Genomic DNA, 144,179 nt, shown 5'->3' on the forward strand with positions numbered 1-144,179 from the left:
GGTGGTGGTTGGTTGTGGTGGTTGGTGGTTTTGTGGTTGGTGGTGGTGGTATGTGGTGGTTGGTGGTGGTGGTGTGGTTAGTGGTGGTGGTTGGTGTAGTTAGTGGTGGTGGTTGGTGTGGTGTTGGTTGGTGGTGGTTGTTGGTGTGTGCTGGTGGTGTGTGGTGTGTGGTGGTGGTGGTTGTTATTGGTGGTGGTGGATAGTGGTGGATGGTGGTAGTGGTGGTGGTTGGTGGTAGGTGGTGGTGGTTGGTTGTGGTGGTAGCTGGTGGTGGTGGTGGTTAGTTGCGGTGGGTGGGGGTGTGTGTTGGTGGTTGGTGGTGGTGGTTGTTGGTGGTGGTGGTAGTGGTGGTGGTTGGTGGTAGGTGGTGGTGGTTCGTTGTTGTGACGATCGCTCCAAATCCATATGGACGAACACGTCATTCATTGATTTCATTGCGAGGTATTTGACCTCTATATGATACGTTTTGTAAACATTGCATTCTTTTGAAAAGGCACACCATAAATGAATATTTAAATCAAAGGTTTTCGTCATCTGATGATTTTTACATATAGACAATCACCATAAATAATAGTTTACAACAGTATTTCCGTTGACAATGCAGTCAAAATAAGATACATGGTGATGATTTGGTGAATGCAACGTCTCCTAGAAAAATATGTCATGTAAGACTCCATGCACACAGCTTGTTTAACATCTAAGCAAACAGCGGAAGACTTCTAGGAAACCTGAGAATAAACATGCTAACAAGTGTCAACACAAAGGTTGGTGAGTTCATAGTTTTAATGTTGCGCATAATCTGTATATAAAGGTGGATCATAAGATTTCAGTTGTTCAATCCAGAAACGTTTATCAAAATATTCTACGAAATTGAGCACCCTGGTAACTAAACTTTAACGTATATATAATTTATACCCTTTGTATAATCATCTTAATAATACACGCAAACCAACGTGTACGCTTCTCAAATAGCATACGTCCGTTAAAAGGCTAGCGCTCTAGCTCGGACGGGGATATCAAGCCCTATGAATCCATATACTACTACTCGCGCCCACCAGTTCTTATAACTGGCAGTTAACAGTTACCAAAGCTAAGGGATTTTCGGTTCAAACTCAGTGTAGAATTTAGTATGTACTTGTATCCATTGCGTTTAAAATAAAGTGCATGTATTCTCAGCCCAAAAATATATATTGCAAAAGCAATTAAAAAGGGATCAATGAAACTCACACATATAAATATTGTATATCGGTTAATAAAGCATTTGCATGTATTCTCAGCCCAAAAATGTAGAGAGTAAAAGGGATCTTATGAAACTCACACAAAATCAGTTTTAGTATTTGTATCCATTTAGTAAAACAGTTTATAAAACTGCGCATGTATTCTCAGCCCAAAAATGTAAAGAGTAAAAGGGAGCAAATGAAACTCACGCATATAATTATTGTAAAACAGTTACTAAAGCATTTGCATGTATTCTCAGCCCCAAAAATGTAAAGAGTAAAAGGGATCATATGAAACTCACCTTAGCAGCATATAAAGTCGTTCACCAAAATGTGATCGAAACACGGATTACCAAATAACCGTAGATCTCAACATATCAATATTGAGATTCAATATTGTAGAAAAGTACATAGACGTAACGGAGATGATAACACTAGGTTTGACTTGCAAATAATACCCATGAATATTACCCATAATTTCCTTAGCTTTATCCCGCTCATAAAACTATTTTGAAAGTGACACGCTCATGACCTCGTCGTAGTATTTTATGTATAATACTAATAATAATACAAATACTACTAACAATAATAAGATTAATAATAATATTAATCTTAATAATAATAATAATAATAATAATAATAATAATAATAATAATAATAATAATAATAATAATAATAATAATAATAATATAATTGATAAATATAATACGGAGTAATTTTTAAATTAAAACAGAGGTAGATATCTCGAGCTTTTATAGGTGTCGCCTGTCCAGGGCTGCCATGCGATCGCATGGCCTCCAAGACCATTTCCCATGCGATCGCATGGGATGGATTTCCAGCTCATGATCTTTTAACTTCTAGTTTGTCGACATATTTTTTAATTATAAATATAATATATTTAATTTATATAATTAATTATATATTATATTAAATTCACATGCATAGTTGACTTGTAATTTTCGTTCCGATAAGTCGTACGTCGTCACTCGACTTATGTCCCGGTTCCGGTTTTTCGAACGTCCTATCGTATACTGAGAAAACTTGTACTTTACGTTTCGTGAATCGTACCTTTGTCAAAATATAGTCTTAAATCATCCATAAACTATACCACTGTAGCAATTCACTGTAGCAAAGTCCATTTCACTGTAGCAAATAGTGATTTTCGAAAACACTGTAGCATTTTGGGTACTGTAGCAATTTGAAAATGTTACTATCGTTTACTAAATAACTTGAAATTATATATATATGTATATATCTTTTTAATATACATAAATCAGTTTTTAAATACACATTGGAAGTTATTTATAAATAAATTTTAATAATAAATATTTCAACTTATCATATATATTCAAATAGATATTTAAACCAATAAGTTTAATGTACGGTATCAAATAATTAATACATTGTTACCTTTTCAAGTTATAGTATATATGTATCTATTTACATATAATTGTTCGCGAATTGTCGAAAACAACCGAAGGGTATTTAAATATATAAAAGTAGTTCAAAAATTTTGAGATTCAGTTTTACAGACTTTGCTTATCGTGTCGGAAATGTTAATCATACAAAGATTAAGTTTAAATTTGGTCAGAAATTTTCGGGTCATCACAGTACCTACCCGTTAAAGAAATTTCGTCCCGAAATTTGAGTGAGGTCGTCATGGCTAACAATAAAAATGTTTTAATGACGAATATGAGTTGATAATAGAGTTTTATCTATGTTTGAATAATATGGATAAAATAATCCAATTACTCGAAGCGTATGAGAGAAGTTATATAATCAAGTGAAATGGAGAATAGAGATGCGTCTTATATCTTGATGTAGTAACGATTGATTTCCGGATTTTAAGGAATAGAAAATCTTCATAATTTAAATAAGATTTAATTTTTCAAAATTTGCGGAAATTAGGATTTTCTTTGATTAAATGCGTAATCTGCCTCTATTGCTGCATCCGATATTTTGCTATAAATTGACCTCTTCCGTTTCATTTATTTTCAACACTCCTATAATCTTCTTTCTTATTTCATAAATCCCAATAGATTGTGAAAATGCTTAATCCAGTTCTGATTCTTGATATTTTCCTGGCTATCGTATCCTTCATTCTTCTTTTTCATCTGCCACCAGAGGAAGTTATTTTCTTCTACTATTACCTTGGGGTTATAGTGTTTTTCATTCTCCCGTGTCTTTATATTGCTATACGCATTGATATACACGGTTTGTAATTTCGGGGTTGTTATCGGGCTTTATACTCTCCATTATATTTCGGAGCTTCATGCTTTCGTTTTCTCTTCCTGACCTTAAGTCAAGCGGATAATGGTCCAGAATTCGTAGGTATGAAGTTTCAGATGAACATAACTAATGTTCTAAGAAAGAAATGGTAATAGCACAATCTGACTTGTCAAATTACCAGAATACCTCGAAAAAGACCGAATCATTAAGAAAATATTTTCTTGATATTTTTAGAGATTATATTGAATGAAAGAGTTATGTAACATGGTTCATGATGAGGGTATGATATGTGAACCTTTATCACGTTCCATTAGAAACTCAGCATGACTTACTGTAATATAATCACGTTGATCAAGTGTCATTATATTATATTAACTCATGCTTCAATTCCCAACATTACTTCAAAACATTTATATTTTAAACTTGAAAGTTTCAGAATTTAGAAACTAAAATAGTTTCTTTTATGGTGTAACACAGATATCGTAAAGAGAAAATTGATTTTCGATAAGAATGATTATGAAATTATCTCCAGAAATATGGAGGATATTTATAATGAAAGATACGATGATATCTTAGAATTTCTAATATCAGAGGATGATGAAGAATATTGTCCGCAAGGGTTTAAATTCGGAAGCAAGGTATTCGTTAATGGCTTCAGCAGATACTGAATCATTTGGATTCTTTGAAGACAGGTTTCATCCTTGTGATTTATTCGCAGCCTCTTTCATACTTTGCTCAATCCGTTTTCCAGTTCCAAACTTTCTCTTTTTCTCAGCTTTACCACCATACTATTCTTTATCATCAAACTTTTGACTGTTAAGGTCATTTACAGTTTTTGCTGCTTCATCAACATTTTTCCAAAATTCGGAGAACTAGTTTCGTAGTTTGGGGTGTTTTTCGGAAACTTCACATTCGAAGTATGTAAGTCCAGGAGGTAGTTGTTATATGTACACATATAACTGTTGGCGTAGACGTGCTACAAGATTTCAAAATACTGATTGCTAATTCCCGATAGTTGGTATGGCAATTGCCGTTACAAGATGTGGATGAGTACATGATACGGTTTCAATGAGTATAAGGATTCTTTTGGAAGGTCAAAGATCAATGAAGTTGTTGGTAAATTTACTGCTAATGTGGTGGAACATGAAAGGTTCCCCAGTAACGAAAACGTATATGCCAAAATTACAAGTCTGAAAGGTCGTCGTTGACTGATTGAATGGTTGATAATACTGGATACTTTGAAAAGGAATTGCAAGGTTATTTTCGGTAAAAACAATGCTAAAGGATCTTGCATAGTTTTGAAGTCAAAGTATAGTTTTGAAAGATGTAGAGATTTAAGAATGATGTCACCGGTTCAGAGTTATGGCTTGTATTCTGATCCGTTGATATCAGAATATGTGATTGAATTTGTATGAAATGATTGTGTATCATTGTGAAGAGAGTGAATATAGTTAATGATTTTTGAATCAAAATTGAAGAATGTACAGTATAACATATTAATTGTGAACTTAAATATTTCTCGAGTAGTACCTACCCGTTAAAGATTTCACAATTAATACTTTGTACTCGTTTTAAGCTTAGCCACGGATCGTGCCCATATATATATATATATATATATATATATATATATATATATATATATATATATATATATATATATATATATATATATATATATATATATATATATATATATATATATATAATTAATTAAAAGACTATCTCACTAATGTGGCAAGCTGCTTCTTCTTATAGGTAAGAATTTTTATTGTGTGTCATGTGGATATTCTTTTAAAAATTCAAAGACTCAATGTTACATTAAATTTAATTAGAAGTTATCCTCTAATGACAATAAAATAAATGTTAAATTTTATATGTTAACATTTCATTACGATTTGCTTAAGAAAACCCAATTTGAAATAAGAATAACAAACATGCATGTATCAGTTTCTAGGAAATAGGTGAATCAACTATCAAAATTTCCTCCACGTAAGTTTTTTTAAATTTACATTCTAAATGGCATACATACATGCATAAATTAATTATAATATTGTTATATACTCCGTAAATAAATTATTTTATTAATAATAAATTATAGAATCCTTTCCTTATATATAAACATCCTTAAATAACTTTATTACATACCGACACGTCCAGAGGCGAAGCCAGGAATACAGAATAGGGGATGCTTACGAACAGTGGCGGAAGCAGTATTTTTTTTCATCGGGGGCAAAAAAAAACCTAGCAATTTTTTTGGGCAAAATATGGAGGTTTTGGGGAAAAAAATTGAGGTTTTTAGGCAAATTATGAATTTTTAGGGTAAATTTGGAGATTTTTGAGCAAAATTTGATGATTTTGGGCAAAATATGTAGGTTTTGGGGCAAAATTTGATAATTCACGGATAGGGGATGAATTAAGGGATGCTTATGTTTATTTGTTAGGGGATATTTTCAACTAATATACAATTTTTAACACAATATATTTCGCTTATTTGAAGAGTTGGGGAATGCAAAGCATCCCTAAACATCCCCCTGTCTCCGCCTCTGGACACGTCAGCAGTGACTTTCTGTTATACATATGTATAGATATTATTATTATATATATATATATATAATAATCGATATAGATATAGAAATAAGAATAGATAGATAGATATGTGGGTGTATATGTGTGTGTAGATAGATTGCCATCAATAGAAATATCAGAAAGTTTATTACCAATTCATGACCATGGATGATGCATCTAACAGTTTCCAAACACTCTGCTACGACAATGGAGAGCTGGCATCCTCTCCTTTAGATGGATTCAAAGATTTCTACTATAAAATTATGGTGTCATATATGTAAACAAAGATACACAAATAATCACATTACAATATGTTCAACATAAATACATAAAACTATAGCTGGCCCAAATACAATTTAGGCTTGGGTCCATTAACCTAATTGTTGTTGTTGTTGTTGTCGTGTAACATAGACAACTATGAATGGTATTCATTGAAAGGAGTGACCGCTTTGTAGTCGTAGTTACGTTGGTACCGCCACTGTTCACTTTAGCATGCAAGGAAGACCTTCGGGAAGAATCAAAGGTTTTCTTTTCTGCAAAGCTGTCAATGCTTTAGTCAAGATCTTTAGGAGTCGATTTTGGAATCCGCTAACTATTCTGTTCATGGTATAATTATAAAGGAAAGGAAGAGAAAATAAGAGGATTGAAAGGGAAAGAAATGAAATCCATCCAATTTCGAAATTTCTCTCCACTTCCTTTCTTTTCTCTCCAAATAATCTCGGGAACACCTGCCTTTTTTTGTTTCTCTCCGTTTACTTTCTTTTCTCTCCATAATTAAACTCGGGAAGAGTGCCTTTCTTGTTTTTGCCGTTTTAATGCCAATTCAAGTTCATCGACAACTTGATTCATGGTAGGACGGTTATCGGGGTTATTGTCCAAGCAATCCTTTAAAATATAGTCGCATACTCGCGAACACCCTGGTGAGATATTCATAGCCACATATTCAGGTGTAAACTTTTGAAGTTCTCTTCTCGAGATGCAAGGAAGTGCCAACTTAACTAATCTGTTCCAGGCTGGCCTCTCGCATAAAACTTCCAACAACACCACACCAAAAGCGTATACATCGTTTTTTCTACTTACTTTATAGTTTGGTTCGTAACATTCAGGAGCTAAATATCCGTAGTTACCTATCAAAATAATTTAGTTTTTAGATCTTTGACTTTAAGTGGAGATCGTAAATAATTCATTGTGTCGATTTCTATTAATCACAAATGACGTATATATACATGAGACTACATTAATCACATCCTAACTAACTTTGGTAGTCATAGGGAAAGATATTGACTAAATAATAATGCTAAATATATCGATTATATATACTCACACACTAATTTTTGATCCATACACATTTTTTATCATAAAACTTACAATTATAGCCTTAAATTTGTCTAGAGAGTTAGAACTACAAACATATTAGTAAATAAAATGTTTAGAGATGAAAAACTAGTGTATGAGTATCCATGTCTAATACAATAATACAACCCCTTAGTTTGGTGAGTTTGGGGCCGCACAGTGCCAATGAGCTAAATCGCCAATAGGCCCATAATTTATAAAACCTATTACCAATTACCCAATTTCAATATATATTGGTGGCCTATTCCTATTACCTATTACCAAATTTCAATATAAAATAAGTAAATGCTCAATAATTATTCAAGCAGTCACCAATCCTTTATTAAAACAATAACCTAGATAGTCTTAGGTCATACATGTTTGACGTTTCGTCGGCCATCGCACGGAAAACTATAACCGAAATCCTTTTTATCTATTTAATCGTTGGCATGTTAAATCATATACATAATGGGCTGGTTTAGATCGATCCTAACCGGATGATTATGAATTACTTTTATTCAATAGAATAGGAAATAAAAATCATTCATCATAGAATAGAATATTAAAATGAAACTCGGCAGTCGTATATTTTGCTTCTCCGACATCTTGTGCCTTCCTTAGATTAGTTCTAACCATGCCTGTGACATCACAGGCAAAAGTGCACTTTTTGGCCTAAAAAGTGTAAGGTGACTATGACTGGACCATGTCAAAATTTAACCTCCAATTACCCAAAATGTCAAGTGGAGTTTGTCAAATGTAAGTAGGGTTCACTAATTTATTTATTTTATTCATTTTATTCATTTTATCATATTATATTTAAACATAAATTAATAAAACTAATTTATTTTATTCATTAAAAATATACAACGTTTTATTAAAAAAACACACCGAAAAAAACATAAAAAAAATAAAAATAAAAAGACAAATACTTAAATAAAACTAGTTTTCGTCGGAGTCTTGATTTTGTGGTTGCGGTGGGTTGTCGAGCAAAGGCTTAAAATTATCTAGGTGCATTCGCTTAAGCCTTGTGATGAAGTCTCGTTGTTCCGGGTCGGTGATATCTTCGATTTTCACCGATAAAACACTCGCACCCGTTAAAGCAGTTCGGAGGAGCTCTTGTTGATCTAAAAGTTTAATACTTTTAGTTTGTGCCTTTTTATGCTTCGAAATAGCGTTCAAAGCATCCTCCGCTTTTGACGAACGAGACGAACGAGACGATTGACTAGAATCGGAGTCATGTGATTTTTTGGCCTTCTTTTTAGCCTTGTCACGTCCCATTGGCCTCCGAACAAAATCATCATCAAAAAGATCGTTTTGAGACAACGAAGGTTCAAAACCCTCCTTATCCGCACCAAGATCAACTCGACCACCTGTTTCCGGAACATGCCACTTTGATTTATCTTTCAACGCATACCAAGCGGCTAGGTTGTTAAACTTTTTTCCTTTTGTATTAAGCACGTATATTTGGTGGGCTCGTGTCAAGACATCGACATCATTTGATCCACTTTTCCAATTGCGTTCCGCCTCGTTGAACGCCGCGGCAACTCACTACAAGCCTTGTTGATGTTTCGTCATTTTGATGACAATTGGTCGTCACCTCGTACCCACCCGTTGTTATTATTGTTGAACTTGGTGTGAATCGTACTCCAAAAAGAACCATACTTTTGATTATTTCCCTTTCGATTATCGTCGGACGAATCAACCCAACACTGAGCTAACCATGCTTCTTCCTCCGGTGACCACACCGTGACCTTCGGGTGTCAAGATTCGGAATTGGGGCGCAATCAATGGAACTTGTTGATAGTTGTTCGGGTTTGATGAACCTCCTCCCGTATAACTACCGTACCAATCGGGTGGAGTATTTGGTCTTTGATTTGGGTGTGACATTTTTTTTTGGAGAAAAAGTTGAAAAAAGAAGAAGATTGAATAGAGGAAGGAGATGAAGAAGAAGATTGAATAGAGGAAGAAGATATATGATGCAGATGAAGAAATAAATAGGTTTTAATTAAATTTATTTTCGGAATTAAAAAAAAATAAATTCAAACGGATATATATCCGTTGAATTCTCCAGCCACCCAGCTCGTGACACGCGTCCCTGACGAGAATCTTCCCAGACGTCAAATAGTCGACTGACGCCCCCCACGCGTCAGATTCTGACGCGGCGTTAGAGGCGTCAGGGTCGTCAGATTGTCCCAGATCGTCTGACGCATTTAGATCTGACGCCGCGTTAGATTTAATCTTATGAATTTGAAGATACCATCCTCCCTATATTATATTTATATTTATTATTTTTAAAAAGCTAAATGGATACAATATGAACATGTGTTACTGTATTTGTTATACTTATATACAATATTTATATTTGTTATACTTATACAGTATTTATATTTATATTTATATTTATATTTATATTTTATAGACCCCACCATAAAAAACGTATAAAATTGAAAAAATTGTATACAAAGGGCCCATTGACCGAATGCTTAAACTGTTTCGAAAAACTTCAAATAATACATGTGGTAGCCCCTTAGTGAAATTATCCGCAATTTGAAAACGAGTGGCTACATGTAACACACAAACTTGACCACGTGCCACTTTTTCTCTAACAAAATGTATATCTGTATCGATGTGCTTGGTGAGTTGAAGTTAAACTGGATTCCCTTACAAGAAAATTGCACTCATGTATAAGAGTCTCTTTGACGATTGGACAATACTTGGTGCAATTTTCTTGTCAGGGAATCCTGTTTAACATCAACGCATCAAGCACATCGAGATGGGTATACATTTTGTTAGAAAAAAAGTGGCACATGGTCAAGTTCGTGTGTTACATGTACCCACTCGTTTTCAAATTGCGGATATTTTCATTAAGGGGTTTCCACGTGTATAAATCAACTATATATCTAATCGAAATTTTTTAGACACCATGATGGTTAATTACGATATATACCTTCTATAGTATTTGTAACTACATTTGAACTTGAAGTCCCTGCGGCACGAGTTTTGGAGAAACGAAAGTTTGAGATCTTTGGAACCAAATCAGCATCCAAAAATATGTTGATAGTCTGGATGTCACTATGGATGATGTAATTTTGGCACCCATAATGAAGGTAACTTAGACCTTTAGCCACTCCTAGGCAGATCTCTAGGCGTTGCTCAACAGTCAATCGAGGTGTGAGTTCTCTATCACTCATGTGAAGATAATCATAAAGTGAACCGTTTTTCATGAAGTCTTGTACTAGAATCTTTTCAGATCCTTCATCACAACATCCAAATAGAGAAATTATGTTAGGATGATTGCAGGCAGATAACATTTCAATTTCCTTTTGGAACTCATCTTGTCTGTGATTGGAACTTTCATTCCATCGCTTCACCGCAACTAGTCCATCATACCTACTTCCGGAGATTTCACCACAGAAGACTTTCCCAATTGCCCCTTGTCCTAAAAGATCAGAAAATCCTTTGGTTGCCATTTTTATCTCTCCAAGTGTGAAACACTTGTAATATGATGTCAATGAACCTTGTTGGATATTTATACCAGAATACTGCATTTTAATTTGGAAAACAACAGAAATTATGAGAGTTCACTTCTAGTCGTTTACAGTATAAAACTTTGGTTTCTACACAAAATTTCAAAGTTCTGAAGAAAAAATTCTGCCTTAAGCTTTTGATATAATCTGATTGTGAGACATCATTTTCTGTTTGAGAAAATCAAAGTGTCATTAATATATTCCAATTACAAATTCGATGATACAGAAGTAAATAAGAAATTACAAATTCATTGAAGATATCCTTTGAATATTAAAGGATTTAATTTTTGGAAAGATAATATTTTTTCTAATTACTATTTATCGCACCAATAGAAACATGAAGTGGCTAATTACCGTTTTGCCACCATTTTGCCACTGATGTTCTTTGGAGACTTCAATGGATTTGTATTTGATCTCTTCATATTCCTTTGGCTGTTTGAGATCGTGAGGCTCCTGAAGTTCAAGTGCGGCCTCAAGTTCTTTAACAACATGATACATTAATGGTCTGTTTTCACGATTCTTGTTCAAACACTTGAAGGCAATTCCTGAAAATATTTTCAAAGAATCCGGAGCCAAAGGTTGCATGACATCTCGAAACACAATCTCGTCTGCCCGACCCGTTTTGCAAATCTTTTTCCACTTCTGTACCAAAGTTGAGAACGTACCGTTACTATTTTTTTGATAGCATAGTTTTCCAGTCAATACTTCCATTAAGACAACGCCAAAAGAGTACACGTCCGACTCTTTCGTTAATAAACCAAGTTGCCAATACACTGGATCTAGGTACCCAATGGTACCTACAACGCCAGTGACAAGAGCAGTGTGTTGCTGATTGGCGGGTCCCACTTTGGACAGTCCCAAGTCAGCCACTTTTGCATTCCATTCATCATCCAACAGGATGTTTGCGCTTTTTATATCTCGATGAAGAACTCTTTGATGTGCGCCGTTGTCATCATGGAGGTAGCTTAGTCCCCTTGCAGCATCAAGACAAATCTTGATACGTCGAGACCAACCAAGAGTTGTGCTACTTAAATGGTGATCGAGGCTACCATTAGATGCATACTCGTAAACCAAGATCCTCTCACCATCCTCGTTGCAAAATCCATAGAGAGAGATGAGATTTTTATGTGAGTAACGAGAAAGCATCATTACCTCTTTCCAAAACTCAGGATCCCCTTGCCCAAGTTTACGATCTAGACGCTTCACAGCTGCAACGCTTATCCCTCTATGATGAGGCACTTCTGCTTTGTACACTTTCCCGAAACCACCGGACCCGATAACTTGTGTTTGATCAAAGTTGCTTGTGGCTAATTTTATATTTTCGAGTTCAATAATAAGATGTTCAAACTCCTTCATGAATGGGTCCATTATTAACAAATCCAATTAGGTTTAAAAATAAAAAGCTTAGTCAACTGTGCTAATGTAAAGAAAAATTTAGTACTCTCTGACTGAATAATGTTGTTTAACAGTGGAGAAGAAGGATATAAAAGACGCGTTTTGGATTATTTTAAAGTGACTGAAGGTGTATTTCTATATAGGCGTTAAAAGGACAAAGCACACTAATTTGTAATAGTATCATTTAAATGAAAAAAGAGGTAGATAAGACATTTGTAGGAACAAATACACATAATAGATAATTTACATTTTGCATATACCTGTTGACTTTTAAAAAACAATAACTCATATTATAGGACCAGATGCCCAACGTACGCAACCCTCGTTCTGTCACACAGCTACATATGTAAACCACAGAGCCTATGCAAACCTTTTTTTTATTATTACAATTACAATCACTAATAAACTTAGCAAGTAGTAGGTTGTTATCAGGTCTCTTTTATTAGTTGACTTTGGACAATGAATGTTGATCAAGCATAGAATAAATGAGTCGGGTTTGGTCCATGCTTAACATCAATCAAGGGGGAGATTTAAGGGTCAACTGAGTTTAACTCTCGGTCCGGAGTACCGTGAATAACCCCTTACGAGATGAGGATCTCAGCAGGGGTGGTTAACCATAGACCCACCATCTACGGGTTACCCGGTTTATGATGGCTCGCGCTAAGTTGTAAGGTTTATGTTCATAGAACGTTACCTGTAGATCAAGGATAAGTCTGGTGAAGTGCTGTGAGTCCGGTAGCGCGAGTAAATCTGCGCCGTTAGAGTTGCGTTGTTGTTTGAGATGCTTAAAATAGTATGTGTGGAAGTAGAATGAGTACTCGACGCCTTTTGCTGTGGATCGAGTCCTTTATTTATAAGGTAAGACTTTTTGTCTTTTATCGCCACATAATAGAGTTAAAAGGATTGTGGCCTGCTAATAGTACCTCCTTGTGTGAGCTGTCCCGACAAAAGTAAAAAGTGTTTTGTCGGACCTGATTTTTGTCTGCCATGTGTCTTCTGTCAGCTACAGCGTCGCTTGACATGCATCCGTACCCTTAGCACTAGAACAGAATCCACGCTAGGTCCGTGATTGGGCGCATACTCCTTTTAGCTCGCAATATGCGTGGCACATATGGTGATGTTGTTTGATGCGCTACACGAGCTAATTTCGGGTATGCGTATCATTAAATGCGGGCACTTTTGTTTAACCACTATTTTATGCAATTGTTTACTTAGTTGAAGATCATAATTTGTTGAAAACTCTATTGAATAAAATGCATCCAAATGCAACTCCAGCCAAGACGTTTAAAAATGTGACCATCCCAAAAATGCTCCCAAATATTTTTCCCCCAAACCAACTTTTGAACTTCAAAATTCAAATAACTTCCCACCTTTGCCTTCCACCACCCAAACACCTCCACCACCTCCACCACCGCCTCCACCACCACCACCACCACCACCATCACCTCCTCCGACGGCTACAGTTCGTTTTTACATCCCGGATTCTCCCGTTAACCGTCTACCTTCAGATACATGCTTTTTTGTTTATCTGCTCAAATTCGTTGATACTTCTTCCAATGTAGCTAATCAACCTGGTTTTGTTCTTCCAGACTCAACACATGACTCTAATGGTGTTATTTTCATCGGTAGATTACAACTGGGGTATTATAAGTTGGAGATTCAAAAGGCTTTCGGGTCCTGCGAAACTATTATCGATCTCAAAGTTTGGTCCGATCGACGATATGCCAAGCGTTTGCGGCAGCCTTGGTGACGCCCTCGCTTCCCGCACTGACATTCAACAGTGGGCCGGTCTTCAGGACGTCTAGAGTTTGCGATTGCTGCTTCTATGCTAAACTGTTATCGTTCAGCATGGCTCTTAGCTTCTCGATTACTTGTTTTTCGACATCGACCGAGATCATTTTGGTGATCATGTCGGTGTCGTTATGAGACGATCCAATGCTGCTTGAACCACCAGTTTTGAGACTAAGGGTACCGAGCTTCAACCTATCTCCACCGGGTGGTGACCCCTCGTGCGTGTCTTCTGAAATGCCTCGTCCTAATCCATCTGGACGAAGTCTTCAACAGTTGGTCCCTTTGCGAGGTTCTGACCTCTATATGCTATGAACGACTCCATGTAATATGAGCAAATGCACAGCGGAAGATTTCTTTCATACCTGAGAATAAACATGCTTTAAAGTGTCAACCAAAAGGTTGGTAAGTTCATAAGTTTATCATAAACAATAAAAATTCATCATTTTGATAGACCACAAGATTTAAATGCTGCATGGTACAAATGGGCCCGAATCCTATACCCACCTGTAATGTACATGCGATATCTTTTAAATACAGTACACCTTTATTGTGTACGAAACCATTTTTCATAAATCTTAGTAACCGTACACATATCTTGTGCACAAAATAACATACACATAACCTGTGTATAAAATCATTCTCTCGATACATAACATTCATATCAATTGGTGGCAATTATCATGTCCACATAATTCAATGGTGGCAATTATCATGTCCACATAATTCAATGGTGGCAATTATCATGTCCACGTAATTCAATGGTGGTAATTATCATGTCCACATAATTCAACAATAATCCGCAGAACTTCTGTCTGCATAATAATTCATTCGAGGAATGTTTTGCTTGTGTCTATCTCGTCAAACATTTATAAAAGCATTTCATGTATTCGCAGATCAAAATATATTTCAAAAGTATTTAATAAAGCAGTTGTAAAAACAGCGCATGTATTCTCAGTTCCAAAAATATAAAGAGTAAAAGGGAGCAAATGAAACTCACCTAATGTATTTTGTAGTAAAAATACATATGACTATATTGAACAATGCAGGGTTGGCCTTGGATTCACGAACCTATACCATTTGTATATTTATTAATATACATAGTTGTAATCGAATAATATATATATAAATTTATTAGTTATATACTTTTTATATTATTAATATATATGTTTCATATATTTATTTTGTTATATAAAATATTACTTTTCATTATGTTATATGTATTAATTGTATTTTTATATATGTATATATCATTTGTTTGTTAAAAAAATAGAAATTTTAGTAATACTAGATATAAATGATAATAATCATAAGACTTAATATTACTAAATAAGGTATTATTGTTAATAATTATATTAACGATATTAATAATGATATTTATAGTAATAATTGTAAAATATAAATTTTTTGGTTAAAGATACTTATCATAATGATTTTAGTAATTACATATTAATAACACTTATTATAATATAAATAATCATACTTATAATGGTAATAATAATAATATTACTGATCATGATACTTATAATGATAATTGTATTACAAATAATAATTATAATACTCGTAATAATACTAATAATAATGTTATCCTTCATAAAATGATACAAATATTAATTTTTAATGATAGAAATATTAATGATAAAAATAATAATCATAACCCTAATAATGATATTAATACTATATTGATAATAATAATATTTGTGATACTTATTAATATTAATGATAATATGGTCCCTAATGTATATATATATATATATATACTTATGATATTAGTAGTAATAATAATTATAATACTTAATCATAACAATAATCATAATAATAACTATAACAATAATAATAATAATAATAATAATAATAATAATAATAATAATAATAATAATAATAATAATAATAATAATAATAATAATAATAATAATAATAATAATAATAATAATAATAATAGAAATAATAATAGTATTAAATTATACCTTTGTAGCCTTAAAAAGAATTAAACTGCTTGAGACGAGACTCGAACCCGCGACCTCCCGCTACCCCAAAACACCCTTAAACCATCTCACTACTTCCGTTTTTCTGGAAATAATTTCGCACCAACGGTATATAACTCGTTTGTATCTGTTTTCTTAAAACCCACTGTCGCATCTATGGCCCAATATCGAGACCCATTAAACTAAAGCCCAAAACGAAAAAAAACAGTCCAGCAAGGAAACGGATTTAATAGCAGTAGCCCAAATCATATATGAAAAAAATAATACGGTTCTTTGTTTAATTTCCCGTAATTGTTAAATTGGATCTAACAACCCTACCACTTAATATCAATTATTATTATACCAATCATCCTGGCTCTTTATTATCTTTCATCATCATCATCATTCGAAGTATTATCACAACAGTATCATTGTTACCATCGTTTTTAATCATCATCCACGTTCCATCGTCGTCTTCATCATTGCAGAAGCAGAAACTGAAGGAAACAGAAGGGATTTTCGGTGATCTGTGGCGGTGGATTCCGACGGTTTGCAACAGAAACAGAATCTAAAGAAAGATAGAGAGATGAGAGAGAGAGAGAGATCAGATGATGGTGTTTGTGGTGGTTTCGAAAGAAAACAGAAAACATAAAAGCTGATGACGGTGGTGTGATGGTGGTTGTCATGGTGATGGGGAAAGTGATCGTGGAAGGTTGTGCAGGGTGGTGGTCAAAGCTAGGTGACCGGTGATGATGGAGGGTGCCGGTGGTGATCTTGGGTCGACACAAACAAGAAGGTGATGGTGGTGTTTGGTTATATTTGATGAAGGTTTAATCGAATCATAATAGAACGAAGGCAGTAGCAACAATAATTTTCAATATGACAACAACAACGGACGGAAGTAGCAGGTGAAAGGTTTTCGATGATGATTAGAAAATAGAAAGATCGATCCTGATGATTCAAGGATTGTGATTTTTTTTTATGTATAACACAAAAAACGATAGAAGTAGATGGTGGTTCGTGGGTCTTGGGTTTGATCAAGAAACAAAGAAGATAGAAGTAGCAGAACACCAATGATGATAATGGCGATTCTTGGTGATTTTGTCGATGGTTATGAGGTGATTCATGGTGGTGATTTATGAGGGTGATCAAAGTGGTTGATGAATATCGAATCAAAACAGGGAGATATAGCAACGATTCTCATTGATTTGTCGTGATTGTTCGAGTTTGAATTGAGCAAGAAGGTGTTGGTAAATGGTTCAGTGGTGGGGTTTCAATCATAAACAAAATAGACCGAAAGTGTAACAAACACGGGTGTTATAATGTATATGTATATCCAAAAATTTAGATAGCAAAGATAAAGAGAATAGAGTCTGAGATGATGTCTTTTGGATGCAAATGGAAAGGTGATTAGACAGGAAACACAAGACTATCACTAAATTCAAATATTGTGATTTCTCAAATCGCGAATATATATTCGATAACTTAAAGTAATAATATAATATTAATAATTAATAATAATAATAATAATAATAATAATAATAATAATAATAAATATTATAATAATAATTAAAGAATATAAACGTGTAAATTTTTAGCCGTCGTTTACTATTAGTATAATATCTCATTTATGAATTGAAATTCGCGCTCTGTTGATAATCAGTGACGAATACAAGGTTCTCAGAAAAATCTCAAAACTTTACAATAATTATTTTTATTTATTTTAGTCATTATGGTATACAAATTGATCGTTAATTTATTAAATAAAAAATACATCAACTGTCCCCTCAATTCTGGGTAAAATATAAAAAGTGTTAAAATTAAATAACTAGATCCTAAATACATTTTTAGTAAACCTAAAATTTATAGAATTCATTTCCGGATCACCGTTTATTTTAGAATCACATAAGTTTAAATTTAACTTGCTTAATATCAATCGAAACATCAAACGAATATTACAATCATTTAATATTTATTTTTAATATACATTATTTATATATAGAGATATATTTTAAATAATAATTATTATAATATCCCATTTTTATTTTATTAATTTTTAATAACAACAATATATAATACTTCAAATTATATTTCGAATTATTATTTATATATACATACACACAACTCTATTTACAATTAATTGTTCGTGAATCATCAGGCATGGTCAAAGGGTAATTGATTATATGAATATAGATTTAAAACTTTCGAGACTCAACATTATAGACTTTGCTTATCGTGTCGAAATCATACAAAGAATAAGTTTAAATTTGGTTGAAAATTCCCGGGTCGTCACAGTACCTACCCGTTAAATAAATTTCGTCCCGAAATTTGAGTGTGGTTGTCACGGTTAACCATAAAAATGTTTTCACGACGAATATGAGTTGATAGATAGAGTTTTATCACTTTTGAGTAATATGGACAAGATAATTCGATTACTCGAAGAGTACGAGTGAAGCTATCACTAAATAGCGAAATAAAGTAAATAGAGGTTCGTTTTTAACTTTTGACGTAGTCACTGCTGATTTTAGAAAATAAGGTGCGTCTTAACTTTTGACGTTGTTTCGGTTGAGTTCCAGAATTCAAGGGATTTAAAGAAATTCTTCGAATCTATACAAGATCTGATTCTTCGGTAATTCAGTGAATTAGGATCCCTTTAATTAAATGCGATCATCTGCCTTGATTGATTTGTCTGATATTTCCACTATAAATTTACCTTTCCGTTCCATTAATTTTCACCACTCCAATAATTTCTTTCTTAATTCACATTTCCACAGGGTTTGAAAATGCTTAATCCGGTTCTGATTCTTGTACTTATCCTGACTATCGTATCTGTCATTCTTCTTTTCCATCTACTACCGGAGGAATCTATTCACTTCTACTATTACCTTGGGGTTATAGTGTTTTTAATTCTCCCGTGTCTTTTTATGGCTATACGGACTGATATACATGGTTTGTAATTTCTGTGTTGTTGTCGAGTTTTATATATTCCCTTATGTTTCGGAGCTCTTTGCCTTTGTATTCTCTTCTCGATTCTAAATCAAGCGAATAATGGTCCACAAATTGTAGATATTGAGTTTCGAATGATTATAACGTTTTAAGCAAGAAGGAACGTAATAGCACGATTTGATTTGGTAAACTACCAAAATTACTAAGAATGGAACTATCAAGAATATAATTTCTTGATACGTTCAGAGATTAAGCAGAATGAAAGAGTTATGTAACATGACACATGATAAAGGTATGATCTGTGATCCTTTATCACATTCCATTAGAAACTCAGCATGACTTACTGTAATATAATCACGTTGATCAAGTGTCATTATATTATACTAACTCATGCATCAATTCCCAACACTACTTCAAAAACATTCTTAATTTAAACTCGAATTTTAAAGAATTTTAGAAACTAAAGTAGTTTCCTTTATGATGTAATATAGATAGCACGAAGAGATAAATAATTTCGGACGAGAATATTTATGAAAATATCTTCAAAAATATCGAAGATATTTATGATGATATTTTGGAATTTCTAAGTTCGATGGTTGATGAAGAAAGATTTTCTGCAAGATTTTAACATGGGTACGGAGTAAGATATTCGTTGAAGGTTTCATCGCATCCAGAATTACTTGGGTTCTTTGAATATATGGTATGGTCCTTGTATTTTTCCTTCGTCTTCTTCGTGGTTAGCTCAATCCGTTTTTCAGTTCCAACTTTTTTGAGCTTTTCCAACATAATATTCTTTATCATCAAACTTTTGATGATTAAAGTCGTTTACGGTTGTCTATGATTTTTGCTGCTGCATTTAGCTTTTTCAACATTCAGAGTATTGATTTGTGACAGAGTGCTTTTCAGAATTTCAGAATGAGAGATCATAATTCTAAGAGATAAATGTCATACATATAACTGTTGATGTAGATATGCTGTGAGTTTTCAAAGTACTGATTGCTGATTTCCGGTAATTGTTATGGCAGTTCTCGTTACAAGATGCGGATGAGTATATGATAGGGTTTCAATGAATAAATATAATGATTTTTCAGAGAGATTTAAGCCAAGAAGCAACGAGGTTGCTGGTACGTCTGCTGGTAATATGGTGGAATATAAAAGAATTCTCCGGTATCAAAAGGGTAATTGTATATATATCATGATTATAGTAAGACTACTTCGAATGAAAAGTCGAAGTTGACTTGCTGGAGCTCTGACAAAATGGGCTAATTTGGAGAGAGATTGTAAAGCTATTTTCGGTAATAATAACGCTAAAGGAATCAGTACATCTACGTGTTAAACGTTTACTCAGGTTCTGATTGTTTTCTGATGTATAACTATACGCATCAATCTTTTCTTCCGTAGATGAAGTGCGGTTGGTTCATCCTCTCGATTGAGGTGTTTTCAAGAATCATGAAAGGTTTGAACGCAGATTGTAATCGTCAAGATACAAATGAAGTTTAGGATGAAATCAAGTGGCAAACCTGAAGAATCGTTTAGTTTCATATGTTATAATCAATATTTTAATTTATTTTAAATTGTCCAATATTATCAGTCCACAGTCGATAGTCCACAGTTGACAGTCCAATAATTCATATAAAGTTTAATATATAATATTCGAATTAATTAATACGTATCGTGACCCGTATATGTCTCAGACTCGATCACAACTCAAAGTATATATATTATTATAGAATCAACCTCAACCCTGTATAGAGAACTCGATCATTACTGCATATAGAGTGTCTATGGTTATTCCAAATAATATATATATATATATATATATATATATATATATATATATATATATATATATATATATATATATATATATATATATATATATATATATATATATATATATATATGCGTCGATATGATATGTCAAAACCTTGTATACGTGTCCCGATATTTAAAGTGCGTAAAAATAAATAACAGAAATTAAATGACGATAAATAAAGTGTGTAAAGTAAATAACAGACATTAAATGACGATAAATAAAATTGCGAGAATGTAAATTGCGATAATTAAATTGCGATAAATAAAATGTAACCAGTTAGCTAGGAACAATTAGCTAGCAACAGTTAGCGTGGATTCTTAACAAAATTTCTCATAGTTAATTCGTTTATTTCTAACAAATTTTATTTTGTCAAATGTTCTCTTCCTTATGCCACTTGTTGGATTCTGATAAATCAAAATCCCAATATAAAATTGGATGAATATGGTTATTCTGTGGTGAACGGATTTGTATATCGGTGGATGTAAGTAGGATAGTAAATGGCTGTTGAATCAGCTTCGAAGAATGTACAGTGTAATTTATTAATGTGAGATCTGAATATTCCTCGGGTATTACCTACCCGTTAAAATATTTTCATCATTAACAGTTTGTACGAAAGAATTTTTAATTACAGTCTTTATGAAAAAATATATATACATATATATTTTCTTCAGATGTAATCATGGATTTAATGAGTCAATATGATATTAAACTCATTTGATTTACCGTTAGAATAAGAATATATAATCTCTAAAACATTAGAGATTACATAATCTCCATGTCGAACGAAGATAAATGATGTAGAACGATTCGCAGATTGATGATTATGCTCGAGGTACATATTGAGATGTTGAGGTGTGAGATGTTGAACTTGGGTTGTTGGTGGTACTGGTATTGATGTTGGTGGTACTGTTGGTGCCGTTGATATTGTTGAAGCTGGTACGTTTTGCACCATGTTTTCCAAATTGATTACTCGAGCGCGAAGCTCGTTGACTTCTTCCATTATTCCGGGATGATTGTCGGTCGGATCGAGTGGATGAATAAAGTTTAGAATTTTAGATAGAATATAATCGTGGTGGGATATTCTGGAAATGAGGGTGAAAATGGTGTTTCGGACTGGTCCTCCGGTAAGTGCTTCAGGTTCTTCACCAAGAGGTGAATTGTGGTGGATGGAAAGGATCACTTTCTTCTTGTCTCCAATGATTTAGTAGGCTACGAACCCATCAGATGAATTGAGGATGGCTGATTGGTTGATCCATTCCGGTCACACTGCTTTCGGAGTTCGAGTGAAAATCCATATCGGAATAGCTATCGGAATCTAAGGGACTCGAACTGGTTGAGGGATTCATCTCGTACGATCAGATGAAGGATTTTTCGCTAAGAAATAGTTTATAGGATGTAGATTAGTACCCTGCAATACATAATTTACATATGCATATATAATACTAAAATCCCATAAGTTACGGAGGAATCTACGGAAGTTGTCAAGCAAAGTCTACAGTAACAGATACGCTAAGATATGAATTTTGTCTATTCACTATATATGCAATAGAGGCAGTAAGATGTGTCTAGACTTTAAGGATGATAAGCAATAATTTTTTACACCAAATGATAAGCAAAACTTTTGACATGCAGACACGGTCGAAGTCCAGACCCACTAATGCATCTAAACAACTATCAGTTAGACACACTAATGCGAGACCTGGTTCGGTAAGACCATCGCTCTGATACCAACTGAAATGCCCCGTCCAAATCCATCTGGACGAAGTCTTCAACAGTTGGTCCCATTGCGAGGTTCTGACCTCTATATGCCATGAACGACTCCATGTAATATGAGCAAATGTACAGCGGAAGATTTATTTCATACCTGAGAATAAACATGCTTTAAAGTGTCAACCAAAAGGTTGGTGAGTTCATAAGTTTATCATAAACAATAAAAATTCATCATTTTGATAGACCACAAGATTTAAATGCTGCATGGTACAAATGGACCCGAATCCTATACCCACCTGTAATGTACATGCGATATCTTTTAAATACAGTACACCTTTATTGTGTACGAAACCATTTTTCATAAATCTAAGTAACCGTACACATATCTCGTGCATAAAATAACATACACATAACCTGTGTATAAAATCATTCTCTCGATACATAACATTCATATCAATTGGTGGCAATTATCATGTCCACATAATTCAATGGTGGCAATTATCATGTCCACATAATTCAATGGTGGCAATTATCATGTCCACATAATTCAACAATAATCCGCAGAACTTCTGTCTGCATAATAATTCATTCGAGGAATGTTTTGCTTGTGTCTATCTCGTCAAACATTTATAAAAGCATTTCATGTATTCGCAGATCAAAATATATTTCAAAAGTATTTAATAAAGCAGTTGTAAAAACAGCGCATGTATTCTCAGTCCCAAAAATATAAAGAGTAAAAGGGAGCAAATGAAACTCACCTAATGTATTTTATAGTAAAAATACATATGACTATATTGAACAATGCAGGGTTGGCCTTGGATTCACGAACCTATACCATTTGTATATTTATTAATATACATAGTTGTAATCAAATAATATATATATAAATTTATTAGTTATATACTTTTTATATTATTAATATATATGTTTCATATATTTATTTTGTTATATAAAATATTACTTTTCATTATGTTATATGTATTAATTGTATTTTTATATATGTATATATCATTTGTTTGTTAAAAAAATAGAAATTTTAGTAATACTAGATATAAATGATATTAATCATAAGACTTAATATTACTAAATAAGGTATTATTGTTAATAATTATATTAACGATATTAATAATGATATTTATAATAATAATTGTAAAATATAAATTTTTCGGTTAAAGATACTTATCATAATGATTTTAGTAATTACATATTAATAACACTTATTATAATATAAATAATCATACTTATAATGGTAATAATAATAATATTACTGATCATGATACTTATAATGATAATTGTATTACAAATAATAATTATAATACTCGTAATAATACTAATAATAATGTTATCCTTCATAAAATGATACAAATATTAATTTTTAATGATAGAAATATTAATGATAAAAATAATAATCATAACCCTAATAATGATATTAATACTACATTGATAATAATAATATTAGTGATACTTATTAATACTAATGATAATATGGTCCCTAATGTATGTATGTATGTATATATGTATATATATATATATATATATATATATATATATATATATATATATATATACACTTATGATATTAGTAGTAATAATAATTATAATACTTAATCATAACAATAATCATAACAATAACTATAACAATAATAATAATAATAATAATAATGATAATGATAATAATAATAATATTAATAATAATAATAATAATAATAATAATAATAATAATAATAATAATAATAATAATAATAATAATAATAATAGAAATAATAATAGTATTAAATTATACCTTTGTAGCCTTAAAAAGAATTAAACTGCTTGAGACGAGACTCGAACCCGCGACCTCCCGCTACCCCAAAACACCCTTAAACCATCTCACTACTTCCATTTTTCTGGAAATAATTTCGCACCAACGGTATATAAATCGTTTGTATCTGTTTTCTTAAAACCCACTGTCGCATCTATGGCCCAATATCGAGACCATTAAACTAAAGCCCAAAACGGAAAAAAACAGTCCAGTAAGGAAACAGATTTAATAGCAGTAGCCCAAATCATATATGAAAAAAATAATACGGTTCTTTGTTTAATTTCCCGTAATTGTTAAATTGGATCTAACAACCCTACCACTTAATATCAATTATTATTATACCAATCATCCTGGCTCTTTATTATCTTTCATCATCATCATCATTCGAAGTATTATCACAACAGTATCATTGTTACCATTGTTTTTAATCATCATCCACGTTCCATCGTCGTCTTCATCATTGCAGAAGCAGAAACTGAAGGAAACAGAAGGGATTTTCGGTGATCTGTGGCGGTGGATTTCGACGGTTTGCAACAGAAACAGAATCTGAAGAAAGATAGAGAGATGAGAGAGAGAGAGAGAGAGAGAGAGAGAGATCAGATGATGGTGTTTGTGGTGGTTTCGAAAGAAAACAGAAAACATAAAAGCTGATGACGGTGGTGTAATGGTGGTTGTCATGGTGATGGGGAAAGTGATCGTGGAAGGTTGTGCAGGGTGGTGGTCAAAGCTAGGTGACCGGTGATGATGGAGGGTGCCGATGGTGATCTTGGGTCGACACAAACAAGAAGGTGATGGTGGTGTTTGGTTATATTTGATGAAGGTTTAATCGAATCATAATAGAACGAAGGCAGTAGCAACAATAATTTTCAATATGACAACAACAACGGACGAAAGTAGCAGGTGAAAGGTTTTCGATGATGATTAGAAAACAGAAAGATCGATCCTGATGATTCAAGGATTGTGATTTTTTTTTATGTATAACACAGAAAACGATAGAAGTAGATGGTGGTTCGTGGGTCTTGGGTTTGATCGAACAACAAATAAGATAGAAGTAGCAGTAGCAGTACACCAATGATGATAATGGCGATTCTTGGTGATTTTGTCGATGGTTATGAGGTGATTCATGGTGGTGATTTATGAGGGTGATCAAAGTGGTTGATGAATATCGAATCAAAACAGGGAGATATAGCAACGGTTCTCGTTGATTTGTCGTGATTGTTCGAGTTTGAATTGAGTAAGAAGGTGTTGGTAAATGGTTCAGTGGTGGGGTTTCAATCATAAACAAAATAGACCGAAAGTGTAACAAACACGGGTGTTATAATGTATATGTATATCCAAAAATTTAGATAGCAAAGATAAAGAGAATAGAGTCTGAGATGATGTCTTTTGGATGCAAATGGATAGGTGATTAGACAGGAAACAGAAGACAATCACTCAATTCAAATATTGTGATTTCTCAAATCACGAATATATATTCGATAACTTAAAGTAATAATATAATATTAATAATTAATAATAATAATAATAATAATAATAATAATAATAATAATAATAAATATTATAATAATAATTAAAGAATATAAACGTGTAAATTTTTAGCCGTCGTTTACTATTAGTTTAATATCTCATTTATGAATTGAAATTCGCGCTCTGTTGATAATCAGTGACGAATACAAGGTTCTCAGAAAAATCTCAAAACTTTACAATAATTATTTTTATTTATTTTGGTCATTATGGTATACAAATTGATCGTTAATTTATTAAATAAAAAATACATCAACTGTCCCCTCAATTCTGGGTAAAATATAAAAAGTGTTAAAATTAAATAACTAGATCCTAAATACATTTTTAGTAAACCTAAAATTTATAGAATTCATTTCCGGATCACCGTTTATTTTAGAATCACATAAGTTTGAATTTAACTTGCTTAATATCAATCGAAACATCAAACGAATATTACAATCATTTAATATTTATTTTTAATATACATTATTTATATATAGAGATATATTTTAAATAATAATTATTATAATATCCTATTTTTATTTTATTAATTTTTAATAACAACAACATATAATACTTCAAATTATATTTCGAATTATTATTTATATATACATACACACATATCTATTTACAATTAATTGTTCGTGAATCATCAGGCATGGTCAAAGGGTAATTGATTACATGAATATAGATTTAAAACTTTCGAGACTCAACATTACAGACTTTGCTTATCGTGTCGAAATCATACAAAGAATAAGTTTAAATTTGGTCGAAAATTCCCGGGTCGTTACATCTTCATCGTCGTCGGAGATATGCATCTCGTCTCCTGACGTGTCACCGGTGTGAATGTGAGCGATTGATTGCTTCGGGGGTTGAGTTGGCTCCACCGTTGGTGAGCTTCCTTTGTTCAAAGGTGGTTGAACGTCATCGCTCGTTCCTTTCTTGCTTGCCGTTTCGCTATTTGGTTTCACTATATTGTTCGTACCTTTAGGTGGCGCCATTTGATCAAACCAAAATCGCCCGGTATAATATAGATTTCGGGTTTGAGTGCTTAATTTGGGAAAAAGAATAGGTTGATCGTTTTAACTCCAATAATTGTGCAAACTCCGATTTGGAATCTGGATTCCAAGGGCGTAAAACAATCGATTTAATTAACCTTATTCGATCGGAATCGAATAAGTTAATATCTAAGTGTGAATCAACTCCGATGGTGGTCGGAGCACCGATCGGAATTAAGTTAATGACTGGAGGAATGCTACCGTAATTAATTTTGGCAGAGTAACGTTAATGCATCCAGTGTTGTTTAAATGAGTGACCTTGTTTATGTATTTATAGATGTTTAGGAGGGAATGGTGACGTGGCACATGTCCCTTTTATGGTTGTAACGAACTTTGTCAATCCCGAGGGGTGACGTGGTACCTGTCCTTTTCATGGGGAATAACAGATCCTAATGAACTTCCCTAGATTTGCGGGCTGACGTGGCATGCAATTTGCTTGCATGCTTGTTCCGTTTATCAGGTGATTATTCCGGGACATAGTGTCTGCTCCGGGGTAGTGCACTTTCTCCGGGACAACGTGCTTGTCCCGGGAGAATATCTTCGTGTCGGGTTGGAATGCCGCGACGGTACTGACGGCAGGTTGGTTCCGGTTAAGGCGTCACGACGCTCTCAGTCTAGCCGGGTAGGTTTCGCTTTTCACTTGTTCCAAGTGTTTCTTCACGGTCATGATTATCATGACTGTTTGTATGATGCCGACTATGCGTATGTCATCCGGGTCCTCGGTCATGCCATTTGTCCGGCATGGTAAGGTTTCCGGGATGACGTCAGACGGACGTCGGGAAGAGAAGTACGCATTCCGTGACACGTGGTTCCGGGCAATATTTTTGCAGCGATGCTTGCCTATTTTGAGACGGATCATTATGCGTATCATTATATGTCATAGTTAAAAGTGTTTAGTCCTGAATTAGTTATGGTGAGTGCTAATGTGACGCTAATGTAGCAGTAATATCTGCTGTCATGGACCACGACTCATGGTTGAGAGACCGTACTTAGAAAATTTTATTTTTTTACTAGTGAAATAACCTGTGAAAACACGGGTTTGTTTAAACGAAACAGCTTAATGATATGTTTTAGGTATTAAGTGAATGTAAATGTTAAAGTCATTTAGTTTATTGCCCCGTGGAACCACGGATTTCGACTAAGAAACTTGTCGTTGATTTTACAAACATAAAGTTCGCTCAAAGTTGAATATTTATATTTATATTTATATTTTTAATAATAATAATTATTAATAATAATAAATGCCTTTTAAATTTTTTTAGAAAAATAAAATTATAATTTAGGAGAGTAATATTTCCTTTTATAAAAAATTTTGTATTATTTTTTAATTAAATTAATATATAATTATGACATCATTATTATAAAAAGTAAAGGATAATTTAACTTAATGATGATGTCATTATTTTAGAGGTTTATTAATATATAGATATATAGATATATATAGTATATAGATAGATTATAAGATAATAGAAAAAATACATGGAGTCAAATTCAAACTCAAATATTTAACTGGTCAAACAAGTCCTCTATTGTGTCAAGTGGGTCCTGAAGATATAAAGCCCACGTAACAACCGCTTAACATCGGCGACTGAAAATTCTTTTTTTACGGCACAAAACATCGCCGTTTCCAAACTGTAGATGGACTGATCTTAGTTCTGATGGCGTTAGAATACCAATTTCATCTCAATATACCGTTGTCGGTGTGATCTCAGTTATGTCGTTAGGTATATGATTTTTTTTACTAATTACTGTCCTCTGTCTTTTTCAAGCCAATATTAAGGGCCTGTTTACTTTTTTCTTCATTAAGTCAATTATGGATATAGATGGCAATATGAATAATGGATGATTATATGCAGTAAGAAAATAATAAAAATTATTGTTTACTTTTTATGCTGAATAAATTGACTGAATAGTTTAAATTACCATTTTAACCTTGTATCTAGATTCTTCTTCTAATTCTATAATTCTATTCAAAAATCCCATACTGTTAGAAATAAGCATCAAGATAAACAATCAATCACCCATTTATCCAAAATTATCTCAACGTCACTGTTATCTCAATTATTAACATACTTCCTTTCCTACCATTTCATTCATACCAACACAAAAATCAATTCGTCCAAATGCACACGAACCAGAAAAAGAACATTCATGTGCAAATCTATCAAACTTAAAATAATCAAGGGAATCTACAATCCATATTTCCTATCACCCACACATGTCAATATTAACAATCTAAACAAGAAACCTAAATTACAAACAAACACCCCAATTAGAACAAGAAACCCAGATTTAAAATATAATAAAAAAAATCTTTGATTCGAAACAAACACTCAATTAAAGATGGATTGAGGCCGGTGATGGTTATCCAATCTTCAAGATGTGACCGGCGGAGTTAGACACGATGGTGGCCGACGGTGCTCCAAGTGGTGGCTGACGAAAGATGTAAGTGGTGGTCGACAGAGTTGCAAATAGTGGTTGATGAAGTTGCAAGTGGTGGTCGATGGAATTTCGTACTCATTATTTTCAGGACACTTGAAGGAGAAGATGAAATAAAAAGAGGGTAATATGGTAACAGGTACTTGCTGAATGGATATGAGTGCCCTTTTTTGAATGACCCAGACTGCTCTCAAGACAGCCATCTCATTAATTTAAGCTCTAAGTAAACAACCACAAGGGATGACCGAATAATGCATTCCCTCAACACAGCCCATTAAGCTGTAAATAAACAGCCCCTAAAACACTTACGATGTGTTCTCGAGTTTTTTTTAAGTAGAAAAGAATGGGATGAAAAAGAGAAGGGAGAATAAGGATGGAAAGGATTCTGATATAAAATATTTTATAGGAATTCTCGAGTACAAAGGAAAGTAAATGAAAAGAAGGGATAGTAATTACGGTATCTGTATATTAGTGCGATGCGTGCAAGATAAAGATAAATTATATACTTGTAAAAAAATCATATTACTCCGTAGAGCATATACTCCATGATTGTGTACTTTCAAAGAGTACAAAATATATTGTTTTTGAATACAAATTTCATGCATGCCTTTATGTTGTTGACTTTTAAAAGATTAAGTACATGTAATCACCTACTGCAACTGCTGTAAAGCACCTACTGCAACTATTTGGAGATTGCTTTCATAAAACATGAATAAAATACAAAAAATAATAAGGTTACATGGGATAAATTAGTACGTATATACACAAAAGAATTGTTATCAGCTCAAACCCTCCCAAAATTGGGCGGATAGTAATGTGAATAAAAAGCCTATGGACTATCACCTCAAACCCTCTCCTATCCTTTCTTTTCTTTTCTAAAAAAAAACTCAAGAATGGTTGTTTAGAACACTATCCCTTGATCCCCTTTCCTTTCCCTTTAAAAAAAATCTCAAGAATGCAGCGTTATCCCTTTCACTGATTCAATCTGAACTACATCTTTTGTATCCTCTTTCTCCACTCTTAGTAAGTAGCATTCAATCAGAGAGTATTGAATCTGTTTAATTCTTAATTGATTCTAACCAAAATTGATTCTTATAGTTGACCTGAAACCACATCTTTTATATCCTTCTTCTCCACAATTAAACACCATTCAATCAGAGAGTCCTGAATTTCCTTTTCATTAGAACAATTGACCTAAAATTTTCTTTTTAATCTTGTTGGATTCCACAATAATGGATCCATTCATGAAGGAGTTTGAACATCTTATAATCGAACTCGAAAAGATAAAATTAGCTACAAACAACTTTGATCAAACCCAAGTTATCGGGTCCAGTGGGTTCGGTAAAGCGTACAAAGGAGAACTGTCTCATCATAAAGGGAGAAGCCTTGTTGCTGTGAAGCGTCTAGATCGTAAATTCGGGCAAGGAGATCCTGAGTTCTGGAAAGAGGTCATGATGCTTTCTCGTTACTCGCACAAAAATCTCATCACTCTCCTCGGATATTGCAACGAGGCAGGTGAGAAGATCTTGATTTACGAGTACGCATCTAACGGGAGCCTCGATCGCCATTTAAGTAGCAAACTCTCACATGGTCTCGGCGTATCAAGATATGTCTTGATGCTGCAAGGGGGCTAAGCTACCTACACGATTACAACGATGCGCATCAAAGAGTCCTTCATCGAGATATAAGAAGCGCAAACATCCTATTGGATGACGAATGGAATGCAAAAGTTGCTGACATGGGACTCTCCAAAGTAGGACCCGCAAATCAGCAATACACTGCTCTTGTCACCGGCGTTGTTGGTACCATTGGTTACCTAGATCCAGTGTATTTGGAAATGGGTATATTAACAAAAGAGTCAGACGTATACTCTTTTGGTGTAGTCTTAATGGAAGTATTGAGTGGAAAACTATGCTATCAGAAAAATATCAACGGTACGTTCTCAACTTTGGTGCAGAAATGGAAAAAGATTTGCAAAACGGGGAGATTAGACGAGATTGTGTTTCAAGATGTCGTGCAACCTTTGGATCCGGATTCTTTGGAAATATTATCAAGAATTGCCTTCAAGTGTTTGAACAAGAACCTTGAAAACCGACCATTGATATATCATGTTGTTAAAGAACTCGAGGCCACACTTGAACTTCAGGAGCCTCACGATCTCAAAATCCCAAAGGAATATGAAGAGATCAAATACAAATCCATTGAAGGCTCCGAAGAGCATCAGTGGCAAAACGGTAGCAAAACGGTAATTAGTTACTTCATGATATTTTAAATTGCGATAAATAGTGATTATGAAAAAAAAAATCTATTTGAAAATTAAATCCTTCAATATTCAAAGGATATTTTTAAAATAAATTTATAAATTCTTATTTACTTTAAATAGTGATATATCCACTTATCACTACCCAAACTAAATAAGAATTTATCAATTTATTTTAAAAATATCCTTTGAATATTAAATAGCTCATTGGTTGGGTCACTGAGTTACTTGCAAGAGGTTTTATGTTCGAATCTTGTCTAAGACGAATATTTAGTGATGGTCAGGGAAGGAATGGAAACAGCCAGGGACTAATCCTGTCTGGCTGCGTACATTAGAGTATGAGGTCGGATTACTCGCACTTCCGGGAGTCCGAACACGGAAAACCTTCTACCTTTTACCTTTCTTTGATAAATCCGCCCACAATTATGCATAAGATACTTGTACTGTTGTATACTGAAGCATGTCTAGGAGCGTTGAGCAACGCCTAGAGATATGTCTAATAGTGGCTACCCTTTTTTATATATGATATATCCACTTATCACTTTGATAAAACCACCCACAATTATGCATAAGATACTTGTACTGTTGTATACTGAAGCATGCTAATTCCTAAAAGTGAATTTATTAAAATCGGAAGTGGAAATATCGATGCCCATTTTTACTTTTATATCATTATAATATGAGCAAACTAATGACACTTTGATTTTCTCAAACACAAAATGATCTCTCCACAATCACATTAAAAAAGATTAAGGCAGCTGAGACAAAAATAACTGCAGAAATTATGTATAAAACTACAGCCTAATCCAAGCACATAAATTTGTGAAACGGTTTCTAGTAAAAATTTATCCTGTCAACGGCCAAATGACCCTCATAATATCTTGTTTTTTTACCAACTTAAAATGCAGTATTCTGGTTTAAATATCAAAGGTTCATTGACATCATCTTACAAGTGTTTCACACTTGAAGAGATAAAAATGGCAACCAAAGGATTTTCAGATCTTTTAGGAGAAGGCGCAATTGGGAAAGTCTTCTGTGGTCATATCTCCGGGTACGATGGAAAGAAAGTTCTTCATCGATGATATAAAAAGCGCAAACATCAAAGAGTTCTTCATCGAGATATAAAAAGCGCAAACATCCTGTTGGATGATGAATGGAATGCAAAAGTGGCTGACTTGGGACTGTCCAAAGTGGGACCCGCCAATCAGCAACACACTGCTCTTGTCACTGGCGTTGTAGGTACCATTGGGTACCTAGATCCAGTGTATTGGCAACTTGGTTTATTAACGAAAGAGTCGGACGTGTACTCTTTTGGCGTTGTCTTAATGGAAGTATTGACTGGAAAACTATGCTATCAAAAAAATAGTAACGGTACGTTCTCAACTTTGGTACAGAAGTGGAAAAAGATTTGCAAAACGGGTCGGGCAGACGAGATTGTGTTTCGAGATGTCATGCAACCTTTGGCTCCGGATTCTTTGAAAATATTTTCAGGAATTGCCTTCAAGTGTTTGAACAAGAATCGTGAAAACAGACCATTAATGTATCATGTTGTTAAAGAACTTGAGGCCGCACTTGAACTTCAGGAGCCTCACGATCTCAAACAGCCAAAGGAATATGAAGAGATCAAATACAAATCCATTGAAGTCTCCAAAGAACATCAGTGGCAAAATGGTGGCAAAACGGTAATTAGCCACTTCATGTTTCTATTGGTGCGATAAATAGTAATTAGAAAAAATATTATCTTTCCAAAAATTAAATCCTTTAATATTCAAAGGATATCTTCAATGAATTTGTAATTTCTTATTTACTTCTGTATCATCGAATTTGTAATTGGAATATATTAATGACACTTTGATTTTCTCAAACAGAAAATGATGTCTCACAATCAGATTATATCAAAAGCTTAAGGCAGAATTTTTTCTTCAGAACTTTGAAATTTTGTGTAGAAACCAAAGTTTTATACTGTAAACGACTAGAAGTGAACTCTCATAATTTCTGTTGTTTTCCAAATTAAAATGCAGTATTCTGGTATAAATATCCAACAAGGTTCATTGACATCATATTACAAGTGTTTCACACTTGGAGAGATAAAAATGGCAACCAAAGGATTTTCTGATCTTTTAGGACAAGGGGCAATTGGGAAAGTCTTCTGTGGTGAAATCTCCGGAAGTAGGTATGATGGACTAGTTGCGGTGAAGCGATGGAAAGAAAGTTCCAATCACAGACAAGATGAGTTCCAAAAGGAAATTGAAATGTTATCTGCCTGCAATCATCCTAACATAATTTCTCTAATTGGATGTTGTGATGAAGGATCTGAAAAGATTCTCGTATACGACTTCATGAAAAACGGTTCACTTTATGATTGTCTTCATAGTAATAGGGAACTCACACCTCGAATGAGTGTTGAGCAACGCGTAGAGATATGTCTAGGAGTTGCTAAAGGTCTAAGTTACCTTCATTATGGGAGCCAATATTACATCATTCACAGTGACATCAAGTCTATCAACATTCTATTGGATGCTGATTTGGTCCCAAAGATCTCAAACTTTCGCTTGTCCAAAACTCGTGCTGATGGGACATCAAGTTCAGATGTAGTTACAAATACTATTGAAGGTATATATATTGTAAAAGACGCGAGACGGGGTCGAGACGGTTGAGACCTTGGAGCGTCGCAACGGTAAAAACGGAGGTCGAGACGGATGTTGACCAACATTGACTTTTTATATATGTTTCAAAGATAAACATATCAAACATAAATATGTAAAATTAAAGGCAAATATATATGTTTAATTTGAAATAATGTTCATGTTGAAAATATATATTAAAAGTCGACGTTGGTCAAAATCTGTCTCGACCCCGCTCTCGACCTTTTTAAGGTTTTTGATTGTTTTTACCGTTGTTGACCGTTGTTTTAACGTTGACTGTTTTTTACCCGTTTTTAGTTCCGTTGCGACGGTACACAAGTAAATCCGTTGCGACGTCCGTCTCGACCGTTTTTAACAACACTGATCGTAACAATCATTGTGTCTAAAAAAATCGATAACTCCACTACTCCACCTAAAGTCGAAAATCTAAAAAAATATATATAGCTCCTGAATGTTACGAGCCCAACTACAAAGCAAGTAGAAAAGCCGACGTATACGCTTTTGGTGTGTTGTTGTTGGAAGTATTATGTGAGAGGTCAGCCTGGGAGAGATTAGTTATGTTGGCACTTCCGTACATATGGAGAAGACAACTTCCCGAGTTTACCCCTGAATATGTCGCAATGAATATCTCACCAGGTTGTTCACGAGTATGTGTATATATTATAAAAGACTGTTTGGACAATAATCCCGATAATCGTCCTACTATAAATCAAGTTGTCGATAACCTTAAATCTGCATTGAAACTGCAAAAACAGGAAAGGCAAGCTAATAATTAACAGTGTCCAAAAACAGGGGACAACAACAGCAATAGGAAGTTTTATGTATTCATGTTAGTCATATTGTAATATTTTATGTATCTTTGTTTTCTTAAATTAAGCTATTTTTTTATATTAGAATCTTTGATCCCGTCTAAAGGAAAGAATGTCAATTCTCCATTGTCGTAGTAGATTTGAAAACTGTTAGATGCATCACGGATTTTGCAGATTTCGGTAAGCGTGAAACAGAGAAAAACAGATCAAAAACAGAGCAAATTGATTGTGCGCGGTGATGGTGCGCGGCGCGCTCTCTGCGCGCACTAGAGAAGTTTTGATCAGAAGGCTTGCTCGAAGTTTGGGAGTGTGCACGGCGCGCACGTTTAAGTGTGCACGGCGCGCACGATGTCTGGCATCAAGTGGGCAACTTGCACACATGGGATCCGATCTTGATTGATTCTCCTTTCACTTTAGGTGCTTAGTGGGTTGCTTTACACCACTAATTGTGGCTGTGATCATGTCATTAGTAGGTGTAAAGCATGGCTAGTTGGTTTATCTTTCATGATTACTAGCACACTTGAAGATCAAGTTGTAGTTTGGTTGGTTTCTTGTTTGCTCTATATATAGAGCTCATTCATAGTCATTGTAACAAACCACTCTCAAGTATTCAGTAATATAACAATCTCTAGTTGGTCCGTGGACTAAAGCAATCACAACGATTGCATATAACCACGTTATATCTTGTGTCGTTCTTACATTTTCGCATTTATTATCTTTCGTTCATTAAGTGGGTTGAGTGATCTTGATAGTATCACTACTCGGCTAGTAATCTTGTAGAATTACTAGCGTTGTTTGGGTCCTAATATCCTAACAACTGGTATCTAGAGCACAAGGTTTCGTTAAGGGAACGATGGCGGAAGATGGGAAGTTTAGAATCTACCGATTCGATGGAAGAGACTTTGGCTTTTGGAAGATGCAAATTGAAGATTACTTGTATCAAAAGAAGCTACACCAACCCTTGTTAGAGACCAAGCCCGAAAGCATGGACGATGCCGATTGGACGCTTTTGGATCGTCAAGCTTTAGGTGCTATTCGTCTTTCACTTGCTAAGAACGTTGCATACAACGTTGTGAATGAGAAGACGACGTTTGCTTGCTTGAAAGCACTCTCTAACATGTATGAGAAACCTACAGCTGCAAATAAGGTATTTCTCATGCGTCAATTGTTTAATACTAAAATGAAGGAAGGTACGAGTGCAACGGATCATATCAATGAATTTAATAATATCATTTCAAGACTTGAATCGGTAGAGATTAAGTTTGATGATGAACTAAAAGCACTTATCTTGCTTTCATCATTACCGGAAAGTTGGTCGGGTACGGTTACCGCGGTTAGTAGCTCTACGGGAACTACTAAGCTAGCGTTTGAAGGAATAAGGGACTTGATTCTTGGTGAAGATACTCGTAGGAGAAATTCGGGGGAATCGACATCCGGTTCTTTGTTAAGTACCGACAACCGTGGTAGAAAATTTGAACGCGGTGAGAAGAAGGGTAGGAAGAAGTCTAAGAAGAGGTATCCATCGAAGGATAGAAGTGAAGTTACTTGTTGGGGTTGCAATCAAAAAGGGCACTTTCAAAGGAATTGCAAAAATGGTTCCACGAAAGGTGTAAACTTGGCCGAAGGGGAAAGTGATGATGCACTTTTGTGTAGTGTTGAAAATTCTATGGAGTCTTGGATTTTGGATTCGGGAGCTTCGTTTCATGCTACTCATATCAAAAGCATGATGAAGAATTTTCGTTCATATCAAGGCAAGGTGAGATTGGTGGACAACAAGCAACTCAATATTGAGGGCATTGGAGATGTTGTTTTGAAGACTACTTTTGGTTCTAATTGGACTTTGAAGAACGTAAGGTACATTCCTAAATTGAAAAGGAAACTTATTTCGGTTGGTCAATTAGATGATGAAGGTAACGCGGTTACTTTTGAAAACTGCCAATGGAAGGTGGTTAAGGGTAGTAGTATTGTGGCTCGTGGGCATAAAAGGGGAACACTTTATATGGTTGAAGTGTTTGATGAAGACACGGTGGTTGCTACGGTTAATGTTGAGTCCGAATCAACTCTATGGCACCGAAGACTCGGGCATATGAGTGAGAAGGGTATGAAGATGCTTGTTTCGAGTGGGAGGATTCCGGATTTGAAGAAAGTAGAACTTGGGTTTTGCGAACCATGTGTTTATGGGAAGCAAAAGAAGGTGACTTTTGGAAAATCGGGAAATGCACCTAAGTTGGAGAAATTGGAGCTCGTTCATACGGATGTGTTTGGTCCAACCAATGTAGAATCACATGGAGGTTCTCGCTATTATGTCACCTTCATTGACGACTCCACTCGAAAGGTATGGGTTTATTTTCTTAAAGCTAAATCCGATATATTTAATACTTTTGTGAAGTGGAAAGCTATGGTAGAAAATGAGACTAACTTGAAGGTTAAGTGCTTGAAGTCGGATAATGGAGGAGAATATGGTAGTCTTGAGTTTAAGGACCATTGTGCAAAGCTCGGTATTAGAATGTTGAAAACGGTACCGGAGACACCGCAACACAATGGGGTCGCCGAACGTATGAATCGTACGTTAAATGAAAGGGCTAAGAGTATGAGACTACATGCCGGTTTGCCTAAAACCTTTTGGGCGGATGCGGTCAATACGGCGGCTTATTTGATAAATAGGGGACCCTCAACACCGTTAGGTTTCCGAATTCCCGAGGAAGAATGGCAAGGCAAGAAGGTGAGTTATGGTCACCTTAGGATCTTTGGGTGTAATGCATATGTGAAGACCAAAGATGCGGATAAAGACAAGCTTGAAGCTAAGTCAAAGAAGTGTACTTTCATAGGCTACGGGTCGGATGAAATGGGCTATCGTTGTTGGGACAACGAAGCTAGAAAAGTAATTCGTTCGCGAGATGTTACTTTTGATGAAGATTCGGTCTATGGCAAACCGGAAACGGGGAGTCCTAAACCGAGTCAAGTTACTTTTGACGATGTTTCTATTGATGATCTTGCAGGTTCTAGTGGGAGTACGGGGAACAATGAATTGCCAAATAACGGTGAGGCGTCGGAAAATGCTAATGATGGGGATGATTCGGAAAGCGGTGATGATTCCGAACATAGTGCGAGTTCTAGTGATGAGGAGGACACAAATGAAACCGGTCCAACCATTCCGGTTACTCCTACACCAAGACGCTCGACTAGAGTGCCCAAACCTAATCCTAGGTATTCTCCATCAGCAAACTACTTGCTCTATACCGAGAATGGTGAACCCGAAAGTTACTTTGAGGCAAGAAAAACAAAAGAATCCATATAATGGGAACTTGCCATGAAAGAAGAGATGGGATCACTTGAGAAGAACAAGACTTGTTCACTAGTGAAGTTACCTCATGATAAAAGGGCATTGCAAAGCAAATGGGTATATAGAATCAAGAATGAGATGGATGGCAAGAAAAGGTACAAGGCTCGTTTGGTAGTCAAAGGCTTTCAACAAAAGGAAGGGGTTGACTACAAAGAGATATTTTCACCGGTAGTTAAAATGACTACTATCCGTTTGGTACTTTCTATAGTCGCATCCGAAGACTTACATCTTGAGCAACTAGATGTGAAGACTGCATTCTTGCATGATGATCTTGTTGAAGAGATCTACGTGAGGCAACCCGAGGGCTTTGAGGTAAACGGTAAAGAGAAGTGGGTTTGTAAGCTAAATAAAAGTTTGTATGGATTGAAGCAAGTACCTCGGCAATGGTACTTGAAGTTTGACGAGTTTATGAAGAAGATTGGTTTCTTAAGATGTGAAGCGGATCACTGTTGCTACTTGAAGAAATCCAAGTCTTCTTATATAATCTTATTGTTGTATGTTGATGACATGTTACTTGCAGGTTCAAACATGTCCGAAATTAACAAGTTGAAGGGATTACTTTCCCGAGAATTCGAGATGAAAGATCTTGGCGGTGCTAGGCAAATACTTGGTATGAGTATTGTGCGCGATCGTGTAAAGGGTACTCTATACTTGTCTCAATCCAAATATATTGAGAAAGTAGTAGAGAGGTTCAACATGGAAGATTCAAAGGCTCGTTCTATGCCTTTGGGAAGCACCTTAAAGTTATCGAAAAGTCAATCACCAAAAACGGAAAGAGACAAGAAGGATATGGAAAAGGTTTCATATGCATCGGCCGTGGGTAGTATTATGTATGCCATGGTTTGTACAAGACCCGATATTGCTCAAGCAGTGGGAGTTATAAGTCGTTATATGTCTAATCCGGGAAAAGAGCATTGGGAAGCGGTCAAATGGTTGCTTCGTTATTTGAAAGGTACTTCTAATATGGGATTGTGTTTCTCCAAAAACAATCTCATACTTAGAGGTTATGCGGATGCTAATTTGGGTGGATGTGATGATTCGGGAAAAAGCACTACGGGTTATGTTTTCACAATGGGGAAGACGGCGATTAGTTGGTTATCTCGATTGCAAAAGAGTGTTGCTTTGTCAACCACCGAAGCCGAATACATGGCTATTGCGGAGGCTTCTAAAGAGCTAGTGTGGTTGAAGAACTTCTTAGGCGAGTTAGGTAAAAGACAAGACTATTGCGTCTTGTATTGTGATAATCAAAGTGCGGTTCATCTTGGGAAGAATCCGGTGTTTCATAGTCGAACGAAACACATCAAGATAAGGTATCATTTTATTCGACAGCATATAAATGATGGCACTTTATTCTTGGAGAAAATCCTTGGTACAAAGAATCCTGCCGATATGTTTACTAAGGTGGTTACGACGGAAAAATTGAGGTTTTGCATTACCTCAATTGGTCTTCTCATGAATTGATGAGAGAAGACCCCAGCTAGAGATGTGAATGGTGTTACAAGTTTAACAAGTAGTATTGAAGACCTTTTATCGAAAGTCTACTCATCCGAAGAATGTGTTGAGCGTGCGTGTCCCAAATGATATTTGGTGGTAATCGAAGGTGGTTTAATGTTCTTGGTTAATTCATTGATATGATTGGAGTTTTGTTCAAAGTCTCCAAGTGGGAGATTTGTTAGAGTATGGAGACATTTATACAAAACGAGAGAAAAAAAATGTCACGGATTTTGCAGATTTCGGTAAGCGTGAAACAGAGAAAAACAGATCAAAAACAGAGCCAATTGATTGTGCGCGGTGATGGTGCGCGGCGCGCTCCCTGCGCGCACTAGAGAAGTTTTGATCAGAAGGCTTGCTCGAAGTTTGGGAGTGTGCACGGCGCGCACGTTTAAGTGTGCACGGCGCGCACGATGTCTGGCAGCAAGTGGGCAACTTGTACACATGGGATCCGATCTTGATTGATTCTCCTTTCACTTTAGGTGCTTAATGGGTTGCTTTACACCACTAATTGTGACTGTGATCATGTCATTAGTGGGTGTAAAGCATGGCTAGTTGGTTTATCTTTCATGATTACTAGCACACTTGAAGATCAAGTTGTAGTTTGGTTGGTTTCTTGTTTGCTCTATATATAGAGCTCATTCATAGTCATTGTAACAAACCACTCTCAAGTATTCAGTAATATAACAATCTCTAGTTGGTCCGTGGACTAAAGCAATCACAACGATTGCATATAACCACGTTATATCTTGTGTCGTTCTTACATTTTCGCATTTATTATCTTTCGTTCATTAAGTGGGTTGAGTGATCTTGATAGTATCACTACTCGGCTAGTAATCTTGTAGAATTACTAGCGTTGTTTGGGTCCTAATATCCTAACACATCATTCATGGTCATGAATCAGTAATATATGTACTCTCTGATATATATTTCTGTTGGTGGCAATAATCTATAAAATGAAAGAGACTAAGTATTAGATTCTTTGTCCTGCACTCTTATATGCAATTGGTATTCCTTAGATGGCCTAAACAAACATTTTTTTTCATGTGTATTACGTGTAATTTTAGTTTCTTGACGTTTATATTTTAATCAAATCAATGTTTTAACTGAGTTTTTCTAACTATGGTGTTTATCATGGAATATTTTTACAACGTCACATAGAGAGAGTGGCAAATTCAGGATCAAAATTCAATGGGGTCCTGAATTTTTTTTCACAACTAATTATATTTGAGGGATACTTTAGAGGTTGCTTACCTCTAAAAAACTATAAATCCTAAAAATATATGGGTCCTTTTAGTGGTGTCATGTAAACTTTGAAGAGTACTTTGTAAAAAATATTTCCAGACTAGTGGAGTCACGGGACTCCACTCCCTATTACCTAGCCTTGTCACTGCATAGAGAGTTCAATCATCAAAAACTGCCACTACATCTGAATCTAGTGTTGCTGCGAAGAAAGAAATAAGTCAATATAAAGTTCAGTAAATTTCGGGGTTTATTCATCGGAATCTAATGTCTCATTTACTTATTGTCATTACTATCCTATCTTTTAAGGACTGATCCTTTGAGTATAATTCTTCATATCTTAAGAATCACTTTGTAAACACACATCCGTCACACCCCAAATCATGTTAACCCTACCAAAAAATATAACAGAGAAAGTGATCCAGCCATATGAATACTAATGTCACTACATCCAACTTTAAGTCACAAATGTAAGCGTCCTTTTCTTACCTTTACACAGAACCTGTCTAAGGGTGCGTTTGTTTGTCTCTTAATGGAATGATTCAGCGCTGAATGCTGGTTGTTCAGCATTCATTGTGTTTGTTTCTGACATCTGAATGACATATGCTGCTGAATGATTCGGGTCCGGAGTTACCTAAACCCGACCCGATGTCATCCCTATCTGTGTTAGAGGTTTTCATTTATAGAAGTGATGATTTTATAATTATGATGACTTATGCAGAGTTGGACTTCAAGAAAATAAATTGGTGTAAATATTAGTTTTCAACACCTTAATTGTTAATATATGGTAGGATTTTCGGTTTCAAAATTTGATCAAAAGCGTATTTCAAATTGCAACCCAAAGATCAATTCATAGAAATGTATTTTGTACTTATTTTTCGGTACTATTCGGTATAATACCGAAAAAACCAGTACCGATACCGGTACCGAACCGATACCGTTTTCTTAGTTCGGTACGATATTCGCGAAATGGTTTGATCTATTTTCGGTATCGGTATCATACGATTCGGTACCGGTACGGTACGGTATTGGTACCGATACCATCCCTAGACTAGAGACACACAACTGACCGCCTTTCAAAAGACAAAAGGCCGACTGAGTAGACAAACGGCCCACCAGAAAGGCAAACGGTAGACTGACCTGAGACACTCGGTCGACTGTGTTCTTGAGCTGCAGCAGCAGCATCAAGCTTACGGGTTTCGCCCAAAAATCACCAAATCTCGATCAAGGACTCGACTTTGACCTAAAAACAATCACATCTTGTTTATCATAAACCCACAAGATTTACACACAAACAACAACAAATTTGGACAATTTGACACCAAAATCCACTTTCAACAAAACCTAACTTAAAATCCAATATAAACACTGATTTGGACATGAAATCACACGATTCTTTACTTGATAGAATCATAATGACACAAGGCCAATTTGTAACACAAATCAAGAACCAAATCGAGATCTAAGAGATTTAGGGTTTCAAAGAGTTAGGTGTTTGGTACGGCGTGAGTGAGAAAAGTCTAGAAGGGGAAGAGAGAAATGAGAAGAATCGGCTGGTACCTAACTCTATAAGAGTTAAAACACAATACCCTTTGACACAAGGGTATTTACCAGTTCTCTGAAATCTTTCGTACTTAATTAGGCGGCCCTAACGAAGTTCAAATTAAATAAACAAACCTGTTCTGTGACCCTTGTCACAAACTAGTCTCTATCAAATAATAAAATAACACTAAACATATAATTAAAATAAAAGCACTAAAAGACACATATATAAACCTAAGGGCAAAATAGTCATCTTACATCTAGCCCATGTTTCTGTCTTTTACATATGTTACATATATGAGATTGTTGAATATAATAAATTAAACAACAATTGTGTTTTGTTATATCTCAGAGTCAAAAACTTGATAAATGCATACGGTAGAAGAATGGCTCACCATTTGCACTCTAAAAACAGAAATTGGCAAAAAAATTCATTCATAAAGATGAGTAAAGAGAAGAGTGCTCTTTCAATGGTAAGTTGGTCAAATCGGTTGTCTTACTCCTTAATTCCCGGTCAGGGAAGGAGCTTCACGGCCAATATGTTAATGGTAAGATGCCAATAATTTGTCTTTCAAAATAAAAAAATAAAAAAATGGTTATATCGGTTCCTAAGGGTCGGATTGCATCCACCGAGGCCGATTAGATTTGCTTTGGTTATAGTGTTAGTGTTTAGCTAATTAACGTCTTGTTTGTTTGGTCTTTGGTTTTGTTACCATTGTATGGTGCTTGTTTGGTCATTAGATTCATATGTGTTCAGAGCCTTTTTTGTTGGATTTGGTCTTGGTTAGGCTCGATAGTAAATAGCGGTTAGCTCGTTTGTTTTAAGGAGTTTAGTTTTCTAGTTTCGAGTGTTTACGTTCACTTTGTATGTTGTTTTGGTTTCTTTCATTTTTCGATGAGTTGAAAGGGCTAGTTATATCGATTTCGCCATTTTTGCAAAAACAAAACATAAATAAAAATAAAAATTGGATCTCTATATTTTATACTAAAGGGTATATAATTTTTTCTCCTTGATAAGTGAAACGTCCTGTCAAAATACATTTGGCAACCAACGTTTACTAGGTCCCACAACATTGATCAATAACTATATATGAATAATTTTAAATAACCTTGAAAAGAGATTACCTAAAAAGAAAATACAAACATTTGTAAGCTTTAAAGACAAACCAAATGTAATAAATGTTGACCCAAAATGTCAACTAACAACCAAATAGTAAAATATATAAAAACTGAATGCAATATTAATAAGTGTTTAAACTAAATCTGCGACACAATATGTAGACTCCTTAGCCAACGCTAGCATATAATCAATCATCACCTGAAAATAAAACATACGAGTAAACTGTCAAAAGAGACCTCCTCACCCTATAGAGACCTCCCTCTTGGATGTCTTATTACTCTTTTGGCAGTTTGAGATCATGTGGCTTTTGAAGTATAAGTGCGGCCTCAAGTTCTCTTACAACAACAGACATTAATGGCCGGTTTTCACGGTACTTGGTCAAACATTGGAAGGCAATTTTTGAAAATGTCTGCAAAGACTCCGGATGCAAAGGTTTCATGACACCTTGAAACACAATCTCGTCTAATCGTCCTGTTTTAAAAAGCTTTTTACTCGCCTGCTTCACCGTATAGTGGCATTTTTCTCCACTCAATACTTCCAATAAGACAACGCCGAAAGAGTATACGTCCGACTCTATCGTCAGAATACCTGTTTCCAAATACACTGGATCTAGGGACTCAATGTTATCTATGAAGCCGGTTACACGAAAAGTGTTTAGCGGATGCCTGGGTCTTAATTGGGACAGTCCCGTAATAGAAACTTTTGCATTCCATTCGTCGTCTAGAAGGATGTTTGAGCATTTTATATCTCGGTGAGGAACTCTTTTATGTACGTTGTTGTCACCATGGAGGTAGCTTAGTCCTCTTGCAGCATCAAGACATATCTTGATACGTTGAGACCAACTGAGAGCTTTGCTACTTAAATGGTGACCGAGGCTTCGATTATATGCATACTCGTAAACCAAGATCTTCTCATCAGCCTCGTTGCAATATCCTAGGAGAGAGATGAGATTTTCATGCGAGTAACGGGAATACATCATCATGTCTTTCCAAAACTCGAGATTATCTCCTTGTCCGAGCTTACTATCTAGACGCTTCACAGAAACAAGGCTTCTCCCTTTATAATGAGTCACTATTGCTTTGTACACGTTCCAAAAAATACCGGACTCAATACATTTGGTTTCATCAAAGTTTTTCGTGGCTAATTTTATGTTTTCGAGTTCGATTATGAGATGTTCAAACTCTTCCGTGAATGGATCCCTTATAGTCGTCGAATCCATTATGAGTGATGATTCCTAAAAGGAGACACAAAATAAGATCAGTTAGATCATAATGATTATAAGTTATAATTATAATTATATTTATAAGCATAAAACCATTAATAAAAAAATATATGGATTTTTCTAATTACATCCCTAAAAATATCGTTACTTTTTTTTTTTGAACGGCCATTTTTTAGCACCAGTAGATCATTTATTTCAACGACCCTCATCATTTGCACGTAACACACACGTTCGGCGGAAACCCGAACCCGATCGACGGTACCCGGGAACACATCCATTCGAGCAGTGTTTCGGTAGAGGTCCGTGAACGAATCCGGTAAAACCTCCCTATAGGGTCAATATATACCACTATTATTGGTGTTCAATTGGTTTTAAGAAAAATCATGTCATCCATAAGGATGGAACCCATGACCTCTTCCTATACCATGAATCAAAGAACATGAGGGAACCGTTGAACTATTCCGCAAGCTCTAAAATGTCGTTAAAATGCTTGTAAATTTTCACTAAACGCCATATAAAAGTCAAATAACAGTAGTAGCTAATTACCGCTTTGCCATCGCTTAGGAAGGGATGCTCTTGGGAGTCTTCTATGAATTTGTGCTTGCTTTCTTCATACTCATTTGGCAGTTTGAGATCGTGAGGCTCCTGTAGTTCAAGTGCGACCTCGAGTTCATCAACAACATCAGACATTAATGGCCGATGTTCACGATACTTGTTCAAACATTTCATAGCAATTCTAGAAAACGTTTGCAAAGAATCTGGGTGCAAAGGTAGCACGACATCTTGAAACAAAATCTCGTCCAATTGCCCAGTTTTTAAATTCTTTTTCCATGTCTGCATGAACGTACCATTTTTATTTTTCTGTAAACATCGTTTTCCACTTAATACTTCCATTAAAACAACGCCGAATGAGTATACATCCGACTCTTTCGTTAGTACACCCTCTTGCAAATACACCGGATCTACGTATCCAAGTGTACCTGCAACACCTGTGACAAGAGCAGTGTATTGCTGATTGGCGGGTCCTAGTTTGGACAGTCCCATGTCAGCAACTTTCGCATTCCATTCGTCATCTAAAAGAATGTTTGCACTTTTTATGTCACGATGAAGAACTCTTTGATGTGCGCCGTTGTCAGCATGTAGGTAGCTTAGTCCCTTTGCGGCATCAAGACATATCTTGATACGTTGAGACCAACTGAGAGATTTTCTGCTTAAATGGCGATCGAGGCTTCCATTCGAAGCATACTCGTAAACCAAGATCCTCTCACCAGCCTCGTTGCAATATCCGAGGAGAGAGATGAGATTTACATGCGAGTAACGAGAAAGCATCATCACCTCTTTCCAGAACTCGGGATCTCCTTGCCCAGACTTCGAGTTACGATCTAGACGCTTCACAGCAACAAGGCTTCTCCCTTTATAATGAGACACTTCTCCTTTATACACCTTCCCGAAACCACCTTCACCGATAACTTCGGTTTCATCAAAGTTGCTCGTGGCTTGTTTAATCTTTTCGAGTTCCATTATAAGATGTTCAAACTCTTTCGTCAATGAATCCATTATAAAATGTCGAATCTATAAAGATTCAAAAATAAAAATTCAAGTGAAATGAAAGGAAATCTCAGTACTCTTTGGTTGGATGGTGTTTAAGAGAGGATAAGAAGGATACAAAAGATATGTTTTAGATTTTTTCAATGAAAAGGAGTACTATATTTATATAGCTAGTGTTGAAAGGGCGGTAATATAATAATAATAATAATAATAATAATCATATATGAAAGATGTCTAGGAATTAATACATATATTTAATGGCTAGTAGTCATGATCATCATTCTAAGAGTAATTACACACTTCAAATGGTATAGCTAACGTACTCACATACCGTCTCTTTTAAAAAAGGAATTCATTGCCAGTAAGATTGAATACGAAAGCTTCAAGAGTTGACTAAATACATGCATCTACCTTACATAATTACTAAACTCCTATCTCTTAAAATATATACTCGGTATGATATATCCCTAATTAATTGGTATAATTTACATAAATTAGGTTGAATGGAGAAATTTAATGTGGAAGATGAAGAATAAGAAGTGTCAATCATAGTAAATAGACAGGTGAACTCGTATAGTGTGGTTAGATGCCTCTATATGTATGCGGATATAGAGAGGGTAAGATGATATGATAAAAGAATAGTTGTCATTGGAAGATACACCTCTATAACTGGCTATTCTTTATCGGCATTTCAAGACAAAATCTTTCAAGGTCTATACCGGAATATGTGATTAGAGAGATATTGAATTTAGGCTTTAATACTCAAGGTTAACTTGATCCTAAGGTTTGTAATGAATTTGATGTTGACATAGAAATTGATTGCTATAGTTGATGTAATTAAGTCTAAATGACAACAACCCTAACCTGAAAGTCGTCCCAAACCCCGATCAACTTGAGCTGCTATTCCGACAGGACCCCCTCTGTCGTCCACCGAGTTGCTCTAAAAGTAAAAAAAAAAAAATAAAAAAATAATAATAATAATAATAAAAAATCGTGTACATCATACCAAAATGATAATGAAAGCAAATGATTAAATCAAACGTTGATATGCCAATGAGTTACATAATTCGGACGACAAAGAATAATTCTATCATTTACTTATTTCTCGTTTTTTTATCATGTCATATTTTAAATTACTATTGTAACGTTTAAATTTTGTTTTAATTTCAATGTAATTATATTTGTTTATACGGAGTAATTAAAAAAAATTAGTTGTTTGACTTAAATTAAAATAGTGGGATTCAAACTTTTTTTTAAGGAGTGATATCATGGATGGTTGTGTATATATCTTCGTTATGTCCTTGAATATAGTACGTGTTGACGTGCCAGTGATTTGACAGTCGCCGAATTTTTCAATGAAGCACATCATCCGGGTTCGATTCATGGTTATGCCAAATTGTTCAGATATAGAGTGTGATCAGAGAGTACACATAATGCGCAATTCACCCGGTACCAGGTCTCGCACTCGAGTGGCTTGAATACCCGGAGTCTACTCTCTATGGGGAAGCCAATCTATTCGTAGTTTATTCGCTAATCCTTAAAAAAAATAAAAAAATAAAAATAAAAAATTTGGGGTCATGATTGACCATGGTCTAACGAACTTCTAACGGCTAAAAACAATATAATGAAGTATTTACAATTTACACCCAAGAGTTTGACAAACGTACGAATCGACCCTTGAGATTGCAGTTGACTTTCGTTGACTTAACAAGCTTAGGCAATTCCAGATCAAAGTTGTTGGAGGCAAATTTTATGTTTGCTAGTTCAATTGTAAGATGTTCAAACACCTTCATGAACGAATTCATTATTGTTGTATCTATTAGACCACCATTAATGGGGCGTTAAATTATTTCGTGAGATGACATGGAAATCTAGGTGGCAGGGATCTGACGCTCCTGACGTCTTTAATGAGGCATAAAATCTGACGGAAATGGTGCGTTAGTCATGATGGTGACGGAAAGAGAAAAAAGTGTCAAATCCCCTCCAGCCAATCAGATTTTAGCAATAATTTATATATATTATTAATTAATATATTTTATACCCAACTATCAAAAATATATTACCACATCACTCACCACAAATAAAACACTTAAATTTGACACTCACCTTTAAAAAACTTCACTTTTTGACTTTGCTACATCACCAAGAAAAAGTACATCATTTACCTTTGACGTCCAGTATCGGTTAATGGTGCTCTTAAGATGGTTAATGGTGCTCTTAAGATTCAAAAAGAAATTTCAAATTAACTGCCGTGTTGGAAATTATACACTACTATATTAGATATTCTAGAAATTAAGCTCAAACAATAAGTTAAAGAATAACGGTTATCAAAACTCGTAAATTTATTCAACTCCGATATTCCAAGCGCTCGCATGTACATGTGAACTGGGAACGAGATGCTAACTAATTAGGTACGCAAAGCTCGTTCGGTCACAGGCTAGATATACCTTAATCACATATTGTTCGCAATTTTTTATTACAACTACAAATATTAAATTTTAATCCACTAAAAGTATATATATAGTACGGAGTAGGTGGTTATCGGGTCACTTTAATCACTTGACTTTGGACACTGAATGCAGACACGTTAATTAACCACTTGCAAATATTAATTACATTACATTACATTACATTTATCAATCAATAAACTAAACAAAGATTAGATGTTTATCAGTTCTCCCTAATTAGTTGACTTTGGATATTTGAATGCAAACACTTTAACCAATAATTTATTTATTTTTTGGTAAAAAACAATAACTTTATATAAATCTTAATCTCCAAAACAGAGACCAAAAAACGGAGAAACAAAAGGGCCACCACAAATAAAGGCTTGAAGACAATAAACAAACATAACCAATACAAACCGAGACACTAACTAAAACCAAAGCTTAACGTGAACTAAACAACACAAAAGAAAACAAAAACATATAAATAACCAAGCAAAGAACAACAAAAACAAATCCCTAATCGAGTACCAAAGTTTGTATCAATAGTGCCTTCTTCCGAAGTCGCCTTAAACGAAAAAGTAGACTCGATTCCAATCTCCTTAATCGGATCCCAATACAAAATTATTGCGAAAGTTTTAGCTAACCACCTCTCCACTATCATAGACCATGTTATTAATGATGAGCAATCGGCTTTTGTTTGTGACCGACACATTCTCGATGGCCCGTTGATGCTAGGTGAACTGATTGAATGGTACAAAAAAAAGAATCGCAAACTTTTGATTTTTAAGGTGGATTTCGATAAGGCGTTTGACTCGGTTAATTGGATTTTTCTGGATTTTTCTCTAGCTCAGCTTGGATTCGGTCAAAAATGGAGAAAGTGGATGCGGGCTTGTCTTACATCTGGTCGCTCTTCTGTTCTTATTAATGGCAGTCCGACATCGGAATTTTCTCTCAAATGTGGATTGCGTCAGGTCGATCCTTTATCACCCTATCTTTTTATCATTGTCATGGAGGGGCTCCATTATGCTTTCCAACGAGCCATTAGCAACAATGTATTTCATGGTGTTAATGTTGGTAACGTTAATGTTTCTCACTTCTTGTTTGCAGATGATGTAGCAATAGTTTCATATTGGAATGAGGTTGAGTTAGATGCAATCCTCTTGATTCTTAACAGATTTTACTTAGAGTCGGGCCTTAAAATCAACCTCCATAAATCTAACCTCATAGGTATTGGTGTCTCTCAAGATGAAGTGGAGTTAATGTCAACTTGTACCGGGTGTACCGCACTCCATTTGATTTTCTTGGATTTAAACTCGGCTCTAATATGTCCCGATCGAGCTCTTGGTCCACTCTCATTGATAAGTTCAAAAATAGATTATCTTCGTGGTCTGCTAAATTGCTTTCAATTGGTGGTAGACTTACTTTGATTAAATCTGTTTTGGGAAGTATTGGCACTTACTCTTTTTCCTTGTTTCGTGCACCAGATGTTGTTATGAAGACTATTGAAAGTCTCAGAGCTTTATTTTTTTGGGGTTCGGATGGTAACTAAAGGAAAATTCATTGGTTAAATTGGAACTCAGTCCTTGCTTCCCGTGACAAAGGCGGTTTGGGTATCAGTAGTTTAAAATCATTTAATTGTACCCTCCTCCTTAAATGGGTTTGGCGTTCGGTGCATTCGGTGGGTGCTATTTGGGTCCAACTCTTGAAGGCTATACATGGCGAAAAACTTGGTATTGATATTCGAGGTTGTAAAACTAAAGGGATATGGCACGCAATTGTTACCAACTATCTATCTTGCCAAGCATCGGGAGCTTTGAATCCAGTTACACTTACTCGTAAGGTGGGAGACGGCAGGGATACTAAATTCTGGAAAGATTTATGGCTTGGTAATGACACCTTAGAGAGTCGCTACAACAGATTGTTTCGTCTTGAACTCGATCCGAACGTTTCTGTTTTTTGACCGTGTTTCGGGGCCTACCTGGGCATGGTCTCGCACTCCTTCTGGTACGAGTCACCTTGACTCTCTGATAGCAGAATTGCAGTCTGTCACACTGACGGATCATGCAGACCGTTGGACATGGAATCTTGATGTGGAGAGTACTTTTACACTATGTGATACCCGACTCTTTCTGGATAACTTTTGGCTTCCATCTCATCAACATTCAACTTGGTTGTTCAAGGTTATTCCGATTAAAGTTAATGTGTTTATGTGGCGTTTACGTTTGGATAGGTTGCCAACAAGGCTCAACTTATCTAGTCGTGGCATTGATATTGAATCCATTGTTTGCCCAATTTGTGGTTTGACGACTGAGACCCATGACCACACTTTTTTATCTTGCGAGATTGCTAGCACACTTTGGAACCGAGTTCGTTTATGGATGGATCCACATTGGCCAACTTTTTCGACAATTGAAGAATTGTTCGATTGGATCCTATCTCGCTATATCCACACCTCTAGGGGTGTCAAAGTTCTTTGCATTATTTCAACGACTCTATAGTTGCTTTGGAGGACTCGGAACGACATTCTTTTTGCCTCTAATCTTATTAGAAAGGAGGATATTTTTTATCTCGTTAGATTGTTTTCCTTCTCTTGGTTAAAAAGTAGAAGTAAACATGCTCCCACGTGGAACACTTGGCTATGTAATCCCTTATAATTTTCCTAGCTCCTTGCCAGTAATAATATATAATTTTCAGCTGTTCAAAAAAAAAAAAAAAAAAAGACTCGATTCCAATCCCGTTCGAATTCAATCCTCCATTTCTAAATTCGTCAAAAAAACCAACGTCATCTAACTCTTCTCCCGCCCCAACACCGATGCGTTTCTACTTTAACCAGTATTCCAAGCAATCACATGTGCAATTAAATGCGAATTTGTGATTATTAGACTTTTCCGCTGAGAAAAAAAAAAAAAAAAAACAAGATCTATCACCATCATCGAAAAAACCTTAAAATAAGTTGTTTTACTATATTTTTTGTTTTTATTGATATATAATCTTTTACTCCGTATTAAGTACCTTTTTTGCCGTCGTCAATTAACAAAAATTTTTGAATCTGCTATTTGCACTTGCTGTTGTGGGATAAATTGTTTGGTCTAAATTAAACATTTGTATGTTTAGTACGTTGTTCGACCTTAGATATAAGTTTCTTTCAACAAAATGCAATACATACATTGTTTGTGTGATCTGTCACATTGGCTGTGTGGTAATTATGGACCTTAGACATACTTTTTTGTTTCAATTTTTTTTTTTTTTTTTTTTTGGCAAAGGCTCGTTATTCTTAGAGTGCTCCCAATGGTTACTCCTTTCCTCTCGTCCTCCTCTTAGTCCTCGAGGACACCATTGACAACAAATAGTCCTGCCTTTAGTCCAGCTTTTAGTCCAGCCTTTAGTCCCTGTCCATGTCCATTTCAAGCAGATTTGTGGACGGAGGAGTGTGGTTATATGTGTGGTACATTTTGCTTCTTTAGTTGTACATTTAATTAATTGATTAATATAGTGAGTCCCAAAATATTTGAGGAAGTATATCATTGTTGGTAGTGTTTAGTAAAAGAAAGGAAGTGCTGATGTGGCGCTGATGTGACAGCTAGTCCTGGGAAGGAAGTATACCACCATTAGGAGCACTCTTAGAGATTCGCAATTCACCAGGCCACGGCCACGGCCACCCCTGTTGGAAGCTTCGACGAGCCCAACACACCCACTATAGATGATCTAGACTATACTAGACTCATTACACCAACACTTTGACGTTGATTAGCCATTAATTTTATAAATCCTTAGTGCACAATAATACTTAGGCGACAGTGTCGACCATATATCGTTCAGGCGGTATAACCGACCATATATCACTTAGGCGGCAGAGCCGACCATATAATAAGAACAACACAAGTGCACTAAGAACTTAAACACAAACTAAGGCTTAACCGGGAAACTTAACAAAGAACACTTTTATTAATACAAAATACAATTACAATATTACTTACTTACAAGTTTTTCTTCTCTACTCACACTCTTCTCACTTCTTACTTCTTCTCTACTTCTCAACTCACTATTTTCACTCTCACAACTTCACACAACACAAATGAAATCTCCTCCCATATTTATACTACTCCATGGAACATTCTAGAACCTAGATATTTCCATGGATATATAAATATCTAGATATTTCTACAACCTACAAATATCTAGATTTTTCTTTTACATTTCAATTTCTAGATTTTTCTCTCATATTCTAATATCTAGATATTTTCTTATACATATTAATATCTAGATATTTTACCCATATACATTTACTAATTCCATATTATTCTAAATTTGCATTGTATTTTAACACTCCCCCTCAATGCAAATTTCCTTCCAACGATGTCTTGCAGACCATTCCAAGTGCTTCTCTGAATTTTTCAAACTTTGATTTACTTAGGCTCTTGGTGAATATATCTGCAACCTGTTCATCTGTCTTTGTTGGCACCATCTTGATTTTTCCTTCAAGGACCTTCTCACGAACATAGTGATAGTGCACTTCTATATGTTTTGTTCTTGCATGGAAGACTGGATTTTCTGCTAGTCGTATAGCTGATAGGTTATCGCAAAGAAGATTTACTTGATAATCTGTTGATTGATGAAGATCTTCCATTAGTTGTTTCAACCATGTAATTTCTTGTGTTGCTGATGATGCCGATCGATATTCTGCTTCAGTGCTTGATAAGGATACAGTTGGTTGTCTCTTGCTGCACCATGATATTACTCCCGATCCAAGACTAAACATGTATCCAGTTGTTGACCGTCGTGTATCATAGTCTCCAGCGTAATCGGCGTCACAATATCCAGTCACGTGACATTCTTTAGTTTTCTTGTATAAAATACCAAAGTTAATAGTGCCTTTAACATACCTTAAGATGCGTCGTACAACATCAAGGTGAGGCTTCTTCGGATTGCTCATGTATCGACTTACCACTCCAACTGCATAAGATATGTCTGGCCGGCTTAGTGTGAGATAAATAAGACTTCCGACCATCTTTCGATACATGGTAACATCTTGAAGACTTTTTCCTTCATCTGCTCGTAGTTTTGTATTCGGATCCATCGGAGTTGAGATAGGTTTGCAATTAAGCATTCCGTACTTTTGTAAAAGATCTCGCGCATATTTCTGTTGTCCCAGAAATAATCCTTCTCTTTTCTGCTCTATTTCGAGTCCAAGAAAATGTTTGAGTTCTCCAAGCTCCTTCATATGAAATCTGATAGACAGATTCTCTCTTGTTCTTTGAATCTCCTCATAGTGATCTCCCGTGATGATTAAGTCATCCACATATACTAGCACTATGGCTAGTTTTCCTTGATCTTGTTTCACAAATAAACTAGAATCTGAAGGAGCAAATGTGAAACCACTTTTTACTAAAAACTCGCCAATCTTCCCGTACCAAGCTCTTGGAGCCTGCTTCAAGCCGTATAGTGCTTTCTTTAATTTGCAGACATGGTCAGGATGGGACTTGTTCTCAAAGCCTCTTGGTTGCTCCATATAAATTTCTTTGTCAAGTTCTCCATGTAAGAAAGCGTTCTTGACATCCATCTGCCACAGCTTCCAAGATTTGCTAGCGGCTAAAGCTAGTAGAGCTCGAATTGTTGTGATCTTCGCCACTGGACTAAACGTTTCTTCATAATCCAGCCCATATTGTTGAGAAAAACCTCTAGCAACAAGTTGAGCTTTATACCTTTCAATGGAGCCATCTGATCGAGTCTTCACCTTGTAAACCCATTTACAAGATATTGGTTTTACATCTTTTGGCTTTGGAACTAAACTCATGTCTGGTTTTCTTTTAGTGCATTAATTTCTTCTTCCATCGCTTTCTGCCATTCTTGACTTTGTGCTGCTTCTTCATAAGTGGAAGGTTCAATATGTATTAATTCATCCACATGAGCAGCATTGGCATACCTCGGATTAGGTTGCCTCGGCCTTGTTGATCTCCGTAATTCTTGCACATGCTCCTCGGCATCCATTTGGCTTGGACGAACCTCTTCGAATGTAGATTGATGTACCCCAGTTTTCCATGGACTCGTTTCCTTAGAGTACGATCCATCTCCTTCTTTAATTGGATCCGATATGTGCTCTTTATGTTCTTCTTTCTCTTCTGGAACTTCTTCTAATCCATGAGATTCTGGAAGCTCTATCTTTTGAGGTGACCACCATGAAGAAGCTTCATCAAATACCACATTTCTTGAAGTATGACACTTCCCAGTATTTGGATCACAACATCTCCATCCTTTTCTTGATTCATCATAACCGACAAAAATGCACCGAATTGCCTTCTTATCAAATTTGCTTCGTAGATGATCTGGTACGAAGACGTAGCATACACATCCAAAAACCTTGAGATGGTTGACGGTTGGCTTGATCTTCCATAATCTTTCATATAGTGAAATATATCCCAACTTTGTTTGTGGGAGTCTGTTAATCACGTATGAAGCCGTCCTCATACATTCGGCCCAAAATTTTCCTGGTACATTCTTACCATGAAGCATACTTCGACAGGTTTCAGCAAGATGACGATTCTTACGTTCTGCCACTCCATTCTGTTGTGGAGTATTAGGGCAAGTTAATTGCCTTCTGATCTTGTGCTTCTTAAGATAGATATTGAACTCGGTTGATAAATATTCTCCTCCATTATCTGTGTGTAAGCATCGAATCTTAGTATTGAGCTCACTTTCTACCTTGTTCTTGAACTCTTTAAACTTCAGAAAAGTCTCCGACTTCTCCTTCATGAAGTAAACCCACACATATCTTGAGAAGTCATCAATGAATGTCACCATATATTTCATACCTCCAAGTGATGTTTGTTTCACTGGGCCGAAAATATCCGAGTGTATGAGCTCTAGTGGTGTCTTGGACTGATGCGCTGACTCCTTGAATGGCAATTGGCGAGCTTTGCCAAATTGACATCCAGCACATATTGTATCTGTTCGGATATCAATTTGAGGAAGCCCATTTACTATGCGTTTTACCATCGTCTCCTTTAACTTGTTGTAGCCCACATGCCCAAGACGTTCATGCCAAAGATCAGCCGTCTCATTTTTTCGAGTCTTATCCACATAAGCTGTTTCAGCAGATAATACATAGACCGATTCTATTCTTTTTCCATGCATAACTGGATTGCCAACCACCTTTACTCTCTTGAATACGGACACATCTTCTGGTCCAAAGAGCACATAGTTCCCTTCTGCTGTCAATTGTGGTACTGACAGTAAATTCTTCTTTAGGCCAGGGACAAGATACACCTTCTCGAGTTGGAGCTTATGAGAGTCCTTCATTTGGAATTATTGTCTTTCCAATGTGAGAAATAGACAACCTTGAATTGTCGGCTGTCAACACGACCCTCTTTCCTTTGTAATCCTCCATTTCTTGCAGCTTCGTCTCATCATTGGTCATATGATTTGAGCACCCAGAATCAATGATCTAATCATCTTTGTAGTTTATTTTTGACTTTAAGGTTGCTGCAAGAGCTTGATCATCCATGTCAGCTTCAACGGAGAGTCCTGCTTCTGCATCCCATGTTTCCTCATTAATGGTTGCTTCGAATGTGACCTCTTTCTTCTCATCTCTTGCGGCGGCCACATTTCCTTCGAAAGTTCGCCTTCTAGGGAATCTACATTCTCGAGCAAAATGACCTTTCTTGCCACAATTGAAGCATTCACCATTCTTTCTCTTATCATTTTCCCCGTATTGTTGGCAATGATCTCTTCTTCCTTGTTGAGCTCCCCCTGAAGCGTTGCCTTTTGATTTTGGGTAACCCTTCCACCCATATGTCTTACTTTCTTTCATCGCCTCTTGTCTTCGAGATGTTGCTTTCTTTTTATTGGTGAAGAGTGCATCTTCTCCTTCTTTTACGGTTACTTCATTCATCTGCTTGGCTAATGCCTCTTGATTTGCCAATAGATTCTCCAGCTCTATTAATGATGGTTGAGTAGGCCATCCTCTCACAGCGGTTATAAATCCATTATACTCGGATCTTAAGCCGTGGATGATAATTCTCTTCATCCTTGCATCACTCACTTTCTCTTCAGGAGCAAGTTGAGATATCTCACGGCAAATTGATTTCACTTTGGTGAAATACTGAGAAATAGACAGACTTCCTTGTGAGATACCCGCGAGCTCATTTTCCAAGAGCTGGAGGCGTGCTTCATTCTTCTTTGAAAATAATTTTTCAAAAGTTTCTCAAGCTGCCTTTGGTGTTTTCTCGTCACGGATGTGCTCCAATAGATCCTCCTCGATTGTAGTCTTCAATATAAATAAAGCCTTCCCGGCCTTGATGTTCCATTTTTTCAAGGCTTCAGCATTTTCTTTCGGTGGAGGCGTTGTGTCACTGCCAGCAACTATTTCCCATAAATCCTGTCCTTGTAGGTAGGATTCTATGCAAGTCCGCCAATAACCATAGTTGTGGTTATTGAGACTCTTGATTTCACTGCTCGTACTTGCAAGATCTGCCATCATGACGTCCAACGTCCAATAAGCTTGGTCCCTGACCGATGAGCTTTCACAGTTCCTAACTGTGCTCCGACGGAATCTCCCTTAGAGCCTTGGTGAAAACAAGTCGATGTAAACGTCCAACGTTTACCGATGAATACCTCCACTAGCAATGGTCCCGAATGACCCGCTCTGATACCACTTGTTGGAAGCTTCGACGAGCCCAACACACCCACTATAGAGGATCTAGACTATACTATACTCACTACACCAACACTTTGACGTTGATTAGCCTTTAATTTTATAAATCCTTAGTGCACAATAATACTTAGGCGACAGTGTCGACCATATATCGTTCAGGCAGTATAACCGACCATATATCACTTAGGCGGCAGAGCCGACCATATAATAAGAACAACACAAGTGCACTAAGAACTTAAACACAAACTAAGGCTTAACCGGAAAACTTAACAAAGAACACTTTTATTAATACAAAATACAATTACAATATTACTTACTTACAAGTTTTTCTTTTCTACTCACACTCTTCTCACTTCTTACTTCTTCTCTACTTCTCAACTCACTCTTTTCACTCTCACAACTTCACACAACACAAATGAAATCTCCTCCCATATTTATACTACTCCATGGAACATTCTAGAACCTAGATATTTCCATGGATATATAAATATCTAGATATTTCTACAACCTACAAATATCTAAATTTTTCTTTTACATTTCAATTTCTAGATTTTTCTCTCATATTCTAATATCTAGATATTTTCTTATACATATTAATATCTAGATATTTTACCCATATACATTTACTAATTCCATATTATTCTAAATTTGCATTGTATTTTAACAACCCCTTGAGGTTTTTGAAAAAATTTCATGTTTTACTATGAGTTTACCTTACAGACATTTAATAAGAATTGCAATATTAATTATTAAATGTCAAGAAACTGAATTACATGTAAAAGAAATGAAAATTGATTTTGTTTAGGTGATCCATTGAATACCAATTGTGTAAAGGAGTACAGGAGAAGGAATCTAAGAGCACTCCCATTGAAATGCCAATCTTATGCCAATCTCATGCCAATCTTATGCTAATACTATGCAACCGCTGGGAATACACTGCCAATCAAATGCCAATCTGATGTAGCCAACCATTATGTCTTCTTCAAGCATAATTCATCACGGAAGAAATAGTTTTAATTACTTGTGCATTTTGCATTTAGATTTGTATTGTGGTCTAAATAATTAAATTTTAGTGGTTGGGGAAGGGTGTGATGGTTGGGAGTGATATGTGATGAGTTAGTGATAGAAAGGAAATGAGAAGAAAATAGTGATGTGGTGCTGATGCGATAGTGTGTTAATCTGAAGAAGAGCTTTACGATTGGGAATGCTCTAATAGTTAGTCTCTTTTCTGTTGTAGATTATTACCACCAACAAAACTAGCAGAGTATATTATCGTTTCAGGACCATGGATGATGAATTTAACAGTTTTCAAACATTCTGCTACGACAACGGAGAACTGACATCCTGTCTTTCAAATGAAATCAAAGAATCTGCTATGAAGAAATAGTTACATTTATGAAACAAATTAAAGTTACAGAAATAAACGCAATATGTCTAACATGAATACATAATACGGAGTACTTGTTATGGTTGTTCCCTGTTTATTTGTTACATGTAGGTAAGAACATGAGTACGAAAAATCACAGCAATTTGGGCCTGATTCAGAACGATACCAGCTATCCGATTTTGTTCAAATAATGAATAAAATATGAATAGGTACATAATTGACTTATCAAAGACTTGTTATCCTAAACTATGTACTCGACTCTGCTAACTATTAGCTTGCCTTTCCTGTTTTTGCAGTTTCAATGCTTATTTAAGGCTGTCTACAACTTATGAAACAAAGCTACAGAAATAATTACAATGTCTAATATGAATACATAAAATTCTTATTAAGTGTTTTTCAGTTTGATTCAGAACAATCAGCCATGATGTTGCCTTTCCTGTTTTTGCAGTTTCAATGCTGATTCAAGGTAATCGACAACTTGGTTAATGGTAGGACGATTATCAGGGTTATTGTCCAAGCAATCCTTTATGATGTTTACACATACTCGTGAACACCCTGGAGTGATATTCATTGCAATATATTCAGGGATAAACTCTGGTAGTTATCTTCTCAAGATATAAGGAAGTGCCAGCGTGGCCTCTCGCATAAAAATTCCAATAACACCATACCAAAAGCATATACGTCAACCTTTTTACTTAATTTGTGGTTTGGTTCATACCATTCAGGAGCTAAATATTCTTGAGTACCTGTCAATTAATATAATTTGTTTTTTTAGATATATTTTTGACTTTTAACTGGAGTAATAGATGAATCAAAATTTTTAGACAAAATATATATACCTTCAATACTATTTTCTTTAATAATATATGTAACTACATCTGAGATTGATGTTTCTGCAACAAAAGTTGTGGAGAAGCTAAAGTTTGAGATCTTTGGAACCAAATCAGCATCCAATAGAATACCGTCAGGCTTGATGTCACTGAGAATGACGTAATATTGGGTCCCATTATGAAGGAAACTTACACCTTTAGCCACTCCGAGACATATCTCTAGGCGTTGCTCAACACTCAATCGAGGTGCGAGTTGTCAATCACTGAGAAGATGATAATCATAAATTGAACCGTGTTTCATGAAGTCGTATACGAGAATCTTTTCAGATCCTTCATCACAACTTCCAATTAGAGAAATTATGTTAGGGTGATTGCACGCAGATAATATTTCGATTTCCTTTTGGAACTCATAATTGTAACTTTTATTTTATCGCTTCACCGCAACTAGTCCATCGTACCTACTTCCAGATATGTCGCCACGGAAGACTTTCCCTAATACTCCTTCTCCTAATAGTTTTTTATCCGAAAATCCGTTTGTTGCCCTTTCTATCTCTTCAAATGTGAAACTCTTGTAAGATGATGTCAATGACCCTTGAATATTTATACCCGAGTACTGTATTTATATAAAAAAAAAAAAAAAATCAGAAAGGAAAAGCAAATCAGGATGGAATTCGGTCCTGGTATATATATATATATATATATATATATATATATATATATATATATATATATATATATATATATATATATATATATTGTTATAAAATATCTAGATTGGATGTTAATTTTATTATTATTATATTTCTTGCATAGTAATATTTTATGCTATAAATAGACATGTATGGTGTAGCGACCCCGACAAATCGTCAAGTGACGGCGTCGACTACGTAGGTCCCATTACCTGGTCATAAGTCTTTAAAACAGACGTTTGACCCAAAATATGTCGCATCCATTCAAGTGTAAAGATTGTTTCAAAGTTTACAAAGATAATTGACCACAAGTTAAGTTACAACGTTATAAGTACAAATGAAAACTATGCGACACAGTTTAAATAAGTTCAAAAGATGCTCCAAAATGCATGTATACTCGACATCCAAGCAAGTATCAAAAGAGTGCGGAAGCATGTATCACTAAACATTCAAAACCTGAGAAAACATAGAAGAATCTGTCAACGAAAACGTTGGTGAAATCATAGGTTTAGTAAGTATTAAACGTTGTTTTTGAACCACAAGATTTTGTATTTCCATAACGTAGATTATCCAAATCATTTGCATTCCAAAAGTGTTGTTATACGCGAGCACTCAATTATCAAAACTTAACCAACGTTACCCCATCACACAGTGCTAGAACCCACACTAAAACACAAAAATATATTTCATCCGCATAACGGTAGCGAACCGTCCGAATGAGGGTTTGTTAAACCCGTATGGCCACACAATATAAGTTTTCGCTTACACCCTGCAAGTGTAACTAATGATAATCGAATTGAGGCATTTTTGTTCTAACTCGCACGTGGAATGTTTGTTTTCACACTTGTGTTCAAAACATAAAAGTAAGTAGTACAAGATGTAACAAAGTATATGTTTTCTCAGCCCACGATTTAAAAGTATAAAAGTTGTTGAAAAGGTGGGACTATGATCTCACCTTGAGCGCGAGAGTTAATAAAGTACTTCAACAAGTAAACGCGTGCAAAGACAAAGCTAGTCTTGACCTAAACATATAGGTTATATCAATATCGGTAAGCACAAACGGTCAAAGATGTTCAATTAGTCCTATGGCTCGTTACGACTCGATTATATTAACATGTGAATCAACTAGTCAAGTTTCATGCAAGTTACAAGTAAATAATCATGTTAGAAAGGTTGCATAAGTATTTGGTTAAGTTTGACAAAAAGTCAAACTTGGTCGGGTCAAAGTCAACGGAAAAGTCAACGGGGTCGGGTTGGGTATCCGACAATTTTTCTAAGTTATATAATCATATATGAGCATGTTGGCCAAATTTCATGTTAATCGGAGGTCCGTAGCATAGCAAACATTTTACGTCAAAAGATCAAAGCAAACAGCCCATTTTAGTGTATCAGGACGGTGTCCCAAAAATCAGGACGGTGTCCTGATATGAAGAGTGGGACGGCGTCCCAATTGTCAGGACGGCGTCCCAATATGAAGGGTGGGACGGCGTCTAGGAGGTTGGGACGGCGTCCCAAAAGGCTTACAGGTCCTGTTTGCAGAAAACACAAGGCACGAGCCAAACTTCAATCAATCCCAGTTTATGATCCGCAAACAATCAAGACATGTATTTTATATCACCGGAAAGCTCTTTCGACAAGGAACACAACTAGATACATTTCCTAAATCAAATTTATCATTTTAGACAACAAAAATCTCGTCAAAAGTTCGTTAAACGTTCCAAAACAAGGTTTCAAGTTCATCAATTGCAATTCAAGTTTCGGGAATCCAATTTATACATATGATATGCCGTTTTGAAGGTAATGAAACATGTAATACAACTAAACACTTACTAACAACATTTCATGGCATTCAAATCATCAAAAGTTCATTTAAAGTCTATCAAACTCTAACGAAAATTCACAAAAATCAATAGTCATGAGTTTGATGTTTCCTTAATCAACCTATACATCAAAACGAAGCTAAAGATACTAGTAACACTTTTAAAATATGCACTTTAACAATCTAACAACATTTGATCATCCAAAATCTAGGATTTAGCAAGCAATTTTCATAATGAACTAGTTACTCCCAAAAACAACAAATCGAGCATACAAATTACATACACGACATCACAATGAGCCATAGACACCAATTAACATACTTTTAAGTCAAGAACACGAATTTAAAGAAATCTAGTGTTTAAGAAATGTTACCCAAAATCGAAGTGGTTAGCATCAAATCGAAGAGGATGATGAGAGGATCAAGAATATGTAGTTTGTTTGGATTGAAGCTCGCTTGAACGGATTTGGATGATGATTTAAGGTTTGAATGTTGAGAGAGTTTGAAAGTATCAAAAAGGAAGAAGGAGGTGAAATGAATGGATGGAGGAGAAGGGTTGACTAGTTGACCTAGTCACTAGTTTGACCCTTTGGCAACTTTAGTCCTTCGAGTTCAAATCGGGTGCGGGATATAACCAAACGATTTATTTTAAGTTACACGGGAGTACGGGAGATATTGAAATCCGATAACGAGAATATTTAAAACGTTACATAACAAAGGATACGAATCTAGATACGAAGGGTATTATTTAAAAAGAAAAAGACGGGCGTTAAAATAATTTAACGGAAAAATGTGGGATGTTACATTATCCACACCTCAAAAGAAATTTCGTCCCGAAATTTAGTTGGAAGTAGTAGTCGATATCTCTTACTCGAGACTTTACGTTGTCAATGTTATGAATAAGTGAAGGCACGTCCTTGAGTGTTCTCATGAATTTGGATAGTTAGGGTATTTCGTTGTATTAAGGTTCGGTTTTTACGATCCCTGGTTTCAACTGGTTTTCCTATGAAGAGAAGTTTGTCATCGATAGTTGATGTATCTAGCAGGATTGCACGTTCCTGTTCCGCAGGACACGTTTCTAAGTTTGTTACATGGTACACAGGGTAAGCGGAAACTTAATTGAGTCAGAAGTTCCAAACGGTAGGAAGCGGTTCCAATACGCCCCAAGGTTTCAAAAGGGTTAACGTGTCGCGAGTTTAACTTTCCCTGATTCCCGAAACGGATTACACCTTTCCAAGGTGCGGGTTCTCAATATTACACTGTTACAGGGATTTTGTGAGGTTTTCATCTAAGTTTGGTATAACTCTTTTGGTGACTATGGGTTGTCTCGAGCCCTTCTCGGACTTGAATGATCTCAATTGTTGTTTCTTGATTGAGTTCAGATTCTGTGTTTTGTTTGCCACATGCGTTGGTTAAATGAACAGGGGTACGACATTAGCGGTCATATAGGGTTTCGGAAAGTGCGGGTGAACACACGAGTGGTAACTACTGTTGTACGAGTTATCTACTAAAGGTGACAATACGAGTTTGTGACATGTCTTTCCAAGACGTAAATCGTTCGTTTGCTCGGTTCATCGGTTTGTGGGTGGTACGTGGTACTCATGTCTAAGCGGGTCTCCAGGGTTTCTTGTAAAACTAGAAGTGAAACGAGTATTTCGATACGGAATAATTGACAAGGATACACCGTGTTGGAATAGAATCTCTTAAGATATGTTTGAACAAGTTAGTTAGGGTTCAAAAAAAAATGTTCGTTAGAACTATTCACCCTCGTGGCGAATACTAATGTAATGTGAGGAGTTTCTCTATCCATGGAGAAATGTTACAAGGAGTTTCCTTAAACGGAAATGCGAGCGATAAAGATAGGAGTGAAATGAGGACTGAGAATAGGATGAGCTTACATCTCGAGGTTGCCATAACGTGCCTCTAGTTGTCGAAAATTGAAGTCTGGAAGAGAAACAAGATAGTACACGTAATTGTATAGTTCGGGGTTGAATAATAGTTGGCCGATTATCAGAAACACAAGGACGTTAAGTCAAAGAAGAGTGAAGTATCGTTGGATTGTGTGTTATCTTAAATTCCAGTAATATCAGACAGTAACGGTGAAATAACAGAGGTATGTGTGTGGTACGTGATGACGAGAAAGTTGATCGGATCTACAGTTTAGTATTCGAATTCTTCGTGCAAAATAACGAATTTTAGTTACGTAAATTTTGAGTCGAGAGAGTATGCCTTTCGGCGTTCATGTAGAAATATTTCCATGTTTGAGTTCCATCTGTTGCTATACGATTTTAACTAGAAATGTTGGTGTGAAGAATCACGCTCAAGGTTCGAACACGGAGAGGTTTAAAGTTTTCCCTTAGTGAGTTAACGAGTTTAAAAGTCGGGTAACACGAGAAAAGTCAGAAATGAATCTTCGGTGATAACAGGCGAGATCTAAGATTTTACGAATACAAGTCTGAGTTGAGAGAGTTTCATGATTACGTGTGGCTTGATTTCGAGATTGATTGTAATGCCTTGACCATTAACATCATGGTCTAGAAAATTTGACTTCGTTTAACAGAAATTCTCACTCGGAGAATTTGGTATAGAGTTGCTCTTTTCTCAAAGTTCGAGCATAAGATGATGATGTTGTTCGTTTGCCTTCTTTACTTGAATAAGTTAAGATGTCATCTATAAATATGATAACAGATTTGTCTAGATAAGTTGCATACGTGGTTTAGGAGGTTCATGAATACGGACGGAGTCCTAAATAAATCAAACGGTACTAAGAGGGATTTACAACTAACGTTGCGAGCTCGGAAAATGGCTTAGGAGACATCGTCTCCCTTAACCCCCAATTGATGATAACCAGAACGGAGGTCGATTTGGAATACACGGGATCCACGCAAATAATCATGAGGTAATGGATACGAGGAAGAGAGTATTGGTTTCCAACCGAAAGTTACTTAGTTCACAATAATCTATACATAAATGTAGGGCAACAATTTCTCCTTAATGAATAGGTTTTGAGTTCCTTAGTTCTATAGGTGTCGAGTCCAATTTCTTAACGCATATCCTCTGATAAAATTTATAGGCACACAATATTTTCCGTCGGTCACTTAAATCGTCTAAGTAGTATCTGGGGGAAAGAGGTGGAATATAAAGAGCACGAGTCAAATCCTTGGTTATAAAACGTCTAACGGTACTCGAATCGAATAAGTATGAAATATACGGTTTGTTGTGAAGAAACGTACCCGTGACTAGTCCATCATCGTCTCGGGCATCCTAGGTGTCGATGTTGTAAGTTCAACGGCGCGCGTTGGTTTTTGCTTTATTCTTTGGGCATTCATTCCTAAAATGACCCGATTGGCCACATTTGTAGCAAATACTCGGCTTTGGTGCGTCGGGCCCCTTTTGAGTGACGGGGGCGGTACTTCCACAATACTTGGCAATATGACCACTACCTTGGCACCGATGGCAAATTAGCTTGCCACATTCACCAAAATGATGCTTGTGGCATTTGTTGCAAAAAGGTCGTGTCCCGGCATAACTTTTCTTGCCGACGGGGGTGAGAGGTTCCTTGGCAAAGTTGTTGTTGTAGTTGCTCGATTGGGGGGCTTCCCATTTTCTTTTGTTGTCACCCGACTCATCCTCGGCTTTAGGTGTCGGCACTTCAATCTCGTCTACCATTTCGATCAATTGACGGGCCATATTCAGGGCCTCTTGGTGATTACTGGCTTTGGATGACATTACTCCTTGTTTGATGCTCTTGGGAAGACCATCCATGTAAAGTTCAACCCTTAGAGGTTCGGGGGTCACGAGGTTTGGGCACATCAAGGATAGCTCAGAAAATCGTTGATTATATGCCTTTAGGTCATTCCCGACCGCTTTTAAAGTTCTTAGTTCGTGTTCGAGCTTACGGGTCTCTTCGCGTGGGAAGTATTCGGTGATCATCTTTTTCTTTAAGTCGGCCCATGAGAGAGTGTGAGCTTCATCGATACCCACCGACAGCACATACGTATTCCACCATGTGAGGGCGATACCGGCAAAAGTGTGGGTGGAATATTTGACTTTGTCTTGGTCCCGACAACCGCTTATGCTAAAAACGGCTTCTGTTTGCTCAAACCATCGGGTGAGCACAACCGGTCCTCCGGTCCCATCGAAGGTGTGAGGTTTGCACCCCATGAAAGTTTTGTAGGAGCAACCCTCGTTTGAATTACCGGCTCCATGGTTGTTGTGGTTGTGGTTGTTATTGATGTCGGAGGAGATACTAGCCATAGCCGCACCTATGGCGGTGGCTATCATGCGTTGAAAAGCTTGTTCGGAAGTTTCATTACGTGGCCCGCGACGGGGAGGCATTGTTCCTTCAAGACACAAGAATATCGTTGATTAGTATTCTCAATAATACTAATCATGATAGGGAATGATGATGTAGAGAAAATTTTCCTTGACTCGCCTTAAATTCTTTATGTCATAATGTCGGAATGTCCATATGAATCACCGTAATATAATCCCAGAAATTATATTACCCTGATTCTCATGTGCATTTAACATTACCTCATAAAGTCAAGGTGGCGCGTCAACAAAATTTATCAACGTAAGATCAAGATCGAATACGAGTTAGATATGATAGAAGAGTTCGAGTATAGATGCACAAATAGTCAAGTAATTCCTACTTCAGTCTATATGCCGGTTGTAGTCTAGATTCACCTATGTACCCTATGACTCGGGGTAGACACAAATGAACTCTAAATCCCTACAACCAAGGCTCTGATACCACTTGTAGCGACCCCGAAAAATCGTCAAGTGACGGCGTCGACTACGTAGGTCCCATTACCTGGTCATAAGTCTTTAAAACAGACGTTTGACCCAAAATATGTCGCATCCATTCAAGTGTAAAGATTGTTTCAAAGTTTACAAAGATAATTGACCACAAGTTAAGTTACAACGTTATAAGTACAAATGAAAACTATGCGACACAGTTTAAATAAGTTCAAAAGATGCTCCAAAATGCATGTATACTCGACATCCAAGCAAGTATCAAAAGAGTGCGGAAGCATGTATCACTAAGCATTCAAAACCTGAGAAAACATAGAAGAATCTGTCAACGAAAACGTTGGTGAAATCATAGGTTTAGTAAGTATTAAACGTTGTTTTTGAACCACAAGATTTTGTATTTCCATAACGTAGATTATCCAAATCATTTGCATTCCAAAAGTGTTGTTATACGCGAGCACTCAATTATCAAAACTTAACCAACGTTACCCCATCACACAGTGCTAGAACCCACACTAAAACACAAAAATATATTTCATCCGCATAACGGTAGCGAACCGTCCGAATGAGGGTTTGTTAAACCCGTATGGCCACACAATATAAGTTTTCGCTTACACCCTGCAAGTGTAACTAATGATAATCGAATTGAGGCATTTTTGTTCTAACTCGCACGTGGAATGTTTGTTTTCACACTTGTGTTCAAAACATAAAAGTAAGTAGTACAAGATGTAACAAAGTATATGTTTTCTCAGCCCACGATTTAAAAGTATAAAAGTTGTTGAAAAGGTGGGACTATGATCTCACCTTGAGCGCGAGAGTTAATAAAGTACTTCAACAAGTAAACGCGTGCAAAGACAAAGCTAGTCTTGACCTAAACATATAGGTTATATCAATATCGGTAAGCACAAACGGTCAAAGATGTTCAATTAGTCCTATGGCTCGTTACGACTCGATTATATTAACATGTGAATCAACTAGTCAAGTTTCATGCAAGTTACAAGTAAATAATCATGTTAGAAAGGTTGCATAAGTATTTGGTTAAGTTTGACAAAAAGTCAAACTTGGTCGGGTCAAAGTCAACGAAAAAGTCAATGGGGTCGGGTTGGGTATCCGAAAATTTTTCTAAGTTATATAATCATATATGAGCATGTTGGCCAAATTTCATGTTAATCGGAGGTCCGTAGCATAGCAAACATTTTACGTCAAAAGATCAAAGCAAACAGCCCATTTTAGTGTATCAGGACGGTGTCCCAAAAATCAGGACGGTGTCCTGATATGAAGAGTGGGACGGCGTCCCAATTGTTAGGACGGCGTCCCAATATGAAGGGTGGGACGGCGTCTAGGAGGTTGGGACGGCGTCCCAAAAGGCTTACAGGTCCTGTTTGCAGAAAACACAAGGCACGAGCCAAACTTCAATCAATCCCAGTTTATGATCCGCAAACAATCAAGACATGTATTTTATATCACCGGAAAGCTCTTTCGACAAGGAACACAACTAGATACATTTCCTAAATCAAATTTATCATTTTAGACAACAAAAATCTCGTCGAAAGTTCGTTAAACGTTCCAAAACAAGGTTTCAAGTTCATCAATTGCAATTCAAGTTTCGGGAATCCAATTTATACATATGATATGCCGTTTTGAAGGTAATGAAACATGTAATACAACTAAACACTTACTAACAACATTTCATGGCATTCAAATCAACAAAAGTTCATTTAAAGTCTATCAAACTCTAACGAAAATTCACAAAAATCAATAGTCATGAGTTTGATGTTTCCTTAATCAACCTATACATCAAAACGAAGCTAAAGATACTAGTAACACTTTTAAAACATGCACTTTAACAATCTAACAACATTTGATCATCCAAAATCAAGGATTTAGCAAGCAATTTTCATAATGAACTAGTTACTCCCAAAAACAACAAATCGAGCATACAAATTACATACACGACATCACAATGAGCCATAGACACCAATTAACATACTTTTAAGTCAAGAACACGAATTTAAAGAAATCTAGTGTTTAAGAAATGTTACCCAAAATCGAAGTGGTTAGCATCAAATCGAAGAGGATGATGAGAGGATCAAGAATATGTAGTTTGTTTGGATTGAAGCTCGCTTGAACGGATTTGGATGATGATTTAAGGTTTGAATGTTGAGAGAGTTTGAAAGTATCAAAAAGGAAGAAGGAGGTGAAATGAATGGATGGAGGAGAAGGGTTGACTAGTTGACCTAGTCACTAGTTTGACCCTTTGGCGACTTTAGTCCTTCGAGTTCAAATCGGGTGCGGGATATAACCAAACGATTTATTTTAAGTTACACGGGAGTACGGGAGATATTGAAATCCGATAACGAGAATATTTAAAACGTTACATAACAAAGGATACGAATCTAGATACGAAGGGTATTATTTAAAAAGAAAAAGACGGGCGTTAAAATAATTTAACGGAAAAATGCGGGATGTTACATATGGTAGTCATTTAAGGTGCACCATTTCTCTTGAAATATCAATATCAATATTTCTTCTTCTTCTCTCTTTTTCTCTCTTTGTTCTTATAACCATTAAAGGTAGTTATAAGCCTACTGAATTATAACACGTTATCAGCACGAAAAGCTTAGTGTAATTAAAAGATATCTCAAACGATCACGAATCACTAATCAAGGTATGAAATTATTAATAATTTTCAGACTCGAATATATCAAATTTTGGACTACTAACATTTATATTTATGTTATTTAAGTTATATATGGTCGGTTATACCACCTGAATTATATTTCTGTAATCTAACTTTTACTAACTTCACTAACATTTATATTTATGTTATCTAAGTTATATATGGTCGGTTATACCGCCTGAATTATATTTTCTGTAATCTAACTCTTATTAACTTCACTAACATTTATATTTATGTTAATAAGACCTCATGATTGTACGCAACATGTCATTTGACAACACGGTACTTTATGTACGCAACACGTCATTTGACAACACGGTACCATGGGTCGAGATTAATTCCGATCAATACGAATACGACGGGGTCTTTATATGTTATCTAACATTTATGATTACTTATGCAATTAATCATTATTTATTTCATGCATACTAATGTTTATTCTTAAATTTATAATTTTAAAAGTTAAAATAAAAAAATAGTTTGTATTTTTATTAAAAGTAAATCTTAAAAGTTAAAATAAGAAAAAGTAGTTTGTACTTTTATTAAAAGTAAATCTTAAAAGTTAAAATACAAAAAGTAGTTTGTATTTTTATTAAAAGTAAATCTTAAAAGTTAAAATAAGAAAAAGTAGTTTGTATTTTTATTAAAAGTATATCTTAAAAGTTAAAGTAAAAAAAAAAAAGGGATGGTAAAATGGAATAGTTTTTTGTCAAAAATGAAGTATTGAAAATGAAGTGGTCTCCTTCTATAACTAAAAATATATATATACTTTTATCAAATGAATTTTTTTGTGGCCGACAATTTCAAACACGAGTCCGTGTTTAGTTTATCAAGAATATCTCTTGTTTTGGTGAAAGGTCACGATCACGATATCAGGTATTGTGAAAGAATTAAAAAATTGGTCAAGTGGCCTTTTAAAAACTAGAAAAAAAATTTAAACAAAAAGTTTTTTTTATATATTTATAATTTACGGGTAACATAAAAAAAAGGAAGTTTTTTTAAAAAAAAAAAAAAAACAAAGAAAGTGTTTAAATGAGTTTTACAGAAAGGGGGAAAGCAAAGTAAAAAAGAAACTTTTTTCCAAACAAAGGTAAATGAAAGTAGGACTTAATACAAGAAAAAAGTAAACATCTCCTAGACGTGATAAAATCTATCAATGATAAGTATTAGACTTGATGAGCTAAATGTGACAAAAATGTTTCAACATGTCTTATGTTAATTTTCTAAAATAAGTTATTATTATTCCGAGTTTAACACATATACATATGTTAATTAAAAACAACCTTTTTGTTCTTATGTAGTGTTGGGTTGCAATTTTGGTTGTATGCCATAATTCCATCCAGTAGAGTGACAATAGAAAACTTTTGATGATAATCAATAAAAAACTTTTTTCCAAACTTGTCAAATGTTTTGTTAAAAACGTGACCGTTGAAAAAAGGAGGTTGAATAATAAAACTTAAAAAAACAAATTATTTTTTTAAGAGTGTGCATCAAAATGGCCCGTTTAATAATGGGGAGTAAAAATATAGTCAAATTGTTTCAACGAACAAGGGTTCAATTGAATGTCTCTTAAAAAAAATCCATTTAACTTTTATAACAAAATATAAATAAATATACATAATATTCTTTATTATAGCATAAATAAAACACATATAAGTTGTTTCAGGTTAGGTAACCTCACATCTTAACAAACAAGATTCCATTACCATGACTTATGAGTAGATTACCATACATATAGATCCAAGAGTAGGTTGTACTTATATTATTGTTGAATTCCTGTGCATCATCAAACATGATGTCGAACTTAATTCGAATTCAAAATTCACACCAACTGTAAATCAAAATAAACGAGATCATGTCAAATAAGACATGCTCATTGATTTGGCTTTTTAAGTAGCTAAAAAGATGTTTTTTCATATTATCACGGACTAATTATTTGCATACATTTAGCCTACTTTTGTGTCACGCGTATATAATAATTAAAAAAATTAGGATTAGACACCAAGAGGGTAGGCAAATGATCAACAAATGACAAAGCTAATTATTCAACACATCAACATCTTGATTAACAGAACTATTTCTTGAAACTTAATACTGTCTAATTTATTTATTAAATTATAAATAAGAAAGGTTCAATAATGTAAAAATTGTGACATTTCAATTGTATCCAAGCTTAAAAATTCAAATATGATTGACTTATAAATCAAGTTACAATCTAGTTATTAATCTGATAATTGTTAATTGTGCATTATTTGCTTAAACTTAAAAATAAATGCTCTTATAGGGACCAAATGTTCACAATAATTGCCTAAGCTAGATATGAAACAAATAGTTCATAAAAAAAAAGGTCGTTGTGCGTTTTCAGGATGATAGCCGAAATACACTTACAAAAGTAGGTCAGCCGTCAATTCTTTATGGCCATATCAACGTAGATCAATAAAATCATTTATGGTTTTGATAAAAGATTAATTAAAAATTAATTGTTTTTTGGTCTTGGATTCTCGGTAACAAAAGCAAAGGTTGTTTTTGGTTGCCACAACAAACAAGACAGAGGTTGTTGACTTTTGTTGTTAAACATGGCACAAGTGAACAATAACAATAGATTATTGTTTTTGAAAAGAATAATGATGCGTTAATTTTATTGTATAAAATAAAATTAAAGAAAATGGTTTTCATTGATGACTATGAACAAACGCAAACAAAGTGTTTGTGGTATTTGGTGATTAAAAAAAAAAGTGCATCTAAAGCTTCTACTGAAAATAATATGCATCTAAAGCTTCTACTGAAAATTAATGTGCAAGGTAGAACGTATAACTATATGGTCAAATTCATTTGAGCCTTCGGAGTCACAAGTATATGATGTATATATATATATTACTCAATTAACAAAATAGTAAATCTAAATTAATTCATATGAATAGTAAAACGAAATTAATTAATTTACTATTCACATAAAAAAGCGCATATGATAAAAAGCGCATCGCATATGATAAGCGCATATGATAAAAAGCGAATATGATGAAAAGCACAACGCATATGATGAAAATCGCATATGATTAAAAGCGCATATGGTGAAAAACGCAGCGCATATGATTAAAAGCGTATATGGTGAAAAGGATATATGATAAAAAAAAAAAACACATATGGTGATTTATAAAAAAAAAAACACATACGGTGATTAATGGAAAGCACATATGGTGATTAATGAAAAGTATATTGTGAAAAAGAATCACAAATGTTTCTTGAAAGAATTCAAGGTAAGATATATGAACCAATTCATCCATCATGTGAACCATTTTGATATTTCATGGTTCTAATAGACGCATCTAGCGGATGGTCTCATATTTGTATGTTATCAAGCCGTAATATGGCATTTGCAAAGTTTCTTGCACAAATTATTAAATTGAGAACACATTATTCTGATTACACCATTAAAAGGATGAGACTTGATAATGCTGGTGAGTTAACATCTCAAGCATTTAATGATCATTATATATCTACAGGGATTGTTGTTGAACATCCAGTTGCTCATGTGCATACACAAAATTGGTTTAGCTGAATCAATAGATAAACGCTTGCAGCTAATAACTAGACAATTGATAATGAGTACAAATCTCTCAATATTTATATGTGGACATGTAAATTTACATGCTGCGACATTTATTCGCATTATACCATGTGGAAGTCATAAATATTTTCACTTAATACTTGATTTTGGCCAAGAGCCAAATATTTTCCACCTTAGAACATTGGTTGTGCAGTGTATGTTCCAATTGTATCACCACAAAACAATAAAATGGTTCTTCAAAGAAAGATGATAATATATTTTGGATATAAAACATCTTCAATCATAAGATATATTGAACCCATGATGGGTGATGTTTTTACAGCACGTTTTGCTGATTGTCATTTTAATAAAACATTGTTCCCTAGATTAGGGGAAGAAATAAAAATAAAAAATAAAATGATGCTTCATGATGTGAACATCAATTAAGGTATATTGAACTCGCACAAAAGAATGTGAAACGAAAGTTCAAAAATAATGCATATGCAAGAACTTGCAAATTAATTACTTTATGCATATAAAAAAGTGACTAAATCATATATACCAGCGATAAATGCTCCAGCTCGAACTGAAATTCCAAAAGCTGGAAATAATGTCACTGTTGAGTCTTTGCCACGCATCAAACGTGGAAGATCAATTGGTTCCGAAGATAAAAATCCTCGAAAAAGAAAATCAGCTGATAATGAGGTAAGAGAAAGTGTTCAAGAAGAACCACAAATCAATATTCCTTCTGCAGAGGATATTGATAAATGTAAATACTAAAATTGCGATAAATTATGCAATATTATGGAACCGAAATGAAACTAAAATCTCTATGAGATATTTTCATATAATGTTACAATGACATCATGAATAAAGATGATGATCTGGAACTAAAATCTGTCATTGAATATACAAAATGGACATGATTGAGCTCAATGGAAAGAAGCAATAAGAGCTGAATTAGAATCGCTCGATAAAAGAAAAGTTTTCGGATCAATCGTTATCACTTTTAAAGATGTGAAACGTATGGGATACAAATGAATTTTTATCCGAAAAGAAATGTGCAAATGAAGTTACAAGGCAAAACTAGACTTGTAACTCAATATTTCCCACAAAGACCAGAAATGAATTAGGAGGAAAAATTATCCTCCTGTAATGGATACAATTACTTATTAGATACTTAATCAACCTGGTAGTTATTTAAATGCATCTCATGAATGTTGTTACTACTTATCTGTATGGATCACTTAATAGTGATATATATGAATATACCTAAAGGGTTAAGGTATCATAAGCATCTAATGTAAAACCCAAGGGAATATATTCCATTAAATCACAAAGATTTCTAAATGGGTTTATACAAATGGGACGTATGTGGTATTACCGATTAAATGACTACTTGATAAAAAAAAAGGGTATACATATAAACTTATTTTGCACGTATGTTTTATAAAAACAATGTTCGGATATGTGATCGTAGTTGTTTATGTCAATGTTCTTAACATCATATGAACAAATAAAGAAATCTATGAAATCATTCAACTTCTAAAGAATTATTTTGAAATAAAAAATCTTGAAAAAACCAAGTATTACCTTGGATTGAAAATTGAGCATATGCCTAATGGTCTACTTGTACATCAAACAACTTATACTGAAAAGATTTTAAAACATTTTTTTTTAAGATAAAACCAATTGGTTGTTAGATCACTCAATATTGACACTGATCCATTTCATCCCCGTGAAGATCATGAAGATATTAACGGATCAGAAGTTCCATATATTAGTACAATTGGGACTGTTATGTATCTTACAAATTATACAAGACCTGACATTTCTTTTGCAGTTATTTTGTTGACAAGGTTCAACTCAGCCCTTACAAAAAGACATTGGAATGGGACAAACACATATTTTGATACCCTTGAGAAACTGCTGATTTAAAATTATTTTATTCTAACGTTTCAAAACAAGATTTGGTTGATTATGTATATGCAGGTCATTCATCAAATCCTCATAAAGATAAATCTCAAACTCGATATGTATTCCTAAATGGAGGTACCACAAAATCATGGTGTTCTTAAAACAAACACTTGTTGCAACATCATCAAATCATGACGAAGTGATTGCATTATATGAAACTACTCGAAAATGTGTTTGGAAGAGATCAATGACACAAATCATTATTGATTCTTGTGGACTAGAACGCTATAAAAGACTAACAACTATCTTCACCAACAACTATATATGAAGATAATGCAGCTTGCATAATACAAATGAAAGAAGAGTATCAAAAGTGACTGAACAAAATATAAATACTGACGAGGCGCCAAAGCCATAGACGGTCTTAACGGTCATAAGTTTGATGGAAAAGAATGGTATGTTGGTAAGGCTCAGAAAAGACTACAAGGGAATAGGAATTGAAACAAGGGTTTGAGCAAACCATGAAGGAGACTGTAGACAAATCACAGGGGCTAAACTTGTACATAAAAGATTTAGATGATACAGTTTCAGATGAAAACCTCAGATTCTTCTCATATACTCAAGATCTCGTAAAAGACAACCAGATTAAAATGAGATACGTTCAATCAACAACTCTGCTGATCTTTATACCAAAGCACTGCCAACCGCTATTTTCAGAACACACGTTCATAATATTGACATGAGGCATGTTCAGAAGATGTAACAACTCAGACGTTGCCTACTTGAGGGGGAGTCAACTCTATGCTGCACTCTTTTTCCCTTAGCTAAAGTTTTATCCCAATGGGTTTTCTTTAGCAAGGTTTTTAACGAGGCAGTACTAGTTATTCTCTAATAAAATTGTCATCCAAGGGGGAGTGTAATAAAATATCTAGATTGGATGTTAATTTTATTATTATTATATTTCTTGCATAGTAATATTTTATGCTATAAATAGACATGTATGGTAGTCATTTAAGGTGCACCATTTCTCTTGAAATATCAATATCAATATTTCTTCTTCTTCTCTCTTTTTCTCTCTTTGTTCTTATAACCATTAAAGGTAGTTATAAGCCTACTGAATTATAACATATATATATATAAATATATATATATATATATATATATATATATATATATAGTGGTAGGATCAAGAGGGAAGTAATCATTCGGGGGAAGCGGGGGGAAGCAAAAACTTTTTTTTTTTCGTTTTTTGAAAAAACTTTGTTCACGAACATTATAGATGAGATGAAAATATGAACATTTAGTAGAGACACTTTTTGATAAATGTTTTTATTTTGGCGGAAAAACGCTCGAAGAAGTAATATATAACAATTATCGTGTTTTTCAAGCGTATTTTGAGGTTTTAGCTATTGGGGTTTAGATATTAGGGTTTAGATATTAGGGTTTATAGGGTTTAGATATTAGGGTTTATAAATTTAGGGTTTAGATTTAGGGTTTAGATTTAGGATTTAGATTTAGTTTTTAACACGAACGGTTTAGAGTTTAGGGTTTAGGGTTTGGTGGTTTGGGTTTATGGAATAAACCCAAAACACCAAACCCTAAACCCTAAACCCTAAACCCTAAACTCTAAATCGGGCTAAATTTTACTTCACAAAACATGAAAAAAAAAACGTTCATATTCTTCACGAACAATATTATATTGAATGTTATTTTTGTCGATCGTTTTCCCGCCTAAATAATAACATTCATCACGAGGTGTCTCTTCTAAATGTTCATATTTTCGTGTGATCTTGATGCCGGAAAAAAAAATTTCAAAAAAAAAAACGAAATATTTTTTTTTTCTTCCCCCCGATTGGTTACTTCCCCATTGATCCTGCCCCTATATATATATATATATATATATATATATATATATATATATATATATATATATATATATATATATATATATATATATATTTTTTTTTTTTATTTTTTTTTGAACGGCGATTTTTTTGCATCAGTGGATCATTTATTTCAACAACCCTCATCATTTGCACGTAACACACACGTTTGGGCGGAAACCCGAACCCGATCGACGGTACCCGGAACACATCCATCCGTGAACGAATCCGGTAAAACCTCCATATAGGGTCAATATATACTACCATTATTGGTGGTCCAGGTATATTAAAAGATAAATAAATAATCATGAAGTAGCTAATTACCGTGTTTTGGAAGCGAGGCTTTTCAGAGTCTTGTATGGATTCGTATTTGATGTCTTCATACTCTTTTGGCAGTTTGAGATCATGAGGCTCCTGAAGTTCAAGTGTGGCCTCGAGTTCTTTAACAACGTGATACATCAATGGCCTGTTTTCACGGCACTTGTCTAAACACTTCAAGGCAATTCTTGAAAATGTTTCCAAAGAATCCGGATGCAAAGGTTGTATAACATCTTGAAACACAATCTCATCTAAACGCCCCGTTTTGCAAATCTTTTTCCACGTCTGCACCAAAGTTGAATACGTACCGTTGATGTTTTTTTGAAAACATAATTTCCCACTCAATACTTCCATTAAGACCACGCCGAAAGAGTATATGTCCGATTCTTTCGTTAAGATACCCATATCCAGATACACTGGATCTAGGTACCCAATGGTACCAACAACGCCGGTGAGAAGAGCAGTGTTAATGGTGTATCCTATCGAATACAAGCATAAAAGGCATAATGGTTGCATAAAAGTAGCATCAGGAAGGCTGGAAACAACAGTTTTGCGGAGTTAACCTTCCAGCGTTCTCCGTTGTGCAGGCTGCTCCATCATGCGTAAGTCCTGAAGGCCGCCTAGTGTGAAAGCCCTCGCCGGAGAACGGCACTTTCAGCATAAATTTCGGATCACGAATAACAGAACGTATCATCATCTGACACGTGTCCCCAAACAATCTGGTGGATCTGACACTATAAATAGACCCCTTGGGTCGTCATTTCACACAGTTCAGACATTCTGACAACTTTGAGAGCTGAGACTTCACTTCTCTTTCTCTCTCTACTTTCTCTCACTAGAAGTCATCCGGCTAGCACTTTTACACTCTACGGACGACAGATTGATTAAGCCACCCCACAAGTTTCTACACTTGTGAACCGGGTCTGCAGGGATTATTTCCCGAGGGTAAAAATCAATCGGCAACACTCCGCCCTCCTAAAGCTAGATTACTTCTAGTATCTTGTTGACATACTAAGCCTTACATCATAAGGAAATAGGTGTTAACAATGGCGCCATCCATGATTAAGACGAATCATCTCACCAACACTGATAAAGACGGCGAAGATAACGAATTCATACCCATAGAAGTGGGCATGATACATCCATGGAAAGCTGGACAACGGAGGAAGGCAGAAGTATTAGAAGATTGGCAAGAGCAATTAATATCATTTCCTTCTATGTGTAACACAAATCCATCTGATGGTCCAGTAGTTATAGAAGCGCGAGTTACTAATTGCTTAATACGCAACATTTACACTGACACAGGAGCTGGAGCAGACATTATGTATGAACATTGCTTCATACAGCTACCCAAAGATGTTCAAGAAAAAATGAAGGAAACATATGTGCCGTTGGCAAGTTTTACAAGTGAGCCGTCCTGGTCTGAAGGAAGTATTTTGCTTGAAGTAACCTTGGGCAAGCCACCCCTAAGACACACAGCCAACATTGAGTTCTTGGTGGTTAAAGCAAATTCACAGTACAACATAATTTTGGGAAGAACTGCTTTAATGACGTTTGGAGCTGTAACGTCAACTGTACATGGTATGATGAAGTTTCCAACGCCAGGCGGAGTAGCAACGTTATATGCAGAACGGCAGAAGTCAATTGAGTGTTCCCAAGTAACAAAGGCAGTAATTAAGCCAATCATACACGATGATGGGTCAATTTCACCAAATCTTAAATTTCCAGATCAGAAAATCATAATTGGGCACACGTTGTCCGCCGAATGTAAAGAAAAATTATACAATATTTTGACAACAAATCTAGACGTTTTTGCTTGGCAGCCATCTGATATGACCGGTGTTTCAAGGGAAATTGCAGAGCATAGGCTAAACGTGAATCCCAACATACATCCTGTTTGTCAGAAAAAGCGTGGCATGGCGCCAGAAAGAAGCAAATTCCTCCGTGATGAGGTACGAAGATTGGTGGATGCTGGGATCTTGCGAGAGGTCAAATATCAAACATGGGTAGCCAATCCGGTCATGGTTAGGAAGCCGTACAACTCATGGCGGATGTGTGTGGATTTCACGGATATCAATAAAGCATGTCCAAAGGACAATTATCCTTTACCTGAAATTGATTGGAAGGTTGAATCATTGGCATGATATCGATTCAAATGTTTCCTAGATGCTGCTAAGGGATATCATCAAATCCCAATGGCTTTAAAAGATGAAGACAAAACGGCTTTTCACACGACGGAGGGCATATTCTATTACATGAAAATGCCTTTTGGTTTGAAGAATGCAGGAGCAACATATCAACGACTTATTGATATGGCATTTAAGGATCAAATTGGGCGAAACTTAGAAGCTTATGTTGATGACATTGTCATCAAAAGTCATACTGAAGAAAAGATGTTACGAGATATACAGGAAACTTTTGCATCTCTGCGAAAAATTAACATGAAATTAAATCCCAAGAAGTGCACGTTTGGTGTGGAAGAGGGAAAATTCTTAGGTCATATTGTCACAGAACGTGGAATTAAGGCTAATCCTAAGAAAATTCAAGCAATTGAAGATATGAAGTCACCAACTAGCAAAAAGGACGTTCAACGGTTACATGGATGTCTAGCAGCATTAACAAGGTTCTTGTCCAGAGCAGCTGAAAAGTCACTTCCATTCATGAAGGTGTTAAAGGGCTGTTTAAATAAAAAAGATTTTGTGTGGACGGCGGAAGCCAAAAATGCATTCCAAGAGATCAAGCAATTGTTAAAAACATTACCTACATTAACAGCACCAAAAGAGGGGGAAACCCTAATTTTATACTTAGCTGTCTCAAAGGAAGCAATAAGTTCTGTCCTAATCGCAGAACGGAACGGCGTGCAAATACCTATATATTTTGTTAGCAAGGTGTTGCAGCTTAGTGAAACAAATTATCCACCACTTCACCGTATGGTTTATGCCCTTGTGCATACTGCACGACGTTTACGAAGATATTTTCAAGGTCATCCCATCTTAGTGTTAACAGATCAACCGCTGAAGCAAATACTCCGACGTCCAGAATCATCTGGCCGTTTAGCAAAATGGGCCATCGAGTTGGGGGAGTATGAGATCAATTTTGCTCCATGAAATGTAGTTAAAGGACAAATTTTGGCAGATTTCCTCTTGGAGACAAATGAAAAAGTAGAGTATGACAACAAAATGGCACCATCACAGCATGAGTGGGAGTTGCACACTGATGGGGCATCCAGTGAAGAGGGAACAGGTGCAGGGTTAGTTTTAACAAGTCCAGACGGTGAAGAGTATACTTATGCATTGAAATTCTATTTTTATGCTTCAAACAATGAAGCAGAATATGAGGCATTACTCTCCGGCCTCCGCATAGCGGTAGAAATGGGGATAACAAATTTACGAGCATATGTTGATTCTCAAATTGTCGCCCAGCAGGTTAATGGAACATTCGATGCAAGGGATACATCCATGAGGCAATATGTAAAGTTAGTGGAAGCAATTTCAAAGAAATTTGATAACCTTGAAGTCGTGCAAATCCCTCGAAATAAGAACAAAAAAGCTGACGTCTTGAGCAAGTTAGCCACTTTAACCTTTGATCATTTGCACAAACGAGTGCTGGTTGAAGAACTTAAGGAGAAATCAATACATGGAAAACCAATTATTGCAATAGTTGAAGGAGCTAAGGAAACTTGGATGACTCCGTATTTGAGATATTTGCATGACGGATGGTTACCTGTTGATAAGGCGGACGCAAGAAGAATAAGAGTGACTGCACCAATGTATGAGATTGTTAGTGGTGTCCTTTATCGAAAGTCATACTGTAACATCCTCATTCGGGCCTAGATGTAAGATTACTAATGTGCCCTTAAGTTAGTATTGTGTTACTATGTGCTTTTATTTTTATTTAATATTTATTATTAAATAATAATGTGGTTAGGACCAGTTTGTGACAAGGGTCACAGAACAGGTTTGTTTATTTAATTTGGACTTCGTTTGGGTTACCAAATGATGTACGAAAGATATCAGATAACTGATAAATACCCGTGTGTCACACAGTGTGGGATTTTAACCCACTTTTGATGACTTGTGCAGTGCATTTCTTGCACTTTCCAGATCCTTCCCAAAATAATACCCCGTACCTAATTCTTTCTCCTTTGAAACCCTAATCATCAAAACTTGTTCTTGAGCTCAAATTGATCTTGGAATCTTGTTCCTTGTTGTCTACTGATTCTAACAAGGTAAGAAACATGTGTTTTTGTGTTCAATTCATGGTTAAATTCATAGTTTTGTGTAAGTTTTGTAAAAAGCTTGATTTTGTGTCAAAATCCATGGATTTGATGTTGTTATGGTCAAAACTTTGTGGGTTTATAGTCTATAACATGTAGTAATTGAGTTGTGGCAAGTTTTGGTGTCGAAAACGAGCTCTAGATCAAGATTTGGTGAATTTAGCTTGAAGTCCGTAGCCTTTGTTCAGTTTCTGATGAAGATGAACACAGTCGGCCGACTGTCGGTCGACAGTCGACCGACTGAGGGTTGAACCGGCCGATTAACGAAGACAACCGACCGACTGAGATTTACATTCGGCCGATTGATGTAATACCAAGTGAGTCGACCGACTGAGAAGGTCAGTCGACCGATTGTGTAGACAGTCGACCGACTGTCAGTGTCAGTCGACCGACTGAGTATCCAGGGCAGAATATTTTACCTAAGTGTTGATTTTTAGCCGTTATGCTGCCCGTTTGTATAAGTGTTAAGGAGAAAATTTTTAGCGGACAGTTTTCTGACAAAATTTTCTGTATTGTGTTATTTGGTGTTTATGGACATAAACTAACTCGTGTATATGTATTTCTCAGGAGAAAAGGAGAAAGAGAAGGTTCAGTGATTAGATAGCTGAACACCTTCTCGTTTGCTGGTAATCGGTGAGTGGGACTAACTGGAGTATATAGTATATAGTAGCATGTTATATTATGACTGCCATGCTTGTTAGATATACTTATTGTTGTGGATAGTTGGTACATTGTGATGACTGCATGTTGGTTGATGCTTGTCTGCTGGAGCCCAGTGCGTCCCTATTGTGTGGTGGCCTCGGTAGGAGAGATCAACCTGCGGGTTGGGTTCCTCATGTGGTGGCCTAGACAGTCGTAGTGTATATATATGTGAATGACGCGTCCATCGCGTGTGGATTATGTATATACATACGGTGGTGGAGGAACTTCTGGTAAGCCCCAGTCCGATCAGCTGGTGGTTAATGGTTTGGCCGAGCCGCCAGAGTCTCTGTAGACGGCACTTGGGTGATGTTTGTGTGTTAGACTAAGTGACATGATTAGTATAACACTTATGTATACTATGGCCTGTAGTTAGTCGTACTCACTTAGCTTCGTGCTAATTCCCCTCCATCTCCTCCCTGCAGGTTGTTAGCTTTTGTAGATAGTGCTTTTGGGAGAAGACGGGCATGATGATGTTATGTTTGACAGGGTTAACTCTGATGTGGTCTTTTAGAATATGAACCGTGTACCTTTGAAAACAGAATGTATTTACGTCTCTTCCTATTAATATGTAAATTGTTTTAATGACACGTGACATCGGTTTGTACAAATGTTGATATCGTAATTAATTAATATTATGCTTCCGCCACGTATAAAAAAAAATAGCGGTGTCACAAGTTGGTATCAGAGCTGAGTTTGGCAGCATATGCATTGTGATCTACATGTCATGTTCCCAAACTTAGAAGAGTCATGTCAAACATAACATGCTGGGGATGGGTTAAGTGAGTATTAGGACAGGTTATGTGTTAGTTGTTAGTACTAACAGAGTTTATACTAAGCTTTGGTGTGAGTGTTGTGGTAGTGCAGTAATGGCAGATAACGAAGCTAACGCTACTGGCCCCACTGTCCCTGGAACTGGTACTTTTAGAGCCCCTGACGAAGATGGACACGTGTCTTCAGAAGAAGAAACTTCTCAAGAAGTAATAGAACTTCAAAGTCGGTTACTAGAAGCTCAGGAGAAAATTAAGGAATTAGAACAAGAACGGGCGCAATGGAACCCAAATACCACTGCGTTGAACACAACCTTTCCTCCTAATTTTTATAATCAAGCCGGTGGCAGTTCTCAGTCACAATTTCCACAAAATACCTATCAAAACTATCAAATGCCATTTCCGTTTAACCAGACTTTTCCTAATCAAATGATGTACCCATTTCAAGTCCCTGAGACAAGAAGGAAGTGTACCTATAAACAGTTTATGGACTGCAAACCTCCTGAGTACAGTGGTCACACAAACCCTACAATGACCCTTAATTGGCTAAGAGAAGTAGAGAGAGCGTTGGAAGCATGTTTTTGTGAGCCTGAATCTATGGTACTGTTTGCTAGTAGGCTTCTCAAGGGTGAAGCAATGGAATGGTGGGACTCTATCACTGCATATTTACCCAAAGAACAGATCAGTCAGATAACTTGGGAACAGTTCGCTGCTAAGGTTCGGGAGCAGTATTGTTCTGAGTATGAGATGGAAAGATTGAAAACTGAGTTTCTGAGTATGAAAATGACCGAAAACATGACGATTGATGAGGTTTTCAGAGATTTTACATCGAAGTTAAGGTTTGTTCAACAGTGGGTACCAACTGAGAAAGATAAGATTCAGCATTTTATGCGGGTGATTAGGCCAGAATATAGGACAGTTGCAAGATTTGCAACCTCATTGGCACAGGCTCATGAGATGGCTAAAGTTACAGAAGGTGATATAATGGCAGCGAAAAGAGAAAGTTCAAAAGGTGGACCTTTTGGGGGTAAATCAGAAGGTCAATCAGGTGGACAGTCGACTCAGCAGTCGAGTAAGCAATCTGGTTTTCGTGGTAAGAAGTCAGGTGGGATTAAACAGAGAAGTAAGTCTGGTATGAGTGGATCGGGTTCTAGTCAGTCTGGTTGGTGTAATGTTTGTAAGTCGACTCATGCCGGTCCATGTTCTCCAATGACCCGAAGATGCTTGAGATGTGGAGTACTAGGTCATGAAACAACAACTTGTTCCTTTAAGTCCGATGTGTGTTGGACTTGTCATCAGGTAGGTCATAGATCAGCAAATTGTCCATCCGCGTCGAGAGCCGGTTCTGGGGCAGGGTCAGGGGCGAGGTCAGCAACTTCTGGGGGATCTTCTGCTTCTACCGCCGGGCAGAAGAGAAAGAATCCTTCAACAGCAGAGGCAAGGGCATTTCAGATGACGGTAGACACTGCAACCACTACCGATGACGTCATTACCGGTATGTTCTTGGTTAATTCCTTGCCAGCTCGTGTGTTATTTGATTCAGGAGCGAATCGATCTTTTATGTCCTTAGGCTTCTGTGATAAGTTGAAGTTGCCTGTTAGAATGTTAGATGCGCCTTTGGGAATAGAAGTAGCTGATGGTAAAATGGTTCCATGCACATCATCTGTGTCCGGAATTACCATCGAAATTGAAGGCCATTCCTTTCCTTTAACCTGTTTGTTGATGCCTATACCTAGCTTTGATGTAGTCATAGGCATGAATTGGTTAAGAGCTAATAGGGCTAATATTAAGTGTGATAAGAAGATGATTTCTTTCCGTTTGGCCAACGGATCCCGAGTGATAGCTAGGGGAGAGCGCAGTGGATTTAACTTCCCTATGGTTTCCCTAATGAAAGCTCAGAAGTCGATAACGAAAGGGTGTGATTCATTCTTAGCCTACGTGATTGATGTTAAGAAAGAGAAGAAGCAGGTGACCGATATTCCCGTTGTGTTAGAATTTCCAGAAGTATTTCCAGATGATTTACCAGGGTTACCTCCAGTACGTGAAGTAAAGTATAAAATCGATTTGGTTCCAGGTGCTACACCAGTTGCAAAAGCTCCTTACAGATTAGCTCCATCAGAAATCCGAGAAATGATGTCTCAGATTCAGGAATTGTTAGATAAGGGGTTTATCCGACCAAGTTCTTCACCGTGGGGTGCTCCTATGTTGTTTGTGAAAAAGAAAGATGGGTCGCTTCGTATGTGTATAGATTATCGTGATTTAAACAAGAGAACAATCAAGAATAAGTATCCGTTACCAAGAATAGATGACTTATTTGATCAGTTACAGGGTGCTTCTTACTTTTCAAAGATTGATTTACGTTCAGGGTATCAGCAGGTACGTGTTGCAGAGAGTGATATACCGAAAACAGCGTTTAGAACTAGATATGGTCATTATGAATTTTTAGTTATGCCATTCGGGTTAACAAACGCGCCAGCAGTGTTTATGGATTTAATGAACAGGGTGTGTCGTCAGTATCTTGACAAGTTTTTGATTGTCTTCATAGATGATATCTTGATATATTCGAAAACCGAGAAAGATCATGCTACGCATCTGAGGTTGATGTTAGAACTTTTGAAACAGGAACAATTGTACGCTAAGTTCTCCAAATGTGAATTTTGGTTGCGGGAAGTACAGTTTTTGGGTCATGTGATTTGTGAACAGGGTATTAAAGTAGATCAGTCTAAGATAGAGGCCGTAATGAATTGGAACTCACCGAAAACGCCGACAGAAATTAAGAGTTTTCTGGGTTTAGCAGGTTATTACTGCCGATTTATCAAAGGCTTCTCTAAAATAGCAGGTCCATTGAATAAGTTAACTAGAAAAGATGTAGCCTTTCGATGGACTGATGAACAAGAAAAGGCTTTTCAGACTCTCAAACAGTTGTTATGTCAAGCGCCGGTTTTAGCTTTACCAGAGGGAACAGAAGATTTTGTGGTCTACTGCGATGCGTCATGTGCAGGTCTGGGTTGTGTTTTGATGCAGAGAAATAAAGTTATAGCGTATGCTTTACGACAGTTGAAGAATCATGAACGAAACTATCCTACTCACGATTTAGAGTTAACTGCAGTTGTGTTTGCTTTGAAGCTTTGGAGACATTATTTGTATGGTACACATTGTGAAATCTATACAGATCATAAGAGTCTTCAATATATCTTTTCGCAGAAAGAATTAAATATGCGTCAACGTCGATGTTTAGAATTGATTAAAGACTATGATTGTGAGATTAAGTACCATCCGGGTAAAGCAAATGTGGTCGCAGATGCTCTGAGTCGCAAGAAAACCATCGAAAATGTTAGATTTATGAGAATTGAAATAGTTTCAGACTTGATTGATCGATTGAAAACCGTTCAGTTAGTAGCTTTGAATGACGAAAACCTAAAGACTGAACAAATGACTAAAAGAAAATTTGACCTATGCAATGATTCTAGAGGATTAAAAACCTATAAAGATCGAATTTGGGTGCCTATGCTTGGAGATTTGAGGGATTTAATCCTTACTGAAGCGCATAAATCGAGATTATCAGTGCATCCAGGTAGTACAAAGATGTATAGAGACTTGAAAATATTGTATTGGTGGCCGACAATGAAGACAAATGTTGCAAATTTTGTCGAAAAATGTCATATTTGTGCGCAAGTTAAGGCAAAACACCAGAAACCGTATGGATCTCTAAGACAGTTAGAAATTCCTCAGTGGAAATGGGATCATATAACGATGGATTTTGCAACCAAGTTACCCCGAACCCAGAAAGGACACGACATGATCTGGGTGATTGTGGATCGTTTAACAAAGAGTGCTCACTTTTTAGCTACTCGTGAAACAGCCTCGTTGAGTGATTTGGCAGAATTGTACTTGAAAGAGATCGTTAGTCGACATGGTGTACCGTTGTCTATAGTTTTCGATAGAGATACTAGGTTTGTATCGAACTTCTGGAACAGTTTACAACAAAATTTGGGTACACGTGTAAATCTGAGTACAGCATATCATCCACAGACAGACGGTCAGAGTGAACGGACAATTCAGACATTAGAAGATATGTTAAGAGCATGTGTCTTAGAATATGGTGGTTCTTGGGATTCACATCTTCCATTGATAGAGTTTGCTTACAACAATTCATATCATTCGAGTATCGGAATGCCACCGTATGAAATGTTATATGGTCGAAAATGCAGAACTCCTACGTGTTGGTTAGAAGCAGGCGAGAAATAATTTGCAGGTCCCGAGATTGTTCAGATAACTGCAGAAAAAGTTGAAATTGCACGTGAGAAATTAAAGGCAGCTAGAGATCGACAAAAGGTATATGCTGATCCGCGCAGACGTCCGGTGACATTTAATGTAGGTGATCGTGTTTATCTGAAAGTTTCACCGTGGAAGGGAGTGATCAGATTTGGTAAACGTGGTAAACTAGCTCCGAGGTTTATTGGGCCATTTCCAATCAAAGAAATTTTGAATGATCAGACTGTTGTTTTAGATCTTCCATCAGAGTTAGCAGGAATTCACAACACATTCAATGTGTGCTATCTGAGAAAGTGCAAAGTAGACGATGAAAGTCAGATTCTTCCATTGAAAGACTTGAAAGTTGATTTGACTAAGAAATTAGTGGAGGAGCCGATTAAGATAGTAGATAAGAAAGTCACCAAGTTAAGAAGGAAGCTGATTCCAATGGTGTTAGTAGAGTGGCGACATAGTTTAGGTTCCAACCTGACGTGGGAAACCGAGGAGTTAATGAGAACGTGCTATCCCCATTTGTTTGACCTTGACCAGATTCCGAGGACGGAATCTTCTTTAGGGGGTAGATTTGTAACATCCTCATTCGGGCCTAGATGTAAGATTACTAATGTGCCCTTAAGTTAGTATTGTGTTACTATGTGCTTTTATTTTTATTTAATATTTATTATTAAATAATAATGTGGTTAGGACCAGTTTGTGACAAGGGTCACAGAACAGGTTTGTTTATTTAATTTGGACTTCGTTTGGGTTACCAAATGATGTACGAAAGATATCAGATAACTGATAAATACCCGTGTGTCACACAGTGTGGGATTTTAACCTACTTTTGATGACTTGTGCAGTGCATTTCTTGCACTTTCCAGATCCTTCCCAAAATAATACCCCGTACCTAATTCTTTCTCCTTTGAAACCCTAATCATCAAAACTTGTTCTTGAGCTCAAATTGATCTTGGAATCTTGTTCCTTGTTGTCTACTGATTCTAACAAGGTAAGAAACATGTGTTTTTGTGTTCAATTCATGGTTAAATTCATAGTATTGTGTAAGTTTTGTAAAAAGCTTGATTTTGTGTCAAAATCCATGGATTTGATGTTGTTATGGTCAAAACTTTGTGGGTTTATAGTCTATAACATGTAGTAATTGAGTTGTGGCAAGTTTTAGTGTCGAAAACGAGCTCTAGATCAAGATTTGGTGAATTTATCTTGAAGTCCGTAGCCTTTGTTCAGTTTCTGATGAAGATGAACACAGTCACCGACTGAGGGTTGAACCGGCCGATTAACGAAGACAACCGACCGACTGAGATTTACATTCAGCCGATTGATGTAATACCAAGTGAGTCGACCGACTGAGAAGGTCAGTCGACCGATTGTGTAGACAGTCGACCGACTGTCAGTGTTAGTCGACCGACTGAGTATCCAGGGCAGAATATTTTACCTAAGTGTTGATTTTTAGCCGTTATGCTGCCCGTTTGTATAAGTGTTAAGGAGAAAATTTTTAGCGGACAGTTTTCTGACAAAATTTTCTGTATTGTGTTATTTGGTGTTTATGGACATAAACTAACTCGTGTATATGTATTTCTCAGGAGAAAAGGAGAAAGAAAAGGTTCAGTGATTAGATAGCTGAACACCTTCTCGTTTGCTGGTAATCGGTGAGTGGGACTAACTGGAGTATATAGTATATAGTAGCATGTTATATTATGACTGCCATGCTTGTTAGATATACTTATTGTTGTGGATAGTTGGTACATTGTGATGACTGCATGTTGGTTGATGCTTGTCTGCTGGAGCCCAGTGCGTCCCTATTGTGTGGTGGCCTCGGTAGGAGAGATCAACCTGCGGGTTGGGTTCCTCATGTGGTGGCCTAGACAGCCGTGGTGTATATATATGTGAATGACGCGTCCGTCGCGTGTGGATTATGTATATACATACGGTGGTGGAGGAACTTCTGGTAAGCCACAGTCCGATCAGCTGGTGGTTAATGGTTTGGCCGAGCCACCAGAGTCTCTGTAGACGGCACTTGGGTGATGTTTGTGTGTTAGACTAAGTGACATGATTAGTATAACACTTATGTATACTATGGCCTGTAGTTAGTCGTACTCACTTAGCTTCGTGCTAATTCCCCTCCATCTCCTCCCTGCAGGTTGTTAGCTTTTGTAGATAGTGCTTTTGGGAGAAGACGGGCATGATGATGTTATGTTTGACAGGGTTAACTCTGATGTGGTCTTTTAGAATATGAACCGTGTACCTTTGAAAACAGAATGTATTTACGTCTCTTCCTATTAATATGTAAATTGTTTTAATGACACGTGACATCGGTTTGTACAAATGTTGATATCGTAATTAATTAATATTATGCTTCCGCCACGTATAAAAAAAAAATAGCGGTGTCACACATACAATGGTCCGTTGTTAAGATGTTTAACCGATGATGAAGCGTTAAAAGTGGTCAAAGAAATGCATGAAGGAGTTTGTTCTCAACACTCCAGTTTCCGTACTGTGGCATCACGGATCATGCGATAAGGGTATTTTTGGCCTTCCCTTTATCGGGATGTCGCAGAAATCATAAAAACATGTGAGAATTGTCAGAGGCATGGTACAATTCAGCGTCTTCCAAAGTATGATTTGATACCGGTGTCATCCGCTTGGCCGTTCTGTAAATGGGCTATTGATATTGTGGGGCCATTCAATAGGAGCACTGGTAATGCTATGTTCTTGGTGGTAGCGATCGATTTTTTCACGAAATGAGTTGAAGCAAAGGCTTTAGCAATAATCACAGGAGAAAATGTCAAAAAGTTTGTTTGGCATGATATTGTATGCCGTTATGGGGTGCCAAATGAAATAGTCAGCGATAACGGCAAGCAATTTGCAGAAAATCTATTTCGGAGTTGGTGTGAAGAACTGGGCATAAAGCAAAATTTTACATCTGTTGCTCATCCTCAAGCGAACGGATAAGTGGAGGTTACCAACAAGGAAATCGTTGCTGGCATTAAGGCACGGTTAGGTCTAAGTCAAACTGGATGGGTGGATGAGCTGCCAAATGTATTGTGGGCACACCGGACGACGCCAAAGCGGAGCACGGGGGAAACACCTTTCAGTCCGGTGTATGGAACAGAGGCAGTGATACTGGCTGAAATATGTGTGCCAACGCAACGCATTATGGCATTTGATGTTGAGGCTAATTCTGAGGCGTTAAGGGAGAATCTCAACTTGTTGGAGGAAAGAAGGTTGATGGCCGCCATACGGCAAGCAGATCACAAGCATAAAATGGCAAAATATTATAACAAGAAAGTGCAGCATGTGCAGTTTGAAGTAGGTGATTTAGTACTATGTGATAATGAGGCAAGCAGGCAAATCAAATTTGGAAAGCTAGCCCCAAAATGGGAAGGACCTTATAAGGTCACGAAAGTAAATCAGAATGGATCATACATGCTTGCTGCGCCTTCCGGCGAGCAATATGAAAGAGCTTGGAATGCAATGAATTTAAAGAAATTTTATGCGTAGCACTATATGCATGGACAGCTTGATCAACTGTCAAATGCATGAGATATAGTCATAAATGTAAAAGTTTCTTTAAGAATATGAATAATAGCAATTATTCTTATGGCAATATTTTTCACAAATTTTATCCGGCCAAGGATTTTTTAGCCCAGGTGTCACATAGCTGTGTGTCATCTTTACCCGCAGAAAGAAAGAAACCCTTTCGGTGGTAGAAGTACAATCATACTCAAAATGGTTGTATCGATAGTGAGACATGTAGAACTCACTAAAGCATCGAAGCGATGAAACGAATCTACAAAAAATGTCATGACACAACTTATATACACAAAATGCAGAGCAAAACGAAAAACGGATCATAGTGTCCAGCAAAATATTTAAAGGTGAAAGTAATTCGTAATTTTTTCTCATGAGTTTCATGACGGAAGGCGTATGACGGAGAATATGATTTTGATATTCATAACTATAATGATTGCAGAGTACAATCTCAATATCTTGAGCATTGTTCATTACAACAATCTTACTAAGTTACTGTATATATTTCTAATATACATAACCAAGTGCAATATTAAGTGTTATGAAAAAGCAGATGTATAACAACATAGTGTTTCATTCATCCTGTGGAGTATAATTCAATACATCATCTATTGTTACATCTGGCCTTTTACAAAGATTTTCAAGATCAAAAAACCTCATATTTTCTATTGAGGCACCGGCTGCATCAGCTTCTAAAATGGCATTTTCATTAATCTTTGATGTGATTACCTCAGGCAGAGGATTTGGAAGTTCTGGTAGTTTTCTCTTCATAAAATTGAAAAAATTTAACCGTTCAACTGATTTGGCAAGGCGGACAAACTCACGGATTCTGTGAGATAATGCCTGACAGTTAAAGATACGCTCTACAAGCGCATGAATGCCAGTTATCATTCGTCTTTCGTTCTCCTCTTTGGCTTTAAGCTGTTCTTTCAACATGTTATTTTGCTCAAGCATTTTTTCGTTCTCCTTTACTAGTTCATCAATTTTGCTCAAATGCTGCTTTTCTCTGAAAGATAGTTCTTTGACTTGCTCCTTATATTCTACCCTCTGATTGTTGCAATTCTCATAATGCCTCTTCATTGTCTCGTATTCCCTCTTTATCTCTGTGGCTATTCGTTCAGTCCTGGCCACTTTCTCTTTTTTAGCAGATAGCTCCTTATTTGTAGTGACTTCATTGTTTTGCAAGTCTGATCGGCGCTGAAGATCATTTAGACCAGAAGCAATGTTCAGAATGATACTTTGTGCCTTAACTTTCTTGGCATCTGCATCAGATAAATTGCTAAAGAATTGGGCTAGTGAAGGGCACACCATGGCATTCAGAAAATCATGAAATCTTCGTACGAATGTGGTGGTCCTTTTAAAAGGGAGGAAAGCATGTTTGTGTCAAGATTGGGAAGCGTAATTTGTTGTTGAGAAGAACTAGGGCCAGCTCCTTGTTGAGCGGATGACGGAGGAATTTGACCAGTTCTTCTCCTCTTGGCGGAAGGCGGAAGAGTTGTTAATGTAGTGTCTTGATGTGCTGCACTAGCTGTTAGAGATAAAGGGAAATTGTTATTTATAAAAGAGTTCCAATATGCTTCACAACATTTCAAAGGTGGCATAAAGTATAAGGAAGGGTTTGGATTATAAAATCCACCAGTACTGGGTATGCAAGAAAACAAGTACAGGTTTTGGTATGGAATTTTGCATAATTCAGTGTTGTCATTTTCATTACCCGAGGTACGACGTTCTCTAGAGGCAACTCGATTCATACCTATGTCTTATTCTTCTTCTTCTTCATCTTCATCCTCCCTCATTACATCTGTTTTGGGGGTATCATCAATAATTTTCTCGGTAGTAAAGGTAAGATGCGAATAAACCGATGACCGCATGGCGGTAAGCGAAGTAATTTCTGCAAAAAATTAAAAACTCACAGTGATTAAATGGATAAATAAAGAAGAACATTTTATTTAAGCATATGTAGCAAAAGTAAATGCTTACTCTTTTTCCCAGCAAGAACACAGGCATAACCTTGTGAGATATCCCAATCTTGGCTTACGGATGTCAGCGAAAGCATGTGTTCCCCATATTTAATATCATTGATTTGTTCAGCCTTAATCTTCTTAAACAAAAGGTTTTCCTTGGTAACGAGTTTTGGAAAGGTAACAGATACGGTATGCGAGTATTTGCGCCATACTCGAGTAGCTGAGTATTGTTTATCAATTGCATCTTCATTAATAAAGATAAATGAAGCATACCAGTTATCGCCAGGATGATCAAGTGCAGGTTTCAAAAACCCATGAACTTTATTGAATGTGAACCAACCATTTTCATGGCGTGCTATACGTACCAAATGGCAAAATATCCGAATGGATGGCTCAATGCTCCTTGCGTGACAATACATTTCAAAAATCAAAATCTTTCGAATTGATGCTGGTTCGAATTGACCAACAGCAACACCATAAAACTTGCAAACTTCTAAGAAGAATGGTGTAAATGGCAGACATAAGCAAAAATTGAAGATTGAATGGCCATAAATAGCAACCTTGCCAGGGGGTGGTGAGCAGGCTCTGGCATTAATTGCAGGAATCACTGGTTCAACACCAGCTAATCTAGGAAAATGTTGCAGTAGCTCGCTTAAATATCTCTCATTTACTCAGCTGGGAATAGCTGCAACATCCTTTATGGCTGCCATTAATGTTCTAAATGAAACAGGAAGTAACGAAGGTATTGATGGAAGAAGATGAATACTGTAGAAGGAAGTTGTAAAAGTAAATGATCGGTTAGGGTTTATGGTGGTTAAAAAGCAAAAAGATATAACAGTTGTAATCAGTGGTGATTTTGGGGGTTTTGTTTTCAGCCACACACGTGTAAGGACAATATAAAAAGGTGAGTACATCGAAAAGTCCTTTTATAGCTAGAGGCGTGTGCGATATTTTAGCTGTGCAAAAAGCAATCATCACAATGTCAGTAAAATTTGCCTATCATTTAATGCCTGTGATGTGCTTCCCAATGCAAAAGGAAAACGTGAAGACTTGGTTGGCATGCGTTATTCCAAGTTTAACAACTTAATCAATTTTCAAATGCTTAAGTCATTAAACTGGGGGGACTTAATGGTGTATCCTATCGAATACACGCATAAAAGGCATAATGGTTTCCTAAAAGTAGCATCAGGAAGGCTGGAAACAACAGTTTTGTGGAGTTAACCGTCCAGCGTTCTCCGTTGTGCAGGCTGCTCCGTCATGCGTAAGTCCTGAAGGCCGCCTAGCGTGAAAGCCCTCGCCGGAGAACGGCACTTTCAGCATAAATTTCGGATCACGAATAACAGAACGTATCATCATCTGACACGTGTCCCCAAACAATCTGGTGGATCTGACACTATAAATAGACCCCTTGAGTCGTCATTTCACACAGTTCAGACATTCTGACAACTTTGAGAGCTGAGACTTCACTTCTCTTTCTCTCTCTACTTTCTCTCACTAGAAGTCATCCGGCTAGCACTTTTACACTCTACGGACGACAGATTGATTAAGCCACCTCACAAGTTTCTACACTTGTGAACCGGGTCTGCAGGGATTATTTCCCGAGGGTAAAAATCAATCGGCAACACTCCGCCCTCCTAAAGCTAGATTACTTCTAGTATCTTATTGACACACTAAGCCTTACATCATAAGGAAATAGGTGTGATGACCCGGAAATTTCTGACTAAATTTAAACTTAATCTTTGTATGATTAACATTTCCGACACGATAAGCAAAGTCTGTAAACTGAATCTCAAAATTTTTGAACTACTTTCATATATTCAAATACCTTTCGGTTGTTGTTGACAATTCGCGAATAATTATATGTATATAGATACATATATATATATATATATATATATATATATATATATATATATATATATATATATATATATATATATATATATATATATATACTATAACTCGAAAACGTAACAATGTATTAATTGTTTAATACCGTACATTAAACTTATTGGTTTAAATATTTATTTGAATATATATGATAAGTTGGAATATTAATTGTATGAATAACTTGCGACGTATATTTTAAAACGTGTTTAAAAATATTGAGAATAGATATTAACTTGGTTATGAAACATTTGATAAATACTATTATATTAATAAATAACGAGACAATGATTTATAGAAGTAAATGACCAAAACACTCAAAAGATTAAGATATACTTTGAGTGATATAGTTTATGGATAATTTAAGGCTATATTTTGACAAAGGTACGTGTCACGAAACGTAAAATTCAAGTTTTCTAAGTGTACGAAAATGCATTTGAGAAATCGAAACCGGGACATAAGTTGAGTAACAACGTACGAGTCATCGGAACGAAAATTACAGGTCAACTATGCACATGAATTTAATATAATATATAATTAATTATATAAATTAAATATATTATATATATTTAAATAATATGTCGACAAACAAGAAAACAAAAGTTTGTGAGCTGGATCAGAGGGCCATGCGATCGCATGGCCTTGAAGCACAAATCCCATGCGATCGCATGGGGTGCTTTTTCAGAAAAAGTTCTATAAATTGCACGATTCTGGTTCAGTTTTCTCACACTTTATATTACTCTGTATTACTTATGTTATTTATTTAATTTATTATTTATAATTATTATAATAATAATTATTATTATTATTATTATTATTATTATTATTATTATTATTATTAATATTAAGATTATTATTATTAATCTTATTATTAATAGTATTTGTATTATTATTTTTACGATACAAAAATAATAATATATATATATATAATATCACGACGGAGGGATGTCCAAATGATTTCGAAACGGGTTTTCGAGCAGGCTAGAGCTAAGGAAATTATGGGTTATTGTCAAAGAGGTTATGGGTAATATTCGGGGGTATATTTGTGAATCAAACCTAGTGTTTATCATCTCTGTTGCATCTACGTAATTTCCTACAATATTAAATCTCAATATTGGTTGAGATCTACGGTTATTTGGTAATCCGAGTTTCATTTTGGTGAATGACCTTATGTGCTGCTAAGGTGAGTTTCATAAGATCCCTTTTACTCTCTACATTTTTGGGCTGAGAATACATGCAAATGCTTTATTAACCGATATACAATATTTATATGTGTGAGTTTCATTTGCTCCCTTTTTAATTGCTTTTGCAATATATATTTTTGGGCTGAGAATACATGCACTTTATTTTAAACGCAATGGATACAAGTACATACTAAATTCTACACTGAGTTTGAACCGAAAATCCCTTAGCTTTGGTAACTAGTAACTACCAGTTATAAGAACTGGTGGGCGCGAGTAGTAGTATATGGATCCATAGGGCTTGACATCCCCGTCTGTTCCAGGTATAGAGACTCTAGCCTGAACTATAAAACAGACGTATGCTATTTGAGTTTAGTACACGTTGGATTGCGTGTATTGTACATGTTGGTTGCATGTATGTTAAAACAGGGGTACTTATTATAACGTTAAAGTTTAGTTACCAGGGTGCTCAATCTTGTAGAATATTTTGATAAACGTTTCTGGATGAAACAACTGAAATCTTGTGATCCATCTTTATGTACAGATTATGCAAAACATTAAAACTATGAACTCACCAACCTTTGTGTTGACACTTGTTAGCATGTTTATTCTCAGGTTCCCTAGGAGTCTTCCGCTGTTTGCTTATATGTTATACAAGCTATGTGCATGGAGTCTTACATGGCATGTTTATCAAGGAAACGTTGCATTCACCAAATCATCACCGTGTATCTTATTTTGACTGCATTATCAATGGAAGTACTATTGTAAACTATTATTTACGGTGATTGTATATATGTAGAAATCATCAAATGTCGAAAACCTTTGATTTAAATATTCATTTATGGTGTGCCTTTTCAAAAGAATGCAATGTTTACAAAACATATCATATAGAGGTCAAATACCTCGCAATGAAATCGATGAATGACGTGTTCGTCCATATGGATTTGGAGCAATCGTCACAGTTGGTATCAGAGCGTTGGTCCTAGCGAACTAGGTCTTGCATGAATGTGTCTAACTGATAGTTGTTAAGATGCATTAGTAAGTCTGGACTTCGACCGTGTCTGCATGTTAAAAGTTTTGCTTATTATTTCTTGTCGAAAATTACATGCTTATCATTCTTAAGTCTAGACACGTTTTACTACATTGATTTCATAAATAGTGTATAGACAAAAATTCATATCTTAGCGTATCTGTTACTGTAAACTTTTCCTGACATCTTCCGAAAATTTCTCCGTGATTTATGGAATTTGGTATTATATATACGTATGTAAATTATATATTGAAGAATACCAAACTAAATTCTATAATCTATTTCATATCAAAAATCATCTATCTAATTATACAAGATGGATCCCGTATCTAGTTCAAATTCCTTAAATTCCGACAGCTATTCCGATATGGATATTCTCCTGAACTCTGAAGAAAGTGTAACTGAAATGGATCAACCAATTAGCCATCATCTATTCTGGATGAATTGGGGATGGGTTCGTAGCCTACTTAATTATTGGAGACAAGAAGAAGGCGATCCCTTCCATCCACCACATTGCCCTCTTGGCGAAGAACCTGAAGCACTTACCGGCGAACCTGTTCGTAATACCATTTTCTCTCTCATCTCCAGAATATCTCGTCATGATCATATACTCTCTCAAATTCTGGATCTTATTCATCCGCTCGTCCGAACCGCCAATCATCCCGGTGTAGTAGAAGAAGTCAACGAGCTTCGCGCTCGGGTAGTGGCTTTGGAGAATATGGTGCAAAGGTTACAAGCACCAGCAGCATCACCGGCATCAACAGTACCACCGACAACAACACCAACAGTACCATTACCACCACCAACAACATCCGCATCGCAAACCTCAACTTCACAATCTGTTCCTCGAGCATCAACGTCATACGCACCGTAGTTACCAAGAAATACCAGCAACAATAACCGATGAAGTATTAACTCATTTCCCCTGAAGAAATTTTATGTATATTTAATATATATGAATTTTGAAATCAAAATAAATCTTTTCGTACCAAGTTATTACATGTGAATCTTAACTTGTAGGTACTACTCGGTTAATTCATATTACTAATATGCTATGATGTACATACTTCGTTAATGACTTAACCATCGTTAACTACAATCTCTGTTTCCAACTCAATGAATTCCATTTCATAATAAACTAAGTATATTATTCAATTATATGGTTGATTTTATACTTTCATCTTCGATGTATTCGAAACTTTCTAGAAAACATCATTCGTACCTTGCGAAGTTAGCAAGAGTTCCATGAGCACCAACATGATTCACTGAGAAAATATCAATAAAACTGAGTATTGATTACATTAGTGAAATACTCCGTAAAGATTATTAAATCTTTAATGTTTTATTCATTTCTAATTCAAGTCAAAAATCAAATGAGCTTAATATGATATTAACTCATCAAATCTGTATTACATCTGAAGAAAATATACATACATATATTTTCATAAAGACGGTAATAAAAATTCTTTTGTACAAAATATTACTTGTGAAATCTTTAACGGGTAGGTAATTCTCGGGAAATATTTAAGTTCACAATTAATATGTTACACTGTACATTCTTCAAATTTGATTCAAAAATTATTAACTATGCTCACAGCGATATACAATCGTTTCCATACAAATTCAATTACATATTCTGATATTGACGGATCAGAATCCAAGTCAAGATTTAACGGGTGACATCATTCTTAGATCTCTACATCTTTCAAAGCTATACTTTGACTTCAAAAATGTGAAAGATCCTTTAGCATTGTTATTACTGAAAATAACCTTGCAATTCCTTTCCAAAAGTATCCAGTATTATCAACCGTTCAACCAGTCAACGACGACCTTTCAGACTTGTAACTTTGGCATATACGTTTTTGTTACTGGGGAACCTTTCATGTTCCACCACATTAGTAGTAAATTTACCAACAACTTCATTGATCTTTGACCTTCCGAAAAATCCTTATACTTATTGAAACCGTATCATGTACTCATCCACATCTTGTAACGGCAATTGCCATACCAACTATCAGGAATTAGCAATCAGTATTTTGAAAGCTTGTAGCACGTCTACGCCAACAGTTATATGTGTACATATAACGTCTACCTCTTGGACTTACATACTTCGAATTTGAAGTTTCCGAAAAACACCCCAAACTACGAAACTAGTTCTCCGAATTTTGGAAAAATGTTGATGAAGCAGCAAAAACTGTAAACGACCTTAACAGTCAAAAGTTTGATGATAAAGAATAGTATGGTGGTAAAGCTGAGAAAAAGAGAAAGTTTGAAACTGGAAAACGAATTGTGCAAAGTATGAAAGAGGCTGTGGATAAATCACAAGGACGAAACCTGTCTTCAAAGAATCCAAATGATTCAGTATCCGTTGAAGCCATTAATGAATACCTTGCTTCCGAATCTAAACCCTTGCGGACAATATTCTTCATCATCCTCTGATATTAGAAATTCTAAGATATCATCGTATCTTTCATTATAAATATCCTCCATATTTCTGGAGATAATTTCATAATCATTCTTATCGAAAATCAATTTTCTCTTTACGATATCTGTGTTACACCATAAAAGAAACTATTTTAGTTTTTAAATTCTGAAACTTTCAAGTTTAAAATATAAATGTTTTGAAGTAATGTTGGGAATTGAAGCATGAGTTAATATAATATAATGACACTTGATCAACGTGATTATATTACAGTAAGTCATGCTGAGTTTCTAATGGAACGTGATAAAGGTTCACATATCATACCCTCATCATGAACCATGTTACATAACTCTTTCATTCTATATAATCTCTAAAAATATCAAGAAAATATTTTCTTAATGATTCGGTCTTTTTTTAGGTATTCTGGTAATTTGACAAGTCAGATTGTGCTATTACCATTTCTTTCTTAGAACATTAGTTATGTTCATCTGAAACTTCATACCTACGAATTCTGGACCATTATCCGCTTGACTTAAGGTCGGGAAGAGAAAACAAAAGCATGAAGCTCTGAAATATAATGGAGAATATAAAGCCCGATAACAACCCCGAAATTACAAACCGTGTATATCAATGCGTATAGCAATATAAAGACACGAGAGAATGAAAAACACTATAACCCCAAGGTAATAGTAGAAGAAAATAACTTCTTTTGGTGGTAGATGAAAAAGAAGAATGACAGATATGAAAGTTAAAAGTATATCAAGAATCAGAACTGGATGAAGCATTTCACAATCTTTTGAAGTATGAAATGAGGAAGAAGATGTAGGAGTGGTGAAAATAATGAAACGGAAGTAGTTAATTTATAGCGAAATATCAGACATAACAATCGAGGCAGATTACGCATTTAATCAAAGGAAATCATAATTTCCTTAAATTTTGAAGAATCAAATCTTATTATGAAGATTTTCTATTCCTTAAATTTCGAAAACCAATCGTTACTACGTCAAAAGATAAGACGAATCTCTATTTCACTATATTATGATAACTTCTCTCATACGCTTCGAGTAATTGGATTGTTTTATCCATATTATTCAAACAGTGATAAAACTCTATTTATCGACTCATATACAGCATGAAAACATTTTTATTGTTAGTCATGACGACCTCACTCAAATTTCGGGACAAAATTTCTTTAACGGGTAGGTACTGTGATGACCCGGAAATTTCTGACTAAATTTAAACTTAATCTTTGTATGATTAACATTTCCGACACGATAAGCAAAGTCTGTAAACTGAATCTCAAAATTTTTGAACTACTTTCATATATTCAAATACCTTTCGGTTATTCTTGACAATTCGCGAACAATTATATGTATATAGATACATATATATATATATACTATAACTCGAAAACGTAACAATGTATTAATTGTTTAATACCGTACATTAAACTTATTGGTTTAAATATTTATTTGAATATATATGATAAGTTGGAATATTAATTGTATGAATAACTTGCGACGTATATTTTAAAACGTGTTTAAAAATATTGAGAATAGATATTAACTTGGTTATGAAACGTTTGATAAATACTATTATATTAATAAATAACGAGACAATGATTTATAGAAGTAAATGATCAAAACACTCGAAAGATTAAGATATACTTTGAGTGATATAGTTTATGGATAATTTAAGGCTATATTTTGACAAAGGTACGTGTCACGAAACGTAAAATGCAAGTTTTCTAAGTGTACGAAAATGCATTTGAGAAACCGAAACCGGGACATAAGTTGAGTAACAACGTACGAGTCATCGGAACGAAAATTACAGGTCAACTATGCACATGAATTTAATATAATATATAATTAATTATATAAATTAAATATATTATATATATTTAAATAATATGTCGACAAACAAGAAAACAAAAGTTTGTGAGCTGGATCAGAGGGCCATGCGATCGCATGGCCTTGAAGCACAAATCCCATGCGATCGCATGGGGTGCTTTTTCAGAAAAAGTTCTATAAATTGCACGATTCTGGTTCAGTTTTCTCACACTTTATATTACTCCGTATTACTTATGTTATTTATTTAATTTATTATTTATAATTATTATAATTATAATAATAATAATAATTATTATTATTATTATTATTATTATTATTATTATTATTATTATTATTATTATTATTATTATTATTATTATTATTATTATTATTATTATTATTATTATTAAGATTATTATTATTAATCTTATTATTAATAGTATTAGTATTATTATTTTTACGATACAAAAATAATAATATATATATATAATATCACGACGGAGGGATGTCCAAATGATTTCGAAACGGGTTTTCGAGCAAGCTAGAGCTAAGGAAATTATGGGTTATTGTCAAAGAGGTTATGGGTAATATTCGGGGGTATATTTGTGAATCAAACCTAGTGTTTATCATCTCTGTTGCGTCTACGTAATTTCCTACAATATTAAATCTCAATATTGGTTGAGATCTACTGTTATTTGGTAATCCGAGTTTCATTTTGGTGAATGACCTTATGTGCTGCTAAGGTGAGTTTCATAAGATCCCTTTTACTCTCTACATTTTTGGGCTGAGAATACATGCAAATGCTTTATTAACCGATATACAATATTTATATGTGTGAGTTTCATTTGCTCCCTTTTTAATTGCTTTTGCAATATATATTTTTGGGCTGAGAATACATGCACTTTATTTTAAACGCAATGGATACAAGTACATACTAAATTCTACACTGAGTTTGAAACGAAAATCCCTTAGCTTTGGTAACTAGTAACTACCAGTTATAAGAACTGGTGGGCGCGAGTAGTAGTATATGGATCCATAGGGCTTGACATCCCCGTCTGTTCCAGGTATAGAGACTCTAGCCTGAACTATAAAACAGACGTATGCTATTTGAGTTTAGTACACGTTGGATTGCGTGTATTGTACATGTTGGTTGCATGTATGTTAAAACAGGGGTACTTATTATAACGTTAAAGTTTAGTTACCAGGGTGCTCAATCTTGTAGAATATTTTGATAAACGTTTCTGGATGGAACAACTGAAATCTTGTGATCCATCTTTATGTACAGATTATGCAAAACATTAAAACTATGAACTCACCAACCTTTGTGTTGACACTTGTTAGCATGTTTATTCTCAGGTTCCCTAGGAGTCTTCCGCTGTTTGCTTATATGTTAGACAAGCTATGTGCATGGAGTCTTACATGACATGTTTATCAAGGAAACGTTGCATTCACCAAATCATCATCGTGTATCTTATTTTGACTGCATTGTCAATGGAAGTACTATTGTAAACTATTATTTACGGTGATTGTATATATGTAGAAATCATCAAATGTCGAAAACCTTTGATTTAAATATTCATTTATGGTGTGCCTTTTCAAAAGAATGCAATGTTTACAAAACATATCATATAGAGGTCAAATACCTCGCAATGAAATCGATGAATGACGTGTTCGTCCATATGGATTTGGAGCGATTGTCACAATAGGTGTTAACAAGTGTATTGCTGATTTGCGGGTCCTACTTTGGAGAGTCCCATGTCGGCAACTTTCGCATTCCATTCGTCATCCAACAAGATGTTTGCGCTTTTTATATCTCGATGAAGAACTCTCTGATGCACGCCGTTGTCATCGTGTAGGTAGCTTAGTCCCCTTGCAGCATCAAGACATATCTTAATACGTCGAGACCATGTGAGAGCTTTGCTACTTAAATGGCGATCGAGGCTTCCATTAGATGCGTACTCGTAAACCAAAACCTTCTCATCAGCCTCGTTACAAAATCCAAGGAGAGAGATGAGATTTTTATGCGAGTAATGTGAAAGCATCATTACTTCTTTCCAGAACTCGGGATCTCCTTGCCCGAATTTACGATCTAGACGCTTCACAGCAACAAGACTTCTTCCTCTATAATGAGACACTTCTGCTTTGTACACCTTACTGAAACCACCGGACCCGATAACTTGGGTTTGATTAAAGTTGCTCGTCGCTAATTTTATGTTTTCGAGTTCGATCATAAGATGTTCAAACTCCTTCATGAATGGATCCATTATTGTTAAGGTTTAAACGGAAAATTTCAGGTCAACTGTTGTAATGGAAAGGAAAGGAAATTCAGGACTCTGTGATTGAATGGTGTTTAATTGTGGAGAAGAAGGATACAAAAGTTGTGGTTTCAGGTCAACTGCTAGAATCAATTATTGTTATAATCAATCAATTAAGAATTAAACGGAAAGTTTCAGGTCAACTGTTGTAATAGAAGAAGGGAGATTTTAATACTCTCTGATTGAATGGTAGTGTTTGAGATTGGAGAAGAGGATACAAAAGATGTGGTTCAGATTAAATCAAGATCAAGTATAATTTTTTACTGATCTAAATAAATCTGATCTTATCATGAACCATGGGATGGTTGGTCAGTGTTTTGGTTGTTTTATCTGATTATATATACGTATCGACATAATGAAAGAATAGTGTCTCATGATTATACCTAACAAACGGAGCAAGTTGGGTCGAGACCTGAATGGGTCAGACTTTTAGATGGGTAAACCAGGTCGGGTTTACATGGGTCAAGTCTAAATGGGTCTAATTAAACTTGTAAAAACTCTAGAGAATAATATTTTTAGAATCTATCAAAGACCAGTTAAAACCCATTAAGGATCCGTTGGACTTTATATATATTTGTTAGGCTTCATGTTGGTCTAAATAGGACCCATTCTTCAGCTTTTTTATGGACCCAATTGATTAACTACCTAACCCAGTTACAAAAATTCATGACGAAATCACCTTTCAATGGAACCAAAAAAAAAAAAAAAAAAAAAAAAAAAAATAATTACATTGTAATCTTATCTCTTCATATGTGAAACTCTTGTAAGATGATGTGAATGACCCTTGAATACTAGAGTACTGCATTTTAAAGAAAAAACAGCAATTTTGAGATTCATTGATCACTTCTTGCCAATCACAGGATAAAAATATATCATCATTCTGGAGTTATTTATTATTTCTGGTCTGAACTTATTACACCGATACTAATACAAGGTTATCAAAGACTAGTTAATCCTAAACTATATACCGGACTCTGCTAACTATTAGCTTGGCTTTCTTGTTTTTGCAGTTTCGATGCTGATTCAAGGTTATCGACAACTTGATTAATGGTAGGACGATTATCAGGGTTATTGTCCAAGCAATCCTTTAAAATATATACACATACTCGTGAACATCCTGGTGAGATATTCATTGTAACATATTCAGGGGCAATTTTTGGAAATTCTCTTCTCCAAATGTATGGAAGTGCCAACATAAGTAGTCTCTCCCACGGTGGCCTCTCGCATAAAACTTCCAACAACACCACACCAAAAGCGTATACATCTGCTTTTCTACTTACTTTGTAGTTGGGCTCGTAACATTCAGGAGCTATATATCCTTCGGTACCTGTCAATATAATTCTTTTTCAGATTTTTGACTTTAAGTAAGAAAAAAGTAATCAAACTATTCAAAGATAGCCTGGTGGTTGGGTCCTGTAATAAGATTTTTCAGGTTCAAACATCACTAAAAGCATATCTTGGATGACCAGGAAAGGGTCGCAGACAGTCACGAGATAACCCATTTAGGCCATGTATATTAGCGTAAAAATACTCCACTCTTCGTAAATCTCATGCTTTTAATAATAGAGTAGTCAAAATTTTGAGACACGATGATGGTGACGATATATACCTTTTGTAGTATTCGTAACTACATCTGAACTTGATGGGCCTGCAACACGAGTTCTAGATAATCCAAAGTCTGATATCTTTGGAACCAAATCAGCATCTAATAAAATGTTGTCAGTCTTTAGGTCACTATGAATGATATTATTCTGGCTCCCATAATGAAGGTAACTTATACCTTTAGCCACACCTATGCAGATTTCAAGGCGTTGCTCAACACTCAATCGAGGTGCTTGTTCTTTGTGTATGTAAACACAATCATAAAGTGAGCCTTTTTTCATGAAGTCGTATACGATAATTTTTTCAGATCCTTCATTACAACATCCGATTAAAGAAATTATGTTAGGATGATTGCAGGCAGATAATAGTTCAATTTCCTTCTGGAATTCAACTTGTCCTTGTTTGGAGCATTCGTTCAATCGCTTCACCGCAACTAGTCCGTCGTACGTGGTTCCAGAGATGTTGCCACGGAAGACTTTCCCAAATGCCCCTTCTCCTAATATATTTTGATCCGAGAATCCGTTGGTTGCCCTTTTTATTTCTTCAAGTGTGAAACTCTTGTAAGATGATGTCAATGACCCTTGTATACTAGAGTACTGCAATTTAAATTGGTAAAAAAACACATGAGGTTCATTGATCACTTCTTTCCATCTATAGGATAAAAAAACTTATCATCAGTGGCGGACCTAGTATATGCTCAGTGGTAGCATGGGACACTACTGAAATACGCAATGTAGTGGAAAAATTTCGCTTTTTAATTAGTGACACTAGTGGAAAGTGTAAATTTTTTTGTGTGACACCATTCAAATAAGCCATGCAGTAGAAACCACTGAGAGATATGAGATTTTTATGCGAATAGTACTGGGAATACACAAGACTTCTTTCCAGAACTCGGGATCGCTTTTTAATTTCTGCTTTGTACACCTTACCGAAACCACCTGACCCGATAACTTGGGTTTTATCAAAGTTTCGTGTGGCTAATTTTATCTTTTCGAGATCGATTTTAAGATGTTCAAAATCCTTCATGAATGGATCCATGATTGTGGAATCCAATAGAACTTCAAAGGAAATTTCAGGTCAACTTTTGTAATGGAAAGGAAAAGAAATTCAGGACTCTGTGATTGAATGGTGTTTAATTGTGGAGAAGAAGGATACAAAGGTTGTGGTTTCAGGTCAACTATTAGAATCAATTATTGTTAGAATCAATCAATTAAGATTTAAACGGAAAGTTTCAAGTCAACTGTTCTAATGGAAGGGAAATTTCATTACTCTGATTTTTGAATGTATTTTTTGAGAGTGGGGAAGGGAGGATACAAAAGATGTGGTTCAGATTAAATCAATGAAAGGGATAATAAGTGTTTTTAAATTGGCATGAAAAATATGTGGTTCAGATTATACCATTTATGTGTCTTTTGTAACGGCTTAATTCTCCCCACTCTAATTTCATGCCTACTTTAGTTTGTATCTTAATTTAGTTTTTACATAAATATATGAGGTTTTTTTGTTTTGATGTAGGGAGTGTTATTTTGATTTGGGAAGTTATTAATTTTGAAAACTTAAAATTGTTAATTATCATATTAACTATTAGACAAATATAACGAATAGTATCAGGGGTATTTTTATCATTTTGCTTTTTTTTACTAACTTTCACTTTGCCAAACCCCACCAACCCCCCCCCCCCACCACTTCTGTTCAAACATTAAAACCGGCCCTCCAAACAGGGGGTAAAGTGTCAAATCAACATTTTCATAAGAAATCTTAAATAAACTCTACCCAAGTATTCAACAGGTCATATCTTCTTGCTCGCAACGAGTTAAATTTTTCTGGCATCATCGTTAAATTCGAAATAATTTTACGAACACAACGTCACTAACTATACGCAAAACGGATCCTTTTTAAAAAAACGCTAAATATTTGAGGTACTTTTCATACACGTTGATTTTGCGTTAAATTTTTAAAAGTCGACAATTCCATAGCGAAACGCGGAGATACACATATATTGTTAATTTAAAATAACATTTAAATCTATCACGGGTTATACCTTTTAGTTCGATTCGAGTTGCGCTTCAACGAAATCATCGTTAACCACGAAATAATTTTACAAATTAAGCGCAATAAAATACATTGAAAACCGAACCCCCGGCGCGAAGCGAGGGTTCGAAAACTAGTTGTTACTATTTATTTAAACTGACTGTATATAATCATTTCATATTCATACCGTAATATTTTTCTACCTAAGGTTTTTCAGTTTTTGAATGGGCGAGAAGAAAAGAAAGACTACAAAAAAAAAAAAAAAAAAAAAAAAAAAAGAAGTCACAGTCAAAGCTAATTACCTTTAAATGAAATTTGACTTCATAATTAGACTTTATCTTTGGTTACCAACGACTCTTGACTTTGGTTAAGGTTAGTAGTCTAAAAATACAATAACCTCTTTTCTAGACACGGAACTATGGAAATGCTGTCAAGTCAAGGTTTCCTTAGTTTTTATTGATGTTTCATAGTAACATTTATTAGAGCTCAAATTACCAAAACTAAAAGGACCATTGATGAGTTAGGGGTGTTTTGAGCATCTCTACTTAAAGTGGTACCAACCAATTGCATACAAAAATGTTTTTATGACATTGAATCTTGTATAACACTCATTGTGTGTATTCAACAATGACTAGATTATATCTTCATGAAGCAGCTTTTTCAATCTTAATAGATGTTCATCCTTCAACTTCTAAACACGTATTACAGTAACTCATAACAAATGCAAAACAGAACAGTGGGCCTGAAAAAAACTCGGCCCAAATAATAGATGGGCAATTTACAGATGTAAGTGACTCTGATGGTGGGCCGAACTATTCTCCAGAAGTAACACAAAAGTGTGGATCCAGGAAGTGTGATGTAAAAAGCCCATCTTATAACTTAAATTGCAATACGGAGTCAACATCAAACTTTAATAAAAAGGACGGGTACATTAAATCAAAAAAAGGAAAATCACTTAGTGCTCATCGCTCCAGGACATCTTCATCGACACAATTGGGATCTAGGGCATCTGAAATCTCGTTCTGTAATAACTGCTACTGGAAAGCAATCGGGAATTGCAAAGCCTCTTCGCGTATTATGAGAATGAAAAGCATGGCTAGAAGAGGAATCAATTTGAAAGATTCTCACAAATGCAAGGCTTGCGGAGTGAAAGGGAAAAAGAGGAAGAGAGGCTCGAAATCGCAGAATTCAAGTGGCACAGCTAAGAATCAGTTCTGCACAATCGATAGCGAAGAGATCAAGGAGTATGGACAACAAATCGGGCTGAGGTGGAACACCCTCAACCCTCATTAAGTCTCTGTATTCCTCTCGTTTTGTCTGATTTTTTTAATGAAGATTCTTAGTCTCAACGTTCGCGGGCTCGGGGTAACAGGGAAATTCAGTTGGGTTAAAAATCTTAGTTTTTGTGAGAAAGTAGATGTACTGGCACTTCAAGAGACAAGATGTAAGTTTTTAAATGAGCGGTGGGTGTATAACTTATGGGTGTAATAATGATTGTGGTTATGTCCAAAAGGAGGCGGTGGGAAAATCGGGTGGATTACTTCTGATATGGGATAGTAAAAGCTTCATAGCAACGACTAATTTGTGTAGTGAGTTTTTTGTCGCTGTTCGGGGTAATTGGGTTGTTTCAGGCAAAGAATCGATTATTGTTTGTGTGTACGGGCCTCATAAGGATGTGACGAAAAAATTAATGTGGGATCAGCTGAATAGTCTGGTAAACGAAGTCGATACGGCTTGGGTTTTATGCGGGGATTTTAATGAAGTTCGTGAAAGCTCAGATAGATTAAATTGTACATTCCATCAACATGGAGCGGCACGTTTCAATGGGTTTATCTCGAGGAATAATCTAATTGAAATCCCGATAATTGGTAGAAAATTTACGAGAATAAGTGACGATGGTGCTAAGTTTAGCAAGCTTGATAGGTTTCTTGTGTCCGACCATGATCCGGTCAAGCCCATCTCCGAGATTTTAGGGAGTAGTTTGGAGTCAGAATAATTCTTTGGCCCATATTGCTCACGTTGCCCATGATCCTAATTTTAGGGATTGTGGAGAATTGCCTCAGTTATGTTTATTGATTATAAATATGTAAATGTAATTGAGAGAGGGGTATGCCTCTATTTTTCATTTACTGTACGTATGAATTATAGAGAGAGATAATAAACATTATCATTCCCCAAATATTGTCTTTCTTATTTTACTTTACAACTGTCATTATTAACAAACTTCAATTCAATCATCATCCGTATCAATTCGTTGCGTTAAATTGTGTTACGGATCAAGTGGTATTCAGAGCCATCTCGTTTCTACCTGTGTATGGTGAAAACCAAGAGCACTTACAGAATTTTAGGTGACAGAGGGAGTGAATTCAGTTTACAAGGTCGAGAAATGACTCAACCATTCAAGGTTGAAGGTAAGATAGACATTCCCACATATGATGGGACGGTAGATGCTGAAAAGCTCGATTCGTGGATCGACCAACTTGAAACTTATTTCACATTATATGGTTTCAAGAGCACCGAGAAGGTTTCATTCGCAAGACTGAAGCTAACTAGCCACGCCTTGGCTTGGTGGAATTCGTACCTGAAAACATTAGACGAAGAAGAGGTTAAATGGCCAGAATTTGCTCGACTTCTACGAAGGGAGTTTTATCCGATGGGATACTCTCAAGATAGGTGGACTCGGTGGCACAATTTACGTCAACAACATGCACAAGTTGTCCAAGAGTACACCACAGAATTCCGATGACTCGCGGTGTCATTAGGAATTTCCATGGACGATGAAGAGACGATTACCAAGTATGTAGCAGGCCTACATAGACAAATTCGGAATGAGCTGCGTTTGCATACGATCACTAGCATTTCAAGTGCTAGTGGTATAGCCATGGCTATCGAACAAAAGAATAAGTTTGGTGGCCAGAAAGGAGACGATAGAACAAGGGGCGACGGGTCGAGCAGTGGGTCATCAAGGAAAGATTCACACAAGACCAAGTCCAAAAATTCCACCAATACCGAAAACTATTGTGACCATTGCAAAGCTCAAGGGCATGTCAAAGAAAGGTGCTGGAAAGTTAATCCATCCCTAAAACGGAAGAAGTGGAATAGGGATAAGGGGAAGCGCATGACGGTTACAACAACAGCAAATGGTACAGTAGAACTCGAGAAGGTTGAAGAAGTGGATAAGAGTTTATCGTTGATGGCGGGATCGCCTAGTATGTCCAACAACTCTGATGAGAAGGAGTAACTTTTTACTCTGAAGATTCAGGTTAAACAAGAGTTGATTGATGCCATAATCGACACGGGCAGTCAGAAGAACCTAATTTCCTCGAGTCTCGTACAGCGATTGGGCTTATCAACAACACCCCACCCTTGTCCATACACGTTAGGTTGGATACAAAAAAACACAGACACAAGAGTCACGCTACAATGTAAGTTTCGATTCGCGATTACTAGTAAATACATTGACGATGTTACTTGTGAAGTTGTCCAATTAGATATATGCCATGTGATATTTGGTAGCCCATATTTGTGGGAAAGAAATGCGATTTATTTCAGACGTGATCAACGGTATCAATTAGAGAAGGAAGGAAGAGTTTTTGTGATCAAGAACCATAAAGCATCACAGAATGTTGAACTAACCACAGCTGGTCAGATGAGAAGGATTGTTACCACTTCCAGAAGCTTTGTTCTACTCCTTTTACCACCTGTAAAGGAGGATGCAAAGGTATTGACACTCACGCTAGGTTATTCTGATGTTAATAATCAGATTGGTGATCTTATGAATAGGTGCTCCGTTATTTTTGAGGACTCAGTCAGGTTGCCTCCTGATCGGGCTGTGTCACATGAGATACATTTGGTGCCAGACTCAACGTTACCCAATATAGGAATGTACCGAAATTCTGTTTTGGAAAATGAAGAGATCAAAAGGCAAGTCGAAGAACTGGTAGACATTGGAGTGATCAAACCGAGTAGCTCCCCATGTGGATCGCCAGTTTTATTGGTGCCAAAGAAAGATGGAGGGTGGCGTATGAGTATTGATTATCGTGCCCTAAACAAGATAACCGTTAAAAATAGGTATCCTCTCCCACGGATCGATGATCTACTCGATCAATTAAAGGAGGCTGCCATTTTTTCTAAACTGGATTTAAAATCCGGTTACCACCAGGTTCGGGTTCGGGAAGATGACACTTGGAAGACGGCTTTCAAAATTCGCCAAGGCTTATTCGAATGGCTAGTCATGCCGTTTGGTCTTTGTAATGCTCCTGCCACGTTCATGCGGTTAATGAATGACATACTTCATCCTTTTTTAGATTCGTTTGTCGTGGTTTATTTGGATGACATACTCATTTACAGTCGGTCTAAAGAAGAGCATCTCAAACATTTACAACAAGTGTTTGATCTACTGCAACAACACCAACTCAGATTGAACAAGAAAAAATGTGATTTTGCTAAAGAACATCTAATTTATTTGGGCTTTGTTGTTGGTGGTGGTTGTTTACAGGTCGATCCCGAGAAGGTGAGAGTTATTCGAGAATGGTCTCAACCGCAATCAGTCACTGATGTACGAAGTTTTATGGGGGCTTGTCAGTATTTGCGAAAATTTATCAAGCACTTTTCTGTCATAGCAGCTCCTTTGCATGCTCTCACTCGACTTAACAGCAAGTTCGAATGGACTGCGCGACACACAGAAACTTTCCTGCTACTCAAACGAAAAATCAGCGAGGCTCCGGTGTTGGCCTTACCAAACTTGCAGCGTCCGTTTGAGTTAGAGACGGATGCTTCTGGTTATGCAATGGGGGCCATCTTATTGCAGGAGGGCAGACCTGTAGCTTACCACTCAGAGTTGTTTCAAGGGTCGCAAAGAAATTATCCCACGTATGAAAAAGAGCTATTGGCGCTGCATCAGGCGGTTAAACACTGGCGGTGTTATTTACTCGAAAAGGAGACAATTATTCACACCGATCACCAACCCCTCCAGTATCTTCAAAGTCAGGCCAAACTTCAACAAGCACGTCATATGAAATGGATGACATACTTGCAGCAGTTCAACCTCATTATTAAGTACAAAAAAGGTACTCAAAACAAACTTGCTGATATGCTTTCGCGACCACCAAACAATACCTTTGTTTTGTCAACTATAATGCAAGTTCAGCCATCATGTCATGACGAATACTTCGAGGCTTACAAGACTGCTCCTGATTTTTGTCGTATCATGGAGGAGGTAAAAAGTGGCAAGGTATCATACTATGTATGGAAGGGAAAACTACTATATAAAGGTGCATTATTGTGTGTGCCTAATGTCCAAGAGCATCTTCAATGGATACGAGAAGCACATACTTCCAAAGTAGCTGGACATTTTGGTGTGTCAAAGACTCTCCAGCACCTGCAAAGATATGTTTTTTGGCCGAAAATGCAGCAGGATGTGGCTCGTTTCATTCGTGGGTGTGTCATGTGCTGCACGTCCAAGCCATCCAACCGAAAAGTAGGCTTGTATACCCCACTTCCAGTTCCATCAAGACCTTGGGAGAGCATATCTATGGACTTTGTTGGTGGCCTCCCGACTACTTGAACGGGTCGCGATTACTTGTTTGTTATTGTTGACAGGTTTTCAAAAATGGTGGTTCTCGTTCCATGTAAGAAAACGATTACTGGAGAAGAAGCAGCTAGACTTTTCTTTGAGAATGTATGGAAGTATTTTGGACTTCCCATCTCAATTATTTCTGATCGGGATACAAGATTTTTGAGTAATTTTTGGTGTTCTCTTTGGTCCAAAATGGATACAAAATTGAAGCGTAGTACGGCGTTCCACCCTCAAACCGACGGGAAAACGGAGGTGGTTAACCGTTCGGTTGTACACCTTTTGCGAGGCTACAATGCTCGTCACCCGAAGACTTGGGATGAGAGTATACCTTTCATTCAATTTGCTATAAACCATACAGTACATAGCTCCACAAACAAAGCTCCATCTGAAGTTTGTTTGGGATTTCTGCCTCATAGTCCTTTTGATATAGAATTCAACTTGCATTCAGCTCCTTTAAGTGCTACTGGTTGTAGTGAAGCAGCAAAAGCTCAAAGATTTTTGGAGAAAATTAGAAGAATTCATCAAGATGTGGAGCAACAGTTGCATCGGGCTCAAAAGAAATATAAGGAGCGACATGATCGACACCGAGTTCAAGGAAGTTTTCAAGAGGGTGATTTCGTATGGTTGCATCTTGGGAAGGACAGGTTAAAGGGAGAGGAAAAGAAACTAAAACCGATACGTTATGGTCCTTTTCATGTACTCAAAATGATCGGGGAGAATGCATGCAGATTAGAGCTTCCTTCTTATATGGACATGTATTAAGTGGTCAATGTCGATAAGTTGAAGCTATTCGAGCCTTCGATGCTTGATGAAGAGGTTGATGATGCTTTACCTTCTGTAGATGATCTTGTTACTGATCACGAGACACTATTGGACCAAGACATGATCGTGGAAAGAAAAGCTAGTTCAACTCGTCGTGGAATTCGGAAGGCGTATCGTATTGCAACAAAAGGTCATCTACCTAGTGCAGCTAAATGGTATTCAGAGGCCGTGGCTAGGGATCGTTTTCGTCATCTATAGTTCTAGCTCGACAGGAGTCGAGCCACTCGCCGGAGAAGGGGAGGAGTGATCCGGTCAAGCCCATCTCCGAGATTTTAGGGAGTAGTTTGGAGTCAGAATAATTCTTTGGCCCATATTGCTCACGTTGCCCATGATCCTAATTTTAGGGATTGTGGAGAATTGCCTCAGTTATGTTTATTGATTATAAATATGTAAATGTAATTGAGAGAGGGGTATGCCTCTATTTTTCATTTACTGTACGTATGAATTATAGAGAGAGATAATAAACCTTATCATTCCCCAAATATTGTCTTTCTTATTTTACTTTACAACTGTCATTATTAACAAACTTCAATTCAATCATCATCCGTACCAATTAGTTGTGTTAAATTGTGTTACAGATCAAGTAGAGTGATCCGGTCAAGCCCATCTCCGAGATTTTAGGGAGTAGTTTGGAGTCAGAATAATTCTTTGGCCCATATTGCTCACGTTGCCCATGATCCTATTTTAGGGATTGTGGAGAATTGCCTCAGTTATGTTTATTGATTATAAATATGTAAATGTAATTGAGAGAGGGGTATGCCTCTATTTTTCATTTACTGTACGTATGAATTATAGAGAGATAATAAACATTATCATTCCCCAAATATTGTCTTTCTTATTTTACTTTACAACTGTCATTATTAACAAACTTCAATTCAATCATCATCCGTACCAATTCGTTGTGTTAAATTGTGTTACGGATCAGACCAATTCATAAATCTGTGGAAGGATCTCTCGGTCATCCCATTGGATAGAAATGTCTCGGATCACTGTCCGTTAGTGTTAAGAGACAAAATTATGGATTACGGTCCGAAACCCTTTAAGGTTTTTGACGAGTGGTTTAATAAGGAGGGTGCCGATGATATTGTTATTAATGCTTGGAATAAACCGGTCAGCAGTGTACGCTCAGATTGCAGGTTCAGATACCATCTTAAAAAAGTCAAGTTTGCACTCAAAGATTGGAGCAAGAACACCTTTGGTAATCTTGAAAATAAGATCAATTCACTTAAAGCAAGGGTTGAAGCATGGGAAAGTCGAGCTGAATTGGGTAATTTAAATGAGTCTGATAGAATATCTTGGATGGAGGACAGGAAATGTTGGTTAGAAAAAGAGAATGCCAAAACAAATATGTTGAAGCAAAAGGCCAGGAACCGATGGATACTTGAAGGAGACGAGAATTCAAAATTTTTTCACGCGACAATCAAGAGAAAATACAACAAGTGTAACATTCGTGGTCTCAACATAAATGGTCTATGGAATGAAAATCCCACTGAGGTCAAAACAGCAATTTTTTCGAATTTTCAACGCATTTTCGAGTCAAATAACTCGTTAAGGCCAAGGGTAATTAATTGGGTTAGGAATGTTGGGCCAAATGATACAGTTGGGCCGAATTCCATTGCATCTGCACCATCAGAAGTTCGGGGTGGGCCTGGTCAGAACTTCGAATTGGGTACATCTCATTTGTCTAACACTTAAGCCGATCAATTAGAACTCCCTTTTATCGAAAAGGAAATTTGGGACGTAGTCAAGGATTGTGGGGGGTTCAAAAGCGCCGGGTCCGGACGGGTTTAATCTTAATTTTTACAAAAAATATTGGGATACTATCAAAAGTGATCTCATAAATGCAATTCAGTTTTTTTGGGAAAAGGGGGAATTCTCCAAGGGGTGTAATGCTTCATTCATCACCCTCGTGCCCAAAGTTGCGGATGCAACAAGCCTTAATGAGTATCGTCCGATAAGTCTAATTGGAAGCTACTATAAAATCGTAGCAAAATTGCTTTCAAATCGACTTAGGAAAGTTGTCCCTAAACTAGTTGGTTACGAGCAGAGTGCGTTCATAAAGGGTCGTAACATCCTTGACGGGGCTCTCATTGCAAACGAGACTGTAGAGTACTTGAAACATAAACATAATAAAAGTCTTGTCTTCAAAGTCGACTTCGAGAAGGCGTTCGACTCTTTATGTTGGGAGTTCTTATTGGAGGTAATGGAATACTTGGGGTTCGGGGTAAAATGGAGAAAATGGATTCTCGAATGTCTAAGGTCGGCTACTATCTCTATTCTCGTTAATGGCTCACCAACGGAGGAGTTTAAATTGGGTAGAGGTGTGCGTCAAGGGGATCCCCTATCCCCCTTCCTTTTCATTTTAGCAGCAGAGGGTTTAAACGCATTAACAAAATCAGCGGTGAATAACAGAATGTTCGCGGGGGTTGAAGTAGGTAAAGATAAAGTATGCATCTCTCATCTACAATACGTGGACGACATGATTTATTTCGGTGAGTGGAGTACACAAAACCTTCGGAACCTAATGAAACTCCTCAAATGTTTCGAGTTAACGTCGGGGCTTAAAGTAAACTACAAAAAGAGCAACTTATTCGGGTTGGAGGTTGAAAAGCAGGAGGCTGAAAATATGGCTAAGCTCCTCGGGTGCAATATTGGCTCATTCCCATTCACATACCTAGGTCTTCCGATTGGGGCTAATATGTTAAAGATGAAATATTGGAAGCCGGTATTTGAGAAATTCGAGAAACGTCTTTCGGATTGGAAGGCACGCTCGGTGTCATTTGGTGGGCGCTTGACCCTTGTTAAATCGGTGCTTAATAGTCTTCCGTTGTATTTCTTCTCGCTTTTTCGTGCCCCGTCTAGTGTGATTAATAAACTCGAGAGTGTGAGGCGTTCATTTTTTTGGGGCGGGACGGGGAAAGATTCAAAAATTGCTTGGGTAAAGTGGGATGAGGTTCTTTTACCTTATGGGTTGGGGGGTTTAAATTTGGGCTCTCTAAAAAGTAAAAATTTGGCCTTGATCAGCAAGTGGTGGTGGAGGTTTAAAACTGAATCCGACTCCTTGTGGGTCAAGGTCATCTCGAGCTTATATGGAACTTCGGGTGGTTTGGACTCTTGTAATGCAAAAAACTGTTTTTCATATAACTCTACTTGGTCACATATTGTCAAAGCAGGTTCTATAATTGATGACACAGGAGTTGCCTTCTCCAAGTCTTTCATCAGAACACTGGGAGAAGGGGCTACAACATCGTTTTGGAATGATTCATGAGCAAGCAACGAACCTTTCAAGTCAAATTTCAAGAGACTGTTTAGGCTAGAAAGAGATGGTGATGCGGCTGTCAACTCACGGGTAAAAGTGGCCGAGAATCAGATGGCAGGGTGCTGGGAATGGGTGCGGATGCCTTCGGGTCGTACATTATCCGAATTTAATGAGCTCTGTTCGTTGATTTCCAAAGGGTCCCTTTCGCCATCAAAGTCTGACTCATGGCGTTGGGGGTTATCAAGCAATGGAATATTTATGACTAATAAGCTCTCAAAGTTGATTGATCTGAAGAATCTACACCAAGGTACGAACGTGTTTGAAAGTTTGCGAAATGATCTTATCCCAAAAAAGGTTGAGGTGTTCGTGTGGAAAGCGAGAAAAAAAAGATTACCTTCGTTAGTGGAACTAGATAAGCGTGTGATCGACTTACATAGTGTCCGGTGTAAGATTTGCGACGATGTTGTGGAATCGGTTGACCACACGCTAATCTTTTGCAAGGTTGCGTTCGAAATTTGGACTAAGGTATGCGAATGGTGGGGTATAAATAGGATACCCTCGTTAAGCGTCAACGAAATCTTTCAAGGCTCATCTCCTGTAGCAATGTCGGATTTGGAATCCAAAATATGGCAAGCGGTAACTTGGACTTGCGGGTATCTAATTTGGTGGAATCGGAACCAAAAAACATTCTCAAATAAAGTTTGGAGTGTTCCGGTTGCGCTATGTGAAATACAAGTTAAGTCGTTCGAGTGGATTGCGAAGCGGTGTAGGAAAAGAAGCATCGATTGGCATAATTGGATTCACAATCCTCATGTGTTTTTAGTATAACTCTCGTTGTTAGCTTAACACCTTGTTTAGTTAACTAAGGTGCGAATCTCATTTGGCGCGTTGTGTATGCAAGATATATGTAACCGAGTTGTAAATTTGAGATATCAATAAAAATTGTTGCCTTTAAAAAAAATAACAAATGCACAACACCAAAAAGCTGACAACTAATTGTGGGCAACCAGTTTGTACCTCTTTAGGACTGTCTAACATACTGAACTGGGACTAAACCAGCCATCTTCCCATCCCTGCCAGGGCGTTTTTTCTTCACCTGCAGTAGATTCAAAATGTATATCACAACATCAATAAATTATTGGATAATGATAGCTGCTGTTAACAGTACTTATGAACAGCAAAGCCTGAATTACAAAATGAAAAGTTAAGTGGGTGCATGCTTAAATGTCTTCGTACAAATGATCACATTGTCTACTTACATAGAACCACCCTTTAACTTCGTACTCGATTTCAAACTCTTCTCCGACAGTCAAATTCAACTGTAAAGAAATTACTACTGAAGTCAAAATATCGATTCAAAATTACAAAAGTCAAAATATCGTGATGTTAACTGAAGTGAATGTACCTCATCATCACCATCGGCAATGAAGTCGTAAAGTGCTACTCCATATATTCTATTTCCTGAAGATTGTTCCTCCTCGTGAGAATCAAAGCTGCTTGACATTAATCGAACCTGTCCAGCCAACAGGTTCTCAAACGGCGCTTGCACTGGTGATGAATATGAAGGAAGCTCTTTGATGATCTGCAGTTCAAGTGCAGTCTCAAGTTCTTTAATAACAAGAGACATTAATGGCCGGTTTTCACGGTACTTGTTCAAACACGTGATGGCAACTCTTGAAAATATTTCCAAAGAAACCGGATTCAAAGGTTGCATGACATCTTGAAACACAATCTCATCTAACTTCCCTGTTTTGTAACTCTTTTTCCACGTCTGCACCAAAGTTGAGAACGTACCATTATTATTTTTCTAAATGCATAGTTTTCCACTCAATACTTCCATTAAGACAACGCCGAAAGAGTACACGTCTGACTCTTTTGTTAATATACCCATTTGCAGATACACCGGATCTAGGTACCCCATGGTACCTACAATATTATCGGTGACAATAAGAGTGTATTGCTGATTGGCGGGTCCAAATTTTGACAGTCCCATGTCAGCAACCTTTGCATTCCATTCGTCATCCAACAATATGTTTGGGCTTTTTATATCTCGGTGAAGAACTCTTTGATGTGCGCCGTTATCATCGTGTAAGTAGCTTAGTCCCCTTGCAGCATCAAGACATATCTTGATACGTTGAGACCAAGTGAGAGCTTTGTTACTTAAATGGTGATCGAGGCTTCCATTACATGCATACTCGTAAACCAAGATCTTTTCACCAGCCTCGTTGCAATATCCGAGGTGAGAGATGAGATTTTTATGCGAGTAACGTGAAAGAATCATGACCTCTTTCCAAAATTCAGGATCACCTTGACCGAATTTTTGATTGTTAAAATATTATAATGTTTTTCTAGATTAATATAGATTAGTCTAGAATTAGTAAGTTTTTATTAGATATTTAATAGTAGATATTTAAGTAGAAGTGACTAGAAATTGTTAGAGAATTAGTTAGTAAAAAAATCAAGATTTGCTAGAATGATCTAGTAGACTTATTGAGCCTATAAATAGGCTAGTGGTCTTGCAAAATGTAACACAACAAAACACAAACAAATTGAAGTAATAAAACAACTTTCTAAAAACTCTTTTCCATTCTAATTTCTAAAACACCCCCTCAACATTATAAACACTATAATACTTCATACTAATCTATCACTTCTAAAAAATCTAAACCTACACTAAATCTAACAAGTGGTATCAAGAGCCGTGTTGGGCGTTGTTCGAATACACCATGACTACCGTCGGTGCGTACAATATTCCCGTCCACATCTTTGATGGTGATAACTATGATTTTTGGAGTATCCGAATGAAGACATATTTCCAAGCACAAAGCTTCTGGGATATTGTCGAAGTCGGGTTTACAACTCCAAAAGACGTCGAAACTCTGTCCGCAGAAGAACAAGAAAATTACAACAAAAATGTTGTAAGAAATGCTGCTGCTCTAGGCTACATTCAACAAACCTTGACACCGTCTATCTTTCCACGAATCATGGGAGCTACGACAGCCAAAGAGGCGTGGAAGATCCTTCAAGAAGAATGTCAAGGAAATGCCAAGGTGAGATCTGTAAAACTACTAACTCTAAGACGAGATTTTGAAAATTTAAATATGAAAGAGACTGAGACCGTTAAAGATTACTATTCTAGAATCAAAGAAATAGTAAATCAAATGAGAGCCTATGGAGATAATATAACTGACAAAAGGATCGTAGAAAAGATACTTATCAGTATGACCAAAAAATACGATCATGTCATTACTGCTATCGAAGAGTCAAAAGACATCGAGACTCTGTCGGTACCAGAATTAATTGGCTCTCTTGAAGCATATGAGGCTAGATTGAGTCGGCGTAGTGAAAACTCACTAGAAAGTGCCTTTCAGTCTAAACTCAAAATAAGGTCTCAGAAATCTAATAATGAGGGGAAAAGAAATCTCGAAGAAAAGTCGAGAGGAGGAGAAAAACCCAGAACCGAGTTTGATCAGAGAAGAAAAAACAATCCTCCATGTGGTATCTGCAAAAAGACAAACCACTTGGAGAAAGATTGTTTCCACAAAGGGAAACCACAATGCAATAACTGCAAAAGATTTGGGCATCTAGAAAAAGATTGCCGTTTAAAACAAAATCATCGAGCTAACTTCACGGAAGAAAGTGAAGATATTCCGGAGAACAAAAAACAGCTATTCTATGCTTGTCATGTCTCAAATAAACAGAAGGACGATACTTGGTTGATTGACAGTGGGTGCAGCAATCACATGACAGGAGATGAGAAGCTATTTCAGAGTATCAACACCTCCGTAAAGTCCCGTGTCATGTTAGGGAATGGAGAACTCATGGATACTAAAGGCAAAGGTACTATTACTGTTCAAACTAATAACGTCACTCGATCTATCAATGACGTTCTTCTAGTACCAAGCCTAGCAAGTAACTTGTTAAGTGTTGGTCAAATGATGGAGCACGGATACTCTTTACTCTTCGAAGACAAATCATGCGTTATTCGTGACATGAAAAATAACTATAAATTAATAGCCGAAGTGCCAATGGAGAACCTCAACTTTCCGCTTCGTTGGCAGTATATCCAAGACACAGCCATGAAAGTTCAAGTTGAAGAATCATGGCTATGGCATCGAAGATTTGGCCACTTTAACTTTCACGCACTAAAAATCCTCCAACAGAAGAATATGATGAGAGACTTGCCTAACATAGAAGAGATCACCGACACGTGTGAAAGCTGTGTTATGGGCAAGCAACATCGAAAACCTTTCCCTCGTGACAAAGCTTGGAGAGCGAAAGGTATACTGGAGCTGGTGCACACCGACATTTGTGGACCAATGAGAACACCGTCACTTAACCAAAACAGGTACTTTATTCTCTTCATCGATGATTATTCTAGAATGACGTGGGTTTATTTCATGCGTGAAAAATCAGAAGTATTTACAATATTCAAGAACTTCATCGAAAAGAGTAGTGGCCATTATATAAAAACGCTAAGGAGTGATAGAGGAAAAGAATACACCTCTACACAGTTTAACAAATTCTGTGAAGACGAAGGAGTTAAACGCCAACTTACTGTTGGTTACGCTCCTAAGCAAAATGGCGTCTCTGAACGCAAAAATAGAACTGTAATGGAAATGGCCAAAACAATGATACATGAAAAAGGCCTTCCAAACAGTTTTTGGGCTGAAGCTGTATACACAGCTGTATATATATTAAACCGATGTCCAACGAAAGCAGTTGAAAACAAGACTCCAATTGAGGCATGGAGTGGAAGGAAACCGTCGGCAAAACATTTACGAGTATTCGGATCTATCTGCTACATTCATATTCCAAAGGAGAAACGCCACAAACTCCAAGAAAAATCAGAGAAAGGAATATTCTTGGGCTATAGCACACAATCAAAAGGTTAACGAGTCTACAACTTGAAGACCAATAACATCGTAATCAGCCGGGACGTGGAGTTTGACGAAGAAGCTTCTTGGAACTGGGAGAAAGACAAAGTTGAAAAGCAAACATATCTGCCGCGGATATCTATAGAAACTCCAGCTCAACATCCACTACAAATAGAGCATTCTGGTCATGAAAGCACAGGAGAAACGAGCCCTGCTACGCCAAGTTCTCCTTCGGCAACATTACCTTCAACGCAAGAAGATTCAAGTCCGGAGTCAACACCGGGAAGAGTTAAAAAGTTAGCAGAGGTGTACGACACTTGCAACTTCACAACTATAGAACCTGAAAGCTATGAAGTTGCATCGAAAGATGAAAAGTGGGTGGCTGCTATGAATGAAGAAATAAGAATGATTGAGAAAAACAACACATGGGAGTTAGTTGATCCTCCAGAAATTAAAGAAATCATTGGAGTTAAATGGGTTTACAAAACAAAGCTCAACCCTGGCGGTTCTATACAAAAACACAAAGCAAGGCTAGTAGCTAAAGGCTACTCACAACAACAAGGAGTCGACTACAATGAAACTTTTGCACCAGTAGCTCGACTAGACACTATAAGAGCACTTGTGGCATTAGCAGCTCAACGAAGGTGGAAGATTCACCAACTAGATGTAAAATCAGCCTTTCTAAATGGATTTCTCAAAGAAGAAATATACATTGAGCAACCACAAGGGTTCATTCAGAAAGGAAAAGAAGACCAAGTCCTGAAGCTAAAGAAAGCTCTATATGGACTTAAACAAGCACCACGTGCTTGGTATAGCCACATTGACAGCTACTTCACAAGTACAGGATTCAGGAGGAGTCAAAGTGAGCCCACACTCTATATCAAAACCCAAGGTAACTCTGACACTCTCATTATTTCCTTGTATGTTGATGATCTTATATATACGGGAAACAATGAGAGAATGATACAAGAGTTTAAGGAAGACATGATGAAAACGTTCGAGATGAGCGTCCTTGGTTTGATGCGCTATTTTCTTAGCATCGAAATCAGTCAAGAAAAGGAAGGCATCTTCATATGCCAAAGGAAATACACAGAAAATCTCCTGAAAAAGTTTAAACTATACGGTTGTAAAACCTTCGCGACGCCACTAGTTTCCAATGAGAAGATGAGACAAGAAGATGGATCGGAGAAAGCAGACGCTTCAAGATTCAGAAGTCTCATCGGAAGTCTACTTTATCTGACAGCAACAAGACCAGATATTATGTACGCAACGAGTCTATTATCCAGGTACATGAAAAACCCTACTCAAATACATTACGGAGCTTCTAAAAGAATTTTAAGATACTTGCAAGGTACCGTGGACTATGGAATATGGTACAATCCCACTATAGACTCGAAGCTTCATGGATACACTGATAGTGATTGGGCCAGATTGGTAGATGACATGAGAAGTACTTCAGGATACACATTCACACTTGGATCTGGTGTATTCTCATGGACATCAAAGAAACAAGAAACGGTGGCACAATCGTCAGCTGAAGCCGAGTACGTCGCAGCCGCAAACTCAGCTAATCAAGCTATATGGCTAAGAAGAATACTAGAAGACATGGGCGAGAAACAAGATGAAGCTACAAAAATATTCTGCGATAACAAGTCCGCGATCGCGATGGCAAAGAATCCAGTGTTCCATGGCAGAACAAAAACATATTGACATCAAGTATCACTTTCTACGAGAAAGCACAGCCAAGAAAGATATTGAATTAAAATACTGCAAGACCGAAGAGCAGATTGCAGATATTTTCACTAAAGCACTACCAAGGCCCAAGTTCGAGTTCCTACGCAACATGCTCGGAGTAACACCGAAAAACATTAAGGAGGAGTGTTAAAATATTATAATGTTTTTCTAGATTAACATAGATTAGTCTAGAATTAGTAAGTTTTTATTAGATATTTAATAGTAGATATTTAAGTAGAAGTGACTAGAAATTGTTAGAGAATTAGTTAGTCAAAAAAATCAAGATTTGCTAGAATGATCTAGTAGACTTATTGAGCCTATAAATAGGCTAGTGGTCTTGCAAAATGTAACACAACAAAACACAAACAAATTGAAGTAATAAAACAACTTTCTAAAAACTCTTTTCCATTCTAATTTCTAAAACACCCCCTCAACATTATAAACACTATAATACTTCATACTAATCTATCACTTCTAAAAAATCTAAACCTACACTAAATCTAACATTGATCTAGACGTTTTATAGCAACGAGGCTTCTCCCTTTATAATGAGACACTTCTCCTTTGTACACCTTCCCAAAACCACCGGACCCGATAACTTTGGTTTGATCAAAGTTGTTGGTGGCAAATTTTATGTTTTCGAGTTCGATTATAAGATGTTCAAACTCCTTCATGAATGGATCCATTTTTGTCAAATCCACTAAGATTTAGAAACAAACCTCAAGTCAACTATTCTAATGGAAAGGAAATTTTAGTACTCTCTGATTAATTAGTGTATAAGGGTGGAGATGAAGGATACGACTTGTTTATTATAATTCCAACTATTAATTATTAATAAACTAGACAAATAGTAGGTGCTTCTCTGGTCACTTTTATTAGTTGACTTTGAACAATGAATGGAGACATTAGCAAATGAATATCTTGATCCCATGTATAATCAGAACTAAAAACAGTATATTTTATTTTCCACTTGCTTAGATATAAATTTTTGTTTAACCTAATGCAATACTAAAGTTGTTTGTACGATCTGTCGCGTTGACTTTGAGGTAATTATGAGCGGAAATGGAGCAATACTTTTTGTGGAATTTTCATGTTTTACTCTGAGTTTATCCTACAAACATGAAAAATTACACAACATTACTCTTTCTTGATATATAATACTTAATAATATTAATAGGAATAGGAACATATTGTCTGAAAGCATACATTTATGCACATTTATCAGACCCAACGGGTGAAAGTAGATAAAATTAATAAGTCATACCCCTGCTTGAATGTATTCAATGATGAAGATGATCGTGTATATGTCAATGTGGCAGATATTGATCTGGACCAGACCTGAACCTGACCCATTTATCAGACCCAACGGGTGAAATTACTAGATCACGGTCCCAAGAAGTGATCAAATGGGTCAACCCGTTTAGATGGATATCAAGTTTGGAAGACCCAAGACAAGTAGTCTTGAAACCAACTATCCTATGGTAGTTTGGGTTGGTGCTATGTGGTTTGGGTCAATGTCAAAGACATGCTAAATACTTATATAGAAAAATATCGAAAATTTCACAAGGCAAACTTATTGACTTAATGGAAGCATATACAAACTTCCCTTCTCCAAATAAACTTATTTCTTTCATAAAATGTCTTCAACATCATCGTCTAACGAAGAGTTTTTGATGCAAGTGCTCGATATAATCAATAGCGAGGCGTTAGAAAGTGAAAATGAGGCGAAAAGTTCAAACACACGTCGTTACATAGACCGTAAACATGAAGCCACACATGTACATCTTATTACTGACTATTTTGTTGAAGGTTGCAAATACTCTGACGAAAATTTTAAAAGGAGGTTTCGGATGCGGCGTCGCGTATTTTTCCGAATTATGGAAGATATTCTCAACTACCGTAAAGATCCGCTACCTGAATATTTTAGGTATTTTCATTTACGAGTTGATGCGCGCGGCAAGTTGAGTATTAGTACATACTTAAAAATAACTGCCGCTCTACGACAATTAGCTTATGGTAATACACCCGATCTTTTTGACGAGTACTTACAAATGTCGGAACAAACATGTCGTGAATCGCTAATGAACTTTTGTAAATGTATTATTGATTTATATAAAGATGAATATATGCGAGAGCCTACTACGGATGATATCAAACGATTGTATGAAGCTCACGAAGATCTTCACGGTTTACCTGGAATGATGGAAAGCATAGATTGTATGCATTGGGCATGAGGAAAATGTCCCGTTGCATGGAAAGGTCAATTTACTCGAGGCGATCACAAAGTTCCAACTATTATGCTAGAAGTTGTAGCCTCATATGATAACTGGATTTGGAATGCTTTCTTTGGGGTTGCGGGTTCAAACAACGACTTAAACGACTTGAACGCTAGTAATCTCTTCAACTCAATGCTTAATGAAGACATAGAAGACATTCCTTTTACTGTAAATGGGGTTGAGTACAAAAGATGATATTATCTAGCCGACGGTATATATCCCGGGTGGGCATCATTTGTTAAGGCGTTTTCAAATGTAAATGATGAAAAATGTAAGTACTTTTCGAAGAAACAAGCAGCGGACGCAAGAATGTTGAGAGGACTTTTGGTATTTTACATGAGCGTTGGCATATACTACAACAAACAACAAGGGCATATAGCATCAATGTTATGAAACAAATGATGTATACGTGCATTATCTTACACAATATAATTGTTGAAGATAATGGTTTTGCTCTAACCGAAAATGATTGGGTTTACGAACCCGTTCGTAATATGCAAACAACTTGGATCGAGAGGTTCGAAACTTACAGGAGGAGGACTAAAGAATTACGAGATAGGGAAGTGCTTGAGGGCCTACATCTAATGACCCGTCCTAATCCATCTGGACGAAGTCCATATCGATTATAAACGATTCATAATAGTTGATTACATCGCGAGGTACTTGACCTCTATATGAAACATTTTACAAACATTGCATTCGTTTTTAAAAGACAAACTTTCTTCACATCAAAAGTTGACGGCATGCATACCAATTCATAATACATCCAACTATAATTGACTTAGTAATAATCTTGATGAACTCGACGACTCGAATGCAACGTCTTTTGAAATATGGCACGAATGACTCCAAGTAATATTTCTAATATGAGCAAATGCACAGCGGAAGATTTCTTTCGTACCTGAGAATAAACATGCTTTAAAGTGTCAACCAAAAGGTTGGTGAGTTCATTAGTTTAAGATAAATAATCATTTTCATCATTTTAATAGACCACAAGGTTTTCATTTCCAGTTCTCATAAATAAGCGTCCCATGCATAGTGACAAAAATATCATTCACATGGATTGAACACCTGGTAACCGACGTTAACTTAATGCATAGAATATCCCCAAACAGAACCTCTCATCTGTATAATAATAATAATCTCGAAGTACTAAAGCATTCGTACCCCGAATGGGACTTGTCAAGGTCCATAGATCTATCTTTAGGATTCGCGTCAATCAGGGGCCATTTCCCTAAATTCTTAGGTTACCAGACTTGAAGGGCGATATTCAGTTAATAATCCAACCATAGAATGTAATTTTAAGTACTTGTGTCTATTTCGTAAAACATTTATAAAAGCAGCGCATGTATTCTCAGTCCCAAAAATATATATCGCAAAAGCATTTAAAAAGGGAGCAAATGAAACTCACCATACTGTATTTTGTAGTAAAAATACATAGAACGACATTTAACAACTGAACAATGCAGGGTTGGCCTCGGATTCACGAACCTATATCATTTATGTTCATATACGTATTAAGACATATACTTGTAATCAATAAATCTATATATTTATTATTAGTGATGGATTGTTATCTTTAATAATTTATAAGTTTCAATATTTATTTATATATATTCATTTTATATATAGAATTACTAATATAGTTAAGTTATGTGTGTGTATATATATATATATATATATATATATATATATATATATATATATATATATATATATATATATATATATATATATATATATATATCTATATCCTTTGTTTGTTAAAATATCCTAATAACACTAAAATAATATTATTAATGATAAAAATAATAATAATGATAATACTAATGATAATACCTTATGTTAATGATAATAATAATACTAATAATTTATAAAATGTTACAAGTACTAATATTAACGAAAATAATAATAATTTGTATCATTCTCATGATAATAATAATAATTGTAATCATTTTGATAATAGTAATACCTATATTGATAGTACTAATAATTATAAGATGTTAATAAAGCTACATTTATTGATTTTTGATTTAGATCACAATCATAATAATAATATTAATGAATATATAATATCTATACTCTTAATCATAATCATAATAATAATAATAATACTTATTCTAATAATAATAACTCAATTAATGATAATATTTGAAATAATGATAATAGTAGTTACATTTAGCATTAATACTAGTTAATAATAATAATAATAACAATAATAATAACAATACTAATAGTAATGATATTAATATTAATATTAATAACAATAATAATAATAATAATAATAATAATAATAATAATAATAATAATAATAATAATAATAATAATAATAATAAAGAAACTACCTCACAAGGAATAGGTTTTAAAAACAAATTAACAGCCCATGCTGGGGCTCGAACCCGCGACCTCCTGCTACCCGACACCACCCCCTAACCATCTGCGCTGCTCATCATTTCTGTTCTAAATCCTATCTCGTTTTGTTTTAACCCGTATTAACCGATTCTATTTCTTCTTCATCTTCATCAATAACGAATTAAACCAAAAACCCATTTGATCTTATTTATAACTACAAACATACTTTTAGTATTTACAACCCAATACATAAACATTAACATTGATTATTTTGATTGAAAAAATAAAAATAAAAAAAAATAAAAAGGTTGTATCCTCGTCGCTGCCAATATAAAAAAAAATTGATTTTTGCAAATGGTAACGTTTTGGACTATGATTCCAACATGAAATAGTTTGTTAAACATATATAGAAACCATTGGAATCGTCAATTGGACTTGAATCACAAATTCGAACTCGAATTTGATTGAAGAACATAGTTTGACTTTTTAAAACCGAAGCTTTGACTTTGAAATTCGACTTTGATATGAGAAACTGGAGTTTCAAACTTTGCAGAAAGTTTAGGTGGAAGATTTACAACATATCTGCATTGTTACATTTTCAAAATTCATTCTAATTCGAAATATGATAAAAAGTTAAAGAACAGAGATAATGGAGTTGTTTTTTTAAAATTTTCTAAAAATTTCCTTAATTAATTAGCTGTAATTGATTCTTGTAGTTGGTAATGAAGGAGGAAAATCTAATGAAGTGTTTTCCAACTGAATTGATCGATTAAATAGAGAAGTTGGTTCATGATTTCTCAATCAGACAAAATGGAACAGAAAAAAAAAAATAACAAAATAAAAGTTGAAAGAAACCCCTAACTGAATTAGATAAGTTCAAAACTTGAAATCTGATTTGTAGAAAAAAAATGGATCCTGTCTGTGTGTTGAAATCGACATATAACAAATTTTGGACAGAATCACAATCAAATACATTAATTAATTTTTATATAATATTAATAATTTATAAATATAAATACATTAATAATAATAGAGTTGTAATATCATTAAATAAAAATATTAATACTGTTGATGTTACTAATGATATTTATCATAATAATAATAATAATAATAACAATAATAATAATAAAGATAATAATAATATGTTAATAATAACTATAAAAAATTTAACAATAATAATAATGTCCTAACTTACATGTATTAGCTTTTATATATACTAATAGTATTTATAATACTGAGATTAGTATTACTAATATTTATTTTTAATGAAAGTAATAATAACATTGTTAATATAATAATTATATTTTAACTTTTGTTTGATAATCATACACTACAATTATTGAAATTTTAATTACAACAATAATAATAATAAGATTAGCAGCACTAATATTAATATTAATATAAATAAAAATATTGGGAGTAACCATAACAATTATATTTAATTATATCTTTAACCAGTAATCAAACTTAATATTACATATGTTGACATATATAACATATATAACATTTAATATTTATATATTTTACAATATACATATAACATCAATTATGTAACATCCGTGTTACATCCGTCCTACATCGGTTGGAGAGGGGAACGAAGCATGCCTTATAAGGGTGTGGAGACCTTTCCTAGCATGACGCGTTTTGGGACCACAAGCGCAGCAGATCCCATAAGAACTCTGCAGTTAAGCGTGCTCATGCGAGAGCACTACTAGGATGGGTGACCTCCTGGGAAAGTGTTCGTCGTGTGTGGTCTCCAAGAAAAATCCGTGAGCAACCTACGGGGGAGGCAAGGGTACGTCCCTATCTCTGCAAAGCGGACAATATCATGCTATGGGGAACGTTTTACCTGGGGTGTTACAGATGGTATCAGAGCCAGGCCCCGGACCAAACGTGCACAGCGAGGACGCTGTGTCCCATTAGGGGGGAGGATTGTAACATCCGTGTTACATCCGTCCTACATCGGTTGGAGAGGGGAACGAAGCATGCCTTATAAGGGTGTGGAGACCTTTCCTAGCATGACGCGTTTTGGGACCACAAGCGCAGCAGATCCCATAAGAACTCTGCAGTTAAGCGTGCTCATGCGAGAGCACTACTAGGATGGGTGACCTCCTGGGAAAGTGTTCGTCGTGTGTGGTCTCCAAGAAAAATCCGTGAGCAACCTACGGGGAAGGCAAGGGTACGTCCCTATCTCTGCAAAGCGGACAATATCATGCTACGGGGAACGTTTTACCTGGGGTGTTACAAATTATATATAGAATTCATATATATTTACATATAGTTTTATTTTAATCATCACTTTATTACCTTAAATATATTAATTTACATATTCAATTCAAATGATTAAATTGTTTTCTATTATTTCAACTTTATATATATATATATATATATATATATATATATATATATATATATATATATATATATATATATATATATATATATACAACTATTGTTCGTGAATCGTCGGGCGCAGTGAAAGGTAATTAACTACATGAACATAGTTTCCAAAAATTTGGAGACTTCACATTACAGACTTTGCTTATCGTGTCAGAATCATATAAAGATTAAAGTTTAAATTTGGTCAGAAATCTCCGGGTCATCATAGTACCTACCCGTTAAAGAAATTTCGTCCCGAAATTTGAGTGTGGTTGTCATGGTTAACAATAAGAATGTCTTCATGATGAATATGAGTTGATAAAATAGAATTTTATTACCATAGAGTAATGTGGATAATATGATTCGATTACTCGAAGCGGGTGAGTGAAGTTATCACAAAAGAGTGAAATGAGAAAGACAAGTTTCATCATAACTTTTGACTAGTCATGGTTGAATTCCGGAATTCAAGGGATTTAAACAAAATCTTCGAAATCTAAAAGATTTGATTCTTCGGCAAATAAAGAAATTAAGATCACTATAATTAAATACGGTGATCTCCCTCGATTACTCTGTCTGTTATTTCCATTATAAATTAAACTCTTTCGTTCTATTATTCTCACCATTCCTATACTTTCTTTATTAGTTCATACATCCAAAACATTGTGAAAAAAATGCTTAATCCAGTTCTGATCCTTGTCCCCATCCTTACTATCGCAACAATCATTCTCCTTTTCCAACTTCCACCAGAGGAATCTGCTTTCTTCTACTTCGCCCTTGGGGTTATAATGTTTTTAATTCTTCCGTGTCTTTATGTTGCGATAAACATTGATATACACGGTTTGTAATCTATGTGTTGTTATTGGGCTTTATATTTTCTCTTGTATTTTGGAGCTCTTTGCCTTTTTATTATCTTCTCGACCTCTAGTAAAGCGAGTAATGGTCCAGAATTCGTAAGTACAGAGTTTCGAATGAACTTAATGTTCTAAACAAGAAAGAACGTAATAGCACGATTTGATTTGTCAAATTACCAGAATCACTGAGAATAGAACTATCAAGAATATATTTTCTTGATATGTTCAGAAGTTAAGCAGAATGAAAGAGTTATGTAACATGGCACGTGATGACGTTATGATCTGTGAATCACCACGTTCCATTAGAAACTCAGCATGACTTACTGTAATATAATCACGTTGATCAAGTGTCATTATATTATACTAACTCATGCTTCAGTTCCCAACACTACCTCAGAATTCATTTATAGTTTATACTTAGATTTTACAGAAATTTTCAATATAGTGAAACACAGGAAGCACGAAGAGGTATATAATTTCAGACGAGAATATTTATGAAAATATCCTCAGAAATATCGAAGATATTTATGATGATATTTTGGAATTTGCAAGTTCGAAGGTTGATGAAGAAAAATTTTCCGCAAGATTTTTAACATGACTTCGGAGCAGGATATTCTCTAAAGATTTCATCGGATCCAGAATTATCTGGATTCTTTGAATGTAGGGTTTGGTCCTTGTATTTGTCCTTGGTCTCCTTCATGGTTAGATCAATCCATTTTCCAGTTCCAACTTTTCTGAGCTTTTCCAACATACTATTCTTTATTATCAAACTTTTGATTATTAAGGTCGTTTACGATTGCCTACAGTTTCTGCTGCTTATTCAGCTTTTTCAAAGTTAAATGTATTGATTCGTAGGCTGGGTGTTTTTCAAAATTTCAGAATTGAAGATCGTAATTCTAGGAGATAATTGTTATATGTATACTTATAACTATTGATGTAGAAATGCTACGAGATTCGAAATACTGATTGCTGATTCTCGGTAATTGGTATGGAAATTCTTGTTTCAAGATATGGATGTGTATATGATAGGGTTTCAATGAATATAGTGATTTTTCAAAAAGTCAAAGATCAATGATGTTACTGGTAATTTTACTACTAATGTGGTGGAATATAAACGGTTCTCCGGTAACAATGATGAAAGGTAAACTTATATATCAAGGTTATAATAAGGTTTATTTCAATGAAAGTCGAAGTTGATTTGATGGAGCTGTGACAAAATTGGCTAATTTGGAAAGGGATTGCAAAGTGATTTTCGGTAATAACAACGCCAAAGGAGCTAACACAGATACGTGTTAAACGTTTATTCAGGTCCCGAGTGTTTCCTGGTGCATAACTATATGCATCAATATTTTCCTTCCGTAGATGAAATGCGGTTGGTTCATCCTCTCGATTGAGGTGTTTTCAAGAATCATGAAAGGTTTGAACGCAGATTGTAATCGTCAAGATACAAATGAGGTTTAAGATGAAATCAAGTGACAAACTTGAAGAATTGTTTAGTTTCATATGTTATAATCAATATTTTAATTCTTTTTAATTGTCCAATGTTATTAGTCCACAGTCGATAGTCCACAGTTAACAGTCCAATAATTCATATATAGTTTAATTTATAATATTCGAATTAATTAATACGTATCGTGACCCGTATATGTCTCAGACTCGATCACAACTCAAACTATATATATTATTGTAGAATCAACCTCAACCCTGTATAGCTAACTCCAACATTACTGCATATAGAGTGTCTATGGTTATTCCAAATAATATATATAGATGCGTCGATATGATATGTTAAAACCTTGTATACTTGTCCCGATATTTAAAGTGCGTAAAATAAATAACAGAAATTAAATGACGATAAATAAAATTGCGAGAATTAAAATTACGATAAATAAAATGTGATAAATAAATTGCGATAAATAAATTGCGATAAATAAAAGGTAATCAGTTAGCTAGGAACAGTTAGCTAGAAATTTGTTAGCGTGGGTTCTTAACAAAATTTTTCTCATAGTTAATTTGTTTGTTTCTAACAAATTTTATTTTGTCCAATGTTTTCTTCATTATGCCACTTGTTGGATTCTGATAGGTAAAAATTCAAATATAAAATTGAATGAAAATGGTTATCCTGCGATGAACGGATACGTATATCTGTGGATGTAAGTAGGATAATAAATAACTGTTGAATCAGATTGGAAAAATGCACCGTGTAACTGATTAATGTGAAATCTAAATATTCCTCGGGTATTACCTACCCGTTAAAATATTTTCACCATTAACAGTTTGTACAAAAGAATTCTTAATTACAATCTTGATAAAAATATACTTGCATATATATTTTCTTCAGATGCAATCATGGATTTAATGAGTTAATATGATATTAATCTCATTTGCTTTTCGGTTTGAGCTAGAATAAGTAATCTCAAAACTTTTAGAAACCACATATTCTTCGCAGAATATTTCTTCAATGAAGTTATGGATCAATACATCATCGTTCATTGTTGTTGGTACTCCTTGGTATATATATATATGGTGCGTATGATGTTGATGTTAGAGATACAAATTGTGATGTTGAGGTGTGTGATGCAGATGTTGTTGTTGGTGGTACTGGTTATGCTGCTGGTGTTGCCGCTGGTGCTTGTAATCTTTGCACCATATTCTCCAAAGCCGTAACCCGAGCGCGAAGCTCGTTGACTTCTTCTATTACACCGGGGTGATTGTCGGTTCGGACGAGCGGATAAATAAGATCTAGGATTCGAGATAGTATATAATCATGACGAGATATTCTGGAAATGAGAGAGAAAATGGTATTACGGACAGGTTCGCCGGTAAGTGCTTCAGGTTCTTTGTTAAGAGGTGAATTCGGTTGACGGAAAGGATCACCTTCTTCGCGTCTCCATTGATTAAATCGACTTCGAACTCATCAGATGAATTGGGGATGGATGATTGGTTGAGTCATTCTGGTGACACTGCTTTCAGAGCTTAGGTAAAACTCCATATCGGAATAGCGATCAGAATCCGAGGAATTCGAACTGATTGAGGGATTCATCTCGTACGATCAGATGAAGGATTTTCGATAAGAAATATATTATAGGATGTAGATTAGTACCCTGCAATACATAGTTTACATATGCATATATAATACTAAAATTCCATAAGTTACGGAGGAATCTACGGAATCTGTCAGGCAAAGGTAACAATAACAGATACGCTAATATATGAATTAGCAGATATGCTAAGATATGAATTATTTATTTATTTTTTTTTTGGGTAAAAGGTTTCCCCGGCGAGCTTTTATTAAAGATAATAAAAGAATAAGAAAATTACATCACAAAAGAAGCACGAGTGTTACAAGCATGCCTTGTAACCTCACTAAAACCAACCTCTACAAAACACCAGACATTTGGACACAGAAAGAAAAAAAAATAACAACCAGAGGACCTACGCCTAACCAATGTTCCATGCCATCTTCAATTCATTTACTTGCCTTGATTCTTTAAATCGAACCGACATAAGCTTCAACCGAACCGTAGCATATATTTCCCTGAAGAGAGCATCAGTAGACCTTTTACGACCTTTAAACATTCGATTATTTCGCTCTTGCCAAACAAAATAAACCGTAGCTGCAAACAAAAGTTTAGTCACCACCATATTCGCACTCTTTTTCGACGCATAAGGGGTGATAATCAATGTAAATGTTTTCCAATCAGTACTCCAACTCGGAGCTAGGATGAGATCTTTCACTCGCAGCCACACTTCATGAGAATACTTGCAGTCAAAAAATAGATGCGAATGCGAGTCCGCACAAGACGAACATAAAGAACATAGTAATACCTGATTGTCCCGAATCTCCCAAGGTTTTAACCTGTCTTGGGTCTTCATCCGTTCCCTAATTAGCATCCAAAGAACAAACGCATGACGTGGGATACATTGAGAGAACCAAACTACATCAAACCATTCGACCAAAGGAGCGCAAGGTCTGATTGATTCGTAAGCTGTGCTCACCGAAAAATAACTCAGTTTTCCATCTTGCGCCTTCCATTGCAACACATCACTAGTATCCGAGAACACGGGAATTTCTATCTGTTGTAAAGCAGGGTACTTGGAAACCCACGTAATGGGCCATGCCCACTGATTTTGATCCACAATGTTACAAAGCAAAGTATTAGTGTTAAAACCTTCTTGGAATATGTCACACCACGAAATTACTTCAGACCATGAAATTTGTTGTTTATGAATTAGCAGATATGCTAAGATATGAATTTTTGTCTATACACTATTCATACATTCCTTGCAATATGATGTGTCTAAATTAAGAATGATAAACAAATAATTTTCTAAGGATGATAAACAGTTGAGTTCCGACTAGAAATGATAAGCAAAACTTTTGGCATGCAGACACGGTCGAAGTCCAGACTCACTAATGCATCCTAACAACTATCAGTTAGACACACTAATGCAAGACCTGGTTCGCTAAGACCACCGCTCTGATACCAACTCTAATGACTCGTCCTAATCCATCCAGACGAAGTCCATATCGATTATAAACAATTCATAATAGTTGATTACATCGCGAGGTACTTGACCTCTATATGATACATTTTACAAACATTGCATTCATTTTTAAAAGACAAACTTTCTTCACATCAAAAGTTGACGGCATGCATACCAATTCATAATACATCCAACTATAATTGACTTAGTAATTTTAATGTCCCGTTCATATTGATTATAAACGTTCCATATTAATTAATTTCGTTGCGAGGTTTTGACCTCTATATGAGACGTTTTTCAAAGACTGCATTCATTTTTAAAACAACCATAACCTTTATTTTATCAATAAAGGTTTCAAAAGCATTACGTAGATTATCAAATAATGATAATCTAAAATATACTGTTTACACACGACCATTACATAATGGTTTACAATAGAAATATATTACATCGACATATGTTTCTTGAATGCAGTTTTTACACAATATCATACAAACATGGACTCCAAATCTTGTCCTTATTTTAGTATGCAACAGCAGAAGCTCTTAGTATTCACCTGAGAATAAAGATGCTTTAAACGTCAACAAAAATGTTGGTGAGTTATAGGTTTAACCTATATATATATATCAAATCGTAACAATAGACCACAAGATTTCATATTTCAATACACATCCCATACATAGAGATAAAAATCATTCATATGGTGAACACCTGGTAACCGACATTAACAAGATGCATATATAAGAATATCCCCATCATTCCGGGACACCCTTCGGATATGATATAAATTTCAAAGTACTAAAGCATCCGGTACTTTGGATGGGATTTGTTAGGCCCAATAGATCTATCTTTAGGATTCGCGTCAATTAGGGTGTCTGTTCTCTAATTCTTAGATTACCAGACTTAATAAAAAGGGGCATATTCGATTTCGATAATTCAACCATAGAATGTAGTTTCACGTACTTGTATCTATTTTGTAAATCATTTATAAAACCTGCATGTATTCTCATCCCAAAAATATTAGATTTTAAAAGTAGGACTATAACTCACTTTCACAGATTTTTACTTCGTCGGGAAGTAAGACTTGGCCACTGGTCGATTCACGAACCTATAACAAATATGTACATATATATATATATCAAAGTATATTCAAAATATATTTACAACACTTTTAATACATTTTGATGTTTTAAGTTTATTAAGTCAGCTGTCCTCGTTAGTAACCTACAACTAGTTGTCCAACGTTAGATGTACAGAAAAAAATTGATATATAGTATCTTGAATCAATCCACGACCCAGTGTATACACGTCTCAGGCTAGATCACAACTCAAAGTATATATATTTTTGGAATCAACCTCAACCCTGTATAGCTAACTCCCTCATTACTGCATATAGAGTGTCTATGGTTGTTCCAAATAATATATACACATGGGTCGATATGATATGTCAAAACATTTGCATACGTGTCTATGGTATTCCAAGATTACATAATATATTAGAATACATGTATAATACAATATAAGTTAGCTAGGATATGATTAATATAGATTTGTTACCAATTTTCACGTTGCTACAACAAGAAAAATTATCCAATCTTGTTTTACCCATAACTTCTTCATTTTAAATCCGTTTTGTGTGAATCAAATTGCTATGGTTTCATATTGAACTCTATTTTATGAATCTAAACATAAAAAGTATAGGTTTATAGTCGAAAATATAAGTTACAAGTCATTTTTGTAAAGGTAGTCATTTCAGTCGAAAAAACGACGTCTAGATGACCATTTTAGAAAACATACTTCCACTTTGAGTTTAACCATGATTTTTGGATATAGTTTCATGTTCATAAGAAAAATAATTTTCCCAGAAGAACAACTTTTAAATCAAAGTTTATCATAGTTTTTAATTAACTAACCCAAAACAGCCCGCGGTGTTACTACGACGGCGTATGTCCGGTTTTACAGTGTTCTTCGTGTTTCCAGGTTTTAAATCATTAAGTTAGCATATCATATAGATATAGAACATGTGTTTAGTTGATTTTAAAAGTCAAGTTAGAAGGATTAACTTTTGTTTGCGAACAAGTTTAGAATTAACTAAACTATGTTCTAGTGATTACAAGTTTAAACCTTCGAATAAGATAGCTTTATATGTATGAATCGAATGATGTTATGAACATCATTACTACCTCAAGTTTTCTAGATAAAGCTACTGAAAATGAGAAAAATGGATCTAGCTTCAAAGGATCCTTGGATGGCTTGAAAGTTCTTGAAGCAGAATCATGACACGAAAAACAAGTTCAAGTAAGATTTCCACTCGAAATAAGATTGTTATAGTTATAGAAATTTAATCAAAGTTTGAATATGAGTATTACCTTGTATTAGAAAGATATATTACTGTAAATAAGAAAGATTTCTTGAGGTTGGATGATCACTCTACAAGATTGAAAGTAAGCTAGCAAACTTAGAAGTATTCTTGATTTTATGAAACTAGAACTTGTAGAATTTATGAAGAACACTTAGAAATTGAAGATAGAACTTGAGAGAGATCAACTAGATGAAGAAAATTGAAGAATGAAAGTTTTTGTAGGTGTTTTTAGTAGTTGGTGTTTGGATTAGATATAAAGAATATGTAATTTTGTTTTCATGTAAATAAGTCATGAATGATTACTCATATTTTTGTAATTTTATGAGATATTTCATGCTAGTTGCCAAATGATGGTTCCCACATGTATTAGGTGACGCATATGGGCTGCTAAGAGCTGATCATTGGAGTGTATATACCAATAGTACATACATCTAAAAGCTGTTTATTGTACGAGTACGAATACGGGTGCATACGAGTAGAATTGTTGATGAAACTTAACGAGGATGTAATTGTAAGCATTTTTGTTAAGTAGAAGTATTTTGATAAGTGTCTTGAAGTCTTTCAAAAGTGTATGAATACATATTAAAACACTACATGTATATACATTTTAACTGAGTCGTTAAGTCATCGTTAGTCGTTACATGTAAGTGTTGTTTTGAAACCTTTAGGTTAACGATCTTGTTAAATGTTGTTAACCCAATGTTTATAATATCAAATGAGATTTTAAATTATTATATTATCATGATAATATGATGTATGAATATCTCTTAATATGATATATATACATTAAATGTCGTTACAACGATAATCGTTACATATATGTCTCGTTTCAAAATCATTAAGTTAGTAGTCTTGCTTTTACATATGTAGTTCATTGTTAATATACTTAATGATATTTTTTCTTATCATAATATCATGTTAACTATATATATATATATCCATATATATGTAATCATATAGTTTTTACAAGTTTTAATGTTCGTGAATCACCGGTCAACTTGGGTGGTCAATTGTCTATATGAAACCTATTTCAATTAATCAAGTCTTAACAAGTTTGATTGCTTAATATGTTAGAAACACTTAATCATGTAAATAACAATTTCATTTAATATATATAAACATGGAAAAGTTCGGGTCACTACAGTACCTACCTGTTAAATAAATTTCGTCCCGAAATTTTAAGCAGTTGGAGGTGTTGACGTATCTTCTGGAAATAAATGCGGGTATTTCTTCTTCATATGATCTTCACGCTCCCAGGTGAACTCGGGTCCTCTACGAGCATTCCATCGAACCTTAACAATTGGTATCTTGTTTTTTTTAAGTCTCTTAACCTCACGATCCATTATTTCGACGGGTTCTTCAATGAATTGAAGTTTTTCATTGATTTGGATTTCGTCCAACGGAATAGTGAGATCTTCTTTAGCAAAATATTTCTTCAAATTTGAGACGTGGAAAGTGTTATGTACATTCGCAAGTTGTTGAGGTAACTCAAGTCGGTAAGCTACTGGTCCGACACGATCAATAATCTTGAATGGTCCAATATACCTTGGATTTAATTTCCCTCGTTTACCAAATCGAACAACACCTTTCCAAGGTGAAACCTTAAGCATGACCATCTCTCCAATTTCAAATTCTATGTCTTTTCTTTTAATGTCGGCGTAGCTCTTTTGTCGAATTTGGGCGGTTTTCAACCGTTGTTGAATTTGGATGATCTTCTCGGTAGTTTCTTGTATTATCTCTGGACCCGTAATCTGTCTATCCCCCACTTCACTCCAACAAATCGGAGACCTGCACTTTCTACCATAAAGTGCTTCAAACGGCGCCATCTCAATGCTTGAATGATAGCTGTTGTTGTAAGAAAATTCTGCTAACGGTAGATGTCGATCCCAACTGTTTCCGAAATCAATAACACATGCTCAAAGCATGTCTTCAAGCGTTTGTATCATCCTTTCACTATGCCCATCAGTTTGTGGATGATAGGCAGTACTCATGTCTAGACGAGTTCCTAATGCTTGCTGCAATGTCTGCCAGAATCTTGAAATAAATCTGCCATCCCTATCAGAGATAATAGAGATTGGTATTCCATGTCTGGAGACGACTTCCTTCAAATACAGTCGTGCTAACTTCTCCATCTTGTCATCTTCTCTTATTGGCAAGAAGTGTGCTGACTTGGTGAGACGATCAACTATTACCCAAATAGTATCATAACCACTTGCAGTCCTCGGCAATTTAGTAATGAAATTCATGGTAATGTTTTCCCATTTCCATTCCGGGATTTCAGGTTGTTGTAGTAGACCTGATGGTTTCTGATGTTCAGCTTTGACCTTAGAACACGTCAAATATTCTCCTACATATTTATCAATATCGGCTTTCATACCTGGCAACCAAAAATGTTTCTTAAGATCCTTGTACATCTTCCCCGTTCCAGGATGTATTGAGTATCTGGTTTTATGAGCTTCTCTAAGTACCATTTCTCTCATATCTCCAAATTTTGGTACCCAAATTCTTTCAGCCCTATACCGGGTTCCGTCTTCCCGAATATTAAGATGCTTCTCCGATCCTTTGGGTATTTCATCCTTTAAATTTCCCTCTTTTAAAACTCCTTGTTGCGCCTCCTTTATTTGAGTAGTAAGGTTAGTGTGAATCATTATATTAATAGATTTTACTCGAATGGGTTCTCTGTCCTTTCAGCTCAAGGCGTCGGCTACCACATTTGCCTTCCCCGGGTGGTAACGAATATCAAAGTCGTAATCATTCAACAATTCAATCCACCTACGCTGCCTCATATTCAGTTGTTTCTGATTAAATATATGTTGAAGACTTTTGTGGTCGGTATATATAATACTTTTGACCCCATATAAGTAGTGCCTCCAAGTCTTTAATGCAAAAACAACCGCGCCTAATTCCAAATCATGCGTCGTATAATTTTGCTCGTGAATCTTCAATTGTCTAGACGCATAAGCAATCACCTTCATTCGTTGCATTAATACACAACCGAGACCTTGCTTTGATGCGTCACAATAAATCACAAAATCATCATTCCCTTCAGGCAATGACAATATAGGTGCCGTAGTTAGCTTTTCCTTTAATAATTGAAACGCTTTCTCTTGTTCATCCTTCCATTCAAATTTTTTCCCTTTATGCGTTAATGCAGTCAAGGGTTTTGCTATTTTGGAGAAATCTTAGATGAATCTTCTGTAGTAACCAGCCAATCCTAAAAATTGACGTATATGCTTCGGAGTTTTTGGGGTTTCCCACTTTTCAACGGTTTCGATCTTTGCCGGGTCTACCTGGATACCTTCTTTGTTCACTATGTGACCGAGGAATTGAACTTCTTCTAATCAAAATGCACACTTTGAAAATTTAGCGTACAGTTTTTCTTTCCTCAATACTTCTAGCACTTTTCTCAAATGTTCTTCGTGCTCTTGATCATTCTTTGAGTAAATAAGTATGTCATCGATGAAAACAATGACAAACTTGTCAAGATATGGCCCACACACTCGGTTCATAAGGTCCATGAACACAGCTGGTGCGTTAGTCAATCCAAACGGCATAACCATAAACTCGTAATGACCATAACGCGTCCTAAAAGCAGTTTTTGGAATATCATCCTCCTTTACTCGCATTTGATGATATTCAGAACGTAAATCGATCTTCGAATAAACTGACGAGTCTTGTAGTTGATCAAATAAGTCGTCAATTCTCAGCAGTGGATAACGGTTTTTGATGGTAAGTTTGTTCAACTCTCTGTAGTCAATACACAACCTAAATGTACCATCCTTATTCTTGACAAACAAAACAGGAGCTCCCCATGGTGATGTGCTTGGTCGAATGAAACCACATTCTAATAGTTCTTGTAGTTGGCTTTGCAGTTCTTTCATCTCGCTGGGTGCGAGTCTATAAGGAGCACGAGCTATTGGTGCAGCTCCTGGTACAAGATCTATTTGAAATTCAACAGATCGATGTGGAGGTAGTCCCGGTAATTCTTTTGGAAATACATCGGGAAATTCTTTTGCGACGGGAACATCATTGATGCTCTTTTCTTCAGTTTGTACTTTCTCGACGTGTGCTAGAACAGCATAGCAACTTTTTCTTATTAGTTTTTGTGCCTTCAAATTACTAATAAGATGTAGCTTCGTGTTGCCCTTTTCTCCGTACACCATTAAGGGTTCTCCTTCTTCTTGTACAATGCGGATTGCATTTTTATAATATACGATCTCTGCTTTCACCTTCTTCAGCCAATCCATGCCAACTATTACATCAAAACTCCCTAACTCTACTGGTATCAAATCAATTTTAAATATTTCGCTACCCAGTTTAATTTCTCGATTTCGGCATATATAATCTGCTGAAATTAATTTACTGTTTGCTAATTCGAGTAAAAATTTACTATCTAACAGCGTCAATGGACAACTTAATTTATCACAAAAATCTCTACTCATATAGCTTCTATCCGCACCCGAATCAAATAAAACGTAAGCAGATTTATTGTCAATAAGAAACGTACCCGTAATAAGCTCCAGGTCTTCCTGTGCCTCTGCTGCATTAATATTGAAAACTCTTCCACGGCCTTGTCCATTCGTGTTCTCCTGGTTCGGGCAATTTCTAATAATGTGGCCCGGTTTTCCACATTTATAACAAACTACATTGGCATAACTTGCTCCGACACTACTTGCTCCGCCATTACTCATTCCGACACCATTTTTTCCTTTCGTTCTGTTAACCCCTGGTCCGTAGACCTCACACTTCGTCGCGCTATGACCATTTCTTTTACACTTGTTGCAAAATTTGGTGCAGAACCCCGAGTGATACTTTTCACACATTTGGCATAGCTGCTTCTGATTGTTGTTGTTGTTGCAGTTGTTATTGTTGTTGGGATGATTGTTGTAGTTGCTGTTGTTGTTGTTGTTGTTGGGCCGTTTGTTGTAGTTGCAATTGATGTTTCGATTGTTGGGATAGTTGTTGCGATTATTGTTGTAATTGCTGTTGTTGTTGTATTGGTGATTCTTATCACCGTTTTCCTCCCATTTTCTTTTGACTTGCTTCACATTGGCCTCTTCAGCCGCCTGTTCTTTAATTCTTTCCTCAATCTGGTTCACTAGTTTGTGAGCCATTCTACATGCCTGTTGTATGGAGGCAGGCTCGTGTGAACTTATATCTTCTTGGATTCTTTCCGGTAATCCTTTCACAAATGCGTCGATCTTCTCTTCCTCATCTTCGAATGCTCTCGTACACAATAGGCACAATTCTATGAATCGTCTTTCGTACGTGGTAATATCAAATCCTTGGGTTCGTAACCCTCTAAGTTCTGTCTTGAGCTTATTGACCTCGGTTCTGGGACGGTACTTCTCGTTCATCAAGTGCTTGAATGCTGACCACGGTAGTGCGTAAGCATCATCTTGTCCCACTTGCTCTAGATAGGTATTCCACCATGTTAACGCAGTACCTGTGAAGGTATGCATAGCGTACTTCACTTTGTCCTCTTCAGTACACTTACTTATGCCAAACACCGATTCGACCTTCTCGGTCCACCGTTTCAATCCGATCGGTCCTTCAGTTCCATCAAATTCCAAAGGTTTGCAGGCAGTGAATTCTTTATAGGTGCATCCTACATGATTTCTTGCGCCGTTAGCTGCATTGCTAGATTCGGAGTTATTGTTGGTATGTAGCGCAGCCTGTACTGCGGCTATGTTTGCAGCAAGAAAGGTACGAAATTCCTCTTCGCTCATATTCATGGTCTGTCGAGTAGTCGGTGCCATTTCCTTCAAATAATTAAATGAAACAAGTTAATCATACAGAATATTAAGAGTAGTCAATAGTATCTCGTAGCATAATATGAACTCATTTATAAAAGCTTTTTCTTCATATTAGCGTTTTATAAGTTTAAATTCGGGTAGTACCTACCCGTTAAGTTCATACTTAGTAGCTAATATACAATTCAACTACTACAATTCTATATGAAAA

At 35.8% G+C, this 144,179-nt stretch overlaps 11 protein-coding genes across 11 annotated transcripts; 5 read left to right on the forward strand and 6 right to left on the reverse strand.

The window, feature by feature from the left end:
• Nucleotides 1–10,004: 10,004 nt before the first annotated feature.
• On the reverse strand, nt 10,005–12,238 carry LOC139901936 (probable serine/threonine-protein kinase PBL28). Its single transcript, XM_071884599.1, has 3 exons — nt 11,225–12,238; nt 10,291–10,885; nt 10,005–10,084 (listed from the first exon to the last, which is right to left on the reverse strand). Exons 1-3 carry the CDS (start codon nt 12,236–12,238, stop codon nt 10,005–10,007), a joined length of 1,689 nt encoding a protein of 562 aa, XP_071740700.1.
• An 18,021-nt stretch (nt 12,239–30,259) lies between these two features.
• LOC139901938 (uncharacterized) lies at nt 30,260–35,139 on the forward strand. The gene is made up of 6 exons (XM_071884601.1): nt 30,260–31,535; nt 32,459–32,601; nt 32,656–33,232; nt 33,572–34,163; nt 34,718–34,955; nt 35,073–35,139. The coding sequence occupies exons 1-6, from the start codon at nt 31,029–31,031 to the stop codon at nt 35,137–35,139; spliced, it is 2,124 nt and encodes a 707-aa protein (XP_071740702.1). The 5' UTR covers nt 30,260–31,028.
• LOC139901937 (probable serine/threonine-protein kinase PBL23) lies at nt 30,523–30,924 on the forward strand. Its single transcript, XM_071884600.1, has one exon. The coding sequence runs from the start codon at nt 30,523–30,525 to the stop codon at nt 30,922–30,924; it is 402 nt and encodes a 133-aa protein (XP_071740701.1).
• Nucleotides 35,140–44,016: 8,877 nt separating the features above from the next.
• LOC139901939 (uncharacterized) lies at nt 44,017–48,317 on the reverse strand. Its single transcript, XM_071884602.1, has 5 exons — nt 48,180–48,317; nt 47,377–47,452; nt 46,844–46,848; nt 45,511–46,536; nt 44,017–44,976 (listed from the first exon to the last, which is right to left on the reverse strand). Exons 1-5 carry the CDS (start codon nt 48,315–48,317, stop codon nt 44,017–44,019), a joined length of 2,205 nt encoding a protein of 734 aa, XP_071740703.1.
• Nucleotides 48,318–49,687: 1,370 nt separating this feature from the next.
• LOC139901940 (uncharacterized) lies at nt 49,688–51,457 on the forward strand. Its single transcript, XM_071884603.1, has 3 exons — nt 49,688–50,345; nt 50,540–50,799; nt 50,861–51,457. Exons 1-3 carry the CDS (start codon nt 49,688–49,690, stop codon nt 51,455–51,457), a joined length of 1,515 nt encoding a protein of 504 aa, XP_071740704.1.
• Nucleotides 51,458–59,070: 7,613 nt separating this feature from the next.
• LOC139898383 (probable receptor-like protein kinase At5g24010) lies at nt 59,071–80,340 on the reverse strand. Its single transcript, XM_071881111.1, has 3 exons — nt 77,441–80,340; nt 59,836–60,439; nt 59,071–59,742 (listed from the first exon to the last, which is right to left on the reverse strand). Exons 1-2 carry the CDS (start codon nt 77,948–77,950, stop codon nt 60,254–60,256), a joined length of 696 nt encoding a protein of 231 aa, XP_071737212.1. The 5' UTR covers nt 77,951–80,340; the 3' UTR covers nt 59,071–59,742; nt 59,836–60,253.
• An 11,209-nt stretch (nt 80,341–91,549) lies between these two features.
• Nucleotides 91,550–93,438, reverse strand: LOC139901941 (uncharacterized). Its single transcript, XM_071884604.1, has 2 exons — nt 92,957–93,438; nt 91,550–92,867 (listed from the first exon to the last, which is right to left on the reverse strand). Exon 2 carries the CDS (start codon nt 92,285–92,287, stop codon nt 91,550–91,552), a length of 738 nt encoding a protein of 245 aa, XP_071740705.1. The 5' UTR covers nt 92,288–92,867; nt 92,957–93,438.
• Nucleotides 93,439–102,998: 9,560 nt separating this feature from the next.
• LOC139901943 (probable serine/threonine-protein kinase PBL23) lies at nt 102,999–103,553 on the reverse strand. Its single transcript, XM_071884605.1, has one exon. The coding sequence runs from the start codon at nt 103,551–103,553 to the stop codon at nt 102,999–103,001; it is 555 nt and encodes a 184-aa protein (XP_071740706.1).
• An 861-nt stretch (nt 103,554–104,414) lies between these two features.
• Nucleotides 104,415–106,244, reverse strand: LOC139901944 (receptor-like protein kinase FERONIA). The gene is made up of 3 exons (XM_071884606.1): nt 106,069–106,244; nt 105,214–105,857; nt 104,415–104,931 (listed from the first exon to the last, which is right to left on the reverse strand). Exons 1-3 carry the CDS (start codon nt 106,242–106,244, stop codon nt 104,582–104,584), a joined length of 1,170 nt encoding a protein of 389 aa, XP_071740707.1. The 3' UTR covers nt 104,415–104,581.
• A 10,763-nt stretch (nt 106,245–117,007) lies between these two features.
• LOC139901945 (uncharacterized) lies at nt 117,008–117,724 on the forward strand. The gene has a single exon (XM_071884607.1). It carries the CDS (start codon nt 117,008–117,010, stop codon nt 117,722–117,724), a length of 717 nt encoding a protein of 238 aa, XP_071740708.1.
• Nucleotides 117,725–125,144: 7,420 nt separating this feature from the next.
• Nucleotides 125,145–125,741, forward strand: LOC139901946 (uncharacterized). The gene has a single exon (XM_071884608.1). The coding sequence runs from the start codon at nt 125,145–125,147 to the stop codon at nt 125,739–125,741; it is 597 nt and encodes a 198-aa protein (XP_071740709.1).
• The last annotated feature ends 18,438 nt before the right edge of the window (nt 125,742–144,179 follow it).

This window comes from Rutidosis leptorrhynchoides, chromosome 3 (genome assembly GCF_046630445.1).
Source record: "Rutidosis leptorrhynchoides isolate AG116_Rl617_1_P2 chromosome 3, CSIRO_AGI_Rlap_v1, whole genome shotgun sequence".
Classification (NCBI taxonomy): Eukaryota; Viridiplantae; Streptophyta; class Magnoliopsida; order Asterales; family Asteraceae; genus Rutidosis; species Rutidosis leptorrhynchoides.

Excerpts from the sequence above, each read along its gene's own strand:
- LOC139901936 (XM_071884599.1), bottom strand. The coding sequence starts at position 12,238 with ATGGACCCATTCATGAAGGAGTTTGAACATCTTATTATTGAACTCGAA. Across the intron at positions 10,886-11,224 it reads GGCAAAATGGTGGCAAAACG|TATTCTGGTATAAATATCCA; the intron begins GTAATTAGCCAC and ends ATTAAAATGCAG. Across the intron at positions 10,085-10,290 it reads AGTTACAAATACTATAGAAG|GATTCCCTGACAAGAAAATT; the intron begins GTATATATCGTA and ends GATGTTAAACAG.
- LOC139901937 (XM_071884600.1), top strand. The coding sequence starts at position 30,523 with ATGGATCCATTCATGAAGGAGTTTGAACATCTTATAATCGAACTCGAA.
- LOC139901938 (XM_071884601.1), top strand. The coding sequence starts at position 31,029 with ATGGGACTCTCCAAAGTAGGACCCGCAAATCAGCAATACACTGCTCTT. Across the intron at positions 31,536-32,458 it reads GGCAAAACGGTAGCAAAACG|TATTCTGGTTTAAATATCAA; the intron begins GTAATTAGTTAC and ends CTTAAAATGCAG. Across the intron at positions 34,164-34,717 it reads AGTTACAAATACTATTGAAG|TATTATGTGAGAGGTCAGCC; the intron begins GTATATATATTG and ends TGTTGTTGGAAG.
- LOC139901939 (XM_071884602.1), bottom strand. The coding sequence starts at position 48,317 with ATGAATTCGTTCATGAAGGTGTTTGAACATCTTACAATTGAACTAGCA. Across the intron at positions 47,453-48,179 it reads GCAATCTCAAGGGTCGATTC|AGCAACTCGGTGGACGACAG; the intron begins GTACGTTTGTCA and ends TTTTACTTTTAG. Across the intron at positions 44,977-45,510 it reads TCCTAAGCGATGGCAAAGCG|GAATCATCACTCATAATGGA; the intron begins GTAATTAGCTAC and ends GTCTCCTTTTAG.
- LOC139901940 (XM_071884603.1), top strand. The coding sequence starts at position 49,688 with ATGCTAGGTGAACTGATTGAATGGTACAAAAAAAAGAATCGCAAACTT. Across the intron at positions 50,346-50,539 it reads AAAAATAGATTATCTTCGTG|TCCTTGCTTCCCGTGACAAA; the intron begins GTCTGCTAAATT and ends ATTGGAACTCAG. Across the intron at positions 50,800-50,860 it reads CAGTTACACTTACTCGTAAG|AGAGTCGCTACAACAGATTG; the intron begins GTGGGAGACGGC and ends ATGACACCTTAG.
- LOC139898383 (XM_071881111.1), bottom strand. The coding sequence starts at position 77,950 with ATGCAACCATTATGCCTTTTATGCTTGTATTCGATAGGATACACCATT. Across the intron at positions 60,440-77,440 it reads AGCCTCGCTTCCAAAACACG|TACTCGGGTATAAATATTCA; the intron begins GTAATTAGCTAC and ends ATATAAATACAG.
- LOC139901941 (XM_071884604.1), bottom strand. The coding sequence starts at position 92,287 with ATGGTGTGCCCTTCACTAGCCCAATTCTTTAGCAATTTATCTGATGCA.
- LOC139901943 (XM_071884605.1), bottom strand. The coding sequence starts at position 103,553 with ATGGATCCATTCATGAAGGAGTTTGAACATCTTATGATCGAACTCGAA.
- LOC139901944 (XM_071884606.1), bottom strand. The coding sequence starts at position 106,244 with ATGGATCCATTCATGAAGGATTTTGAACATCTTAAAATCGATCTCGAA. Across the intron at positions 105,858-106,068 it reads AGAAGTCTTGTGTATTCCCA|ATGGAAAGAAGTGATCAATG; the intron begins GTACTATTCGCA and ends TTTATCCTATAG. Across the intron at positions 104,932-105,213 it reads AGTTACGAATACTACAAAAG|GTACCGAAGGATATATAGCT; the intron begins GTATATATCGTC and ends TTATATTGACAG.
- LOC139901945 (XM_071884607.1), top strand. The coding sequence starts at position 117,008 with ATGGCAGGGTGCTGGGAATGGGTGCGGATGCCTTCGGGTCGTACATTA.
- LOC139901946 (XM_071884608.1), top strand. The coding sequence starts at position 125,145 with ATGTCTTCAACATCATCGTCTAACGAAGAGTTTTTGATGCAAGTGCTC.